The following is a 144,179-nucleotide window of genomic DNA, read 5'->3' as shown; positions in this document are numbered from 1 at the left end:
GGTACCATCATGGTCAATACACGGTACCAACATGGTCAATACATGGTACCAACACGGTCAATACACGGTACCAACATGGTCAATACACGGTACCAACATGGTCAATACACGGTACCAACACGGTCAATACACGGTACCAACAAAGTCAATACACGGTCAATACACGGTACCAACACGGTCAATACACGATACCAACACGGTACCAACACTGTCAATACACGGTACCAACACGGTCAATACACAGTACCAACACGGTCAATACACGGTACCAACACGGTCAATACACGGTACCAACACGGTCAATACACGGTACCAACACGGTCAATACACGGTACCAACAAGGCCAATACACGGTACCAACAAGGCCAATACAAGGTACCAACACGGTCAATACACGGTACCAACATGGTCAATACACGGTACCAACAAGGCCAATACACGGTACCAACATGGTCAATACACGGTACAAAAAAAGTCAATACACGGTACCAACACGGTCAATACACGCTACCAACACGGTCAATACACGCTACCAACACGGTACCAACACTGTCAATACACGCTACCAACACGGTCAATACACGCTACCAACAAAGTCAATACACGGTCAATATACGGTACCAACACGGTCAATACACGGTACCAACACTGTCAATACACGGTACCAACACGGTCAATACACGGTACCAACACGGTACCAACACTGTCAATACACGGTACCAACACGGTCAATACACAGTACCAACACGGTCAATACACGGTACCAACACGGTCAATACACGGTACCAACACGGTCAATACACGGTACCAACACGGTCAATACACGGTACCAACAAGGCCAATACACGGTACCAACAAGGCCAATACAAGGTACCAACACGGTCAATACACGGTACCAACATGGTCAATACACGGTACCAACAAGGCCAATACACGGTACCAACATGGTCAATACACGGTACCAACACGGTCAATACACGGTACCAACACGGTCAATACAAAGTACCAACACGGACAATACACGGTACCAACACGGTCAATACAAGGTACCAACACGGTCAATACACGGTACCAACACGGTCAATACAAAGTACCAACACGGTCAATACAAGGTACCAACATGGTCAATACACGGTACCAACATGGTCAATACATGGTACCAACATGGTCAATACACGGTACCAACATGGTCAATACACGGTACCAACATGGTCAATACACGGTACCAACATGGTCAATACATGGTACCAACATGGTCAATACACGGTACCAACATGGTCAATACACGGTACCAACACGGTCGATACACGGTACCAACACGGTCAATATACGGTACCAACACGGTCAATACACGGTACCAACACGGTCAATACACGGTACCAACATGGTCAATACACGGTACCAACATGGTCAATACACGGTACCAACAAGGCCAATACAAGGTACCAACACGGTCAATACACGGTACCAACATGGTCAATACACGGTACCAACAAGGCCAATACACGGTACCAACATGGTCAATACACGGTACCAACAAAGTCAATACACGGTACCAACACGGTCAATACACGCTACCAACACGGTACCAACACTGTCAATACACGCTACCAACACGGTCAATACACGGTACCAACAAAGTCAATACACGGTCAATACACGGTACCAACACGGTCAATACACGGTACCAACACTGTCAATACACGGTACCAACACGGTCAATACACGGTACCAACACGGTACCAACACTGTCAATACACGGTACCAACACGGTCAATACACAGTACCAACACGGTCAATACACGGTACCAACACGGTCAATACACGGTACCAACACGGTCAATACACGGTACCAACACGGTCAATACACGGTACCAACAAGGCCAATACACGGTACCAACAAGGCCAATACACGGTACCAACAAGGTCAATACACGGTACCAACAAGGCTCATAACACGGTACCAACACGGTCAATACACGGTACCAACATGGTCAATACACGGTACCAACACGGTCAATACACGGTACCAACACGGTCAATACACGGTACCAACACGGTCAATACACGGTACCAACACGGTCAATACAAGGTACCAACACGGTCAATACACGGTACCAACACGGTCAATACAAGGTACCAACACGGTCAATACACGGTACCAACACGGTCAATACAAGGTACCAACACGGTCAATACACGGTACCAACATGGTCAATACACTGGTACCAACATGGTCAATACACGGTACCAACATGGTCAATACACGGTACCAACATGGTCAATACACGGTACCAACATGGTCAATACACGGTACCAACATGGTCAATACATGGTACCAACATGGTCAATACACGGTACCAACATGGTCAATACACGGTACCAACACGGTCGATACACGGTACCAACACGCCAATACACGGTACCAACACGGTCAATACACGGTACCAACATGGTCAATACACGGTACCAACAAGGCCAATACACGGTACCAACAAGGTCCATACACGGTACCAACATGGTCAATACACGGTTACCAACAAGGTCAATACACGGTACCAACAGGGTCAATACACTGGTACCAAACAAATGGTCAATACACGGGTACCGAACACGGTCAATACACGGCTACCAACACGGTACCAACACTGGTCAATACACGGCTAACCAAACACGGTCGATACACGGTACCAGCAGTACAATACACGGTCAATACTACGGTACCAACACGGTCAAATACACGGTACCAACACGGTCAATACACCGGTACCGACACTGGTCAAATACACGGTACCACACGGTACCAACACTGGTCAATACACGTTACCATCACTGGTCAATACACAGGTACCAAACATGGTCAAATACACTGGTACCAACACGGTCAATACACCGGTACCAACACTGTGTCAATACACGGTAAGCCAACAGGTCAATAAAACTTACCAAACAGGCCAATAAAAGGGTCCCAAAAAGGTCAATAAAAAGGAAAAAACACGGGCAATACACGGTAAAAACAGGGTAAATTAAAAAGGTACCAAAAAGGGCCAAACCCCGGGTTTACCAAAAGGAAATAAAAAGGGTCCCAAACACGGTCAATAAAGGGGGTCCCAACAGGTAAATTTCCAACCGGTACCAAAAGGAATAAAACGGTCCCAACATGGGTCAATACAGGGGTACCAAAAAAGGTCCAAACATGGGGTCCCAACAGGTAAATACCCCGGTACCAACACGGCCCAAACACGGTACCAACACGGTAAAAACATGGTCAATAAAGGGGTCCCAAAAGGGGGTTTCAATAAAGGGAACCAAAAAAGGTCAAAACGGGTCCAAATTAACGGTCCCAAACCCAGGTAAATTTCCACGGGGTACAACAGGCAACCCAACTGTAAAACCCCGGGTTCCCAAACCAGGTAAATTTACACGGTACCAACACGGTACCAACACTGTCAATACACGGTACCAACACGGTCAATACACAGTACCAACACGGTCAATACATGGTACCAACACGGTCAATACACGGTACCAACACGGTCAATACACGGTACCAACACGGTCAATACACGGTACCAACAAGGCCAATACACGGTACCAACAAGGCCAATACAAGGTACCAACACGGTCAATACACGGTACCAACATGGTCAATACACGGTACCAACAAGGCCAATACACGGTACCAACATGGTCAATACACGGTACCAACACGGTCAATACACGGTACCAACATGGTCAATACACGGTACCAACATGGTCAATACACGATACCAACATGGTCAATACACGGTACCAACACGGTCAATACACGGTACCAACACGGTCAATACAAGGTACCAACATGGTCAATACACGGTACCAACATGGTCAATACATGGTACCAACATGGTCAATAAGGGGTCCCAAAAGGGTCAATCCCACGGTCCCAAACGGCAAACAGGTCCAACTTTTCCCAAAAACAGGGTCCCAAAAGGGGGTAAAACAGGGTACCAACCACGGTCAATACAGGGTAAAAACCCAGGGTTTCCAAATACCGTCCCAAAAAGGTCAAACAAACCGGTCCCAAAACACTTTTTTCCCAATTTCCCGGGGTCCCAAAAAAATGGGCAATACAGGGGGAAACCCAACAGGGTTTAAAACCCAGGGTTTCCCAACAGGCCCCGTAAAAAACCCCGGGTCCCCAACAGGTAAATTCCCAGGTCCAAAAACGGTCAAAACACGGTCCCAAACAGGTCAATACACCCCCAAAACCCCGGCCCGATCCCACGGGTCCCCAAACCCGGTCAATTCCCACGGAAACCAAAAAAGGGTTCAATACACGGGTAAAAATAACCAACGGGACCAAAAAAGGGAAAGGTCCAAATAAAGGAATCCCAACAGGCCCAAAACACGGTCAATACACGGTACCAACACGGTCAATACACTGTCAATACACGGTACCAACACGGTCAATACACGGTACCAACACGGTCAATACACGGTACCAACACGGTCAATACACGGTACCAACAAGGCCAATACACGGTACCAACAAGGCCAATACAAGGTACCAACACGGTCAATACACGGTACCAACATGGTCAATACACGGTACCAACAAGGCCAATACACGGTACCAACATGGTCAATACACGGTACCAACACGGTCAATACACGGTACCAACACGGTCAATACAAAGTACCAACACGGTCAATACACGGTACCAACACGGTCAATACAAGGTACCAACACGGTCAATACACGGTACCAGCACGGTCAATACAAAGTACCATCACGGTCAATACAAGGTACCAACACGGTCAATACACGGTACCATCACGGTCAATACAAAGTACCAACACGGTCAATACACGGTACCAGCACGGTCAATACAAAGTACCAACACGGTCAATACACAGTACCAACACGGTCAATACACAGTACCAACACGGTCAATATACGGTACCAACACGGTCAATACACAGTACCAACATGGTCAATACACGGTACCAACACAGTCAATACACAGTACCAACACGGTCAATACAAGGTACCAACTCGGTCAATACACAGTACCAACACTGTCAATACACGGTACCAACACTGTCAATACACGGTACCAACACGGTCAATACACGGTACCAACACGGTCAATACAAGGTACCAACACGGTCAATACAAGGTACCAACACTGTCAATACACGGTACCAACACGGTCAATACACGGTACCAACACGGTCAATACACGGTACCATCAGGGCCAATACACTGTCAATACACGGTACCAACACGGTCAATACACGGTACCAACATGGTCAATACACGGTACCAATATGGTCAATACACGGTAACAACATGGTCAATACACGGTACCAACACTGTCAATACACGGTACCAACACGGTCAATACAAGGTACCAACATGGTCAATACACGGTACCAACACGGTCAATACAAGGTACCAACATGGTCAATACACGGTACCAACATGGTCAATACATGGTACCAACATGGTCAATACACAGTCCAACATGGTCAATACACGGTACCAACATGGTCAATACACGGTACTAACATGGTCAATACATGGAACCAACATGGTCAATACATGGTACCAACATGGTCAATACACGGTACCAACACGGTCAATACACGGTACCAACACGGTCAATATACGGTACCAACACGGTCAATACACGGTACCAACACGGTCAATACACGGTACCAACATGGTCAATACATGGTACCAACATGGTCAATACACGGTACCAACATGGTCAATACACGGTACCAACATGGTCAATACATGGTACCAACACGGTCAATACACGGTACCAACATGGTCAATACACGGTACCAACATGGTCAATACACGGTACCAACACGGTCAATACACTGTACCAACAAAGTCAATACACGGTACCAACACGGTCAATACACGCTACCAACACGGTACCAACACTGTCAATACACGGTACCAACACGGTCAATACACGGTACCAACACGGTCAATACACGGTACCAACACGGTCAATACACGGTACCAACAAGGCCAATACACGGTACCAACAAGGCCAATACAAGGTACCAACACGGTCAATACACGGTACCAACATGGTCAATACACGGTACTAACACGGTCAATACACAGTACCAACAAGGCCAATACACGGTACCAACATGGTCAATACACGGTACCAACACGGTCAATACAAGGTACCAACAAGGCCAATACACGGTACCAACATGGTCAATACACGGTACCAACACTGTCAATACACGGTACCAACAGGTAAATTTAAAGGTTTACCAACGGCCCAATACAAATTTTTACCCAACCCGGGTAAATAAAAGGGGTACCAAGGTCAAAAAAGGTCCCAAACACGGTCAAAAAACGGTCCCAAAACCTGGTCAATACAGGGTAAAAACCGGTCAATACAGGTAAACCCAAACAGGGTTTTCCAATACACGGTCCCAAACACGGCCCCAATACAGGGTACCCAAAACACGGTCAAAACACGTCCCAAACCCAACGGCCAAAAAAAACGGTACCAAAACGGTCAAAAAAGGGACCAACCCGGTCAATACGGGGGGACAAAAAGGAAAATACAGGGGGTACCAAAAAGGCCAATACAATGGAAACCAACACGGTAATACCGGTCCCAACAAGGCAAAAACGGTACCAAAACACGTACCAAAAGGCAATAAAAGGGTCCCAAAAAGGTAAATTACACGGTAAAAAATAAGGTCAAAATCCCAAAACGGAATAAAACCCCGGGTCAATCCCCGGGGTCCCAAAACACGGCCCAATCCCCGGTCCCAAACAGGTCAAAAAACGGAAACCAAACAGGTCAATAAAAAAGGTACCAAACAGGGTAAATTACCCCGGGCCCAACCACGGTAAATTACGGGGTTTAAAAACCCAGGAAACCCCCGGGAAACCCAAACGGTCAATACAAAAGGTTTTCCCCAAACACGGTCAATACAAGGTACCAACACGGTCAATACACGGTTCCAACACGGTCAATACAAAAGGAAACCAAACCACCCCCAATACACGTCCAAAAGGGTTTAAACCAAACACGGTCAATAAAAGGTACCAACATGGTCAATACACGGTACCAACATGGTCAATACACGGTCCCCAACCAAAGGGTAAATTTAATTACAAGGGGGGTACCAACACTTGGTCCCAATAAACGGCCCAAAAAACACGGGTTCCAAAACCAAAAAATTGGGTCCCAAAACAGGCAATACCCGGTCCCAAAAAGGGTTTCAATACAGGGTACCAACCTGCGGTCAATACACGGTACCAACACTGGTCAATACACGGTACCAACACGGTCAATACACGGTACCAACATGGTCAATACACGGTACCAACATGGTCAATACACGGTACCAACACGGTCAATACACGGTACCAACACGGTCAATACACGGTACCAACACGGTCAATACACGGTACCAACACGGTCAATACACGGTACCAACACGGTCAATACACGGTACCAACACGGTCAATACACGGTACCAACAGGGTCAATACACTGTCAATACACGGTACCAACACGGTCAATACACGGTACCAACACGGTCAATACACGGTACCAACACGGTCAATACACGGTACCAACACGGTCAATACACGGTACCAACACGGTCAATACACGGTACCAACACGGTCAATACAAGGTACCAACATGGTCAATACAAGGTACCAACACGGTCAATACAAGGTACCAACATGGTCAATACAAGGTACCAACACTGGTCAATACACGGTACCAACATGGTCAATACACGGTACCAACATGGTCAATACACGGTACCAACACTGTCAATACACGGTACCAACACGGTCAACACAAGGTACCAACATGGTCAATACACGGTACCAACATGGTCAATACATGGTACCAACATGGTCAATACACGGTACCAACATGGTCAATACACGGTACCAACATGGTCAATACACGGTACTAACATGGTCAATACATGGTACCAACATGGTCAATACACGGTACCAACACGGTCAATACACGGTACCAACACGGTCAATATACGGTACCAACACTGTCAATACACGGTACCAACACGGTCAATACACGTTACCAATATGGTCAATACATGGTACCAACATGGTCAATACACGGTACCAACATGGTCAATACACGGTACCAACATGGTCAATACACGGTACCAACACTGTCAATACACGGTACCAACACGGTCAATACAAGGTAACAACAGGGGTCCCCCCCCAAAAGGTCCCAAAGGGTTTTTCAATACCCGGGTCAATACACGGGTACCAAAAGGTCAAACGGGGTTACCAACGGTAAAAAACCAGGTTTAAAAAAACTTTGGCCCAATCCCAAGGTACCAACACCCCCCCAAAGGGAAAATACACGGTCCCAAACACGGTCAAACAGGGGGGTACCAACACGGCCCAATTTACCCCAGAAACGGGTAAATACACGGTCCAAAAAAGGTCAATTAAAAGGTTACCAAAAGGTTTCCAATACAGGTACCAAAAGGTCAAACCCCCTTTCCCAAAAAGGTCAAAACACGGTAAAACCAGGTCAAACCCCAAACCCAAAAAGGGTCAAAAAGGGGGTTACCAAAAACGGTAAATTTAAAAAGGAAACCAACAGGGTTTAAACCAGGGTTTAAACCCAACAGGGTCAATCCCGGGGTCCCCCCACGGTCACAAAGGTACCAAACAAAAAAAAAAAGGGTAAATAAAAGGGAACCAACACGGTCAATACACGGTACCAACACGGTTAATACACGGTACCAACACGGTCAATACACGGTACCAACACGGTCAATACAGGGTACCAACACGGTCAATACAGGGTACCAACACGGTCAATACACGGTACCAACACGGTCAATACACGGTACCAACACGGTCAATACAAGGAACCAACACGGTCAATACACGGTACCAACACGGTCAATACACGGTACCAACACGGTCAATACACGGTACCAACACTGTCAATACACGGTCAATACATGGTCAATACACGGTCAATACACGGTACCAACATGGTCAATACAAGGTACCAACATGGTCAGAACGGTACCAACATGGTTAATACGGTACCAGCAGGGTAAATACGGTACCAACATGGTCAGAGCGGTACCAACAGGGTCAAAACGGTACCAACAGGGTTAATACGGTACTAACATGGTCAGAACGGTACCAACAGGGTCAGAATGGTACCAACAGGGTTAATACGGTACTAACATGGTCAGAACGGTACCAACAGGATTAATACAGTACCAACAGGGTTAATACGGTACTAACAGGGTCAGAACGGTACCAACAGGGTTAATACGGTACCAACAGGGTTAATACGGTACTAACATGGTCAGAACGGTACCAACAGGATTAATACGGTACCAACAGGGTTAATACGGTACCAACAAGACTAATACGGTACCAACTGAGTCAGAACTCTCCTTGGTTTTGTGTGATTCGAAACAAAGACTTTTAAGCATGTCAAAGCAAATATATGTATATATATCATATATAAGTGATAATTTGTTTACAACAGAACAGAGAATGGTCCAGACATAGTGACCATCTGCGATCACACGATATAATTAACAGGTTCCCTGGGTGATTTGTATTGTGGAGACTAACACGGGGATAAGTCAACTGGACTGATCTCATAACAGACGGTGTTATATGAGGATGGGTGTCTAGCGAGACACCAACAGACGATGTTATATGAGGATGGGTGTCTAGGGAGACACCAACAGACGGTGTTATATGAGGGTGGGTGTCTAGGGAGACACCAACAGACGGTGTTATATGAGGATGGGTGTCGAGGGAGACACCAACAGACGGTGTTATATGAGGATGGGTGTCTAGGGAGACACATTGAGACAGTGTTATATGAGGAGGGGTGTCTAGCGAGACACCAACAGACGATGTTATATGAGGATGGGTGTCTAGGGATACACCAACAGACGGTGTTATATGAGGGTGGGTGTCTAGGGAGACACCAACAGACGGTGTTATATGAGGATGGGTGTCGAGGGAGACACCAACAGACGGTGTTATATGAGGATGGGTTTCTAGGGAGACACCAACAGACGGTGTTATATAAGGATGGATGTCTAGGACGACACAAGCAGACAGTGTTATATGAGGAGGGGTGTCTAGGGAGACACAAACACACGGTGTTATATGAGGATGGGTGTCTAGGGTGACACCAACAGACGGTGTTATATGAGGATGGGTGTCTAGGGAGACACCAACAGACGGTGTTATATGAGGATGGGTGTCTAGGGAGACACCAACAGACGGTGTTATATGAGGATGGGTGTCTAGGGAGACACCAACAGACGGTGTTATATGAGGATGGGTGTCTAGGGAGACACCAACAGACGGTGTTATATGAGGATGGGTGTCTAGGGAGACACCAACAGACGGTGTTATATGAGGATGGGTGTCTAGGGAGACACCAACAGACGGTGTTATATGAGGATGGGTGTCTAGGGAGACACCAACAGACGGTGTTATATGAGGATGGGTGTCTAGGGAGACACCAACAGACAGTGTTATATGAGGATGGGTGTCTAGGGAGACACCAACAGACAGTGTTATATGAGGATGGGTGTCTAGGGAGACACCAACAGACGGTGTTATATGAGGATGGGTGTCTAGGGAGACACCAACAGACAGTGTTATATGAGGGTGGGTGTCTAGGGAGACACAATCAGACGGTGTTATATGAGGATGGGTGTCTAGGGAGACACCAACAGACAGTGTTATATGAGGATGGGTGTCTAGGGAGACACAATCAGACGGTGTTATATGAGGACATGTGTCTAAGGCGACACCAACAGACGGTGATATATGAGGATGGGTGTTTAGGGAGACACCAGCAGACGGTGTTTTTAGAGGACGGGTGTCTAGGGAGACACCTACAGATGGTGTTATATGATGATGGGTGTCTAGGGAGACACCAACAGATGGTGTTATATGATGATGGGTGTCTAGGGAGACACCAACACACGGTGTTATATGAGGATGGGTGTCTGGGGAGACGCCAACAGACGCTGTTATATGAGGATGGGTGTCTAGGGAGACACCAACAGATGGTGTTATATGATGATGGGTGTCTAGGGAGACACCAACACACGGTGTTATATGAGGATGGGTGTCTAGGGAGACACCAACAGACGGTGTTATATGATGATGGGTGTCTAGGGAGACACCAACAGACGGTGTTATATGATGATGGGTGTCTAGGGAAACACCAACAGACGGTGTTATATGAGGATGGGTGTCTAGTGAGACATCAAGAGACGATGTTATATGATGATGGGTGTCTAAGGCGACACCAACAGACAGTGTTATATGAGGATGGGTGTCTAGGGAGATACCAACAGACGGTGTTATATGATGATGGGTGTCTAGGGAAACACCAACAGACGGTGTTATATGAGGATGAGTGTCTAGGGAGACACCAACAGACGGTGTTATATGAGGATGGGTGTCTAGGGAGACACAATCAGACGGTGATATATGAGGATGGGTGTCTAGGGAGACACAATCAGACGGTGATATATGAGGATGGGTGTCTAGGGAGACACCAACAGACAGTGTTATATGAGGGTGGGTGTCGAGGGAGACACCAACAGACGGTGTTATATGAGGATGGGTGTCGAGGGAGAAACCAACAGACGGTGTTATATGAGGATGGGTGTCTAGGGAGACACCAACAGACGGTGTTATATGAGGATGGGTGTCTAGGGAGACACCAACAGACGGTGTTATATGAGGATGGGTGTCTAGGGAGACACCAACAGACAGTGTTATATGAGGATGGGTGTCTAGGGAGACACCAACAGACGGTGTTATATGAGGATGGGTGTCTAGGGAGACACCAACAGACGGTGTTATATGAGGATGGGTGTCTAGGGAGACACCAACAGACGGTGTTATATGAGGATGGGTGTCTAGGGAGACACCAATCAGACGGTGTTATATGAGGATGGGTGTCTAGGGAGACACCAATCAGACGGTGTTATATGAGGATGGGTGTCTAGGGAGACACCAACAGACAGTGTTATATGAGGATGGGTGTCTAGGGAGACACCAACAGACGGTGTTATATGAGGATGGGTGTCTAGGGAGACACCAACAGACGGTGTTATATGAGGATGGGTGTCTAGGGAGACACCAACAGACGGTGTTATATGAGGATGGGTGTCTAGGGAGACACAATCAGACGGTGATATATGAGGATGGGTGTCTAGGGAGACACCAACAGACGGTGTTATATGAGGATGGGTGTCGAGGGAGACACCAACAGACGGTGTTATATGAGGACGGGTGTCTAGGGAGACACCAACAGACGGTGTTATATGAGGATGGGTGTTTAGGGAGACACAATCAGACGGTGTTATATGATGATGGGTGTCTAGGGAGACACAATCAGACGGTGATATATGAGGATGGGTGTCTAGGGAGACACAATCAGACGGTGATATATGAGGATGGGTGTCTAGGGAGACACCTGCAGATGGTGTTATATGATGATGGGTGTCTAGGGAGACACCAACACACGGTGTTATATGAGGATGGGTGTCTAGGGAGACACCAACAGACGGTGATATATGATGATGGGTGTCTAGGGAGACACCAACAGACGGTGTTATATGAGGATGGGTGTCTAGGGAGACGCCAACAGACGCTGTTATATGAGGATGGGTGTCTAGGGAGACACCAACAGATGGTGTTATATGATGATGGGTATCTAGGGAGACACCAACAGACGGTGTTATATGAGGATGGGTGTCTAGGGAGACACCAACAGACGCTGTTATATGAGGATGGGTGTCTAGGGAGACACCAACAGACTGGTGTTATATGATGATGGGTGTCTAGGGAGACACCAACACACGGTGTTATATGAGGATGGGTGTCTAGGGAGACACCAACAGACGGTGTTATATGAGGATGGGTGTCTAGGGAGACACCAACAGACGGTGTTATATGATGATGGGTGTCTAGGGAGACACCAACAGACGGTGTTATATGAGGATGGGTGTCTAGGGAGACACAAGCAGACGAGTGTTATATGATGATGGGTGTCTAGGGAGACACCAACAGACGGTGTTATATGAGGATGGGTGTCTAGGGAGACACCAACAGACGGTGTTATATGATGATGGGTGTCTAGGGAGACACCAACAGACGGTGTTATATGAGGATGGGTGTCTAGGGAGACACCAACAGACGGTGTTATATGAGGATGGGTGTCTAGGGAGACACCAACAGACGGTGTTATATGAGGATGGGTGTCTAGGGAGACACCAACAGACGGTGTTATATGAGGATGGGTGTCTAGGGAGACACCAACAGACGGTGTTATATGAGGATGGGTGTCTAGGGAGACACCAACAGACGGTGTTATATGAGGATGGGTGTCTAGGGAGACACCAACAGACGGTGTTATATGAGGACGGGTGTCTAGGGAGACACCAACAGACGGTGTTATATGAGGATGGGTGTCTAGGGAGACACCAACAGACGGTGTTATATGAGGATGGGTGTCTAGGGAGACACAACAGACGGTGTTATATGAGGATGGGTGTCTAGGGAGACACCAACAGACGGTGTTATATGAGGATGGGTGTCTAGGGAGACACCAACAGACGGTGTTATATGAGGATGGGTGTCTAGGGAGACACCAACAGACGGTGTTATATGAGGATGGGTGTCTAGGGAGACACCAACAGACGGTGTTATATGAGGACGGGTGTCTAGGGAGACACCAACAGACGGTGTTATATGAGGATGGGTGTCTAGGGAGACACCAACAGACGGTGTTATATGAGGATGGGTGTCTAGGGAGACACCAACAGACGGTGTTATATAGGATGGGTGTCTAGGGAGACACCAACAGACGGTGTTATATGAGGATGGGTGTCTAGGGAGACACCAACAGACGGTGTTATATGAGGATGGGTGTCTAGGGAGACACCAACAGACGGTGTTATATGAGGACGGGTGTCTAGGGAGACACCAACAGACGGTGTTATATGAGGATGGGTGTCTAGGGAGACACCAAGACACGGTGTTATATGAGGATGGGTGTCTAGGGAGACACCAACAGACGGTGTTATATGAGGATGGGTGTCTAGGGAGACACCAACAGACGGTGTTATATGAGGATGGGTGTCTAGGGAGACACCAACAGACGGTGTTATATGAGGATGGGTGTCTAGGGAGACACCAACAGACGGTGTTATATGAGGATGGGTGTCTAGGGAGACACCAACAGACGGTGTTATATGAGGATGGGTGTCTAGGGAGACACCAACAGACGGTGTTATATGAGGATGGGTGTCTAGGGAGACACCAACAGACGGTGTTATATGAGGATGGGTGTCTAGGGAGACACCAACAGACGGTGTTATATGAGGATGGGTGTCTAGGGAGACACCAACAGACGGTGTTATATGAGGATGGGTGTCTAGGGAGACACCAACAGACGGTGTTATATGAGGATGGGTGTCTAGGGAGACACCAACAGACGGTGTTATATGAGGATGGGTGTCTAGGGAGACACCAACAGACGGTGTTATATGAGGATGGGTGTCTAGGGAGACACCAACAGACGGTGTTATATGAGGATGGGTGTCTAGGGAGACACCAACAGACGGTGTTATATGAGGATGGGTGTCTAGGGAGACACCAACAGACGGTGTTATATGAGGATGGGTGTCTAGGGAGACACCAACAGACGGTGTTATATGAGGATGGGTGTCTAGGGAGACATCAACAGACAGTGTTATATGAGGATGGGTGTCTAGGGAGACACCAACAGACGATGTTATATGAGGATGGGTGTCTAGGGAGACACCAACAGACAGTGTTATATGAGGATGGGTGTCTAGGGAGACACCAACAGACGGTGTTATATGACGATGGGTGTCTAGGGAGACACCAACAGACAGTGTTATATGAGGATGGGTGTCTAGGGAGACACCAAGACACGGTGTTATATGAGGATGGGTGTCTAGGGAGACACAATCAGACAGTGTTATATGAGGATGGGTGTCTAGGGAGACACCAACAGACAGTGTTATATGAGGATGGGTGTCTAGGGAGACACCAACAGACGGTGTTATATGAGGATGGGTGTCTAGGGAGACACCAACAGACAGTGTTATATGAGGATGGGTGTCTAGGGAGACACCAACAGACGGTGTTATATGAGGATGGGTGTCTAGGGAGACATCAACAGACAGTGTTATATGAGGATGGGTGTCTAGGGAGACACCAACAAACGGTGTTATATGAGGATGGGTGTCTAGGGAGACACCAACAGACAGTGTTATATGAGGATGGGTGTCGAGGGAGACACCAACAGACGGTGTTATATGAGGATGGGTGTCTAGGGAGACACCAACAGATAGTGTTATATGAGGATGGGTGTCTAGGGAGACACCAACAGACGGTGTTATATGAGGATGGGTGTCTAGGGAGACACCAACAGATAGTGTTATATGAGGATGGGTGTCTAGGGAGACACCAACAGACGGTGTTATATGAGGACGGGTGTCTAGGGAGACACCAACAGACGGTGTTATATGAGGACGGGTGTCTAGGGAGACACCAACACACGGTGTTATATGCGGATAGTAGTCTGAGGGGAGCACCAATAGCCAGCGTGATATGGGGACGGGTGTGTAGGTGGACACTTACACAATGACAGGATAGAGTGGGTCTAAATACATATATCCTGTCATAAATTCTCAGGTCTCTGTGATACACACTAGGATAGGTCCAAATACACATATCCTGTCATAAATTATCAGGTCCCTGTGATACACACTAGGATATGTTCAATTACACCACACCCTAGACTAACAGATCATCAGGTCCCTGTGATAAAACTAGGCTAGGTATACACATAGACTGTAATAAATTATCGAGTCCCTGTGGATGAGATAAGGTAGTCTATGGTGTGAAACCCTGACCTCTTTATGGATGGGTTGATACTAGGCATAGGTAGGAATGGCTACGACCTTCAGAAAAAACAACTCTGCACACAAAAGTTCGGTAATATATGTACATGTACAACGACCACTCAGAATCTCGGTAATACGCGTGCAGTGACCACTTCGGTCACTTGCCAATCACTCAGCTGACGGGCAGTTTTATCAACACGCTTTTTTTCTATATCGCAATGAGGTGTCATCACACCTACTGACAACTTTACGATACGGTCAAAAGCATACATATCTAACATACGTCCAGGGTTTACTAACCTCCTTTTGAGTACAGGTCTTCCACCGGTTAACGGCAGTCATTCAAATAATGGTTTGTTTGTTTTGCTGGGTTTATCGCCCCGTAAGCAGGTTCATTTTGAGCCGGACACTACTTGTAGTAGTTGGTGACTACCTCACTGAACAAAAATGAATGCGGAAGGCCCGTCGCATGTCATCTAGAACTATTAGGGAAGTTGTCTTGCCCAAGGACAGACAGACAAACAGACAGCTTCCCGAGAAACACAAACTGACAGGTAGGGAGCGTCAAGCCACACAAAGAAATGAAGTTATCCTGCTGTTATTGTTTAAAAGTACTTGTTTTCTTAGTTTCGTATGAAAAGACCAAACTATTGTCTTCAGAATTTTCAGTGACACTAGAAATGTGTACTGCATGTAATCTAAGTGATGTCCAAGATGAATATCAATTTATTATGAAATATCCATGTTGTTTTCTTTCTTATTTCTCTCCCTCTCTCTCTCCTTTTTTTTTTTTTTTTAAGATCCAGTACAAATGTATTTCGAAAAACCAAGCATGTTAAAATTGATAGATAGCTTGAAAACGGAGTTATATCACATTGTTTCCTCCGGATTCCATTGCTTTATACATCGTCTCTTTTGCCATGCAATTCAATTTAGTAAGAAAAAAGTTTATCCAAATTGATAGAATCAATTATTTGATAAAATACAAAGTTATTAGAAAAAGAGGCCAGTTTACCAACATGGCTACTGTTTTAAATATGTTTAACTTGGTTATGCTCTCCGAGTACGTTGCTTCCTTCGTGTATTTATTTTGATATTTTCAATATTGGGATAATTTTTGAACAACGTATGTGTTAAATTGATGAGTCAGAAAATTCAAAATTAATTAAGAGTTTAATTGAACATGATAGAAATTTAGAGATATGATGAAACATATGATACATGGCAGGATACGCAGGGGCCTGACACGTACGTATGACAAAGAATGAAAAATAGCTCCATGTTCCGATCCCTAGATCACTAATCGCGTTCATTCAGGATCATAGGTACGTGTCAAATCCCTGTGGGTCGATATAGAATAAAAGCAGAGACAAATTCCAAGTGAAAGTCCAATACAAATGTATTAAACATATTAAATATATAGTGGCGGTATGGTCACACCACGAGAAATTAAAGCCGAGAAAATTATCAACCGTTCTTTGGAGTGTAGTAGAGTACCATTGTACGCAAAAATATAAATATATACAGTATAAATGTATACAATATAGATATATACAATATAGATATATACAATATAAATATATATAATATAAATAGATACGGTCTAGTATAGATATATACAACATAAACATATACAATATAGATATATACAATATAGATATATACAATATAGATATATACGGTCTAGTATAGATATATACAATATAAATATATACAATATAGATATACAATATAGATATATACAATATAGATATATACAATATAAATATATACAATATAGATATATACAATATAGATATATACAATATAGATATATACAACATAAACATATACAATATATGTATTTTTTCCTCACTGCTCTGACTTTCTGTGCTATCTTACTCATGACTTGACCATGTCCTCATATGACCCTGGCTATTGCGAGGACGTTAGACTCCTAAAATACACAGATAATTCGCCGCTGTAGAGATAGTAGACTATTAACAATTATAAATACACTTGTTAAAATTCCAGTTCCTTAAGTACTTAATCTATCAATCACAATATAATTATGTATTTCATTTTTGATGCACAAATTTTAAAACCACATTGACAGTAAAGTTTAGTCTAAAACTATGAGTGTTAAACGTATAGAACTAACTCGGGAACTGTTAAAATATTAATTCTCTAACTCTTCTTTTGAAACTTAATAAAATAAAGTTTCAACTAAACTTCCAGCAGATATTTTTTACCTGACTTTTGATGCAATGTTTCTTGTTTTCTACTTTTGTGTTGTGAGGGAGATTATATTCCAGTCTTTTGCCGCACTTAGCTATTCTACGGAAACTCATTGGTCTCAAATGAAATAGAATAATAATAATAATAATAATAAACATTGTGTATATACACAGTTACACCTATTACGATTTTTTTTTCCAAGATTTGATTTGGCACCAATGTGCTTCCGTACTACGTTATTCAGTTCTCTCGGTCTGGGTCGAGTTCGAGCTTGAGGTCGATTTCGAGTTCGAGTGTTTTATATTACCACATACCACATGCACCTGTTCAAACTTGTGGTACTGTTTTCGTGAACACAGATATGAACGAGTTGAAAATAGAACAAACACATTCGAGGTTTTATTCACTTACTTTATATGACAATTAATACACACATTTGATAAAATTCACGGAATTAAATTAAAAGGCCAGCCTATATATATGCAACGACCACATTATTCATGAATAACGTTCCTGTTAGTGAGGTCAAACATCATAAACATATAGGGCTATTCCTCTCCCATGACGGTACTTGGTCTGAACATATAAATTATATGATTAAAAAAGCACCAAATAAACTAGCCATATTGAGACGTTTCAGATTTAAAATAGATAGGAATTCACTTCAAACCTTATACTTCTGCTTTATCAGGCCCATACTAGAATATGGGGATATCGTCTGGGATAATATTACTATTCAACAGTCTCAATCTCTAGAAAATATTCAACTGGAAGCTGCAAGAATTATAACGGGTGGGACCAAACTTACAAGCCATGCTAAATTATATGAAGAAACTGGGTGGGACACTCTACAATATCGCCGTAAAGTGAAGAAAATTGTTCAGGTACACAAAATGATTTTTGAATGGACGTTCATCAATATAACACACGCGATGCTGATAACTTAAATAATGTATTCTGTAAAACGAACTTCTATAAAAAAAATTCTCCCTTCTTCTATTGACCTGTGGAACTCACTACCCCCAGATATTAAAAATAGCCCCTCCCTTAGTAACCTGAAAAAATACCTACACAGACACTCACCGACAGTCCCTCCTTATTATAGTTATGGGAAACGTTCTGATCAGGTTCATCATGCTAGATTGAGGATGAATTGCAGCTCTCTAAATGCCCATCTATTTAGTCGTAATCTTATCGACAGCCCTGTATGTTCATGCAGACAAGCGTATGAAACCACTGAACACTTTCTATTGTCTTGTCCAAACTATACCATTGTAAGAAACGAATGTTTTGTAGATCTACCAATAGACTACACTTTTGATATGCTCCTATACGGAGATCCAAATCTATCGATTACAGAGAATGAAAATATTTTCCATTGCATCCAACTTAATATTTTAAAAACCAAACGTTTTTTTTAAATTAATAGTGCCATCCCAAGAGGTCACTTGTGCTGTATATTTACATTATATTACTATGTTTTATTATGTCATTTTGCTTATGTAGTAATCTATTATTTAAGGAGACAGATTTAAATAAGTATTTTCATACTTTTTTCTGAATCCTTTTATTATTATGTAGATGCTCTATCATATATATGACATGTAAATATTGAATAAAATATTGTTTAAACAACGACCAGTGCATGAGAAATTCTTAGACTTTAACATAAAACAGTTCGATCGGTATCAGTGAAATTAATTAATTTACGGTGGAATGTATGTACACAACACGAATAAATAAAATATGAACGTCTGCTCCAATATTATTGAGATGGTGTCGAGATGGTCCCTTGTGTTTCATTAGATTTTTGTAACATTATCATGGCAAACACTCACGTTCAGCAGAAACTCATATATTATATATAGATCTCTGCGTTCAGTGGGATTCCCTTGTTTACATAATTCTAAAAATAACTCGGTCGAAATTTCTCGAAGCGTGCGACTAATATTGTTACTATTTATATCACCAACGAAATGACTGGATAGAGGATATGACGAAACAGAGATTCCCCTGTGTACGTCACAATCCGATGCCTCTTTTTGGTAGCAGAATTGGCCAATAATATCGCGTATTTATAGTCACATGACCCAAATAATAGAATAGTGTCATAGGGGATCATATACTACCACGTACCTGCGAAGAAGAGAAGACAAATACCAGGTTTTAGGGGTCTTTTAAGGTTTGTATGAACTTTCTTCTTCTTCATTTATCTTCAAAGTTTCGATATAATGTGTATTCGGTCTCAGAACAAGCTCATAAAGTCATAAAATCGAGCAAAATATGACGTAAAAACAACACAAGGTCGCCATCTTGTCCCCAAATACCAAACAAAACATAAATAGGGTGGGTCGAGTTAGGCGAAAACATCGTTTATATCGTATGGAAATTAAGTTAAAATAGAAATATGGATGCATGGAATGATTATCTACAGCATGATTTTCCGTTTCTATCGTATTTTTTATAGATATTAGTTATTTTCACTTCGATCGAAGATGGTTCGAGATGGTTTTGACGCTATCTGTCAATTTTGCTTTATCACGTAGCATGGCTAAGTTGAAACTTGATGGGTTTATATTGATACTTTATTACAAATACTTCATTTTGTATGATCTCTGACTCAGTATGTACTGCTACATTAAAAGGAATATTTTGAATTAGGAGTATACTTGCTTAATCAACTTGTTCTTTGTTTATTCAATTTCTTGACACAGGAAGTTAATTTGATCACGAATTGACTAAGTCACGAACTTGTCGTGAATAACAGGAAATGTTGATGTTTTCATTGTCGAATTCTCGAAAAATCTTTATTATATGATACATTTTACGGAAAAAGTAAAGTCTAATAACAGCAATTTTGTGAGTGAAAAATAAAATGAATGAGTAAACACATCGTAAATATTTATTTAGGACAGATCATCATACAAGATGAGTCATATTGTTTCATGTTGAGTACACGAACTTTGACCCACCCTTTCCACGACACGAAGACACAAAGAAAAGAAAATCTACAAAGTCAAAAGTAATTCAGCAACTAGTTTTGTTGTATGGTTTATATATTTCATATTGAATTGCATTGTTTATAAATATGAAGACTAATAATTATAAAGTGACAGTACTAGTGTTGTTGACCATAAGGCTTGATTATAAGTTGAAAGGTATATCTCAGACTGACCCTACCCTGAATGTTTAATCAGACTGATCATAACCCTACCCTGAATGTTTAACCTTTTCAAGAAACAATTATCAGAAGTCCAATCTATGTATTATATTGATAAAATTTATTTTTGAAAAAAAAGATTTTGTTAGGATGTTGAATGCAAAATAAAAACTAACAAAATAAGTTCCCTGTTGATTGTTGTAAGAATATTTGTATTTTATGCCTGAAAATAAATTTTAACAGATCAAGAAATAAATGCAACAACAAAATATTTACTTTATTATATATGAACAAATATTTCTTGACTTTTCTATTATTGACCTGAACATGTAGATAGTTCTGTGCAGATTGGATTTACAATAATCATTTGCTCATGATCATAATTCATTCATTTATGCGTTCATTTATTTTTGTTGTCCCCAGGATCAACGTTATGGAACAAAACGGTAACCAGAATTTACCACCAGTAACGTTTTGTCGGACAGGATGTGGTTTCTATGGTAACCCAGCATTTGATGGCTTGTGTTCAAAGTGTTATAAAGATGCATTAAAAAGAAAGAACAATTCCTCTTCTCCAGTCAGTGGTAGATTAAGCCCAGTCTCGCCAGGTGAGAAGGAGTCGTCAGTGAGCAGCGTAACCTCGACGCTGGCACATGCAAGTCTAGGTAATCATTTTGAAATGTATTGAGAGCATCAAAAATTTGTTGACCCCTCCCTCTGACAATTTGGATATAAATTTACATTTTCCTTTCTCTCGTGTCTGCTCTATATCTGCTTTATATTTTTCGTAACACATGACTCATGTTTTTTGAAGGTAAGCAAAAACTCATACTTATTTCCCTACTTTAAAATGTATTTTAATATGCTCCATATGGTATAGTTATCACTGCACAAACACTTATGTAATATTGATTATACAGATATAGGTTTGATCACAAGACAAGGATTTGAAATGAAGACTTCATTAGACTGTTTTCATTGCATATCATACAATATTTACGTTAAAAAATTATCATGTGGGGTGAGAAGGGAGATGCCAGTAACATCTCCCAGGAGATTTGAATTATAATTTGATTAGATGCTACCACTGGAATTTTAGATTATATATATATGTGTGTGTTGATATGCTCCAGTCACAGGAGAGTCATGATCAAATACAAAATGACAGATTTGTTTTCCCTGTACATGTGCTGTAACACAAGTGTAGATATTCTGCAGGCATCAGTATCAGTGGAGGTCATTGTTAGATATTAATGCCCCTGCCACAGGTTGAATTTGGGACCTCTGTCTGACTGGTTTTGCACTGCCATACATGATGGTATATTGTGACTAGTATTTATCAGGGTTACATCACACAGTACAGAATTGAATCTGAAATTCTTTTAAAGATTTATTTTTCCTGTGCTCTTAAGATGTATGTTTATATTTCCAGGTACCAGTACAGAGTGTAGCAGTGCAAGTTCCATCAGTTCTACCATCGTGCCAAGCGGTACATACGTTAGTGAAGTAGTAACGAGTACCACCCCGAGTGTGGAAACCGCCACTCCTACCGTGTCTATACCTAGCAGTACAAGTCAGACTAAAGTGGAGCCGGAAAAGGAGGAAGGAGCTGTCGGTACGGTCATGTAACTGTTTAAGTGTGTCTATGTATGTTAACAGGGTTCACTCTTGATCCAAAAATCATGGGCCATTTTGACAAGATTTCAGAAATCGTACAGGCCAAAACATAGAAAATTGAAGAAATTTGTGAGTTTTGGTGGACCATTTTGGAAAATATGGGGCAAATGGCCCCACGGCCCCCTCCAGAGTTATCCCAGTGTCAATGGAGACAAGGCTACATATTGTACTTCTGGAGTACACTAAGAATGACCAACATCTGTAGAACTCTGTTTATGAAAGAAAAAACATTCATGTCACGATTTTCATATTCAGAAGTCTGGATAATCTACAAATAGTGAATATTTTCTGCCTAACTCGGTTTATGATAGAAAAATTACTTGTATCTAGATTTCATTATTCTGAAGTCGGAGGAATATGTTGTTCATTTTAAAATCAGTTGAATAAGAAAAAAGTAGAAATCCGGCAATCAGTTTTTTGTCATGGTCACATTGTATTATTTCTGATGGCCATATAAACACTCTGAACCCCATGTGACAGTAACTATTTATCCCTGAAGGAAATAACTTTTTATCGCTGGGGAACAAAATTAGCAATATGTGTAGGTTTGGTCATCTTAGTTTTAAATGTAGAAAATAAAAACCTTTTTGTAAACATATCCAAATATTGCCTATAGATTTGGTTTCTTTGTTTTAATCCAGGTGGTGCTGAGGTAGGAACTGATTCCAGCTCCCAATCGGATGACGACAAGGATAAAAAGCCTAAAAAGAATCGCTGTCATACCTGTAAAAAGAAGGTTGGACTTACAGGTAAAAAAAAATATGTCATTAATGCAGCTTGACAAAATGTTATTCAGAAAACAAAACAAAAACCCTGAAATTGCACTGGTAATCATAATATATATGTTTGCTGACTCCAGGAGAATGTTGCATGTTTTTTGGGCTGCAGCAAAAGTCATATGAAGCTCTAAAGTTGTGTACTTTTACAACACTGAGAAGCTGTGTGCAGTAGTAGAGAATGAGAATAATGGAATGATAAAGGGTCTATTCTATGGACATAGATATCCAACCCTTGTTTAAGTGAAGCATCATGCTGGCCAGTCAAATTTTGGAGGGGGGGGGGGGGAGGGGGGGATATCCCTGTCCATGGAACAATCAGTGTTTGTTTTCTTGCATGTTGAAAAATACCTATTGGATTGAACATCAAAATAATTTGTCCGCCTTGGACTAAACATCAAAATAATTTGTCCGTCTTGGACTAAACATCAAAATAGTTTGTCCCCCTTGGACGAAACATCAAAATAATTTGTCCCCCTTGGACGAAACATCAAAATAATTTGTCCCCCTTGGATTAAACATCAAAATAGTTTGTCCGCCTTGGACGAAGCATCAAAATAATTTGTCCGCCTGAAAGTGAAATTACTAGAGTTGCAATGATGGAGGACGGGAATCCTCATTCACAACAATTCTAAGACCTCACAGATAATACAATGTAACCTCATGATCAACAAATCATTATTATGACACCAAAGTGTATGTCAGCTGTATTTCTCTAACTATTAAGCATTGATGTCAATTTTTTTTTAGTTTCATCGGGGTATGAAACAACGCGATGAAACTAAAAAAAAAATGACATTAACGCTTATAATTAATTTTTGAAAATGATTTTCTAATTTAAAACATGTTTTATGTACAATTTTACTGGTTTTAAATGGGATTCTTTTTCTCAAATCAATACGCAACGTCAATTGTCATATTGTGACGTCACATTTTTCACGCCATTCTCGGAATTTCTTTCATAGAAGAATGAAAAGAATTTTTCGACCCATCACATTTGAGTATTTACCATGAAAACAAAGAAAAAATAATTATTGCTCTTTGAGGGTATTGTTCCTTTTGTGTATTTAGTTTCATATTGTCAGTTAGAAGAATGAAAAGAATTTTTCGACCCATCACATTTGAGTATTTACCATGAAAACAAAGAAAAAATAATTATTGCTCTTTGAGGGTATTGTTCCTTTTGTGTATTTAGTTTCATATTGTCAGTGTTATGAAATTTTTTATACAATGTAGGCATGTAAAACTTTTGAGTCAGAAGATTCAAACAATGTTGATAAAGAACCGAACCACATGTGAGATAGAACTATAGTGTTCCAAATTCCATCAGAATTTCAATTTTTAATCGGAACTTTTTGTGACTTATATGCATCTGTTCCTGATGTAGAGAGAAAGTTATTAAGTTAAACTTTCTGGTATGAAGAAATGATTTTGTAATATTCTGTACGAATCTTGTTTTTTCTTTTGTAGGATTTCCCTGTCGCTGTGGAGGCCTGTACTGTAGTATACATAGATATTCTGATAAACACGAATGTAAATTTAACTACAAGGAAATGGCGCAGGAGCACATTCGTAAACACAATCCAGTGATCGTGGCCGAAAAAATACAAAAAATTTAATGCAAACTTATATAATGGATTCATGTTTTAAAAAAGAAAGAAAAAAACTTATTATATTATTGATACCTATATATGTAATGCTATATATAGATATCTTATAATGAGAATCGACAATGGTTTATGTCTCAGTTGGTAAGAATAAAGTTTACTGGGATAATTCACATGGCATGATTTGGTAAAATAAGAAAATGTTGAAATAAATATTTTAGTTATAAATGGTGGTGGAAATATAAAAACAGGACAAGTTTTCATTTTGAAAGTCGAATATGTGATTTTCATTTCAAAATGCAAGCGGTCTATATATGATTGATAACCAGTGTATATTAACAAGAGTAAAAAATACACATTTGGGGAATGAATATGATTCTTTCTGGAGTGAAAAATAGCCAGTAAAATGTAAAAAATGTAAATGGGAAACTTAGAACTATGCTAGTAGTAGTGAAGTTAACAGATATATTTCTGATAAACATTTACAAGATGAAAGTCTTCCTTTCCAATTGTCTGACAGTTTCTATTTCAAGAAAAAAGAATTGTCTTGAGGCTAAGTGAAACTGTTTTATAAAAAATCTTAATCTATTAAACCATTTATTTTTTGGAAGAAAAAAAAATATGAAAATCTTGTAAAAATCTTGATGAAAATGTGTTTTATCAATGAGATGCCATTAGTGTTATATGCCAGTAAACATTGTTGTTGGTAACTAGCAGAGGTCATTGTCAACAATATATCATTATGATGTTGTTAGGCGAAAATAGAGGTGTTATCATGTGTTAAAATGTGAGAGAGGTTTGAACTCCCTCATTGTGATATAGGGTGTGTAGAGGTCGCCAATATATATAATATCGCGGAAAATGGAGTATCAGGGACGAGGAATTCGGCAGAAAAAGGACCACTCGACTGTACTGTGTGTTATAACATAGACCAGAGACAATGAGTGGTGTGGGCAGTGGCTTCATCTAGCCAGCGATCTTTTGGCTTACCAAAAAACTTACTTCAGCTTCGACTTGGAATGTATCTGTACTCTGTACAGTTATTGTGAGTGGTTCTACCCAGTAATATTTTAGACTAGAGTTGGGTAGAACAGAAAAGTTTCGAAACTGGAACATTTTTACTTGGTACTCAAGTGCATTTGGAGATGGAGGGTGTATTTGATTCCTCAGGGCGGTCACACTGGCAGAATGATAAAGGGTTAAATCCTTCAACACCAGGAATCGTACAGGACAACTGCGACATTTTGTCCAGCATACTGTATAAAAGTATTTCAATAATTTTTATGGATTATGAATATAACGATTCAGATTTTATTAATACAATAGTTTAAGAAGTTGCAAAAGGATTTTTTTGTTATGTTTGCTCTGTGATTTTCACTGCATTGTGAGTTTAATTTTTTTTGTCATTTCCACTTTTTTTTTTCTCTCTCTCTCTGATTGGAGATTTTCTCGGTTTGCTATATCTAGAAATCATCCAGCACAATTTCATCAATCACAAGTTATGTAGTCAAATTATTGAATTGATTGTCAATGTTAACTGATGAAATCTGTTAGCCTCTGTGTAAACATGTTTATTTTTGGGCTTTTATTCTCAGAAGCTTTCTGTTTTAGGGAGCTTTTCTTTGTTTTATTCATCTTTTTTTTTTTTTCGAATGAAGTGTTGATTGAGAATTATAAAAAAAATCTCTTAAGAGTTACAATTTGAATACATATTTCATTTTAGGAAAAGTTGAAACTAAAAATTTGATCGAGTCCCGTTGAAAAAGCACCAGTTTAGGACTTCCAATACCAGAGTCCCAAAAATCATAGATTGATCATATTTCTTATGAAGTAAGATGTAGCTTTTACTTAGGCAATTATGATATGATTTCTAATCTGTCTTTTATGTAAGAAAATGTTGGGATTTTTCATTGCACATGTCCAACATGACGAGCGGGTTTGACAGTAATTGTAATTATTAAATTGAGCAATTCTGACACTAGACTAGACCTTATTTCAGATTTTCACAGATTATTCATGCATTTGTTTTGTTGTAACTTCCACAACGCCAATTGTGTGTTTATTTTTTACAGAGCTTATAAAAGTTGAGCAAAACATGCGAGATTAAATCTCGGTGAATTTTGTAAAGGAAAATAGTTACTGCAATGCTGGTACATGTATTTGTAATACATTGACTGTATGGTACATGTCTCCAACAGCAGTAGTATGGCTTTGAATGAAGATAATATAAGTTTAATCCATTGTTTTGTGAGAAATTGATTAATTTGTCTACATTGGGGAGTGATATGACATTTGACATGTAGTTTATTAAACACTAGTTTTGGGCTCCATGGTATAGTGTACAAAGCTATCGCCAGACCACAATTTCATCAACTTTCCATAGGGCTATTCCAGTCAAACCTCTATCCCACCTCAGGACTCCAGGGGCCTGTTCGTTTATTCGGACAAACCGGTCGTCAGTTTTTATATGTAATATTTCAAACATATATCTTGACGGACCTTCAAATGTTAATACAGGCCTTGGAAGTCTTTGTCAAGGCTCGTCTGAAAACAGTATAAAATCAGCAGGTCCCGTCTTTAATTTCATTAACAAACAACACTGGTCCAAGTGGTCTAATCGTTTGGATTGCAAAAACGAAAACGGCCCTAGTTTTGTTAAGTTGTACCACCCATAGAATTTATTTGGTAAATTACATAGTGGTAAAAGGAAGGAAATCCAACCATGAATAGAAGTGATTTATTTTGGGAGTCCTAGGGTCAGGTAGATATTTTAATGGAATAGTCCTTTAATTCAGGAGATTTCTTATCTTATAATTCCATAGTGATAATTTATTGGAAAAATACAATAATATTCCTTTGTTCTGTACGGCAAGTATACATAACATTGATTGAAATGGGACCTGCTATTAATAGCTGTCCACACGCATACAAATACTTCATATTCTTTTAAACAAATTTTTGATATCCAAAATTCATTCCAGACAGGGAACTATCTTCGCTGTAGCTAAGGATTATGATCCACCTACTAACTAATGCATCTGCCTTCTGATAATTTACCATTAGGTTTGCAGTTGACCCATTTTGACATACATGACAATTGCTGCTCATGTTAGACAATACAAAACTAAACACTTCGTCTAGATTTCAACACTTCAAAGTCTTGACAATTCCTAGGACCAAATAGTGTTTAATTTCATTTCAGCATATACTGATCTAATGCTGAATTAATGTAAAATGTGATAATGACTTAGGAGAACATTTAACACTAGCCCTCCACCTCTGGGTTGCGAGTTCGAAACCTACGTAGGGCAGTTGCCAGGTACTGAACGTAGGCCGGTGGTTTTTCTCCAGGTACTCCGGCTTTCCTCCACCATTAAAACCTGGCATGTCCTTAAATGACCCTGGCTGTTAATAGGACGTTAAACAAAAACAAACCAAACCAAATTCAACACCGAGAGATTGATCATGTACAGCCCGTAGTTCTCAAATGCTAGTGTCTATAAACTACTCCAGTAAATGTTACATATCACCCCTAAAGCTTGTGTATTGGTATAGTCTATTGGCTATCACTCGTTTTTATTTTATGTTTGTTGAAAACCAGACTGATTACAGTGATTCATCAGTTTATTTTATGAAAGGAACATAAACACGCATACAAAATCATAATTTTCTTTTTTTTTGATAAATTGTTGCGATGTAGAACTAAATGTTACTGGTATGAATGGATGATTTCTGTAATTAAACATTTGAAATTGACAGGTATTTTATGAATCTGTTGGAAAAATGAACTTGATTTGACAAAAGACGACTTTGACTGATAACATCTGAAATTCACTGAGTTGATTTTTATCTGAAACCATTAAAACGTACATTTCATTTTTGTCTAATCTGTATTAACATGATTATAAGACACTTCAAATATGTTAGCGGCACTGAAATTATTTTAAGAATGCAAAAATGACCATGATATGAGATGAATGTCATGGCCATACGCTTTTCAATATTTATTCTGAGTTTCTGTCTGTGCGACAGTTTTGCTTTCATAACATAATATAATGTATTATATTATTTTAACTATTTCTAAGGATAATGCATTTTCTTTTGAAATGTATATATATACTAGCATGCAGTGGTATTTTATTCCTTACACTACATATATATGTCTTTTTGCCTCTTCGAGAAATAATTTGTACAGATAAATATCTTGGTATTTAGATTTTATTTTTGGAGAAAATGAGAAGAATGGTGTGAGGATATGTATGTATTTTGTGTGATTATGTGTGAAATATAGAGACCAGTTATCTTTCTGCTTTTAATTTAAAACTTTTAGAAAAGTACCACTTATCATTTACCAAAAGTCACTAGTTATCTAGATTGTTTGTATACAATTCCAACAATTCAATGTAGCCATGGTAAATATTTCTTAGTGGAAGACCTGAGAAAGCAAAAGAGCCCAAAAATGTGGTCAGTGTTATAAGAAAGCATGGGGGAACCTGGTTTGAACAATTTTAATAGGAAACTAGCTATGTTATATATTATGCTAGATAATATTTTTTCTAAATATTTTTTAACATAAAACAAAGGATACAGTATAGATTGATTGATTCAAGTTCTAAAAAGGTATACAGACTAAATGCAAGTGTATTACTGAAATAAATAGTGTAGATTCAGAGTATGGATGTTAACTGAGCTCTACTACAAGTTACTGCAGGTATAATATTCAGAGTCTCTCACATTGTTAACTTGTGTATGGAATCAAAGGGAGGTAACCCAGAGTAAATATCCAAAGAGAGATAACTCCTGATTGCTTGCGTGAGTGTTGGTGTGAAGTGTAGATGAGATCCTAATGTTTGCAGACTTCATCAAAGAAATTGTTTTTCCCCTCTATCATCATAGTAATCACCATAGAAAAACTTCTTATCTTACTGCACTCGCACAGTTCTGTCATATTTCAAATTAAATTGTTTGAAAGTAATGTACATCAGACGCTAGTGTAAATGTGATAAGTATAGAACTGTACCATACCAGTGTTTTGTCCCTTAGGACTTGTCAGTGGGGCTAGGCCAGAGGACAGACTTGTAGAAGGCCAGAATGGAAAATGAGACTGAGTATAAACATATGTTCAACATTGTAAGGTAGAGAGGTACATAAACATATAATCAATTTGGTGATTTTCACAAAATTTCAAAAAAAAAAGATTATGAAAAAACGTACAGTATTATACTATTATATATCATATGATGTATGATAAGAACCAATGCCACCAGTATTAAAAAAATATAGAATATTTTCTATAGATTATCAATTTGAAATAACGGGCATTTAACTGTAACTCCTGGCATATTGTTACATCTCAGATTCTGTATACACAGGTCTTAGTCCACCTGATGACACTGGAGGATCTGTGCCAGTCAAAATATCTTGCCCTGTTTAGCCTCTATCAGTTTTGGAGTAGATCTAAGGGTCCTTAACAAGATTTAATTAAGTTTAATTTGAATCAAACTTTTGTCTAGTTTACAGCTTGTAAGAGATATTTATCAATATTAATGTTATTCATTATTGTTGGCATGGTTGAAAGTACAGTATGAGAGGGAATCACTTATTGACCCAGATGGAGTCACATGGGGTGTTAATGTTAGAGAGAAGTCCCATGTGGTCAGGCAGGTGACAATTCAATTTGAAATATGACAGAATCCTGTTGGCTATCACATAATATTTCAAATTATCAACATTTTTTGTTTGTCTTTGTAGTTGAAAATGTGATTTGCGGATCATCAGTCATTTATCGTTGGTAACTTTTAATTTTTCATTTTGAAAAAGTGAATTCTACGTAAATAAAGGATATTGTGGGGGATTTGATCAAGGTTTGGGGTTTTGTGTGTGTATATACACACCCAGAAGTGATTTTAAAGAAAAAAATCTTGAAATAATTCATGAAGTAATTTATGCTTGAAAACCTGATGATAGGTTTGATTACCAGCAAAGTACACCAGTTATATATATTATATTTATTTCAAAAAAGTGGTGAGAAAATCTATTTAAACAATTTTTTGTTAAAAATTACATAGTTGAATATGTAAGTGTTCATAAAGCATTGTTTTAAAGGATTTAACATGTAAACAAAGCTGTATGTGAGACACAGACCACGTGATATTGTCAGGTGTTTTCATTTTGTGAAACTTTCATTCTAGCTAAACTATGTTGAAATAAATTGATGTAACAAATAAAATAATTAAGCTTGATTGGTTGTTTTGTACTACTGTGCTGGCGCACTAGAAGTCACATAGTCTATGCAGTCGGTATCCACCCCGATTCGGGGGGAAATTTCAGAGTTGATTCCCGACCTTTGATTGAGAAGCATCCACCCCGATTCCGAGGGAAATTTCAGAGTTGATTCCCGACCTTTGTTAGAGGGGCAGGTGAATACCATCTTGGAAAGTTTTTATTTCGCCCACCATCATCAATATGTTGGTTGTTAATATTATCACCGTCCGTCCATAAAGTACCATTTATACCTATTTCTCGAGAGGTTCTAGAAGAGCCTTTCTAGAATTTCATGTTAGTTTGTCTTGGTCACTAGCTTTGCATGCTGAAGTTTTAGTTCAATTAGAAAACAAAACGGCCAGTCTTTTAAAATGACAGAAAATTACCTCATTTTGTTTCCCCAGGATCTGTAAAATTATGGCAAACAATTCCTATTTCATGATTATCATATGTCGATAGAAAAGATAGATATCAAGTGGAAAGATAAGAAACTACAGAAAAGAACATCCTTGTTTGCTTGGTTTATCGCCCTGTGAACAGTCAGGGGTCATTTTGAGGCGGGGTCTCCTTGTAGTAGTTGGTGACTACCTCACTAGATAATATAATAGAGGGCCCGTCACCATCCATAGCAATCGGGGTAAAGTGTCCTACCCAAGGACAGGACTCGCAGCACAGACCGGCCCGTTTCTCGGCTTTCAGAGAAACAAACTGACACAGACAGACTGTCAAACCACTCGCAAATACAAACACATCGTCATTATTGCAATGACTTTGGTCACCAGCTCTGATAAGCTCTTCAATAAAATTGGCCTAGCGTAAAGCAAAAAGAAGTCAGTCAGTCAGGCCCTGAAATGTGTAAGAAGAATAAGCCCATATGTTTAGAGGGACAATCATGGCGAATAAGAGAAAGGTTCATTGCACTAACCGCCTCTGATCCTGTCGAAGTGGTATTGTTAGATAAGAATACTGCATGCTTAGAGGTCAAAGTTGAAACACTGTAATGCTAATGTACTGATTGTGTCCAGCTGATAAGTTATCTCCACATTCTCTTATACAACATGGCTTCCGTCAGACTGATTGTTTTTCTGTTTGGACTATCGATTTCCACGGCAACTGACCGTAAGAATAAATAAGAAATAACTTTATCTAAATAATCCATTTTGTCACAGCTTTTACAGATTGTAAACAAATATTGATGATTGGAAGTATATGATGAAAATGTATATGATGATGAAGCTGTATATTGTTTAATATTTTGCACCCTTTTCCAGTATGTGTCAGTCAGTATGGAGGATCCTGTGTGAATAAATACTTTAACCATTGTATGTCCGGCCACTACTACTCGACCACAGGATGTAGTGGAAACGAAGAGGTCTGTTGTATACCACCGAATCGTGTACCGTCACAGACCATACAGCCAGGTAACCATACATACCCCCGAGTCGTGTACCGTCACAGACCATACAGCCAGGTAACCTTACATACCCCCGAGTCGTGTACCGTCACAGACCATACAGCCAGGTAACCATACATACCCCCGAGTCGTGTACTGTCACAGATCCATACAGCCAGGTAACCATACATACCCCCGAGTCGTGCACCGTCACAGACCATACAGCCAGGTAACCATACATACCCCCGAGTCGTGTACCGTCACAGATCATACAGCCAGGTAACCTTACATATATCTGTGTCGTATATCATCGACAAGGCAGGAGACGTTCACCCCCTCGAAACATGTGGTCTTGTTTTGTCCGCGTGTAATGGTCCTCCATGTAAATCTATACATTTCTATCGAGATACTGAATTACGTTTACGTTGACATGTCGGCATGTTCTTACTGTTTTTGTTTGCTCGTAGGCCAGTGTGGCGTACAGACAAACGGAGGGTCGAACAGGATTGTGGGTGGAACCCCGGCCGCTGTAGGGGAATTTCCCTGGCAGGTATTGTATTAAACAAACACCTAACAAATTATTTCATTTTGATATATCTTTGTTAAATATGTCTTGGTAGTAAACAACACAGGGATTTTTATCAACAGATATACTCACCAATAGCCACTGCTGTACTTTTATAAGATTTATTTTAGACTTTGTTTTCACCTTCCTATAGTTGTAAGGAAAACAGTGACCACAAACAAATTAGTACACGCATAAGTGTCTGGATGAAGAATCTTGACATTCTAGTCCATACACTACTGAAAGTACGGTTTGATATAATTTAATATGGTTATGAATCATCAATACGAAGTCATATAAATAAATAAATTAAAGAAAACGAAAGGTAAATGCTTACGTCATACGACATATTGCACGTAAAGAATCCAATATCCGTAAGTACATTTAACAGAAAGGCTGTTAAGATACTGTTCACGAGAATTCAGGACATTCAATCATATTTTTTTTTATGTATGACAGTTAAAGGTTGATCACATTGATGGTAGGTAATGAAGGAGGCCCGATGGTCCTGTATCGCTCACCTGATTCTACAGTAACTTTGAAGTTGATCTAGGGCCATTTCTGCAGATACTATGCTATAACCACTTTATTCAAATATCAGAGAGAGCTTGGTTTATTAATATCTACTTTTCTATACCTTCATTCAGACATACTATTGGCCTAATATCAAGTCTTGGAATCTCTAAGCTATCTAGAAATTATGTGAATATTTAATTAGCCTGCTTCACCCCGGTGACCTTGAATGTAGGTAAAGGTCAAACAGTTGAAAAAAAACTTCACAGGCCGTCGCCCCGCATGCCACAGACCCGATAACATCTCCCTAGACCTCTTGGTTATTGCGAAGAAGTCTTTTAAAGATTATAGCACATTTGACACCTGTGACCTCGAATTTAGATCAAGGTCATTCATATTGATAATCATTCATAATATACTTAGTAGCCCTTTCCCCAAGCATTGTACCGACGTAATATCAGGCCTCTAGATCTATGTCTCAAGTTATTTAGAAGAACTTGTTTAAAGATTTTAACCTATTTTACCCTGTGACCTGAATGGAAGTCAAGGTCATTCATTTCAACAAACTTGGTTGCTATTGAGAAAAAGTTGTTCTTCAGATTTTAGCCTATTTCAACCCTGTGACCTTGAATGTAGGTCTATATTTTTCATATGAACAGACATAGAAGCCCTTCATTCTAGCATGTTACAGTCCAAATATCGAGTTAAGTCATATAAAGATTTTAGCATATTTGACCCATGTGACCTTTAAAATAGGTCAAGGTCATTCATTTGAATAAACTTGGTAGTCCTTTGCCCAAGCATGACACAGGACCAATATCAGGTCTCTGTGCCTCATGGTTATCGAGAAGAAGTTGCTTAAAGGAAAAAGTTGACGCCGATCGACGGACGCCGCACCACGGCAATGACAAACCAAACAGAAGAGAATAAAAACAAACATCCCTGTACCGTAAAATAAAAACGTATGTGGTGTATAAATCAGGCAATGCCTTTGTGATGACAAGATTACAATGCTTTTGAATATACATATACTCACAAATATAGCGTTAAACAAATAACCTTTTACATTTGGTTCCTCATCAGGTGTCTATGCAGTCACATGGCCAGCACGTGTGCGGAGGGATATTAATAGCTGACCAATGGGTGCTCACGGCGGCTCACTGCTTCCGCGAGTAAGTTAACATTGATAGTCATATAACGTACAGCTGCTGTATATAGTTTAATCCAATATAATATGAAGTGAGATTTAAATAATTTGCTTCTTTCTTCCACCACTAATTGATCATCGTTCCCTAACACTCCTAAAAACTGTTATGATTATTAAGATATTAAATGTCTTGCCTAACATCCGCTTAGCATTTTCCTATGTTTATGTTAATTCTGAGGGTTGTTACCATGGTAACGATTTATGGTCAGCATCATGACCTCATTAGTAAATATTCTATTGTCTTATGTGACGTCAGACGTGCTTGATATACTTGTTGGCTTCCGTGGTCATCATCCTAGCTACAATTTTGAGAATATTTACATGGCGAATGTCGTCGATAAAACACAAGACGCTTACCATCCGGAACGCGTCGTAGTATTCTCCATGTCTTTTGCCGCCGTTTCGTTTATCTCTTCTTTTGGATACAACTAAATGTACATTTTCAGGGTTCTCCGCGTAATTTTTCTCTCGTGTTTTGCCAGCGTTTCGTTGTACTGTGGGTGTCCCCTGTGATTTCGGATACAGCTTTTGACTGTTACTCTCTGTATTTACTTGCCTACAGAAACAAGAATCCCTTTGCCTGGACAGTTGTGCTTGGTGAACATGACCGAGCGTTCCTGGAAGGTTATGAAAAACTGGAAAAGGTTGAAACACTTTTCATTCACTCCCAGTTTGACGAAACATCATTTGCAAACGATATTGCCATTGTGAAACTAGGAGACAGAGTTAATATCGACGGACAATACGTCCGATCTGTCTGTCTACCCGGAATGAACGACACCTACGACAATATGATCTGTACCATTACTGGATGGGGCGCGGCATTTACTGGTAAGTCTACAGAACGCAGCATTGACTGGTAAGTCTACAGAACGCTGCTTTTACTAGTAAGTCTATAGGGCGCAGCTTTTACTGGTAAGTTAAATGGGCGCGGCATTTACTGGTAAGTCTATAGAGCGCTGCTTTTACTGGTAAGTCTACAGAGCGCTGCTTTTACTGGTAAGTCTACAGGGCGCTGCTTTTACTAGTAAGTCTAATGGGCGTGGCTTTTACTGGTAAGTCTAATGGGCGCGGCTTTTACTGGTAAGTCTACAGAGCGCTGCTTTTACTAGTAAGTCTACATGGGCGCGGCTTTTACTGGTAAGTTTAATGGGCGCGGCATTTACTGGTGAGTCTATAGGGCGCGGCTTTTACTGGTAAGTTTATAGGGCGCGGCTTTTACTGTTAAGTCTACAGAGTGCTGCTTTTACTACTAAGTCTATAGGGCGCGGCATTTACTGGTAAGTGTACAGGGCGTGGCATTCACTGGAAGGTCTATAGGCGCGGCATTTACTGCACTGGTAAGTCTAGCTCTACTCCTTTTGGAATATCCCTTTATTCATAGATTGTTGGAACAAATAACAAATAATATAAATATGAAGATAACAAACACTCAAAGTTCCAGAGGAACATCAATTTGCCTTTGATCATGTAGCCGTAAACTAGCCGCCATTTCTCCCTCAATTCAAGTGACGGAAGGTCCTCATTCGCAAATGTACTGTATAAATTGAAGCTTTGATGTCAATGAGTCGAAACTTAATACTGGTTAAGTGACTGTTATCACCAAGATACAACTTGAATCAGAATATTGTGCTATGAAACTACACGTCAAAGTGTTGTTTTCTTTTTATGCGAGATGACATGGATTTCCAATAATGTTTTTGATTAAATTTTCACGTGTTTTCTACAAATAGCTCGTTATTAAGCGCCTGGATAATGAGCTGTCGTGAAAAGTCAGGGTCAATATATCCGTACACATCAGAAAACTGTACATGAAATTAAAAGCAAAATACAAAATGTATCATCACAGAATTTTGTTGCATTTGAAATGTCATGTTATTGTAACTGTAAGCACAATGTTACAGGCGGCCACGGTACGCATGCGCTATACAAAGCAGACCTTCCGCTGATTTCCAACCAGGTATGCAGTTATCTGATGGACCGGACAATCCCTAACACGGAGATATGTGCCGGACAGAAACATGGCGGGGTGGACAGTTGTCAGGTTGTATTGTTGTACTTTTTACTCTTTTAATTTTTCATAGTTCCCCTCTTACTTTCCAAGGTGTTGGCCCCTATAAATATCCATAACGAATCATAGTAGCACGTGACAGCTCTGTATGATCGAGTTTCGTGTTCGGTAGTCGACTAATAATTCTATTCCTTTGTGCATTTCTAGTAGAATTCTTCACATTCACACCCCTCTGGTATTTTACAATAAATGACAATCCGTGCTGGAGGAGGGGGGGGGGGGGGGGGGGGACTATGGCTGCTTTACCACACTGCATACCGTAAGACGTGACTAATTGTTCACCCTCCCTTTCCTGCAGGGCCGTTTTTTTCTCTCTCTTTAGTCTTCTGTTCATTGAACAGCGGAGACCCCAACAATAAGTCCAGTTGTATCTCACTGCATGTTGATCGTTAAAGACCACTGAAAGTGGCTCCTGAAGATTCTAGGATTCTTCCTTGTTTCTATAAAGGAAACATCCAAAAGACCAGAGTAGACCTTCTGCCTCCATTGCAACACTTGGAATCTTAAGTCTTTGCTTTATATTTATCGTTTAGTTTTACCTTTTATGACGTGCTGTATTTATTACTCAGCTTACATTGCTTGTTATTAAAGGTTCGCTTCATTTGTACGACTTTTATAAATATTTAGTTGTGACGTCTCAGTGAAAGTACACAAAAACTGTGACGTATTCACATTTCTTCGTTCCGCCAATTACGCCGCCACTTGTTGCTAAAGTTACTAACGACCATTACTATTACCAGGGTGATTCTGGAGGACCACTGGTTTGTCTACAGAACGGGAAATGGAACGTGGTTGGTATTGTGTCCTGGGGTTACTCGTGTGCTCAAGCTTACACTCCCGGAGTTTACACCCGTGTCCAGTCATACCTCACGTGGATCTACCAAGTCATGACGTCATACGGTGCCACTTCGGTACTTGGGTGAACCATTTGTCATTATGTCTGTAAATTCCATTTAATAAATTAAGATTTTGTGAGCGACATATTTGTGATCTACATCGGAAGAAAATGTGCTTATAATTGAAATAATTGCTATCAGCGGATCATTTTGAAATTGTTTCAAAAGATGTAATGGGGATATCCACTTGAAATAAAAACATAATTATTTCTTTCCCTCGATAACCGATCCCATATTGTATTGAATTTAATTGTATTATTGTATTGCATTATTTTACGATACATTCACAATTTGAATCGTTTAGGGCCAAACAGCACCAGCTTAAAAGGACACTCACAGAAAGAAAACACAATTAAACTCGAGATAAATGTGAGAAGGTAAACAAAAATTCTAAAATTCCCTGATATCAACTGATTACAAAACACAAATCTTATGGCATAGTTTAATTTAACGTTAATAATCAAACATAAGCCAGGCAGCCATTGCATCGAGTAAGCAGTTCATAGACTTAACAGTGAAAAAGGGTCTCATGAGTCTGTTTGAGCTCTCTATCATAAAATACTTAAAGCCACATACTCACGAAAAAACATATATCAATGTTTACATTTCGATCTTTTTACAGTTTTCGGACTTGATACATACCTAACAGATTATCGTGAATCAGAAACTGAAAGAAAATGTGTATTTATGAAAGTATACGGGGAATTCCCAAAAATAATAACTGTGGCTGCCGGACCAAGTTTCTCTAAAAAATTAGTCCCACAATGCAACAGCGGGTTTTACAGTCAATACAAAATGGCGGAACGCCGAAAGCGAGAACCTGCGAAAATGTAGACGGATTCTGAAAAAAAAAAAAAAAAAAATGCAAAAGTGAGTGGAATCGGCAAAACCCGAGTATTTCTTTAGGAAAGGAAATGATTCGTTGGAACTTAGCGAGAAAAGAAAATGGGAATAGACTCTAATTTCGATTTTGCCGGACTTCTATTGGATGGGTTAGTGTTAGCGTTTGCACATTGTCACATCCACCGATCTAAAATGTTATCGATGTTTTGTTGTATGCATATTGCTATATTTTAGAATTAAGTATTTAAATTGCAAACTCTGTTTGTTGATTTTGTTCAGTTATTACGGGAATGTTCTGTTAATATGTTCAAATGAGAGCATTATTAGGCAATTTCACGTATGCTCTATATGTAAACAATGGCCATGTGTGTAGTTTATGTGCAGCGCACGTTGTTATAGCCTCGTTCTCGGCTCCGTGTTAAATCTCGCGATAAATATAAATGCGGCGAGTTATTTTTATACACTGATGTCTCAAGGACTCCCCCGGCCAAGCGTCCAGGCCAGTGGTCATGTTAATGTTAGGAGAGCGTGAATGAGCATCTTGGATTGCCATTGATACATGTGTGCAACTAAAATTTTAGATTGTTCGGGAGTATGTGGCTTTAAAGTATATGCATGGCTAATGCGCAAAATCAACACATTGGAACAATCTGTTTAGACATTGAAATACAAATGGCGACAGTAAAATCTATTATATGGCATTATATGGAGATATTTCAATGATAAGAAATGCTCCTATTGGGTGATGTTAAGGCTTCTGAACACAATAAGACAAATAGTGAAACTGTTGAGTTTTGGGCATTTTCATAAACCGTATTATTTTAATCCCTTAACTCTGCGGTTGATATTTTCCCTAAAACAATAGTCTTCTTTGTATCTTAGAGTTTGTAAGTGTCAAATAAGAGTAATTTTGATGATTGAAATCGCAACTGATATGTTTTTCCTAAAACAACGGTCGTCTTGATATGTTTAGAGTTTGTAACAATGTCTAATAAGTGATTTTTATGACGTGTGTTATCAATAACCGACATTTGCATTTCAATGTCAAAACAATATCAGTTCGCTTTGATATACATTGAAGTCATATCTGGTAAAAATTAAAATGCCCTATTGCATGCTATAAACTTAACAGTATAGTTGTTTTCTGCAACCTATGTTATTCCTACGAGCTAAATGTATTCTCCCGAAATATACATATGACCCTTGCTGTTAATAGGACGTTAAATAAAATATACAAAACCCGAAACAGGAATTTTTCGCACATTTTGCCAAAATTGCGAAGCAGGTTTAAAAATTATATATAATCACAAGTCCGGGAATAGATATGGTGCGTACAAAGACATGATTTTAAAAATTATTTCTTTGAAACTTTACCCGAGTAACGAGATTACAGTTATACAGATTAAATCCATTCTTCTATCTAGGTGACCCTTAAAGCCCTATACTCCCAAAGAAATCTATATAAATGTTTACATTTTGACCTCTTTGCAGTTTTCAAACTTAATGTATACTAGTACCTTACACATTATCGTGAATCTAATCTGGTAGGAAAATTAGCATTTATGAAAATAAACGGGAAATTCCCAAACATAATAACTGGGTCCGACGGACCAAGTTTCTATGCGAATTAGTCCCACAATGCAACGGGTAGGATATCAGTCAGCACAAAATGGTGGACGCCGAAAGCGTGGGCCTGCCAAAACGCAGACAGATTATGCCATAAAGAAACGTAAAAGGGACTGGAATCGGCAAAACCCGAAGGTTTCCCGAGGAACATAATTGATTCGTTGGAACTTAGCAAAGGAAGAAAAAGGAATAGACCCGAATTCCGATTTGGCGGGCGTCTATTAGATTGCTGGTTAGCCTTTTCCGTATTCCTCGAACGTTATCAACTTCACCGATCTGAACTTTATCGATGTATGTATATTGATAAGTTATTACGAGAATATTTTGCTAATACATGTATGTTCAATTTGAAAGCATTATTAGACAAGTTCATGTTTACTCGATATGTAAACATAAAAATAAAAGACCATGTGATGATGTGTATAGTTTATGTGTAGTATACGTTGTTGTAGCCTCATTCTCGGCTCCGTGTCTTGAATGAATAAAATCTTGAAATCTTGACAAATATCGCGATGGAAATAAATGCAGCGAAGTTATTTTTATACACTGCTGTAACAAGGATTGCCCCAGTCAAGCATCCAGGCCAGTGGTCATTTTAATGTTAGGAGAGCATGGATGAGCATCTTGGATTGCCATTTATACGTGTGCAAGTAAAATTTTAGATTATTTGGAGTATTCTGCTTTAAATTTAAATATGAAATGTATTGACGGTCAGCGTTATAAACTATTCCTTAAAACTCCTAGAGACGGTCAGCGTTATAAACTGTTCCTTAAAACTCCTAGAGACAGTCAGCGTTATAAACTGTTCTTTAAAACTCCTAGAGACAGTCAGCGTTATAAACTGTTCCTTAAAACTCCTAGAGACAGTCAGCGTTATAAACTGTTCTTTTAAACTCCTAGAGACAGTCAGCGTTATAAACTGTTCCTTAAAACTCCTAGAGACAGTCAGCGTTATAAACTGTTCTTTAAAACTCCTAGAGACAGTCAGCGTTATAAACTGTTCCTTAAAACTCCTAGAGACAGTCAGCGTTATAAACTGTTCCTTAAAACTCCTAGAGACAGTCAGCGTTACAAACTGTTCCTTAAAACTCCTAGAGACAGTCAGCGTTATAAACTGTTTTTTAAAACTCCTAGAGACAGTCAGCGTTATAAACTGTTCCTTAAAACTCCTAGAGACAGTCAGCGTTATAAACTGTTCCTTAAAACTCCTAGAGACAGTCAGCGTTATAAACTGTTCCTTAAAACTCCTAGAGACAGTCAGCGTTATAAACTGTTCTTTAAAACTCCTAGGGACAGTCAGCGTTATAAACTGTTCTTTAAAACTCCTAGAGACAGTCAGCGTTATAAACTATTCCTTAAAACTCCTAGAGACAGTCAGCGTTATAAACTGTTCTTTAAAACTCCTAGAGACAGTCAGCGTTACAAACTGTTCCTTACAACTCCTAGAGACAGTCAGCGTTATAAACTGTTCCTTAAAACTCCTAGAGACAGTCAGCGTTATAAACTGTTCTTTAAAACTCCTAGAGACAGTCAGCGTTATAAACTATTCCTTAAAACTCCTAGAGACAGTCAGCGTTATAAACTGTTCCTTAAAACTCCTAGAGACAGTCAGCGTTATAAACTATTCCTTAAAACTCCTAGAGACAGTCAGCGTTACAAACTGTTCCTTAAAACTCCTAGAGACAGTCAGCGTTACAAACTGTTCCTTAAAACTCCTAGAGACAGTCAGCGTTATAAACTGTTCCTTAAAACTCCTAGAGACAGTCAGCGTTATAAACTGTTCTTTAAAACTCCTAGGGACAGTCAGCGTTATAAACTGTTCTTTAAAACTCCTAGAGACAGTCAGCGTTATAAACTATTCCTTAAAACTCCTAGAGACAGTCAGCGTTATAAACTGTTCCTTAAAACTCCTAGGGACAGTCAGCGTTATAAACTGTTCTTTAAAACTCCTAGGGACAGTCAGCGTTATAAACTGTTCCTTAAAACTCCTAGAGACAGTCAGCGTTATAAACTGTTCTTTAAAACTCCTAGAGACAGTCAGCGTTACAAACTGTTCCTTAAAACTCCTAGAGACAGTCAGCGTTATAAACTATTCCTTAAAACTCCTAGAGACAGTCAGCGTTATAAACTGTTCCTTAAAACTCCTAGAGACAGTCAGCGTTACAAACTGTTCCTTAAAACTCCTAGAGACAGTCAGCGTTATAAACTGTTCCTTAAAACTCCTAGAGACAGTCAGCGTTATAAACTGTTCTTTAAAACTCCTAGGGACAGTCAGCGTTATAAACTGTTCTTTAAAACTCCTAGAGACAGTCAGCGTTATAAACTATTCCTTAAAACTCCTAGAGACAGTCAGCGTTATAAACTGTTCCTTAAAACTCCTAGGGACAGTCAGCGTTATAAACTGTTCTTTAAAACTCCTAGGGACAGTCAGCGTTATAAACTGTTCCTTAAAACTCCTAGAGACAGTCAGCGTTATAAACTGTTCTTTAAAACTCCTAGAGACAGTCAGCGTTACAAACTGTTCCTTAAAACTCCTAGAGACAGTCAGCGTTATAAACTGTTCTTTAAAACTCCTAGAGACAGTCAGCGTTATAAACTGTTCCTTAAAACTCCTAGAGACAGTCAGCGTTACAAACTGTTCCTTAAAACTCCTAGAGACAGTCAGCGTTATAAACTGTTCCTTAAAACTCCTAGAGACAGTCAGCGTTATAAACTGTTCCTTAAAACTCCTAGGGACAGTCAGCGTTATAAACTATTCCTTAAAACTCCTAGAGACAGTCAGCGTTACAAACTGTTCCTTAAAACTCCTAGAGACAGTCAGCGTTATAAACTGTTCCTTAAAACTCCTAGAGACAGTCAGCGTTATAAACTATTCCTTAAAACTCCTAGAGACAGTCAGCGTTATAAACTGTTCTTTAAAACTCCTAGAGACAGTCAGCGTTATAAACTGTTCTTTAAAACTCCTAGAGACAGTCAGCGTTATAAACTGTTCCTTAAAACTCCTAGAGACAGTCAGCGTTATAAACTGTTCCTTAAAACTCCTAGAGACAGTCAGCGTTATAAACTGTTCCTTAAAACTCCTAGAGACAGTCAGCGTTATAAACTGTTCCTTAAAACTCCTAGAGACAGTCAGCGTTATAAACTGTTCCTTAAAACTCCTAGAGACAGTCAGCGTTATAAACTGTTCCTTAAAACTCCTAGAGACAGTCAGCTTTACAAACTGTTCCTTAAAACTCCTAGGGACAGTCAGCGTTACAAACTGTTCCTTAAAACTCCTAGAGACAGTCAGCGTTATAAACTGTTCCTTAAAACTCCTAGGGACAGTCAGCGTTATAAACTGTTCCTTAAAACTCCTAGAGACAGTCAGCGTTACAAACTGTTCCTTAAAACTCCTAGAGACAGTCAGCGTTATAAACTGTTCCTTAAAACTCCTAGAGACAGTCAGCGTTATAAACTGTTCCTTAAAACTCCTAGAGACCGTCAGCGTTACAAACTGTTCCTTAAAACTCCTAGAGACAGTCAGCGTTATAAACTATTCCTTAAAACTCCTAGGGACAGTCAGCGTTACAAACTGTTCCTTAAAACTCCTAGAGACAGTCAGCGTTATAAACTGTTCCTTAAAACTCCTAGAGACAGTCAGCGTTATAAACTGTTCCTTAAAACTCCTAGAGACCGTCAGCGTTACAAACTGTTCCTTAAAACTCCTAGAGACAGTCAGCGTTATAAACTATTCCTTAAAACTCCTAGAGACCGTCAGCGTTACAAACTGTTCCTTAAAACTCCTAGAGACAGTCAGCGTTATAAACTGTTCCTTAAAACTCCTAGAGACAGTCAGCGTTATAAACTGTTCCTTAAAACTCCTAGAGACAGTCAGCGTTATAAACTGTTCTTTAATACAAGAACCGGGGTAGATAATTCGGAGCCCCACGAGAATGACACAACATTGATATTTTTCTCAAGATTTTCGCACGAGCTGTCATAATCGTGAATTATACGTTATGCTAAACGGAAAACAATTCAACTAACTCTTCATTTTATTATCCTTACGACGACAGTTAGAACAAAGTGTATGCGTTAGAAAACGTGAGAATCGGTAGAACATTTTTTGCCATCGCATTCTTATGACGGTAAGCTTGACAAAGATATAGGCAATTGTCCAATGGGCTGCTCAACACAATATCAGGCGTTTTCTGTTGTTACCTGGTAAGTTGTGAGAACACAAAGGAGCATTTGAACAAAAACTGCAATGCAAAGAGACATCAACATCACTTATCGTACCTGCGCTTCACCCAGATCGGAAATAGTGTTTCAATGCGTTGAATGGAAAGCACCATTTTGTTCGGTAGAAAACAAAACAGATAGCTTATGGCATTTCACTGGTAAAATGTTATAATATCATTTTTATAATCTGCTAAAAATATAAATAATTGGAATGATAGCAAAGATATGGAATGGGATCTTCAATCATGACAGCAAATAAATTTTACGGTCTCCATACGTGAATCATGATTCCACCATTTTTACGCTGCTTCGTGTGGCAGGCACCGCGGACATCATAACACTCTCAAGCAGTTTAAAAAAATGTACAGTACATCTATTTCAATATTGCGCTTGTTCCTGTCGGACCTACTTCGCGGGGAGTGCGTTTCTCACAAGCAAAGTAAACATTATGCAGTAAATTAGTGTATACATTTATTTATATACACTGACAACCCTTAGTTCCGATACAATTTGCAAACAATATTGTAAGATTCAGTAAATAAGATTATAATATTGTGTATTTTATTTCTTATGTACATGCATATTTCCGGATTATTTATTTCCGCGCTTTATCCAACGACCGAAAATAAAGCGAAATCAAATTCAGCCGTTTCAATAGAACAATTAAGAATGAAATTGTTTTTTCCTATTTTGGAGATGGCCGTCGTGTGGCGTTCGAGTATCAGGTGATGGAAACAATCGCAACATCTCGGGGAAATTTCCGGCAACACTCGGAGATTTCCGAGTGTTGCCGGAAATTTCCCCGAGATGTTGCGATTGGTGATGGAAAGTGACGAACGCTCCCAAGATTCAAGATTCAGCTCAGGCACACAAGATGTCATACATTTACAAGGTACTTTAAACAGTAATATTCCCCGATTGGGAAGGTTTGGTTTGGTTTGGTTTGGTTTTATTTTGTTTAACGTCCTATTAACAGCTAAAGTCATTTAAGGACGGCCTGCCGTGCGTGCAGTGTGGTAAGTGCGTATGTGTGTTTTGGGAGGCTGCGGTATGTTTGTATTTTGTCTCATAGGCCGGAACTTTTGCCGATTTATAGTGCTACCTCACTGGGGAAGGCGGATGCGAAACATGTGTCTCTCTTACTCAGCGAGACCACCTGACGGGTGAATACCTGTGCAAATTCGGCTTTTTATGCATATTCGTAGACATGTATTTTTGCCAAATTTTGATTACGATAGAATACATATGTATTCTACAAAGAATGGGAAGAGGATGTTAAAGTTATTGATATTCTGGAGAGAGATGGGAATGCTTTTAGTTCATGGTGAATTTTGTTGATGTTATTTCAATCTAATTAAAATCTAGATGGTCATTCTCACTACGTTACTAGATTTTAATTAGACTGATGTTATTTAATCATTAAACGCTTGTTAAATTGTATTTATTGACAATATGGTAGCAATCTGGGTGATAGATAAACAACCCGTTAGGGTGCCAAATGTCAATATAAACAAATAAACCTAGCACTCGACGTGGTCGAGCCATGGCAATTTATTTGAGATTTTATGTTGTTGTTTTTTTTGACATGTTAATGGCGACGACACGATACAGTTTGATCATAGAACATAATCTACCAATTATATAGTTTTCTTGTCACATTCATCTGACCCGAACAGAGTTCTAGCATACATCCCTGTTCGTTAGGCTGATAATTGCACAAGTGGGTGGCCTATTGTGTAAAGGGCACATGATACCGGAACCAACAGGTAGGAAAACCTGCAGTCGTTCAAACACGATGCTGAGCATTGGTATTACTGTTAATAAAGTCACGGAAATACGAAATTTAATCCCTAAATTTGAATCTGGATTATCCCATATCGCATATATTAACGCACTCCTCGAATATCTTTTGCGTAAATCAAAAATGAAATACGACACTTAATCCCCAAATTTCATCAGTGATAGATGAGAAGGTGGAAGGGCGTGTTTGTATGTAATACAATAAAGTGTAAGATTCATCAATAGATACTACAACATACCTTCGAGGACCATTCGTGCCAGTAGATAGTATAGTATACTTTCGGGGACCATTCCAGTTGATAAAGCCATAATGAACTCCTCTGTTAATTCTTCATTTATTTGCTTTCCAAAAATTGTTTATCGTCCAAAGTTTTATTTAGCTTCTGGAATCATCATCATGGGTTTAAATGTTTGTGTCTTTGTAGCGATGACAATGTCAAAGTCTATTGCCGAACGAGTCCGCCTACCGCTGATGAATCTATGTATTGGAGATTTCGGTAAAGGCCTTCTCTTGTTTGTTTTGGCAGTAACAAAATTGGATTCTTATCATCAACTATGCTATTTCGAACGCCTTCTCATAATTTTCTCCGTAACATTATCATCTAGTGTGATATTTCTGTTATCAGTAGACAGATGTATTTGTCTCTACTTTGAGACGTTATACATGATATATGTTACAACCAAACGTGTGCGAGCGATGTACGTGATGTTGTGGATCGTGATTGTCATTCTGACGTGTCTCCGTACCGAAAACCTGAACGCGACCTTCCTGGAACTGATGGGTCCGCCAAGATATGACAGAGAAATTACCTTTATGTGTTGTTTTATGTGTGTACGTATTCTGACACTGTTGTTTTCTGTCGCAACTTTGTTAAAAATACGTGTGATACGGAACGCAAATCCTGTTGTTACTGGGGATTTCAAAAACACAATGAAAATTTTGTTAATTATTTGCATTTATCAAGCCATGTTTCTACCTTTCACGGTTTATCATTCGATTAGAACTATTAGAGGGGAGTTGACGGATCCACGGGAGATGAACTGGTATCTTGTTGCCATCCTATTTTTGACTTCTGGTATAATAAACCCATCGTTATACACGTTACGGTTCAAAGAATGCCGACTTTCCATATTACTGATGTTTTGTTGGTGGCATAAAGATATATCCAGAAGAATCACATACAAGAAGAAACAATTACTGGCTCCATTCCTGGTAACAAATATTAGGCGTCCTCCGAACAACAGCCAAATTTCGAACATCCCACGTTCCGTCAGGGTATCAGAACTCGCATTCGGTCAGGAGCCACACGGAATTGAAATGACCCAACAACGCCAGACGGTATCAATCGTTGACGTTCCACCTCCAACATCAAGGTCACCATCTCCAACATCAATGTCACCAACACCAATTTCAAGGTCACCACCCCCAACATCGAGGTCACCAACACTAATCACCGTATACCCAGCTGTTGGATGTTCGACCGGCTCGTCTTTAAATGATGTATTTTCAAGTGATACATTTAGTTTTGAGGTGGTTTACAATACAAATAGCATCAACAAATGATCCTAACTAGACGATCTATTAGGAGAACTTAGCGGTACATAAGGTCGGTGGTATTTACTATCTATTGTGTTTTGTGTCCTCTTTAGTATTGCTTTATAAAACAATATAATATGTCAACTTGGAAATTAAACCGTAATTATCAATTAAGTGCAAATGTACAGATTTGTTCAGACATTATTGACACATTACAAGGAGAATGAGACAAGATGTTTCGTTGCGAAAGGTAAGATATATTACTGATAATATATATAACTGATATCATATATTACTGATATTATATAATATATATTACTGATATCATATATTACTGATATCATATATTACTGAGGTTATATATTACTGATATTATATATTACTGATGTTATATATTACTGATATTATATATTACTGATGTTATATATTACTGATATTATATATATCTGATATCATATATTACTGATTTTATATATTACTGATATCATATATTACTGAGGTTATATATTACTGATATTATATATTACTGATGTTATATATTACTGATGTTATATATTACTGATGTTATATATATCTGATATTATATGTTACTGATGGTATATATTACTGATATTATATATTACTGATGTTATATATTACTGATGTTATATATTACTGATATTATATATATCTGATGTTATATATTACTGATATTATATATTATTGATGTTATATACTACTGATATTATATATATCTGATGTTATATATTACTGATGTTATATATTACTGATATTATATATTATTGATGTTATATATTACTGATATTATATATTATTGATGTTATATATCACTGATGTTATATATTACTGATATTATATATTATAGATATTATATACTACTGATATGTTATGTTACTGATGGTACATATAACTGATATTATATATTTCTGATGTTATATATTAGTGATTGTATATATTACTGATAGTATATATTACTGATCTATATGAATGAAATAATATATTACATATATTTTTCATATTACTGATATCATATATTACCGATATTAAATATTTTTCTGATGATATATTTTACTGATATTATATATCATTGTTATATTACTGAGATTTATACCTCGTTTTGGATTTAAGTTACGGGTTGCCATTAACGATGCTGTTCCCCTGTTGTTTCTCTCATATGGACGTGATGTTATCAACTTTTGTCACCTCACTTAATCCACAATCAATCCCTATAACCATTTAATTCCCCTATCATGATAAATAGGAGAGTGTAAATGTTATATGATACAGTGTGAGGATTGCACGCGACAAAGGAGAGTAAAATACATTTGCCCGTTGTAATCTCTTCACATTCCAACAGGTTACAGGCTAAACCGAACAGACACACAGATACCCTGTATTACAGTCACCATGATGAACACATCAGACAATTCACCAGATAAATGCTATCCTGGTATCGTCGTACTGCCGGTGGTCTTTACAGGATCTGGAGTCACCGTGATGTGTCTCAATATGTGCGTATTTGTCGCAATGACCATATCGAAGTCTATCACCGAACGAGTCCGAGTGTCATTGATGATTTTGTGTGTCAGCGATTTCTTTTACGGTGCCATGATAATCTTTGTTACAATACCAGACATAGACACGAGTTATCAACTTTGTTACTTTGTTCGCTTTATCTTAACCCTGTTTGTTTCTCTGTCGTCTACTGTGATATTTCTGTTATCAGTAGACAGATGTATTTGTCTCTACTTTGAGACGTCATACATAAAATATGTTACGAACAAACGGGTACGAGCGATCTACATGACCATGTGGATCGTCGTTCCTATTCTGACATATATCCGTAATGGCCACCTGGATACCAGCGATTCAACATTTCGGACCATTACAAGGTCTAACAGAGAAATTGTATTTGTATTCTGCGAAATGTTTGTCAGAATGATAACTCTGATGTTTTCTGTTGCTACAATGCTAAAGATACGTGCAATACGGAACAAGACTCCTGCGGTAACGGAGGACTTTCAAAACACAGTGAAGCTTTTATTCCTGATATGCTTGTATCAAGCCATGTTCTTGCCTTCGAATATACATAAGGTAATTTGGGTGACCAGACCAGATCTGATGGATTCACTGGGAACTTTTCGGCAGTTTTCTTCTGTGATAATGGCAAGTACCGGTTTAATCAACCCAATGTTGTACACGTTACGGTTCACTGATTGCCGACTTTCCATGTTACTGATCTGTTGTTGGTGGAATAAGACAATGTTTAGACGAATCGAATACAAAAAGAAACAGTTACTGGCCCCGTTCCTAGATTGTCCGCGCTTTGTCGGGGTCTCAGAATTCACGTTAGGACAGGAGACACACGAAAGAGAAATGGGCCAACAAAACCAGGCGGTTTCAGTTATCGATTTATCCCCTTCTTCCACAACGTCACCAACACCGACGTCACTGTTCACGGTCCGATCGCCTGAGAGATTTACGGCAGAATCTAGAAAATTTTAGTATACTGATACTATTGGAATAGTTTTAGTTTTGTAATTTGTAATTATTTCTATATAAGAATAATTTACATTGCTATCAATACTATACGAAATTCATTGGAAGAGTTCAATAACCAATGAACTGTGACGGTTGAATGTAATCACATCACATGACGTTATTGACTTCTATCATGTAACGTAGTAATCAAGTACTATCAACAGCTTAGGGCATTTAAGAGCGGCGACATGCATGCGTGTGGTGAGTGCGTATGTGTGTTTTTGGAGGCTGCGGTATGTTCATGTTAAGTCTCCTAGTGATAGACCGGAACTTTTGCCGATTTATAGTGCTAACTCACTGAATCATACTGCCGAAGACACCCAGCAGGACATCCCACCCTGTCACACTATACTGACAACAGGTAAACCAGTCGTCCAATTAACTCCCAAAATGCTGATCGCTAAGCAGGAGTAGCAACTACAATGCACCATATTTAAAGACTCTATCATTGTCATGCTACTTCAATATCATATAATGTTAGTTATATATATATTTTTTAAGGTACAGATACTTTTATATAGTCATATATTTTATTCTTATGACGTTTATTTAATATTAATATCATATATGGCGTTACTAATTTTACATTATTGGTCTGATAATATTGTTGAGGGATGGCATAGTATCCGAGAGGGAAGAGTGAGGGTCTTGCTGTCATTGTCAACCATTCGGGGGAATGTCGGTAAATCTTGGACTCCAACTGCAGAGCCTTTGTGTAATTGATAATATAAACGCTCTCTTTTTGTACACTGCGAAGAGCAGGTAAAATGTAAATAACCACTGAACTGTTACTAGATGTGAATATAATGTATAGTATCAGTATAGTTTAATTGTATATTGTTGTTGGTGGAAGTTAGGTACTTACATAAGTCATTGACATATTGATGGTTTTTTCCTTCTATCTGGATATTCATATTATACATTCAAACATCGCTGTCTTGAAGTCAGTCACGTCATGAAGAAAAGCTAGACATCCCAAGTACTGTAAACATATATTTTCGCGGGGGGTTAATTTCGCGATTTCGATATGTAAACTATACGCGTTGGGGTAATTTTCGCGATCAATCCACCTTCGTTTGTAGTTCGAGATTATGCGAATTGATATCAAAATAATACGCATGGGGGAATTTTCGCGATCAAATGGAATAGCGTAAATTTCCACGTTTACAGTATTCGTAATAATCGAGTATACATTATATATTTCCCATCGACATATAAGTTGTACTTCTACATAAGTAAGGTCTTTGAGTTAACAGAGTTCCACATAACGAACTTTGTACATTTGTTATCATTACTTATCAGTTTACAGTGCCTGTGATCTGCTGTCTAGATGACTACTGGTTGTTTAATCACGTGACATGTTCGCTACCTATTACTGTTGTTTATCAATGAGTATTACTATTGATGTTGTGGTTCATTAATAAAACATTGAAAACATATCATTCAAGGTTATTGTTTAATCATTTCTAGCCGTTAGTAGTCGGTACAAATCGTCCCGGAGTGAACATTTCGAGGATTGAATGCAGTTTGTTTTACCCTCGAATCTCGATATCTCGTAGTCAGTGATTATCGTATAAATCTCGAGATATCTCGTAGTCAGTGGTGATCGTATAAAACTCGAGATATCTCGTAGTCGGTGGTGATGGTATAAATCTCGAGATATCTCGTAGTCAGTGGTGATCGTATAAAACTCGAGATATCTCGTAGTCAGTGGTGATCATTTAAATATCGAGATATCTCGTAGTCAGTGGTGATCATTTAAATCTCGAGATATCTCGTAGTCAGTGGTGATCATTTAAAACTCGAGATATCTTGAGTATTCGTGGTAATCGAGTATGTTTTATAAAGAATTGCCGAGACTGAATGTTTACTTAAATTTAAGCAGTATCTTCCAGTTAAAAGAGGTTGTAATTCAGTAACGCGACGGCTTAACGCAATATCATTAAACTTTATATAAACAAGAGGCCCATGGGGCCTGTATCGCGCACCTGGTTGGATTTGACCAAATGTCAAAATAGTGCTCATGTTTAATTTGTTTTATTTGTCAACCTCAAACAATGCTTTATATGCTTAAAGTGTGGGGATCCCAACTGCTTTAAAGAAATAACGAAGTCCACACTCTCTAAGTTTCCAACATGCATACATAACTCTATGACTAGAAGTGATTTAAAGCAATTACCTTTATTTCCTCTATTGGGCCCAACAACTTTGGCCAAAGTCATCATTAAATGCAAAATCTGTTTCGCTTTCCCGAAGGATGTTTCTGACCAAATTGGTATCAAATCCATTCATAACTTCATGACAAGTAGCGATTTAAAGTAATAACCTCTATTTCTCCTATTGGACCCCGCCCCTTTGGCCCCTTGGGGTCAGAGTCACCATTTATGCAAAATCTGTTTCCCTTCTCCCAAGGATGTCTTGACCAAATGAGAACACATCCATTCATAACTTTATGACTAGTAGCGATTTAAAGGCATTACCTCTATTTCCCCTATTGGGCCCCGCCCCATTGACCCCTCAGGGGTCAGAGTCCCCATTTATGCAAAATCTGTTCCCCTTCTCCCAAGGTTTGGTTTTCTTTATTTTGTTTAACGTCCCATTAACAGCCAAGGTCATTTAAGGACGACTTCCCGTGCGTGCGACATGCATGCGTGTGGTAAGTGCGTATGTGTGTTTTGGGAGGCCGAGATGTTCCTGACTAAATTGGGTTTAAATCCATGTATAGCTTGATGACTAGTAGCGATTTAAAGGCATTGCCTCTATTTCCCCTATTTGGCCCCACACCTTTGGCCCCTCAGGGGTCAGAGTCACCATTGATGCAATGTCTGCTCCCCTTTCCCCAAGGATGTTTCTGACCAAATTGGGTTCAAATCCATTCATAAATTCATGACTAGTAGCGATTTAAAGGAATTGCCTCTATTTCCCATATTGGGCCCCGCCCCTCCAGCCCATTAAGGGTCAGAGTCACCATTTATGCACAATCTGATCCCCTTCTCACAAGGAGGTTCCTGACCAAATTGATATCAAATCCATTAATAACTTGATGACTAGTAGCGATTTAAAGGAATTACCTTTATTTCCCCTATTGGGCCCCGCCCCTTTGGCCCCTCAGGGGTCAGTCACCATTTATGCAATATCTGTTCCCCTTCTCCCAAGGATGTTTCTGACTAAATTGGGTTCAAATCCATGCATAACTTTATGACTAGTAGGGATTTAAAGAAATTACCTCTATTTCCCATATTGGGCACCGCCCCTATGGCCCCTTGAGGATCAGAGTCACCATTTATGCAAAATCTGTTCCCCTTCTCCCAAGGATGTTTCTGACTAAATTGGGTTCAAATCCATTCATAACTGGATGACTCGTAGCGATTTAAAGGAATTACCTCTATTTCCCCTATTGGGCCCCGCCCTTTAGCCCCTCAGGGGTCAGAGTCACCATTTATGCAATATCTGTTTCCCTTCTCCCAATGATGTTCCTGACTAAATTGAGATCAAATCCATTCATAACTTTATGACTAGAAGCGATTTAAAGGCATTACCTCTATTTCCCCTATTGGGCCCCACACCTTTGGCCCCTCAGGGGTCAGAGTCACCATTTATGCAATATCTGTTCCCCTTCCCCCAAGGATGTTTCTGACCAAATTGGGTTCAAATCCATTCATAAATTCATGACTAGTAGCGATTTAAAGGAATTGCCTCTATTTCCCCTATTGGACCCCGCCCCATTGGCCCCTCGGAGGTCAGAGTCACCATTTATGCAAAATCTGTTTCCCTTCCCCCAAAGATGTTCCTGACTAAATTGGGATCAAATCCATTCATAACTTTATGACTAGTAGCGATTTAAAAGAATTGCCTCAATTTCCCGTATTGGGCCCCGGCCCTCCGGCCCCTCAGGGGTCAGAGTCACCATTTATGCAAAATCTGATCCCCTTCTGCCAAGGATGTTTATGACCAAATTTGGTCAAAATCCGATAAGAACTTTTTAACTAGTAGCAATTTGAAGCAAATGTTGACGGACGGACGACGGACGCTGCGCCATGATATAAGCTCACCGGACCTTCGGTCCAGGTGAGCTAAAAATGGAAAAGTGCAACCTTTTAATGGGGAAATTTTAATACAACACTCTTGTATCAAAAATACAGGTAAGCCAAAGCATTTAAAATATGCTGCGCAAAGTGCCGAAATATCAGACAACGTGGTCTTCGATAAACATAATAATCTACTTGAAGAAAGACGTCAACATATCCGAGCACACGAATTTACGTTATTTCAATTATTCTCTTTATTCATGCTTCTACTTTCATTTTTGTTACAAAGTTGCGATTCTTGTATTGGGTTACATTGAAGAAAAGGTAACACAGACATTGCATTGATCTTCCATCCATCGGCCCCCATTGTAAACTGTGGCAAGAGGCGACTAAGTTAGAATTTTTAATCTTCTCCTTTTTGTTTCCCTTTAGTTGAGCCCCATTTTGTATATCAAAACGACTATATGTGCTGACTCTTAGCCAAGACTGGCAGTTACTTTTCCTGCTTAACCCTAAGTGTCAACGTCGTTCATCTGGGCCAACAAGAGTGTTTAATATAAGGTGGTAGAATTTGTTTAGCAATTATTAAAGTAAATAGTACAGTGTACAGTCTGAAGATAGACTGTCTTTTCATTCTAGAATAGGATCTGTGACAAAGACAGGTGTTAATAGATAAACGTCGGGGTGTGGATCTTGCGTCAACGGCATAGCTCTAGCATCAGTGAGATAAATTTGAGTTCTCAATCGTTTCTATTCTTTCTAAACAACTTTCCTCTTCCTAGTGTCTCCCTTGAAAATGCCTCAGGTTTGGCATTTGATTGAGCGGTCGCCCCCGTGAAAAAGGCCTTGGGTTCTGTTCCCTTGCCGAGACATACAAAAATCTTTAAACATGGTAGTTGCTATTCCTGCTCAGCGCTCATCATATTATGTGTGGGACCACTGGTTCTCAAGTTGTTACTATAATGTGACCGGGTGGGCTGTCCTGCTGGATGTCTTCGGCAGTATATTTCAGTGAGGTGGCACTTTAAATATGTTTGGTTTGGTTTGGTTTATTTTGCTTAACGTCCTATTAACAGCTAAGGTCATTTAAGGACGGCCTCCCGTGCGTGCGACATGCATGTGTGTGGTGAGTGCGTATGTGTGTTTTGGGAGGCTTCTGTATGTTCGTGTTAAGTCTCCTTGTGATAGGCCGGAACTTATGCCGATTTATAGATTCTAGAAGTAGTCATTTGATTGGCTAATCCAAAAGTTCACCCTGACGTGACCCCTAATGGGATGTTGTTAGATGTTCATGTAACGTAGTGATAATGACCATCTAGATTTTAATTAGATTGAATCACCGGGCAATGATAGAAAGTTGAATAAAAACCATCAATTAAAAAAAATGTAGGAAAATGTCAAACACCACAACCGATGAAATGGTCCCGTCTGCGTCAGCACAGGGGCCGGAAATTCAGAGCTAGTTCTGAAATCGTTACAACACAGATAAGAGGCATTTCCAAAGTTAACCCTCACGGACCCCAAGAAACTATACTAGCTTAGTGACGTAGCAGAGATTGAATCACTGAAAGACGACAGCAAGTGCTAAAATTTGCTTGCCTATTTCGACTCCTCCAAGGTGTATCGCCTAGTGTTGGCAAGCTCTCTCACAATTTCCACGAAAGATGGAGTCACATTGCAGCATATTACACAAAGAACAATGCTATTATCTCCCCTCCCCTCACGTATAAAAACAACCCCAGATTGTGAAATGATACATCTCCGTCACCGACATCCTCACAGAACAAAGACAGGGGAACACTGTTAGCGCCAGAAAGATGGACTTAAACGTACGTAATGTGGTAAAGTCTAATGGTGAGAAAGATCGCTGTCCTCTCCATAACTCCAAACATTCATTGAATCAATGCCGAACCTTTAAAGCCTAATTCATAGCAAGCAGGAGAGAATTCTTGAGAGAAAGGAAAATATGCTTCAGATGTTGTGGGTCTACATCTCATAGGAAATCCGAGTGTAGAGCTGAGGTCAAATATGGTGATGTGGAAATTCAGACCACAACTCAGCACTTCATCCTTTGGTAGACCAACCATCGGTCTATGGCGGGGAGCCTCCTGCAAACAAGAAGCAACAGGTCAATATAACTTGTACGCAAATCTGCGGTAGTGGAGGGAAGTCCTGTTCAAAATCTTTGCTGGTAAATGTTTACCCGAATGGTCACGCAGAACGGGCAAATCAAACATACATGATAATCGACGACCAAAGTAACCACTCTTTGGTCACACCGTTTCTCTTCAACCAATTAGGCGTAGGAGGCGATGCTTCACCCTACATTTTGTCCTCTTGCTCCGACAAAGTCAGCGCATCTTGAGAGCCACAGACTTAATAATAGAGGCAAATGATGGGAGCACACAGATGTGTCTGCAATATCTTATAGAGTGCGAAAAAATCGCCAACTGTAAGGAGGAGATTCCTTCACATGAGATAGCACTGAATTATCCTAAACTGTTTGCCATAGCTGGAAACCAATACACCTTCTCATCGGTCGAGACGTCATCAAGGTCCACCATGTATTGGATCAACGTATCGGAACCCCTTACGCACAACGACTTCCATTAGAGTGGACGATTATCGGAGAAACATGTCTCCACAAGGTACAGGCGCCTCAGTCATCATTCAAAATATATCTTCTACCAAGTGGTCGTGCATCATTGTTTCCACCATGTCCTGATAACCCAATGGTGCGTGAAGTGGATCGGCTCTCAACACATGGACGGAGCAAGGACTTCGGGCAAAATGTCTTCAAAATATCTGATGATGAGAGAGAAGCGATGTCTGTTGAGGAAAGAGAATGTCGAAAGGCGCATATGGGAACTGGGAAGCTCCCACTGCCATTTAAAGATCCTAGACCTCGGCTTCCGAAAGATAGGAATCTTTGTTACAAGCGCGCTAAATCTCTCGACGCCACTTTGAGAAAGGATCATTTAAAGAAATATCATTTCATAGCAATCATGGACGAGATCTTCAGTCGGGGTTACGCCGAGGTGGCGCCACCTGTTGAAGAAAATGAAGAGGTATGGTACCTTCCTATATTCGGTATGTACCACCCCCAGAAGAAGGATCAGATAAGGACAGTTTTTTAATTCCTCCGCAGAAATAGATGGTGTTTGTTGAACAAGATACTGTTAACGGGACCTTACTAATAGTTTATTGGGAGTATTGGTGAGGTTTCGTAGAACCACGGTTGGAATCATGGCAGTCATTCAGAAGATGTTTTATTGTTTTCACGTCAAACTGGAACACAGAAACTACTGGTTTTCTGGTACCGAGATAAGAATCTTTCGAATGACCTGATGGAATTCAGAATATGTGTCCATGTGTTTGGAAACCTTTCATCAAACATCTTATCTTATCTTTATCCCGAGTCAACAGACCTTACGACCCCTTAGGATTTATCGTGTCAACCACTGTCCAGGGGAGACTACTCCTCAGAAAAGTTTATCTAATACAGAAGACTTGGAAAAAAACATTAGAGCCGTTGCGTACACCGGGACAATCGATGATGATGGAAACCCTCATCTTGGTTTTGTCTTTAGGAAATCAAGGCTCGCGCCTTCACACTGTCATACAACTTCCCTTCTTGAGCTCTGTGACGTAGTTCTTGCTGTAGAGATGGCAGAGTCTATCGTTCAGCATTGGGATTCCAACTTGTCAGACTTTAAGTTCTACCCGGACAGTCGTGTAGTTTTACATTCACCATGAGTCCAGAAAATCTTACACATATGTCGCGAACCGTGTAGCACGAATCTGTCAAATAATCATCCCTGCTCAATGGTCTTATGTAGCGGCAGAAAGGAACTCTGCCGATGTGGCTACAAGGACGATTTCACTATCTGAAATCTCTGGTTATATGTGGTTGACTGGTCCGTCGTTCTTGTTGAAAAGACAAGGTACGTCTGTTGGAGAAGCTTACATGTATGACATGGTAAACACCGACTTGGACAAAGAAGTACGATCGGAGGTAAGGACATGCAAGACTGACACAAAACAAAAAATGACATCTTGGTCTGAAGGTTTCGATAGGTTTTCCAGTTGGAATGACCTCCTCGCCATAGCTTGTCTCAAACGTAAGTTTCGATCGCAATGAATGGAACCGTCAACGGATCTGAAAAAGGCTTTGTAAGAGAAAGAAAGCGCCCACTCCTTTGTTCTTCAGCAAACTGAACATATGACAAAGATACCTATAGGCAGCTCTATTTCGTCGCTTAGCCCTCTGCTAGATAAACATGGAATCTTGACGGTTGGTGTATTGGACTAATGGAAAAGAACACATTTCTTGTTCCTGGTAAATCCCACATCGCAAATCTTCTTGTCCTGGTTAAACATCAAGGACGCCGCATTACAGCTGGCGCCATACGTTCAGCATGGTACTGGATCACTGGACCCTGGATCCCCATTTACCGATGTCGGCGTGGACTGCATTTGCCACGTGCAGGTGATGATGCGCAAGACTTTGGGTAGACAGGCCAGTACTAAGCGCTGGGGATTAATGTTCACATGCCTTACAAGCAGGGCCGTGCATATTGAAGTTGTAGAGGAACTCTCCTCTTACTTTATAAATGCCCTACGAATGTGCATGTCCATAGGAGAACATGTAAAGATTTTCAGATCAGATCGGGGAACGAACTTTGTTGGAGCTACGGATAGTATAAAGGCTCAAGCTGTCAACTTTTGAGATGTGAGAATGTCAGAGTTTTTACACAGAAATGAATTTACATCTATCTTCAACTCTCCCCATGCATCCCACATGGGAGGCTCTTGGGAACGTATGAAAGGGCTCACGCTTCGAATCCTGGACACCCTTCTGATGAACGTCTCAGGAAAAGGCCTCGCGCATGAGGTTCTAGTTACATTTCTATCAGAAGCCTCAGTCATGAATTCCGGAACTATCACTTCGTTGTCATCAGACTTAGATGAACCACTATGGCCATCACTGCGTCTTACACTGAACGGAAAAGATCTCCCCCGCGCCTAGTAGGAACGTGTGCAAATACTCGCCTAAATGAGAGGACACTTGAGCGTACACCTTGATGCCCGTGGCATCAGGCAGGGCCTGCCTGCGCAAGAATTTTTCATAAGGAACAGTAAGAGTTATTTTTCTTTGTGTACTTTTTTCTGTAAATCCGGAACTTAGCAGACGGTTTTTATTTTACTGTAATCGGTTCCGGAGGTGAAAAGCTTTATGCAGTCACATGGATCCAGGTTTAAGGAATATTTGCTTGTTTTTGTTCTCGAAGGCTGGCCCATGGTGTAAATCTAAGGAAACTTATTGAACAGGTTTAATTAACTAATAGATGTAATAACAAGAACAATGTAAATCGCTAGAAATCCTCAGGTTTGTTTGTCTGTTGTTGTTTGGTTGGTTTTACAGCCCATCGACAACTCGGGTCATTTAGGGCCAAACAATATACTATTATTTTATGACACTTGAGTTTAAAATCAGATAAAAATAGTCATTTTTAAAAGCATTCGTATTGCAAATTTAGATCATTATGATAAAAAGGTAAAAATAGTAAAAAAAAAAAAATAACGAATAGTTTATATGAATTTTGTGATATATATACGTCAAAGATAGTAAGGTTAAAGGTCATCAAAGTATATAGAATAGTTCAATTTCTCTCAAATAGCTAATAGTGCTTTCTAATTCACGGAATCGAAAAGAGTTTCATATCCGGGACTCCAAAGTAGTTATCACGACTGAGCTTGAAATCGGAACATTCTATTAGAAAGTGCTCCTCTGTGAATGGAGTGTCACATGCATGGCATATTGGTGGATCTTCTCGTTTTAAGATGAACGAATGAGCATGATATGTGTGCCCGGTACAGAGCCGAGAGATGACAACATCCTCTTTACGATCTTGTTGACTTGGAATTGATGTTTCAAGCAGTTTCGGTTGTACTTTAAAAAGTGTGTTGCTCGAGACCCATTTACGTTGAATGGCAGTACAAATGACAGGTTTGAACCTCAGGAATTCATAATTTGTGACACCCTCCCCCCTTTGTTTTCTGTTCAAGATGTATATCAGTTGTGTTCTGCTTTGAATGTCAATCAATCTACATACGTTTAATTGACGTTTCATTTGTTTCTGTTTATAGTCATTTACCATACTTATAATTACGCTTCACGTAAATAAACGAACATTGTCGACTGGAGTACTGCCTAGTTATCTGGCTGACGTCTCCGACAGTCACAAGCAGTGATAAAGAGCATGATAATATAGTGACAGACGTAGTTATCAACTTAATATTGACATTTGCATCAAAACAAAATAATTCAATTTTCGCTAAAGTTTAACTCGGCGAAATTACACGTATTTATTTTTGCGGTTTAAGTGACAATTATTACACATCTACATACAGTATCAATATTAAGCATTGCTTTGAAATACCACAAATACAAACCAACTTGATAGAAAGGACTGCCAAATTACAGCCGTGGTGACGGTTACCGTCAAAATGGCTTCACAATATCTTCCATTAAGGTTACTAAAGGTCACGGAATGCCAAATAAGGGATGTTACATACAAAACTCATATGTATGGTGTATATATAACGAATATAAATACCACAATTCTATTTAAGTCTTTTTCATTCTCCTAAAGGTTCATAGGATAGTTCACTATCATAGTCAACAGATTCACCAATTATTTCTTCCACTTCCCGGAAATCCGGTTAACATCCATTAGCCGGATGTACAGTAATCAGCGTCGGTGTTCTTGATGTTGGAGGTGGTAAGTCGATGACTGACACCGACTGACTCTTTTGAGTCATTTCAATTCCGTGTGGCTCTTGACTTATGTTAACATCTGATACCCCGTCGGAGTGTCGGGAATCCACAGCACAGTCGTTATTCTCCAGTCTCTGCCTATTTGTTACCAGGAATGGAGCCATTAATTGCTTCTTCTGGTAGGTGATTCTTCTAGTCATATCTTTATTCCACCAACAAAGCATAAGTAACATAGAGAGACGGCACTCCCTGAAGCGTAACGTGTAAATCAATGGGTTTATTATACCGGTACACGACACCGTTAGCATAGAAAATAGTCTGAAAGGTATCAAGTAATTGGTCAGGTCTGGTCTCATTATCCAAAACAAACGATGGATGAGCGAAGGCAAGAGTAAGGCTTGATACGTGCATATAATAGATAAAAGCTTGAAAGTGTTTTGAAACTCGCCCTTGACTAAGAGATTCCTGTTTTGTATGTTACGTATCTTGATTAAAGTACCTACAGAGAACATCAGGGTAAGAATCCGGATAAACATTCCAAAGCTTCCAAATATAACTTCACGGCCTGATCTCAAGGTCAAGGTTAAAAATGTTGTATTACTGGTATCCAGGTGGCCAATACGGATATATGTTAGAACTGGGACCATGATCCACACGGTCACGTACATCGCTCGTACTCGTTTGTTCGTAATGTATTTCATGTATAACGTCTCAAAGTAGAGACATATACATCTGTCTACTGATAACAGAAATATCACAGCAGATGACAGATCAATGGTTGTAAGAATCACAGCGATACCACAAAAACACAGTTGATGGTTCGTGGTATATACATCCAGTAGAACAAGGGGAACACCGTAAAAACTATCGCTGATGCACAAAAGCATCAGTGGAATCCGGACTCGCTCGGCGATAGACTTTGATATTGTCATAGCAACTAAGGCGCATATATTTATACATATAATGATGCCTCCAATTCCCGCAATAATCACTGGACGATCGTTTATTGTAGGAAGGCAAAGATCTGATGAATTGTCAGATGTATTCATGGCTGCTGTCTGAAAGTTATTTGAAGAGATTTGAAAAGGTTTACCAGTTTACAATTTGTAATCCTCACAAAATATGATACATTTTTCCACTTTCGCATTTGTGGAGACAACCTACAGCGATATGACCAGCAATTCTAGAATATCATGAGATAAAGAATGGTGTGAAATAATAATCATATTCATTATTGACATGATAACTGATAAGTCTATTCCCCGTTGGTTTTGCTAAATTACTCACATTACATGATATCATGATATTTCAATACAGGGATTATGTGTGAGTTGGATCAACGATCACGGGCTCAGGGCATATATTGGCATTGCCAAATTCCGTATACCGTTGCTATAATATTGGATCCAAACCAGACTATTGCTTTTATGTTTTCAGTTATTTAAATCTCAAAATGTACTATTGGACAACATGTTTGCCCTTTCAGCCAGGCTCAATGGTTCAGTAACTTGTCAAGTATAAATGACGAATGAAATAGTACTAGATTTTACATTGAAAGTTGATTTTCAAGTTAGTAATTATATATAATTCTGTCTTCCTTGTAACAAGCATTCTCATTGGCTGAATATTATCTTTTTGGTCCATTACATAGAAAATAGTGTCGCTATTTGTAACGCAGCTGTTGATTGGCATAATCATTTCTAAAAGAAAGAGTACATAAATAAAAGTAGAGTTTGACAGAGGTTGTCTACTTTTTACCTTTTTGCTATTGTTGATGCTATATTTTTACCTTCTAACCCGTCATTTATTGACACTAAAGACAGTTTTGCCTCCTTTTCATAATTCATTGACCCTATTTACCATTTTATCGATTTTACCAACCGTTTATAGAACCTAATGAAATATTTTACCGATTTTATTCACCATTTGTTGACCCCGATGAGCGTTTCACCTTCTGTTACAATCATTTATTTACCCTAATGACATTTTCATCTTTTTTACCCACTTATTGGCTCTGGCATTGTTGCCCCTACTTTACCACCATTTAATGGCCCTAATGCCCTTTTCACCTACTTTAACCAATCATTTATTGACTCTTATGACCTTTTTACCTACTTAACAAATCATTTATTAATCTTAATGACCTTTCACCTACTTTACCCATCATTTATCAAACCCAATGACCTTTTTACCTACTTTACCTTTCATTTATTGACCTTAATGAACTTTTTAATTACACTACCAATCTATTATTAGCTATTATTACCTTTTCACCTACTTTAACAAATCATTTATTGACCCTTATGACCTTTTACCTACTTTACACATCATTTATTAATCTTAATGACATTTCACCTACTTTACCCATCATTTATCAAACCCAATGACCTTTTTACCTACTTTACCTTTCATCTATTGACATTAATGAACTTCTTAATTACTCTACCAATCATTTATTAGCTATTATTACCTTTTTACCTACTTAACAAATCATTTATTGGGCCTAATAACCTTTTTATGTATTTTACCCGTCATTTATCAACCCTAATTACTTCTTAACCAGCTTAACCCATCATGTATTGACTTTGATGACCTTTTTACCTTCTTAACACATCATTTATTTATCTAAATGACCTGTTTACTTTCTTTATCCATCATTTATTTATCTAAATGACCTGTTTACTTTCTTTATCCATCATTTATTTATCTTAATGACCTGTTTACCTTCTTTATCCATCAGTTATTAACCGTAATGACATTTGTTACCTACTTTTCCCACCAATTATTTGCACTTATGGCATTTGTTGACCCTAATACCATATTTTAACTACTTTACCCGTTATTTACGACCTTAATGACCTTTTTTACCTACTGTATCCGCCCGTTTAATGCCCCTGATTAGGGAATAGAACGCTGTTTTGAGCGGCTTTACTGGCGATTAGAACATGAAATTTGGTTTGAACTTGAGACCGATAGGTTGAGTTTAAACCAAACTCCATGTTCTAATCGCCAGTATAGCCACGAAAAACAACGTACTATCCTCATTCTAACACGTTTACTGTCAAATATACGTACAAACAATGTTTTATATCGCTACAAGTACGCTGTAAAGTACTCTGTGACCTCCGCTAGTGATGTGTCGTACTGTAGCGGACTCACCAATCAGAAAGAAGTTTACAAATTCGGTCATTTGGCCACGCCCATAATCGCTAGAATTCGATCGGTATGTTGACGAAGCGGTGTATTTGGATTGTTGTGAAAGTCCTGTTACCGAAGATTGAAATTATTATTTGGATTTACTCAGTATGCTCAGTGATATGTACGTTTCGACAAAATCATTGTTGATGTGTTTCCATAGGCCAAACCGTTATTTGAATGTCTGTGTCCTTGTTTCATTTCATTTCGGAGTTTACTTGGCATGATGCCTACAAACGGACGTAATGAACTTTTCAATCAATAAATGACGGTAAGAACAATATTTAATAAATTTGTTTAATTTATTCAACAAAATGCATTCCATTTGGTACTTACTTTGGTACAATACTTCTGTTCATGCGTTTGATACGTGGCTATAGGCCTAGCTGAACCGTACCCCTGACATATTTTCCTACTTTACCCAACATTAATTGGTCCTAATGACTTTTTTCGCCTATATATCAAACATTTATTAACCCTAATAACCTTTTTTGCCTACTTTATCCACCATTTATTAAGTCTTGTGGCGTTTTGCCTACTTTATCCACCATTTATTAACTCTTATGACATTTTTTGCCTACTTTATCCACCATTTATTAACCCTTGTGGCGTTTTGCCTATATATCCAACATTTATTTGTCCTTATGACATTTTTTGCCTACTTTATCCACCATTTATTAACTCTTATGGCGATTTGCCTATATATCCAACATTTATTTGTCCTTATGACGTTTTTCCTACTTTATCCACCATTTATTAACCCTTGTGGCGTTTTGCCTACTTTATCCACCTTTTATTAACTCTTATGACATTTTTTGCCTACTTTATCCACCATTTATTAACCCTTGTGGCGTTTTGCCTATATATCCAACATTTATTTGTCCTGATGACATTTTTTGCCTACTTTATCCACCATTTATTAACTCTCATGGCGTTTTGCCTATATATCCAACATTTATTTGTCCTTATGACATTTTTTGCCTACTTTATCCACCATTTATTAACCCTTGTGGCGTTTTGCCTACTTTATCCACCATTTATTAACCCTTGTGGCGTTTTGTCTATATATCCACCATTTATTAACTCCTATGACATTGTTTGCCTACTTTATCCACCATTTATTAACTCTTATGACATTTGTTGCCTACTTTATCCACCATTTATTAACTCTTATGGCGTTTTGCCTATATATCCAACATTTATTTGTCCTTATGACATTTTTTGCCTACTTTATCAGCCCTTTATTTGTCCTTATGACATTTTTTGCCTACTTTATCCACCATTTATTTGTCCTTATAACATTTTTGCCTACTTTATCCACCATTTATTTGTCCTTATGACATTTTTTGCCTACTTTATCCACCATTTATTAACTCTTATGGCGTTTTGCCTATATATCCAACATTTATTTGTCCTTGTGACATTTTTTGCCTACTTTATCCACCATTTATTTGTCCTTGTGACATTTTATGCCTACTTTATCCACCATTTATTAACTCTTGTGGCGTTTTGCCTATACATGTATATCCACCATTTATTTGTCCTTATGACATTTTTTTCCTACTTTATCCACCATTTATTAACCCTTGTGGCGTTTTGCCTACTTTATCCACCATTTATTAACTCTTATGACATTTTTTGCCTACTTTATCCACCATTTATTAACCCTTGTGGCGTTTTGCCTATATATCCAACATTTATTTGTCCTGATGACATTTTTTGCCTACTTTATCCACCATTTATTAACTCTTATGGCGTTTTGCCTATATATCCAACATTTATTTGTCCTTATGACATTTTTTGCCTACTTTATCCACCATTTATTAACCCTTGTGGCGTTTTGCCTACTTTATCCACCATTTATTAACCCTTGTGGCGTTTTGCCTACTTTATCCACCATTTATTAACTCTTGTGGCGTTTTGCCTATACATGTATATCCACCATTTATTTGTCCTTATGACATTTTTTGCCTACTTTATCCACCATTTATTAACCCTTGTGGCGTTTTGCCTATATATCCACCATTTATTTGTCCTTATGACATTTTTTGCCTGTTTTATCCACCATTTATTAACTCTTGTGGCGTTTTGCCTATACATGTATATCCACCATTTATTAACTCTTATGACATTTTTTGCCTACTTCATCCACCATTTATTAACTCTTGTGGCGTTTTGCCTATACATATATTTGTCCTTATGACATTTTTTGCCTACTTTATCCACCATTTATTAACCCTTGTGGCGTTTTGCCTATATATCCACCATTTATTAACTCTTATGACATTTTTTGCCTTCTTTATCCACCATTTATTAACAATTGTGGCGTTTTGCCTATATATCCAACATGTATATGTCCTTACGACATGTTTTGCCTTCTTTATCCACCATTTATCGACCCCTACATGTTTTGTCTGTGTTGACGGGCCATTAAGAGCAGTAAGATAATAATGGTTGATATTACATGGCTACGTTTACTATACACTACGCCTAGCCATGTAACAGCTGATTTTAATCAGATTGTTTATTTTTTGTAGTAGTTTTATCGATAGGTAATGTTTACGTCTTATTACTCCTCTGTCGGCTGACCTTACCGCAATATTAAATCAACGACATAACATTTACATTTTGGTGGCAAAACCACGATATAAACTAAGTAAAAAGATTTGCAGCCTATGTGAGCATAATTTACACCCAAAACGTGACATCAATCCATACTGCGCATGAATATATATTCACCCACCGCATCTACTTGTAACTAACGTCAAAAATGATATGGCTCTAATGGAAAAAAAGCCTAGGACTACGTCATTTTTTATATTAATTAAAAAGTATCAAAATGATTTTTTACACAAATAATAAAGAGAATGGAAAAGACTATGATTGGTCGTATTATTTTCGAAAATTTGATTCGTAAAATGATAATAAGACACGGGTAAACATTATCCGTAAATATACTGTGATTGAGACTGTCATCATATTGTAGCGTCGTTAGCCGATTCAGCCTACAGTCATTCAGGGTGATTTCGACAATAACCTCTTCAAAACAGGTTGCAGATTAAAATAAGTCTTGTAAAGAACTAGTTGTGTCGAGATATGGGCGCTATAGGTCTGCTAAAGTTCGTTTAAAATTTATTGATTGTGTATACTATAGCAACAGTCACGGATTGAACAGTTTGTAACTCGACATCGATGGCAGTATTCGCGAACAATAGGTATCATCTTCCAAACAAATCGGGATATACTTTAGCAAGTCAAGGATTAAATGGTTTGTAACTCGACATTGATGGCAGTATTCGCGAACAATAGATATCCTATTACAGTCAAACCACGAAATTTTAATTGATATGCTGTTCTATCAGTAATACCGACAATTTGACTGAAATCAATAAATCATGACAGGATCTAAAAGTGTTAAGTACGATGGAGCGTGATGGTTACTTACAGCGGTAAACAAACACTCAATGTGTGATCCCTTCACATGTATCTCTAACAGTCACCATGAACACATCTGAAAACCAAACAGATATGTGCTATCCTGGATTGGTCTCAATGCCAGTAGTATATTGGGCAGCCGGACTCATAATTGCTTGTTTGAATGTTTGTTGTTGTGTGGCTCTGGCATTATCAAAGACTATCTCCGAGAGCGTTCGAAGAACATTTATGTTATTGTGTTTCTGCGATGTCTTTTACGGTACTGCACTCATTTTATTTTCATATCCGGACAAAGATACTAGTACTGAACTATGTTACACTATTCGGTTTCTGTTTACCCTATACGGAACATTATCCGCTACAGTGATATTTCTCTTATCAGTAGATAGATACGCGATTCTTTATTTTGAGACGATTTACATGAACGATGTTACGCCTATCCGTGTACGAGTTGTGTACATAATGGTGTGGATTATAGCCTCTATTCTGACATTTATTCGCATGGGGCTACCAGAAATCGGTACTGAAACATTCCATACCATAACTAGAACGTTCCGAGAAGTTGTGTTTGCAAGTTGTGGAATGTCTTTCCGAATTCTAACCCTGCTTTTCTCTGCCGGTACATTACTCAAAATACGTATTATACAGAACAGGATGCCTTTTGTCAGGGGAGAGTTTCAAAGAACCACTAAAATTTTATGCATTATATGCATATATCAACTTATGAGTATACCATCCACAATTTATCGTTTAATTTGGGTAACCAGGCCGGACTTGATGGATTTGCTTGGACCATTCCGGCAGCTTTCTACAGTGGTATTGACATTCACATGTTTCATTAACCCGATATTTTATATGACCAACTTTAGAGAGTGTCGACTTTCTATGTTACAAATCATATGTTGGTGGAATAAACAAATGTCAGGCCGAATTAAATACAAAAAGAAACAATTAATGGCCCCGTTCCTGGATACAAATGTCAGTCGCCCGCAGCAAAATCCTCGTGTGGCGGATTTTCCAAACTCTGGTATGAAGCGTCCTACAGTGGAGAGGAACCCACACAACAGGAGAATATCAGTCACTGACATACAGTTTACCGTACCACATCTCCATCAGCAACCGTCAACACTGGTCACGGACCAGCACTGACCACCGCCCAACACTGGTCACGGACCAACACTGACCACCGCCAAACACTGGTCACGGACAAACACTTACCACGGACCAACACTGGTCACGGACAAACACTTACCACGGACCAATACTGGTCACGGACAAACACTTACCACGGACCAATACTGGTCACGGACCAACAATGACCACCGCCCAACACTGGTCACGGACCAACTCTGATTATGGACCAACACTGGTCACCGCCCAACACTGGTCAAGGACAAACACTTACCACGGACCAATACTAATCACGGACCAACAATGGCCACCGCCATACACTGATCACGGACCAACAATGGCCACCGCCATACACTGATCACGGACCAACACTGACCATCGCCCAACACTGGTCACGGACCAACACTGAGCACCACCCAACACTGATCACGGACCAACACTGACCACCGCCCAACACTGGCTACCGCCCAACACTGGCCACTGTCCAACACTGGTCACGCACCAACATTTATCACGGCCCAACACTGACCACCACCCAACACTGGTCACAAACCAACGCTGGTCATAGATCAACAATGATAATGGCCCAGCACTTGCATCGGTTACTGTTAAGCCGGCTGATGGACATTCGTACCTCTGGGAAGTCTTAATGTGTATCCCTAGCTGCTTGGATGGGATGGATAAAGTATACAATCATCACGTAGCGGGTCCCATTCTTGTGTCTCCTAAGGAGACGACCTCTGAGAAAATGTACAGTATAATATTATTATTTGTCTGGTTTGTATTGTTGCTTGACCTATCAATAACTATAGTAATTCAAGGTTGTACAAGCTGGTTAATGTATATTTTGTTATGAATGGTAAACGTGTCTGTTCTGTGAGATTGTGGTATATTCGTTTGTCTTGCGATTCGACGGAACTGATGCCGACTTTATAGTTTAACTATGTACACGATACATATCAGTATACGGGTGATTGTTATGGGATGCTAACAACTAGACCATCTGACTTAAACCAACACAGAACGTACAAAATTGCTTAAATGCTGTAGTTGGTGTACATCCACTGCGTATCTTAAGGTCTGTTTAGCCTCGTTGTAATTATTTCTGGCATAACTTCTGATCCATCTATTTTGGTCCATCAATTCCTGGTGGCCGTTAACGCCATCTTGAGAAATTATGAGAAAGAATCGACTGATGCTTAGACTATTTTGCTTTGAGAATATATTGTTGAAATAATTCCGTAACGATGAGAAAATATAAACTGGTATTTCATCATTTTGATGAGGATTGTCAGTAATGTGGATTTTCAGTATCCGAAAGATGATAATTTGGATTTTCTAAAATTATATTTATAGTCTTTAATTGTTGTTTCTTTGTATTTTCCAAATTACATATTTCATACTTGTGGTGAGGCTAATATATACATATATTTTAATCTTCATGGTTCCCAGGAGATATTCTAATTGATATCAATCAATTTGTGTTTCCGTGGTATATGACAGAGATGTGATGTGAAGTTGGATAAAAAGATGTACATAATTACAAGTGTAAAACCAATGACAAATATTTTATACAAAAATGACTTTATCCATCAGGCCTATCTACCATATGTAGTTTTTATTTTGTGAATAAAATCATACGTAAACAAAATGATTGAAATTGCTTCGTGTTTGAAAAATTGCAGAATCGTTTCGGTTTTTGTTCCATTCATTTTGCATTTTTTTCCCTCAATATTCCTATTTTTGAAATATTCCTAACGTTTTTTTTTCTGCACTTCATTTCCGACAGGGTTGTCAATACTCGCGTCTTCGTCTCGAAGTTTTTTTCAAAGTTTTATTCCTCGAAGAATATCTCTTCCACGATGCGAGACATGATTTCATGTTATTGAAAACCTTTATCCCTCCGCAATACGCCAAACCATAACTTACCCCATTGTAGGGCTTCCAGTGCCATGCCTAGCCCTTCTAAATCAGCGTAAACGGGTATTAGCTTGATATTTACACAAAAAAAGGTGTGAAAACAATCAATAAGACACAATAAGAGTAATCGACCATCAAAAATCTCTCAAATCCGATGTCCATGTCACGGTCCTCACGGAATTTTTTACTAATAATGTTTGTGAGAAGAATTATGGGACATCAGTATGGCAACAAATACCGGTAATGACTGAATGAATTACTCGCATGAAAACGGTTTGAGTGTGGAAACATCGTGCTGAAAATTACTAAAGCGAAATGGCCGCCATGTTGGATTGACCATGGGTGTACAATCTCTCCCAGAGTGCATTGCGGTTCCTCTGTAAACGGCTCACGCACTTCCAATGTTTAGTTGACCTCGAGGTCATCTTATTTACAACTTCAGTGCGTTGTAAAGAGGGTGAACATGGCGGCGCCCAACACACACGTGTACACCGAAGAAAGAAACTGCGGTTGGTTGCTTCGTTTGTGATATATATCGGTTTTGACAATACTTTTTTTTTAACTTTCGGGGATATAATATGCTTCAATATTTACAAAATTAGCATCGCTTATTTCGAAAGAGGCGGTGTACAGTGCAGTTTTTCACGCGCCTGGGAAAGACAGCGGAATGAGGGAAAGGGCAGAACGGTATGTCATTGATAATACATCATCAAAACGCGTGGCATTATTATCAGTATTACATGGTTAACACCAGTATACATGGTACCTGGCTGGGTATACAGTTAACACCAGTATACATGGTACCTGGCTGGGTATACAGTTAACACCAGTATACATGGTACCTGGCTGGGTATACAGTTAACACCAGTATACATGGTACCTGGCTGGGTATACAGTTAACACCAGTATACATGGTACCTGGCTGACTATACAGTTAATACCAGACTCTTTTCAAAATTGTTCACTATCTTGTTATATCTGCGGTGGCCAACTCACTAATTTTATAAGAATATATACTATTATTGATTTCGAACTCGCATAATGAACCTAAGAACGTAACCTACCAGTTAATTGGCCAATAAATCACATGTTCTCTTCGTTAAAAGTGTAATTATCTTCCGATTCCATTTCTTGTACGATAGGTAAAATGAAAGTAGAAGTTGCAGTTTGAATGAAATGTAAACACAGCGTTAATATGATTATGTGACTGTTTACTCCGGAATACTCATCCGCAATATAATCCATAATAGAAGTAGATTTTCAAAATGATGCGATAATTTTCTGAAGAAACTGAGAATCAAATAGAAGTAAATGACACAAGAAGAAACTTCGAAATTGGAGAAACAAATTCATTACATGCCTTAAATACGTTTTTCAAGAATCTTGAAATTGCGTAAACCGTTTACAGAGGTGTTATGAAGGGAACCGCAATGCACTCTTGGAGGGACTGCATGGGTATATTGATAGAGGAGTCGGAAACCGATATAAAAATTCCGGATTTACGTATCAATTTACCAATGTCATTAAATAAAGTACATGTATTATTTATGTCAACCTAAATAATTAATTGATCCTATTTTTGGAAAAAGAGAGAGTTAATTAACAAATTGATAAAAAAAATACACTAAGAACTTAAGATTGGTGAAATAACAATCCCTACACTTCACAAATCTTGATTTTGAGAAATAAAAACCAGTACCAGGCAACTGCCCCACCAGGGTTTAGAATTCGCAACCCAGAGGTGGTGGGCTAGTGATTAAGTGTCGGACATCTTAATGTCTCGGCCCCCCGCTCACAATAGTCGGAAGTTTGTGATGCATATGCGTATTTTATCTTATTTCATACACTGGAGGTTGAACGCCTCTCTTGAAAGTATTTTGGAGAAAAGAAAATCAGCTCGTGGATAAATAAAAATAGGCTTATCTTGTGCTTGTAAACTGAACGATGGGCGTGTAGGAAAACACTCAATCAGAATGTAGAAAATGGCCTGGATGATTTCAACATGTTGGCAGAACATTCTATTATAGGATCAAAAATGCTATTTCCCGATATTAAATCAATATTGAAGAGAAGGGTTAATAAACTCCGAGGTGCAGGTAGTTTTTGATAGATATTGAAAATCCTTCGATTGATTCAAGATCCGCCATTGAAAAAAAGGAAATAAGATATAATTTGCGAAAATTTGTTGAGATGTTAAAGTTGTTCCATTTACCAACCACGTGATCTTGGTAAATCTGCGAATAACATGAAAGGACCGTCTTATGGTTTTGAGGACCCCAGGAGCGAGTCTCAGCCCTGGTGATGTATATTATATTTTTCATGTATGATTTTAGCGGACCATAGACAATAGAAGAGATCATACCATGGACGCAATTAACAGTGTACACAGTTGCTAAATAATATGCTGCCTTAGTCTCAAAAACAGACCATTGATCACACCTTTCTTTATCCGTGATTGTATTTCAGAATTTCCTGTTAATCTCACTGTAGGTTTCCTTCTCAAATCCGAAGGTGGGAAGTTATGTGTTTATGTGATATGATATAGTAAGAGGATTACTGGCAAAATGATCAGTAGCGCAGTCAAGAGAGTCACTTTCTAACATCCAGTATGAACACACCTGATAAATCGCAGTTACATGCCTACCTGTAGAAGTTTAGTATTTTGAAACAACTCCAGGTTCCATATACTCTGTGGTTCCGCCTCTCCTATCAAACACAAATAAAGAAAAATACAACGTAGTATATATGACAGGTTATATATAACTAATGTTTATTCACACAACACACGGTGACAAACACGCAGATATTCACATATAAACTCTAGCCCCTTAATAAATGTACATTTAAAATATGCTTAATGTTGCATGGCCCGGGTTGGGTATGATAAAACTGATGTCTAACTGACTATGCACCTACCGTGCTATCCTTATAACACCAACCAAAAATATACTGAAATCTACCGGTCGCTACCCCACATTTGGTTTGGTTTATTTTGATTAACGTCCTATTAACAGCTAAGGTCATTCAAGGACGGCCTCCCGTGCATGCGATATGCATGCGTGTGGCGAGTGCGTATGTGTGTTTCGGGAGGCTGTGGTATGTTCGTGTTAAGTGTCCTTGTGATAGGCCGGAACTTTTGCCGATTTATAGTGCTACCTCACTGAAGCATACCGCCGAAGAACCCAGCAGGACACCTCACCCGGTCACATTATACTGACAACGGGCGAACCAGTCGTTCCACTCTAATAAGCTGAGCGCCAAGCACTAAGCAGGAGTAGCAACTACCATTTTTAAAGACTCTGGTACGTCTCGGCTAGGGGACAGAACCCAAAGCCTTCCTCACAGGGGCGAACGCTCAACTAAAGGCCAAAAGTGAGGCACTGTCAAAGGAGACATTAGGAAGAAGAAAGTTGTTAAGAAAGCAGAGAAAAGATAAGATCCCAAGTTTAGTCGCCTCTTACGATCATGCAATGGGGGCAGCATGCAGGTACAATTCTTACGCCCTACCTGCAGGGATTTTTATTTACTGAACCTTTATTTTTGTACATTGGAATACTACAACATGTGAGTCACTGCTCAAGTACTTACAACTATTTAATTTGTTTATAAAATTCTTCTTTACGATTTCCAGACGTTTTATATCTGGTTATCCATTTCTGTGATGTATGCATTTGATTCTTATTATAATCTTTACTGCATGTAAATTTAAATGTTATTTATATCGAAGCTATTTACATTGACATTTTCTGGTAGTATATCATTAATGAGATCATCACTTTTAGTATTTCCACTATAATAAACCGACATTACTACTGCCTGGTCTGGTATTAGAATCATCAGTCAACAAACATAATTACACTATACGGGATGCGACAGGTCCAATGTCCGTGTTAACGGCGTAAGAATTGTACATGCTGCCCCTTTAGTTGCGCGTTCGCCCCTGTGATGAAGGCTTTGGGTTCTGTCCTCTAGCCGAGACATACCAGAGTCTTTAAAAATGGTAGTTGCTGCTCCTGCTTAGCGCTCAGCATATTAGGAGTGGGACGACTGGTTCGCCCGTTGTCAGTATAATGTGACCGGGTGGGGTATGCTGCAGGGTGTCTTCGGCAGTATGCTTCAGTGAGGTAGCACTATAAATCGGCAAAAGTTCCGACCTATCATAAGGAGACTTAACACGAACATACGGCAGTCTCCCACAAAACACATATGCACTCGCCACACGCATGCATGTCGCACGCACGGGAGGCCGTCCTTAAATGACCTTAGCTGTTAATAGGACGTTAAACAAAATAAACCAAACCAAACCAAGTGTTACCCAGCCGACGGATTCCATAAGGAATACAATACAAGAGTCCGGTCGTAAAGTTGAGTTGTCAAGGGGAAAAGGTTACCAAAACAACGTTGTGCTGGGTGGATCAGCTTTAATCAAATACCTGACTAGTTTCGACACCTAGGCACATCGTCCTGGTTCTGATGACGACCGTGTCGAAACAAGTCAACTATTTGATTAAAGCTGATTCACCCAGTACGGCGTTGTTGGGGCCACCTTTCCCCTTAACAAAATCACTTGACGACCTCATGTCCACTGCATCAAAGGATTCGAGGATAAACGAGTTGTTTATGGAAGGAAGTCATCATAGAAACTTAAATGTCATTGCCATCAATCAAAATTTATATTACAATAAGGATCCAACTCAGAGACGAAATTGCCACTTTTTGGTATTGTTCAATAAGCCTATCGACAAACAGCAAGTCATGACATTAGCACGACAAATGTACCCCGAAAATGTTCACCATCTAATGAGAGATTTCTAGGAAGCAACAGAAGAGATTTTAGGTTATTTATTGACTTAAAACCATCCACACCCGAATCTCTGCGCCTGCGCAGTGACATCTTTTCTGGACAGCCTATAAAAGGACAGAACTCTCAAGCGCAGAAAGAATTCCTTCGAAGTGAACAACAGCCATACATACAGCAAGAGACTTCCTTAGAAACACAAACAGAAGAAATGCATGCCTGTGACGATTGTGGTATTGTGTTCCAAGACACGCATGATTTACATAGACACGTGAAAACATGGTGTCCTGAAAATGACTCCCGCAAACGAAAACTAAACCAGGACGAAGACCAAAGTCTAGCAAAAAGGCAGAAGCTTGATATTTTCGATGACCGTGATATATCAGATGGCGAAAAAGATTCAGAAGAAGAAGAATACTTCAAAGAGTTACGTAAAAGTGCAAAAGACAATAACAAAGAAAAATGGATCGAGAAGGTAGAGAAATACCAAAATAATATAAGACTCTTTCATATGTGTATATGTAGGATAGGGATATTCCAGCCGAGGGGTCACAAAATGTGGTGAAACCCGAGGCTTGCCGAGGGTTTTACCACATTTTGTGATCCCGAGGGTGGAATATCCCTATCCTACATACACACATAATGAAAGAGTCTTTTTCTCTCATATAATTACCGAATTTCTGGCGAAAGTGTCCCTCAGCCATCCATTTTCTTCAATTTTTTAATTTCTTTATTTGACGTTTTTACTAAATATACTTGTGATATTCTGAAAGATCATACCCTATTTTGGCAAACTATGTTTGCACACAAATTTCATTCATTTTGTGGTTAAGTGATTAACGAATGAACAATTCGCCGATAAAAATTACCGTAACTTGACCGACTTTTACGTGGCCGTGATCAAATTGTCAACATCCGAGAAAAAGAAGTTCTATCAACAATACTGAAAGCCAACACTGAAATGAGTTTTCCAACTTCACATATAATTTGATTTGCACCTCGACATATTTAATCATTTCACAGAACACACTGTACCTTTAAATGTCAAGTCAATTTTTTTTTATAAAATACTACGTCACTGCATGACGTCACGACTGTCATTGGAATTCCATTCATAGTTCAAGGATATTGAGAGCGATGTTGATCTCGATCGCCATGACGCGGCGATGTTTCGTGGCTGGTAATTTTAAATTCACTGTGATTTTGGCAACTTCGTGTGTGAACCAGCGAACAGTGACTCTATACGAGTATTCGATCTTTTCTGTGACATAGGATTATATGTGTTTAACCGGTTGTCTTGATGGAATGACGAAGGTAGGTCAGTCGATAGGCTAACGATAATCATATCGAAAGGCTAGGATGGCTGTTAGTTTTCATGGTTACTCTACACAAATATAGACTCTGAGTTACAATTAAAATAAATATTTTTATATGAACATCGAGGGGTGTCATTTTTACCGAATGTTCGTTCATTTAAGAGCCAATTCCCAACTTCCAAATACACAGGTTACTGAGTAGGCCTAACAGTTACTGACAGTACAGTAGAGTAAACAAATTCCAGGGCCCCCTGCTGACGCAAACGGAGACCATTTCATAGGTTGTGACGTTTGACATTTTCTTTTTTATATTTTTTTTATGTATGGCTTTTATTTTACTTCCTGTCATTGCCAGGTGATTGTGTGTGTTTACATGTTTTTAATGACAAATGTCAAATCTCTCGGGTAGGCAAGTCTGTATTGTACTGTAACTGTTACAACAGGCCTGTAGGCGTAGTCTAACTGTTTGTTACAGTAACGGAGTTATATGTTCGCTCAGATGAAATGTCTAATCGTTTAACCGTGTAGCCCTATTGATTTACTGCTGATATGATATATATTTATCTAAGAATGTATGTATTTTTTATAGTTAAGTCCAACGTTTCAAAACCGACAACGACGATAAGGACTGTCGGATATGATTACAAGCAGACGACGTTGTGAGAGTTGTCCCCCTTGAACGCAGATTAATCCGCGCGCGTGAAATGCTATGCAAGATAGATTTATCTTACATAGCTATCTTACATGGGCAAACTCTATCCAACATGGCGAGATATGAGAGAATGGACTTTCTAGAGACGCTGTAAGTAAGGCTAATAAAAAGATGCCCGAAGAAGAATTGAAAACATTTTACAGCTGAAAGATGGGGAAATACGCACCAAAATTATGCAATCGGTGGAAAAAGTATATGCGAAATGGCTACAAACGCATCTCCGCTGCACGCATCGCTTTAAGAAAATATAGACACCAACTGGAAGAGTATTTGAATGATGATGATGATGATGTTGATGATGATGATGATGACGAAGAGGATGATGACGACGATGAGGAGGAGGTTGACAAAGAGGATGATAATGAAGAGGGAGAATTTGACGAGGATTATTAATAAATTACTTCGTATCGAAAAACAAACCTCATACAAAGTCCGGCACTCAGTGAAGAAGGATGTCTGCGTGGGAAGATTATTTAAAAGACATTTTCCTCAATCCCGCTAATGCGGGGAGTTTCTCCGGCATACAACATCTCTATGCACAAAACGAATCCAAAGCAGAGGTGTCTGAGCGTGTCATCAAGACCATCAAATCTAGATTGTATAGATATTTCACGCACATAACAAACTACGAATATGTTAAGAAATTACAAACGTTTGCCGATAGCTACAATTAGACGTACCACAGGACGACCGGTATGTCCCCAGCAAATGTAACTAAAAGCAAAAAAACTTCTGTGTGGTGGAGAATGCAATGGCCGAATAATCAGGCCGCCTTGCGAAAAAAAAAGAAGAAAGTCCATAAACCATTCAAGTTCAAGGATGGAGATAAAATAAGGTTGTCTCCTTTGAGAAACCTGTTCACACGTAAATACGACGATAAATGACAGGAGAGATATTTAACATTTCTCAGAAGATACTACGAGGAGGCTTACAAGTCTACAGAGTCAAAGACTATGATGGAGACGAGATAAAAGGAGCCTTTTACCAGTCGGAACTACAGAAAATAGATGTTAGGGATGATGATATGTGGAAGGTGGAAGAAATATTGAAAACCAGAGGAAAGGTCCTAACAAACAATACCATGTAAAATGGCCTCATTGGTCGAAGAAATTCAATTCCTGTATACTCGCATCAGTTGTAACCGATTTCTAGGGGAGTAAACTATCCTAGAAAGGTCTAATATCAAAACCCCTTGTTATGGGAAAGAGCGTACATATACACAGCTCTCTCAAGTACTATAACGGGTGATAGATGACTCTCATTTAGTTGTAAATATGTATGTGTCCATGATAGAGTAGGTTGTATTTGTAAGAATGAATGTTCGATGGCTCTCCGACCTTCATTTATTCATCGCGACGGGGAAAATAAAATCTTAGAATTTAATTGTATTGTTTTTCATAAATATATCTATACGTACAGCTATTCTCTGTTTGGAAGGATAACTGAAGGATTTGTTCAAGGAGACCGGAAGTATAGCAACACGTTTGGAAGGATATCCTGGAGTATACCTTTTCCCTATGTTATATGAACGGGGAATTTTGACCGTAGGCCAGTAGTTTTTCTCTGGGTACTCAGGCTTGCCTCTGCCTCCAATACCAGACATATCCTTAAATTACCCAGGCTGTTAAGAGGCGTTAACAAAATAAACCCCAAAAAAATAAACCAGCTGCCATGAGTGGATAGATGGTGTTTCTATTACATTTGATCCTTTCATCGACATTTTTCTGATTAGTCTTTAAACGTGTTATGCCCACGTGCACTGTTTCAGAAGTTGGTGTAATTTTGGATTATCCAATGTTTATAGATGTTTCCTGGTTTTACTATTTCCGTATACGATCATATCTGATTTTAAGGGATTGATTGTGACACGGCCATGTTTGGTGTTGTAGTCAACTAGCTCTAACATTGCTTGTGGGTACCCATGGCTGTGCTTGTTATGCTGTTTAGTATGGTGTTATTATAGACCTTACTTGAGAGCTTGGCTCCTTGCTTGGTTCCCTGTTTGAGGTGTACATCATTTGAGAGATTGTTTTCCCAGTTTACTTTGATTTTGGGGTTCTTGAGCATGTTCCGTTTTTTTTTTTTTTTTTTTTTTTTATTATTTTTATATGTTTATATTTTTTAATAGTCATGAACACCGAGGGGTTTCATGTTAACCGAATCTTAATCTAGCCCGATGTGCTTCCCCTATGCCTGCCTGTGTTGATTTTTTTTTTTTTTGATTTGTTGTTGTTGTTTTGTTTTGTTTCGGTTTTTTTCTTCTTGTCCTGCAAATTTCTAGTTACTGTTCTTAAATGTTGAATTGTTGTTTTTATATCATGCTGTATTAAGCATATATTCTGTCAAATTTTAGTTTTTGCCATAATTAGGATATAAATGTACATTAGACTTAGCTGCGTGAGCTTAATTTTTGCCATGGCTTTTAATCATGTGTGGTATTTTTAACATTGATCTAGCCGCAATGTATCTGTACGTCATTTGTCACATTTTGTTTTCCTTAATTGTATTCAATACGGTTATATGGTCCTAAGAAAAGGCCTATTGAGCTTAAGTTGGATTGTTACCAACACGACTTTAGATAAAAAAATTCCTGTATTCTGTATATTGCCCTGGATACATGTAGGCCTATATGCGGCATTAAATAAAGTTTGTTAACTCTTGAATATCTTTCCACCTTTTCACACTGTGATTTCATGTCACGGAAAATGTATTTTAAAAAATCAAAGTATTTGTGTGTGTTAAATTGATTCAAGAAAATTAATCTTTGATGGTAATTCAATACAGTACAGAAATGTATAGTGATAATAAAGTATTAGTTCAAAACCAGGTTATAAACAAAATAGTTTTTGCCAAATATAGTTCCTACTGTACAATGTAAGTCTGGACACGATTGCGTACATTTTGGTTCAGGTAGGAATATGCGTGTGTTAAGTACAATTTAACCGTGTACTACGTCATCAATTATTGTACACACATACACATGTACAGTCCGGTTTCTGTCTGCCAACTAGGCTAACAAACACGGAATGAGCTATCCTAAAGGTGGAACTGTCTGTAAAGTTTAAATTGCGACCACACAAGACGCTAATTGTGATTCCAACTCATCATTTGCAAAGCATATGCATGAAATTCGGCCTCTGTCGCATGTCAATGCGTAAATAGCCACCATTGCAGTGTCAACGATGAAGAAATATGTTGCGATATGGGGAGGGATGTTTTTTATCGTCGCCAGTGTGTCTCTGTATCTGATGATGGAGGCAGTATCTACTGGTACACGATCACCAGACATGCTTCAATCTGTAAGTTATCACATTCAGATCAATTACATGCTGAATTATCAATAACATACGGACTACGTAATTTGCAAAGGTCGGTATATATCCTCTGGGGGGATCGGTCCTGACCTACACCAGACATGGTGTCAGGGCCAAAGGAAACTCGGGTTAAGGTTACTTGTTGACATGAGTGAATTTTCATTTAATATGGCGAATACGAAGGAATTTTATTATTTTATAACAATCAAATGTTTTATTTGTTAATTTCAAAAGTAGATGTTTAAAGAAGTATCTGATTTTTATGAAATAATTTATCATCTAAGTCAACACATACTTGATGAAAAATCAAACTCCCCAGTGTCTACAAGTATCTGCATGTGTCCATAGAACGATTATTCATACCCTCAATGCTGCACTGCTCTCCAGCAGGATATGAAATCCCTCTCATTGACGACAGTGTAGCAAGTCCTGATGTGATTCATATCGGGCAGTATTAAGCTATGATTATAATTTACTCGGATAAAAAACACTGTAATTATAAATTGATGATTCTTGTACCTGTTATCAATATTCAATCCACAAACCTGCACATTACGTAGTCATTTCTTTGACAATAAATGGTAAAATCCAAAACAAGCAAGACACGCAGAGAAATCAGTTCAAACATATCGCCATCTTTGATACAAGTGTAAAGGTCGATTTCCCTTTTTCCTATTTTCCATTCAAAATAAATAGATGCTAATGACATTTCCCGTACGATTTCAATATACAAACATATTCAGAGTTTTATACCTTGGTGAGCAAGGTCAAACATTCTAAAATTGAATAATTGCACAAAGTAAGATGAGCTTTCTTCACAAGACTTACAATAAACTGGTTAAATACCTCTGATAATAGTTTTTTTTATCATAGTAGCTTCATCCATATATAGTCATGGATATCATACTTTTGATCAGCATCCTCGCGAGAGTTCTCAGAGCAGTATCATGGCATATTACTAAGACAACTATTGGGATATGCAAATCAAAGATTTCCAGATGAGATGGTAGGCTAATATACATTGCTCAATTGCATTAGAAATGTTAAGTTATTATCAAATATTACAGCAAAGTTACACGGACATCTGCTATTTGTAGCATTTTCGAGGTTCATTGTTTTGCAACACTACCGTCAACAGAGAAGGGAATCGTAGCATCTTTCAGAATTTGTCCGACCGTGGTCCAGAGCTACGTATACATTATCACAGCTATTGTGTCCACCAAAGGCCCTTGCATAGAAAATATGAATTTTGTGAATTTTTTATATGGCAGTGGTATTGTGTACTGTGGAAACTACAAGGTTGGTAACTCCACCAAGTGCAAAATGGCACCCTACCTCACTTCAATCAGCTAAAACACACATTTATTCACTCGGACTGCATACAACCATCATCAAGAAATATTCATCTTTAACTTACCATGCATATGTCACTCAACACAATTTTTTTACATCCAAAACACAATAATCTGTGAAAACGTCGCAAGAAGTCCTCCTTTAGAACACCATTTTGCAAACTGCTCCCTCAGCCATTACAGATAGATTCCTCATTTACATACGGGGCTGAAAGGTTTTGCAGGTATCAATGTATACAATCGGCTGTCACAAGGTGCTTTTTGGGGGGTCACATAATTAAAACACACTAAAATGTCTTAACTCCAGAATTAAAACTATGATCACAGATTATCAAATGATTCTCATAGTCATTATACAGCCATTAGAAATATGAAATTAAACCATTGGTGTTTTCCTTACTCAGCATGAAGTTGATACCAAAATCAAGCGAATCCAGTCACAAATTCAACATAACCAAGACACTATCAGAGACATCAAAGACCTAGTTGGACAGCTTTCTAAAGATGGGGACAAAAATACCCTGGAAAAACTACAGAAAGTTCTGTCTGAGGTCGACCTGGATGTGAAAGCAGTGGACTTACCAAAAACAAAAGATGGAGCCAAAAGTTGGCTACAAGGTTTAATTGGAGATGATGGTTCCAAGAAAGAGACTGTTTATCAGCAACCAAGAGGGGAGGTAACTGTGTCGGGAGAAGTATGTAGCCTGGCAGATGCACCAAATGTAGAGTCCGATGTGAAGGTGAGTTGAATGTAGTAAAGATTGTTTGATATTATGTTATATTGACAAAATACAGGAGACAGTGAGATGTTAGGCCTAAAGTAATATGTTTGTTTCATCTGCAGTGTCAGGAAAAACAAGTTAGGTTATTTAAAAGAAAAGATTTTTTGATAGGACTGATCATTACTTGATATTGCATTTTTAAGAAAAAGGTTAAGAACAGTCCCTCTGGGAACTTGTATATTTGTTTTCTAATTAGGATTAATTGAGAAAGCATCTTGACCTGAATAGTCTTTCCTTGAAAATGCCCCAAACATATTTCAGAATAGCAAAATATAAAATAAGTCGGTACATGGGAAAAAAACTTTACTGGATTTCATGTTTTTGCATAAGAATAATATGAATTTTTAAGATTTTAGAAATGTTATGACTTCTTATGGCAAAATAAACCAACATAAAGGATTGAAAAGAAAGGCAGAAAAACACTGAAGTCTTAACAATGTAAGAACAGTCATGTAAGAAGGAACACAGGCATATTTTATTTCTATACAAAAAGACAGTATTGTTAAAAACTATAGAAGACTTTAGAGCATGATTAATTTCTACAGACATTAAAACTGATGGACCTGTTGCCGTTTGATAATCCGGATGGTGGAGTCTGGAAACAGGGTTGGCCCATCACCTACCCAGCAAATAAGTGGAGTGGGGAAAAGAAGTTACATGTGTTTGTGGTCCCTCACTCTCACAACGATCCAGGTAAGTACAGAGACAGGAAGTCTTATGTGTGGTGACAGGAAGTCTTATGTTTAGGTGACAGGAAGTCTTATGTGTGGTGACAGGAAGTCTTATGTGTGGTGACAGGAAGTCTTATGTTTGGTGACAGGAAGTCTTATGTTTGGTGACAGGAAGTCTTATGTTTAGGTGACAGGAAGTCTTATGTGTGGTTACAGGAAGTCTTATGTGTGGTGACAGGAAGTCTTATGTGTGGTGACAGGAAGTCTTATGTTTGGTTACAGGAAGTCTTATGTTTAGGTGTCAGGAAGTCTTATGTTTGGTTACAGGAAGTCTTATGTTTAGGTGACAGGAAGTCTTATGTGTGGTGACAGGAAGTCTTATGTTTAGGTGACAGGAAGTCTTATGTGTGGTGACAGGAAGTCTTATGTTTGGTGACAGGAAGTCTTATGTGTGATGACAGGAAGTCTTATGTTTGGTTACAGGAAGTCTTATGTGTGGTGACAGGTAGTCTTATGTTTGGTGACAGGAAGTCTTATGTGTGATGACAGGAAGTCTTATGTTTGGTTACAGGAAGTCTTATGATGTTTGGTGACAGGAAGTCTTATGTGTGGTGACAGGAAGTCTTATGTGTGGTTACAGGAAGTCTTATGTTTGGTTACAGGAAGTCTTATGTGTGATGACAGGAAGTCTTATGTTTGGTTACAGGAAGTCTTATGATGTTTGGTGACAGGAAGTCTTATGTGTGGTGACAGGAAGTCTTATGTTTGGTTACAGGAAGTCTTATGTGTGGTTACAGGAAGTCTTATGATGTTTGGTGACAGGAAGTCTTATGATGTTTGGTGACAGGAAGTCTTATGTTTGGTTACAGGAAGTCTTATGTGTGGTTACAGGAAGTCTTATGATGTTTGGTGACAGGAAGTCTTATGTGTGGTGACAGGAAGTCTTATGTTTGGTTACAGGAAGTCTTATGTGTGGTGACAGGAAGTCTTATGTTTGGTGACAGGAAGTCTTATGTGTGGTGACAGGAAGTCTTATGTTTGGTTACAGGAAGTCTTATGTGTGGTGACAGGAAGTCTTATGTGTGATGACAGGAAGTCTTATGTTTGGTTACAGGAAGTCTTATGTGTGGTGACAGGAAGTCTTATGTTTGGTTACAGGAAGTCTTATGTGTGGTGACAGGAAGTCTTATGTGTGATGACAGGAAGTCTTATGTTTGGTTACAGGAAGTCTTATGTGTGGTGACAGGAAGTCTTATGTTTGGTTACAGGAAGTCTTATGTTTAGGTGACAGGAAGTCTTATGTGTGGTGACAGGAAGTCTTATGTTTGGTTACAGGAAGTCTTATGTTTAGGTGACAGGAAGTCTTATGTGTGGTGACAGGAAGTCTTATGTTTGGTTACAGGAAGTCTTATGTTTGGTTACAGGAAGTCTTATGTGTGATGACAGGAAGTCTTATGTGTGGTGACAGGAAGTCTTATGTGTGGTGACAGGAAGTCTACTGTGTGGTGACAGGAAGTCTTCTGTGTAAAGTGATTTTCCATCATAGTTATATATGTATAATATAATGTGACTGGATGAGTATTATAAAGATTTGATAGATTTTGAATTATACTGAACAGATTTAATTACACATTTATATTCATTTGTATTTGATTATATATATACATGCATATGGCAGACTGGGTATTCTATATATACCAGTATATATATTTGACAGACTGGATATTATATTTACCAGTATATATATTTGACAGACTGGGTTTGGTTTTATATTTACCAGTATATATATTTGACAGACTGGATATTATATTTACCAGTATATATATTTGACAGGCTGGGTATTCTATTTACCGGTATATATATTTGAAAGGCTGGGTATTATATTTACCAGATTATATATATATATTTGACAGGCTGTGTATTATATATACCAGTATATATATTTGACAGGCTGGGTATTCTATTTACCAGTATATATATTTGAAAGGCTGGGTATTATTTTTACCAGATTATATACAGTCAAACCTCGATGATTCGAACTTCGTTGATTCGAATTTCTCGCTGTATCGAACTTTTTGCTTGGTCCCGAATTTCCTTACTATATAACGCTACTAACGAACCTATGCATGATTCGAATTTTTATAAATCGAAGTTTTCGATGTATCGAACTTTTTTCATGGCCCGTTAGCTATGATGTCATAGGTAATTGACATCTCATGATTCGAACAAAAGTTTACCTGTACTGACCACTGGACAGGTGTTGGTCGTGACCCCCGCGGCAAGATTTCACACTTCTCCCCTAGATGCCCTGACTGACAATAGGGATAACGATAGCGTGTGTTGTCACTCCCGATCATGGGGTTAATTAATAATCAGACCAAATTGATAGATAAAAGGGGTATTTAGAAGCCATGACATTTAATCACTCCGGTAGTCGTCTCTGATAATCTTTGCCGCCATTGAAATCAGCGGTCGGTGAGTAAATTTTACGGAACTATAAAACAAGCGGACCAATTTTAAACACAAACAATTAGCGATGTCTTCACTCATAAGTGTCACATTGCAAACTTATACATAAATATCCAAGTAAATCGATTATTTGTCATTCAATCATGCATTCTCCAACCGATCGGCATTCCGTATTTTATATGCATAACGTAACCGCACGTGTCTTTAGCAGAAAAGCCTAACGACTTACGTAAGTGTGCATTGTACTTATTTTGCTTTATCTGTTAAACGCGATATAAGTGTTTTGTAACCGATACATAGTTTGTTTAATTAATAAAATGCTTAGGTATAATTAATGAAAAGTATTTTTATTTTGTTCTGTTTGAGGTATAAATTAACTTTTGAGCCTGACAGGCGATGATCATCACGAAGACACCGAGGACATGTAACGTTAACATATATGGTCATTATCAAGAAAACATCGATCTATTGTCAACCATGAATAATTCGAAGTCCCGCTGTTTCGAAGTTTTTCTGGTAGTCCCTTGAACTTCGAAACATCGAAGTTTGACTGTATATATATTTGACAGGCTGGGTATTATATATACCAGTATATATATTTGACAGGCTGTGTATTATATATACCAGTATATATATTTGACGGGCTGGGTATTATATTTACCAGTATATATATTTGACAGGCTGGGTATTATATTTACCAGTATATATATTTGACAGGCTGGGTATTATATTTACCAGTATATATATTTGACAGAGTGGTTTTCTATCTACCAGTATATATATTTGACAGACTGGGTATTCTATCTACCAGTATATATATTTGACAGGCTGGGTATTATATATACCAGTATATATATTTGACAGACTGGGTATTATATTTACCAGTATATATATTTGACAGACTGGGTATTATATTTACCAGTATATGTATTTGACGGGCTGGGTATTCTATCTACCAGTATATATATTTGACAGACTGGGTATTCTATCTACCAGTATATATATTTGACAGACTGGGTATTATATTTACCAGTATATATATTTGACAGACTGGGTATTATATTTACCAGTATATATATTTGACAGACTGGGTATTATATTTACCAGTATATATATTTGACAGACTGGGTATTATATTTACCAGTATATATATTTGACAGACTGGGTATTATATTTACCAGTATATGTATTTGACGGGCTGGGTATTCTATCTACCAGTATATATATTTGACAGACTGGGTATTCTATCTACCAGTATATATATTTGACAGACTGGGTATTATATTTACCAGTATATATATTTGACAGACTGGGTATTCTATCTACCAGTATATATATTTGACAGGCTGCAGGACATTCTATTTACCAGTATATATATTTGACAGGCTGGGTATTATATTTACCAGTATATATATTTGAAAGGCTGGGTATTATATTTACCAGTATATATATTTGACAGACTGGGTATTCTATACACCAGTATTTATATTTGACAGGCTGGGTGAAGACATTTGATGATTACTATCAAGCCCAGGTTAGACAACTCCTTGACAACATAATCAACAAGCTAGAAGAGGATCCCCGAAGGAAGTTCATTGAGACGGAGATGTCTTTTTTTTCCACCTGGTGGCATGACATCACACAAGATAAACGTAAACGTGTGAAAAGGTAAAATAAATTGAAAGTGATCATATGTAGATATAAAACCAAGGTCTGATGGCCCAGGGTAAAACTGTAGATATAGGGCAAGGAAAAACCAGTTACCTACGTGTAGGTCTGATGGCCCAGGGTAAAAATGTAGATATAGGGCAAAGAAAAACTTGTTACCTATACGTGTAGGTCTGATGGCCCAGGGTAAAAATGTAGATGTAGAGCAAAGAAAAACCTAGGTCTGATGGCCCAGGGTAAAAATGTAGATGTAGAGCAAAGAAAAACCTAGGTCTGATGGCCCAGGGCTAGAATGTAGATATAGGGCAAGAAGACCCCAATGTCTGACGGCTCAGGGCTAAAATATAGGTATAGAGTATGTAAAAACCAAGGTCTCACCCTGACAGATCTTTGGGCTGCCATATTTTGAAATGAGGCAGCCCAGGCCCCTAGAGGTGAAGCCCCTCATGGGGGATATGGGGGCCAGACCGTCCAGCCCCTTACCCCAACACTGAGGACAAAAAGGAATTCTAGATGCAGTTTTATGTTCATGCTGAGCATAGAAATATTAGATCTTACACCAAAGGGTTTTATAAAAAAAAGTTATGAAAATAAAATTATTGAAGCAAATTAAGAAAATTTTTTAAATAAGCTGGACATGATACATTTGCCTTAAAATGTTGGCAGCCTATGGGGCTGCTGGCCTGGACATTCTGGCACCCGATCAAATTCCAGGCAGCCTAGCTAGGGCTGTCTGCAGTCTGGACTTTCTGGCACCCGACCAAATTCCAGGCAGCGCAGGGCTGCCATCCTACTGCTAGTGTTGATCCCTGGCTGTAGTTGACATGCTGTATGGTGTCCTTACATCAGTTCTGATTTTCAAATGGACATTAATTTTAAGTTCACTAGTTAATTTCAGAGTAAAATGGCTGTTTATGTCCTCTTTTCTCTATTGTGCCATTCATTGAATGTGCTAAAACCAGCATGGCTGATATCTAAACCATTTGCTTCTAACCACAGATTTCATCTAATCATCTTAAAATGCACTGGAGATATTGATATGAAGTTGATGAACTTATACTTTTGAGGCCCTCTAGCAGTGTATATCAGTATCCAAAATACTGAAAGACAATATTCCTCTATACAGCACAAGTGACAGCTGGGCGCCATTTGAATAACCAAGTTTGTTCAAATAAATGACCTTGACCCTCATTTCAAGGTCACATGGGTCAAATAGGATAAGATATTTAAACGACTTCTCCTCAATAACCAAAAGGCCCAGGGACTTGATATTAGGCCTATAGCATCCTGGGGTAAAGGACTACCAAGTTTGTTCAAATGAATGACCTTGACATTAATTCAAGGTTACAAAGGTCAAATAGGCTATAATCTTCAAACTACTTCTTCTCAATAACCAAGAGGTCCAGAGACTTGATATTGGGCCTGTAGCATGCTGGGGTGAAAGGCTACCAAGTTTGTTCAAATGAATTACCTTGACCTCCATTCAAGGTCACAGTGTGAAATAGGCTTAAATCTTTAAACAGAGATAATGTGATAGCCAAGTCTCACCAAGATCTGATATTAGCCAATAGTATGCTGGTATGAAGGACTAGAAAATTTATTGACATAAATAAACCTAGCTTACACTGATATTTGAATAAAGTGGTAATCAGCATAGTATCTGTAGAAATGACATCTATCAACTTCAAAGTTGCTGTAGAGGCAGGTGAGCGATACAGGCCCATTGGGCCTCTTGTTACATGATTGCGATCTACTATATACTCTATGATTTGCTAGTCCCTAATTAAACATCAAGTCATGCACGCGATACTGCAGGTCATATTTCAGGTCATACTAAAAGCCATAATGCAGGTCATACCGCAATAATATACACATCAGTTTTCTTCAGTATATATGTACTTCTGTCTATGTTCAGGGCCAGGTATTGTTACCTCAAAACAAAATGATCTACAAACATTGAAATAAAATCAATACTTTGAATTTTCTTGAGATTATCTCTGCGATAGACTCCCATCAATCTCCTTGAACACCTTATGATAAAGGAGATGTAGGCATTCTTTGCAGTATATTGATTCAGTGATGCTATTGAGAGTAATTGCCATTTTTATGATTTTTAAACTTTTGTACACATCTGTCAATTTTCAACCAGTTTCATTGAAATTTGGTAGACTGTATAATTAAGAGACGTCTTTTCCTTTGGTCTGATATATCAGACAAGTTTTGGGGACTTCCGAGTCTGTCTGACACAGTATGTCAGAAGAGACTCACTTCTCTGTTTTACATAAAAGATAAAACACTGAAATTTATTGATTGCTCAAGGAAAGTATGAGTTAAACAATCTGATTAAGTATGAGCTATCTTATAAAACTATTCTCTGTACGAAAATGTCAGAATATTTAGGAATTCAACATTAACAATGTAAACATCCATAAAAATTAGCTGAGAAAAATTAGCTGAGTGGAGTTTCCCTCAATCTATATCAAGAAAAATTTGCTGTGGGGAGTTTCCCTAAATCTATATTAGGAAAAATTAGCTGAGGGGAGTTTCCTTCAATCTCTATTAAGAAAAATTAGTTGAGGGGAGTTTCCCTAAATCTATATTAGGAAAAATTAGCTGAGGGGAGTTTCCTTCAATCTATATCAAGAAAAATTAGCTGTGGGGAGTTTCCCTAAATCTATATTAGGAAAAATTAGCTGAGGGGAGTTTTTCTAAATCTTTGTTAGGAAAAATTAATTGAGGGGAGTTTCCCTAAATCTATATTAGGAAAAAATTAGCTGTGGGGAGTTTTCCTAAATCTATATTAGGAAAAATTAATTGAGGGGAGTTTTCCTAAATCTATATTAAGGAGAAATTAATTGAGGGGAGTTTCCCTAAATCTATATTAGGAAAAATTAGCTGAGGGGAGTTTTACTCAATCTATATTAGGAATATCACATTTGTTTTGTCATGTTTGACTGTCATTGGTTTGTTATCAGACTGGTGGACAACGGACAGCTGGAGATTACAACAGGAGGCTGGGTCATGACTGACGAGGCCAATGCCCACTACTCGGCCATTGTGGATCAGCTGATCGAAGGCAACCAATGGGCACACAATGTTCTAGGTAGGTTGTTGAGTCACGTATCGGCTGATTGAAGGCAACCAATGGGTATACAGTGTTCAGTGATTTTTCAGCCTATATAAATAGGGTCGGGTACCGATCCCATTCCGAATGAGATTTCATTAAAAAAAATCTCAATTGTCCCGCCGAAATTCCCAAATAATTACCGATTTCAATTCCCGATATTTTGACCCGGTCGCTGTTTTGGCCATTAGTATACAAATAATGTGCAAACGCTTGGGCGATCGCGAATCGCCAAAAAATGGCGGCCTCACATAATGGCAAGTACTACGTAAAGAAAATACGATTATCCGACAGCAAGGGCTCCAAAACCCTAACTGAACTATTTAAACCCAAAACACCAACACAGACGGCATTATCAGAACCCATAGTACATGCCAGTCCACTTCCGATTGTCGGGACAAAGCCTGCTACGTCGGTATCTCCGCCACCTTCAGTCGGCGAGCCGGACACCGACTGTCAAGTCAACATACAAAATGTAGGTCTACTTAAAGGAAAACCAAAATCAGATCGACGCCTTTTGATGAGAATTAATTTTGAGGGACCAAAACACTTGTCCGCAGAGGACCTCGGATCTCTGATCCTCTTGTTCAAAAACAAAAAAGACAGACAAATACCCTTGTGAACACTGTCACAACAAAATAGAAAAAATAAAACCAAAGTGATCTCCATTTAATTGTTTGTTTATTGTTTTAATGTATACACTAATTTATTTGTAAATCAAATTTACAATTTTTCCCAAAAATATCATTTTCCGCGTTAGATTTTCCCAATTTCCAGGAAAGTTATTTTTTCCCAAAATAGGCTGAAAAATCACTGATGTTCTAAGTAGGTCGCTGAGTCACGTATCGGCTGATCGAAGGCAACCAATGGGTATATACAGTGTTCTAAGTAGGTCGCTGAATCACGTATCGGCTAATTTGCAACCTACTTGCTGTCCTTGTAATTTGTACAAGCATTATAGTGCTACCCTGTGAATTACTGCCCCATCAGGCCCCTATAGATAATGGTGGGGCGTATAACCTGGTAACAGCCATTAGATCCAAACTGATGCTATTGGTTATGTTATCTGGCACTTTGTCTCCTGTATAATTGTGTGATAGCTGTCAAACCAGGTTGATTTTGCTAACCAGCTACCAGAAAGACTTGAATGTTTAGAAAATGATAAATCAATCAACAATAATCAGTACCAGTATTTGGATTATGGATGGCTGAGAGAAGTTTTTGATATTATTTTCAGGTGTTGAGCCCAAGTCTGGCTGGGCCATTGATCCGTTTGGTCATTCTCCGACGATGGCGTACCTCCTAAAGCGAGCAGGGCTTAACAACATGTTGATACAGCGTGTCCATTACGCTGTCAAGAAAAAACTAGCGAAGGACAAACAGTTGGAGTTTATGTGGAGGCAGCACTGGGGTGAGAATGACGTTACTGTGCCAACAATCCCCCTCCCCCCTCTCCCCCTCCCCCCCGCATCTCCCTTCTTTACTTTTACTTAAAAATCTTTTTTAAAGGAGTATAAGCTAAAAAGAAATCAGAAATAAGCACTCCCCAAACTTTAATACAGTGTACTGAATTTCAAAATAGGGGAGGTGGCTAATTAGTCCCCTATCAGTAAAACTGGAGGGACAATAGGTTCTTCCTGTCCGTCTAGTACATACCTACAGTCGAACCTGTCTGTAAAAGACACCTAAGGGACAAGACAAAAGTGTCCTTTATAGAGAGGTGTCCTTTATATAGAGGTTCAATATACATACCTATATGTACCGGAGGGACTATAGGTTCTTCCTGTCCGTCTAGTACATACCTATATGTACCTTATGCCAAGGTTAGTCTGCGCACTAGCAGCTCAATTCCATTAGGGATTTGATCAAAATTCACACCCAAATATCCAGATAACCAGCATGCCTGTTTAAGGAAAAATACAGTATGTCCCCTACTTATAACCGAGTCCCTATTTAGGAATAAGACACCCCCAAATGTCCAGTCCTCCCTACTGTAACCCACGTAGATTTTACGAATACTTTATTCCGCGAACTAACCTCTTTAGACATATTCACGAATACATCATTTCGCGAAAGCTGATCTAGAAATGACTTTTAATTTGCGAATGATGAGCTATTCGAGTCATGGACGCCGCAAGATTCCTATATTGGTAACCGATACCTTGGTCGCCATTCCAAGGTGTTATTTTCGTAAAAATGATCGGGAAAGATTTTAATTTGCGATTGACTCTCCTTGCGTAATTACGGGAAAATCACACGAAATATAAGTGATTTACAGTATTTAAGATGAAGGCTCCCAATTTTGTTAATAAGTTCTTGCAAATTTCTTGTGCTTTGTCTTTCGAACCTTTTTGGAATACCCTTAGTCAAATTAAGTAATCAATTTCTTTAGGTCAAGAAAGGAATATATTGTCTACAAAAGGGGAATAATCTTTCATTTATGAAATAGCATTATCCTCCATCATATGTAAAGAGAGATAACTCTGTGTTAACATTACAGATCGTGATGGCAGCACGGATATGATGTGTCATATGATGCCATTTTACTCGTATGATGTGCCCCACACGTGTGGTCCCGACCCTAAGATATGTTGTCAGTTTGACTTCGCTAGGATGCCACCGAGTCGATATAACTGTCCGTGGAAGGTCGCCCCCAGTGCCATTACAAACAGCAATGTAAATGAGAGGTGAGTCACCAATTTATTGTCACACAGGTATACATATTTATATAGATATTTAATCTCAGTAAAACTTAGATATTAAATATCAGTGGATATTATTGTTACACAGGTATACATATTTATATAGAAATTAAATCTCAGTGAAACTTATTGTCACACAGATATACTGTACATATATATATATAGAAATTAAATCTCAGTGAAACTTATTGTCACACAGGTATACATATTTATATATAGATATTAAATATCAGTAAAACTTATCATCACACAGGTATACATATTTATATAGATATTAAATATCAGTGAAACTTATCGTCACACAGGTATACATATTTATATAGATATTAAATATCAGTGAAACTTATCGTCACACAGGTATACATATTTATATAGAAATTAAATATCAGTGAATATTATTGTTACACAGGTATACATATTTATATAGATATTAAATATCAGTAAAACTTATCATCACACAGGTATACATATTTATATAGATATTAAATCTCGGTGAAACTTAACATCACACAGGTATACATATTTATATAGAAATTAAATCTCGGTGAATATTATTGTTACACAGGTATATATATAATATATAGAAATTAAATCTCAGTGAAACTTATCATCACACAGGTATACATATTTATATAGAAATTGAATACCAATTATGGCTTCAGAGAGATTTTCTTGATTGTGGAAGCTGTTTGTCTGCCTGCGAATTTTCCTTAAAGTATATTATATTTGTACGTATGTTTTTAGCTCACCTGGACCGAAGGTCCGGTGAGCTTATGCCATGGTGCGGCGTCCGTCGTCCGTTGTTCCATCAACATTTACTTCAAATCGCTACTAGTTATAAAGTTATGAATGGATTTGAACCAAATTCGGTCAGAAACATCCTTTGGGGAAGGGGAACAGATTTTGCATAAATGGTGACTCTGACCACCAAGGGGCCAAAGGGGCGGGGCCTAATGGGGAAATAGAGGTAATTCCTTCAAATCGCTACTAGTCATAAAGTTATGAATGGATTTGAACCCAATTTGGTCAGAAACATTCGTGGGGGAAGAGGAACAGAATTTGCATAAATGGTGACTCTGACCCCCGAGGAGCCAAAGGGTGGGGCCCCATAGGGGAAATAGAGGTAATTTTTTTAAATTGCTACTTGTTATAAAGTTATGAAAGGCTTTGAACCCAATTTGGTCAGAAACATCATTGGGGGAAGAGGAACAGATTTTGCATAAATGGTGTTTCTGACCCCTGAGGGGCCAAAGGGCGGGGCCCATAGGGGAAATAGAGGTCATTCTTTTTAATCGCCACTAGTAATAAAGTTATGAATGGATGTTCTAAAAACAATTCTTAAGGTCTTTCAGACCCTTAGAGAGTCTTGACTTTGTTATTTCTTTAAAGCAGTTGGGGATGACTTTGTTATTTCTTTAAAGCAGTTGGGATCCCCACACCATAACCATATAATAGCATTGTTTGAGATTGACAAATAAAACGAATTGAACATGAACATGAACATTATTTTGACATTTGGTCAAATCCAACCAGGTGAGTGATACAGGCCCCATGGGCCTCTTGTTATAATCATGATATAGACAACAACAAACTGATCCATGGGAAAAAACTCATTGACACTTCGATCTGGATATATAGGCATAAATTGCCTGCATCTAGTATTATTGTTGTTATTTGGATTATACTGCTCATTTGTATAGGAAAGGGATTTTCCTACAGTATTTCAACTGGGTCCATTGAATTGGGAATTTCTACGCGACAAAATGTGACATTGAGAAAAACGAAAAAATAATGAAATTTATACAAATCCCAATTTTTCTTTGATGACTATTGCTCTTATATTATTTTTTATTTCATTTTGAGATCTAGGAATGTTTTTAATTTTTCAAAAGTACCTTAGTATAAGTTCTTTGTAGATAAAACTTACTTGATTTCAAAATTGACTTCAAAATTGGGAATTTTTCAGTGGCAAATTGGGAATTTTCACAAGATTTTTTAGGGGAATGGGTCCATTTAATGGACCCTGTTTCTATTGTAGGAAAATCACTGATGACAGACAGACAGACAGACATTCTTTATTTCCCCTTCAACAGAGATTTTGTATGACAAGCAGTTTACATTTTATATAATGTGATCTGACTTAATATTGAACCTGGTAATATACATATCAATTCATACATATACAGTGCATTCCACTTAATCGGGTAACGCTTAATCGGGTATTTCGTTTAATTGGGTAAAATTTCAAAAACCAAAACCATTTTCTCTTAAATCATGTTAAAAAAATTCGTTTAATTGGGTTGGAAAAGTCGTATTTTTCGGTTATTCGAATAGAACAATCGGGACAAAAAATAGAAATGCTCCGATTTTCACGAAAGTCATCGCGTATTTCTTTAAGTTTTAGACATTTATCAACAAATAGTGTAATTTTGATGGTTCAAATGTCAAAAAACAGTTAAATATTACCTTAAACGGTAATGTTATGTCGGGGTTTTGTCATGTTCAGAACTGTGTTGTTGTTGATTCTGCCTCGTGTGGTTTTTCCCCAACAGGAAGTCGACTAAGAATTGTGGGTAAAATTAAATGTTATTTTTAGAGTCAGCAGCAGGCAAAACGTAATGGGGTTTTAAAAGCATAATTAAGCGACTAGACAATTAAACTTTTACGTCTGGGATATAAAATCTTCGAAGCAAAAACCAAAACAATAGGTTTTTACCTGGGTCTGATATTGCTACAGATCGATTGATATCACCGCTTACTGTATGTGGCGAATCCAAAGTGAGGGGTTCGCCACGGGGAAATGTGACGACACCGATACACAGGTGAGTTAAAAATCAGTAGCGAGCAGTAAAAGGACAGACGCCCGACGTTAGCTCATAATTCCTATTCAGGTTAGGATTAGAACTGGTTAATAAAAACATTACATTGGATTTCGTGTTGTTTTATCAGTGACTGCCAGTGTCAAGTTCGTATAAATTTATACCACAGGAAACGACCTAAATAAACTCGGTTTCTCCGATCTCTGTGCTTTGGTAATTGGAAATAATATGGAATATTTTAAACTTCAAAGCGAACATAAGAATGTCTCTATGATAAACATAAATGATTTTAGATGTAATTGTCGGCGAGTCCTTAGATCGTATGTCAAATTAGGAACACACGGATGAAACAGGGATGCATAACCCCCCGATTTGAGGTGCTACGATTGTACTGTGCCGCGAATAAGAAAATCATTAAGGTTTTGTTATTTTAATACACACATTTTTATACAATTAGTAATAGTAATCTGACAATTTGACATCAGTAAAAGCACAAACAAAAACACCGTTTATTAACAATAATAACGCAAATATTTTCATCCAAAATCCACCCAAGTCTGACTACCATTACGGACCAAATCCAAGATGGCGACGTGCATTTCGGCTTATCGGGTAAGTCGGTTAATCGGGTAAAAAGTCCCCGCAAATAGGCAACCCGATTAAGCGGAATGCACTGTATATTAAAAAAAAAGATAGATAACTTACGATATATTCCTGCATTATAATTGTACAATACAATAAACTAATTGTAGAAAACAAAAACAAATATGTTGTTATCTTATACAATAATGGACATCTTATGATAAGAAATTTTATATTAGTATTTTATATTTTAAGCTAATTACAATAAAATCTCCATCTCGTACAACATTCCATTGATATATCTAGACATATTTAATAACAGTGCTTCCCATTTTATCTCATGGCAATCTACATAATTCTTAAAATACAACAACAACAACAACAACAAGGTTCTAATTAAATAAATATGTTTTGAATGTTAATAAGTTTTATATCAATTGTGTTTAAAAGAATGATTAAGTATTAATAAGACCCCTCCCCTAATATGTTTGAGGATGAACCCCGACTATTTAATAAGGCCCCTCTCCTAATATGTTTGAGGATGATACTCAACTATTTAATAAGACCCCTCCCCTAATATGTTTCAGGATGAACCCCGACTATTTAATAAGACCCCTCTCCTAATATGTTTGAGGATGATACTCGACTATTTAATAAGACCCCTCTCCTAATATGTTTGAGGATGATACTCAACTATTTAATAAGACCCCTCTCCTAATATGTTTGAGGATGATACTCAACTATTTAATAAGACCCCTCTCCTAATATGTTTGAGGATGATACTCGACTATTTAATAAGACCCCTCTCCTAATATGTTTGAGGATGATACCTAACTATTTAATATGTTTGAGGATGATACCTAACTATTTAATAAGACCCCTCTCCTAATATGTTTGAGGATGATACTCGACTATTTAATAAGACCCCTCTCCTAATATGTTTGAGGATGATACTCAACTATTTAATAAGACCTCTCTCCTAATATGTTTGAGGATGATACCTAACTATTTAATAAGACCCCTCTCCTAATATGTTTGAGGTTGATACTCAACTATTTAATAAGACCTCTCTCCTAATATGTTTGAGGTTGATACTCAACTATTTAATAAGACCCCTCTCCTAATATGTTTCAGGATGATACTCAACTATTTAATATGACCCCTCTCCTAATATGTTTGAGGATGATACCCAACTATTTAATAAGACCCCTCTCCTAATATGTTTGAGGATGATACTCAACTATTTAATAAGACCCCTCTCCTAATATGTTTGAGGATGATACCCAACTATTTAATAGGACCCCTCTCCTAATATGTTTGAGGATGAACCCGACTATTTAATAAGACCCCTCTCCTAATATGTTTGAGGATGAACCAAAACTATTTAATAAGACCCCTCTCCTAATATGTTTGAGGATGATACTCAACTATTTAATAAGACCTCTCTCCTAATATGTTTGAGGATGATACTCAACTATTTATTAAAACCTCTCTCCTAATATGTTTGAGGATGAACCCCAACTATTTAATAAGACCCCTCTCCTAATAAGTTTGAGGATGATACTCGACTATTTAACAAGACCTCTCTCCTAATATGTTTGAGGATGAACCCCAACTATTTAATAAGACCCCTCTCCTAATATGTTTGAGGATGATACTCAACTATTTGATAAAACAGAGGGATCCATCAGGCAAGAATTTGAAACATTAGAAGCATACATGTATGAGAAAAGTCATCTAAAGTAAAAGTGGGCTATGAAAAATGTTTACAATATGGGGCATCATTTAATTTGATATTAAAGATGGACTAATTTAGTGAATAAAAAACATAAGGTATTCACCGGGGAAATATATAAGAAACATATCTGCAGATTTAAAAAATAGAAATCTAACATTTAAAAGCCAAGGTTTTGATTAATACAAATCAAGAATCATATCCACTATTATTAATATTGGATATGAAATAGAAACATGAGGAATTCCAGAAAAATAGTTGTATATGTGGGATGGGAAAACTCAGCTATTGGAAAGAAAACTGTACTGCTGTATTAACAGAAGGGTATGGAAATGATTGATATTTAACTTTTTTTTTCAAAGTAAACAAAAACAAACCAAAAAATTCATAAAATACATTCAAAATATTAAATTCAAAAACAGAAAATTGGAACTCAATAGGTAAATTTATTCTCACGAATTTAGACAACATTAAATGCAAAATAAGAATTTGTCCATGTGTTGGATAAACCTAATAATGGTAAGGGGGTGTGAAATGGACCTTTTTTTTTAATCGGTCAAGTAAGATGGCAGCCACGGCCTCTGATTGGCTAAACAAATAATTTGCTTCAACTCTTTTACTAATCAGTGGAATTCAACACTTTGCAGGAGGGATGGTTACAAGATGTACTTTAATTTTGTATCAAAAAAATATTGAAATTAAAAACAAAATAGCTGTCATAGATATGACTTCTAATTGGTTGAAATTTAGATATTGTCTGATGAAATTTAGTATGTAGGTGAAGTATGGCACTGCAATAACACTGGCTGCTTTTATTTTTGGTAAATACAAAATGGCAGCATCTTCTGGAATATGGGAGGCATTTGGGGGATTTCTTTAATGGTTTCCCATTATAATTAGTACTTGTCATATAAATGTGGTGGGATTTCAACTAAACTTTCCAGCAAATATCCTTACACATTGTAGATGTGCTTAATCTATAAGAGGTAGAATTTACCTCCATCTTTTGTAAAGCTAAGTTGCAGTTTAGCATGTTAACAAACCAAATTATCATCCTCAGTCCTTCCTGAAGAGTAGCAATTTTACTATTTTTATCACAGCTACCACATACTGCTGTACTGTAGTAGTTTTATCACAGCTATCACATACTGCTGTACTGTAGTAGTTTATAGCTATCACATACTGCTGTACTGTAGTAGTTTATAGCTATCACATACTGCTGTACTGTAGTAGTTTATAGCTGTCACATACTACTGTACTGTAGTAGTTTATAGCTGTCACATACTACTGTACTGTAGTAGTTTATAGCTATCACAAACTGCTGTACTGTAGTAGTTTATAGCTATCACATACTGCTGTACTGTAGTGGTTTATAGCTATCACACACTGCTGTACTGTAGTAGTTTATAGCTATCACACACTGCTGTACTGTAGTAGTTTATAGCTATCACATACTACTGTACTGTATTAGTTTATAGCTATCACATACTGCTGTACTGTAGTAGTTTATAGCTATCACGTACTGCTGTACTGTAGTAGTTTTATTATAACTATCACATACTGTTGTACTGTAGTAGTTTATAGATATCACATACTGCTGTACTGTAGTAGTTAAAAGCTATCACATACTGCTGTACTGTAGTAGTTTATAGCTATCACATATTGCTGTATGGTAGTAGTTGTATTATAACTATCACATACTGTTGTACTGTAGTAGTTTATAGATATCACATACTGCTGTACTGTAGTAGTTTTGTAGTGATCACATACTGCTGTACTGTAGTAGTTTGTAGCTATCACACATTGCTGTACTGTAGTAGTTTATAGCTATCACATACTGCTGTACTGTAGTAGTGTATAGCTATCACATACTGCTGTACTGTAGTAGTGTATAGCTATCACATACTGCTGTACTGTAGAAGTTTATAGCTTTCACATACTGCTGTACTGTAGTAGTTTATAGATATCACATACTGCTGTACTGTAGTAGTTTATAGCTATCACATACTGCTGTACTGTAGTAGTTTATAGCTATCACACACTGCTGTACTGTAGTAGTTTATAGCTATCACATACTGCTGTACTGTAGTAGTTTTATTATAGCTATCACATATTGCTGTACTGTAGTAGTTTATAGCTATCACGTACTGCTGTACTGTAGTAGTTTATAGCTATCACATATTGCTGTACTGTAGTAGTTTATAGCTATCACATACTGCTGTACTGTAGTAGTTTATAGCTATCACATACTGCTGTACTGTAGTAGTTTATAGCTATCACACACTGCTGTACTGTAGTAGTTTATAGCTATCACACACTGCTGTACTGTAGTAGTTTATAGCTATCACATACTGCTGTACTGTAGTAGTTTGATCAAACTACCTAAAATCTCATCCTCATCAATCACTGTCCACACCCTACCTGTCCTGTCTACACCTACAGCACAGATACACGAATTGTCTATGTCTGGACCTATGTGTATGATCCTGAGGAACTCACCACCTCCACTGAGGAGTAGAATTCTGTTGTTGTCACTGTCCCCTACGATGAGGTTTCCCACACTATCAAACACCACACAATCTGAGGGATCAAATGGTTTACCTCCTGTTTGTGGTGTTTGTTGATATGTACTGGGGATGTCACCTCTGTATACAAACAGTACCTGGAAATCAGTATCCATGACAACAACATGTTTGTTTCCATCACCACCATCATCTTTATCACTGTTATCAATCACTGCGACATTGTGAGTGACAGGACACTCTGTGATCCTCCATGGTGTACTTGGTTTCCCAGCCCCTGAAGTGAGCACCTTATCCCCTTGTTTAGTAACTTTGCAGATTTGTTTAGAACGGCCCAGAATGATATGGTTACTGGCTGTAACACATAAACAATGGAGTGTCTCCTTGGTTTTGAATCTGTGTGTTAGTCGTCCTGATACCAGCTCCAGGATGTTGTTGTTTGTGTCACAGACCCACAGTCTGTGTGTTGTTGGTGACAGACTCATGTCCTTTATCCCAGCCTTGTGTTGGACCTTCTGTACTACATTACCCTTCCTGTCCAGGAGATATATTCTGCGATCGTAATAACTATAATAGTAACTGGTCCAGACCTGGTCATCATTGGTGGGGCATAAGAAGTCAATGTTACTCTCGTACCAATCAAACTGCCCCAGCACCTTGGTCTCTGGCAGTAGTACATTCCGTGTTGCTGCTTTCTTTCCTTTATCTACTAACATGTTTTGTGTAGAGAATTGTCGCTGATCGTCTGATGTTAAGACTGATTGATCCTGGTCGATCATTGTTTGACCTTGACCTGAGGGGATAACTTTCCCCAGAGCTTGTTCCAGGTGACCTCGGGGATTTTCGTTTGGAGTGAAGCTGGCAGTACACAGAACAGGTTTTGCAGGGAGACTGGTACAAGAATGCTTTTCAAAAGATACATCGTAAATTTGTATATGAGAACCCTGCTGAAGTGCTGTCTTACATTCCTGTATCTGTTGTTTGAGTTGTTTGTCGTACATCTCCAGGTCCTGTTTGTATTTCTGTATGAGTTTGGTATTGTCCTCTCTCATTTTCTGATAAAGAGAGAGTGTCTCGGCTGTAAGCTTGTCAAGGTCTTTTTTTATTTTGTCTGTTTGCATCCTCAACTGATGTGACAGTTTCTCAAATGTACTGTCATTGTCTTTGAGGTGTATATCAGTAGAGGTGATGTATTTCCCAATTTGTACCAGGTCATTTTGTTCTGTTCTGTCAATAAAATATTTAATGTCTTGTTTCTTCTGAGGAGTGATTTCACTGAGCTCACAGATCGGATGGCTGTTGTGCAGAGAGGAAAGACATTTTGGACAAAGCAGTTCCTGACATTTTCTACAATAAAACTCCAGTTGTCTCCCCTTATGATGAATACAGTTTGTCTGACCTTTCTTGCGTAAAGGCATCATGGCTGTAGCCATTCTGATGAAAAGTCGTTCTGAGGATGTTTGTTTTTATAGTGTTATTGTTATCAAATCAGTTGAATTAGAGTTTAGTCGATCAGTTGAATTAGAGTTTAGTCGATCAGTTGAATTAGAGTTTAGTCGATCAGTTGAATTAGAGTTTAGTCGATCAGTTGAATTAGAGTTTTGTCTAGAAAATGAATCTTGAATTTTTGTTCCAACCAGCTGTAACTGTTCATTAGACATAATATTATGTGAAAGCACAAAGTGATAGCTACCTCAATATCACTGATGTCACAGGGTTACTGTGTTGATGAAGAATGATTTATCTCCAGCCTTGGAATTCACAGCCTCTTCTGTTGTGTCAGAACTTGATCAATCTTAGTTAGTTACTGGTTTACTGCCTACGTGGCTCTGCCTATTGATGAAGGTTTCGTCTCAACAACAGAAGTCAGTGTTCTGTCAGTGTGATGATTGGTCAATGATATCCAGTTTTGAGCCGAATTTGAACTCACAAATGTCTTAAGTGTCGCTCTCAGTGTCAAATGGAATGTAACAAACCTTCAGATCGCAATCCCATGTAAATAAACGTCATATTTGGGTGTGTACAGTGTAGATCTACCTGTACAGGTGTAATTACCTACCCCCGGTATGATACTTCCTGGTTGTGTAAGGTTACCTATCTACAGACATACAATTGTACATTAGTAATAGATACAGTGTAGTAGGTCATGTTCACCAACCGTGGCTTTAAACACTTACTGTCCTGGCAGGTATTGTCTGTTAGGTATGTGTATTGGGTAATAAGACATACCTGTACTGTGGGTAGATATACCTGTGTATTTGGTAATAGGACATACCTGTACTGTGGGTAGATGTACCTGTGTATTGGGTAATAAGACATACCTGTACTGTAGGTAGATACACCTGTGTATTGGGTAATAAGACATACCTGTACTGTGGGTAGATATACCTGTGTATTTGGTAATAAGACATTCCTGTACTGTGGGTAGATACACATGTGTATTGGGTAATAAGACATACCTGTACTGTGGGTAGATATATACCTGTGTAATAGGTAATAAGACATACCTGTACTGTGGGTAGATATACCTGTGTATTGGGTAATAAGACATACCTGTACTGTGGGTAGATACACCTGTGTAATAGGTAATAAGACATACCTGTACTGTGGGTAGATACACTTGTGTATTGGGTAATAAGACATACCTGTACTGTGAGTAGATATACCTGTGTATTGGGTAATAAGACATACCTGTACTGTGGGTAGATACACCTGTGTAATAGGTAATAAGACATACCTGTACTGTGGGTAGATACACCTGTGTATTGGGTAATAAGACATACCTGTACTGTGGGTAGATACACCTGTGTAATAGGTAATAAGACATACCTGTACTCTAGATATACCTGTGTATTAGGTAATAAAACATACCTGTACTGTGGGTATATATACCTGTGTATTGGGTAATAAGACATACCTGTACTGTGGGTAGATACACCTGTGTATTAGGTAATAAGACATACCTGTACTGTGGGTAGATATACCTGTGTATTGAGTAATAAGACATACCTGTACTATGGGTAGATACACATGTGTTTGGGGTAATAAGACATACCTGTACTGTGGGTAGATATACCTGTGTATGGGGCAATAAGACATACCTGTACTGTGGGTAGATACACATGTGTATTGGGTAATAAGACATACCTGTACTATGGGCAGATACACCTGTGTATTAGGTAATAAGACATACCTGTACTGTGGGTAGATACACCTGTATATTGGGTAATAAGACATACCTGTACTGTGGGTAGATACACCTTTGTATAGGGTAACAAAACATACCTGTGCTGTACTGTTGGTAGATACATCTGTGTATTGGGTAATAAGACATACCTGTACTGTGCTGTGGGTACACCTTTGTATAGGGTAACAAAACATACCTGTACTGTGCTGTTGGTAGATGCACCTGTGTATTGGGTAATAAGACATACCAGTGCTGTGGGTAGATGCACCTGTGTATTGGGTAATAAGACATACCTGTGCTGTGGGTAGATGCACCTGTGTATGGAGTAATAAGACATACCTGTGCTGTGGGTAGATGCACCTGTGTATTGGATAATAAGACATACCTGTGCTGTGGGTAGATGCACCTGTGTATGGAGTAATAAGACATACCTGTGCTGTGGGTGGATGCACCTGTGTATTGGGTAATAAGACATACCTGTACTGTGGGTAGATACACCTGTGTGTTGGTAATAAGACATACCTGTACTGTGGGTAGATATACCTGTGTGTTGGTAATAAGACATACCTGTACTGTGGGTAGATATACCTGTGTGTTGGTAATAAGACATACCTGTACTGTGGGTAGATGCACCTGTGTGTTGGTAATAAGACATACCTGTACTGTGGGTAGATATACATGTGTATTAGGTAATAAGACATCGCTACTTGTCATAAAGTTATGAAAGGATTTGAACCCAATTTGGTCAGAAATATCATTGGGGGAAGAGGAACAGATTTTGCATAAATGGTGTTTCTGACCCCTGAGGGGCCAAAGGGGCGGGGCCCATAGGGGAAATAGAAGTAATTCTCTTTTAATCGCCACTAGTAATAAAGTTATGAATGGATGTTCTAAAAACAATTCTTAAGGCCTTTCAGACCCTTAGAGAGTCTTGACTTTGTTATTTCTTTAAAGCAGTTGGGATCCCCACACCATAACCATATAATAGCATTGTTTGAGATTGACAAATAAAACGAATTGAACATGAACATGAACATTATTTTGACATTTGGTCTAATCCAACCAGGTGAGTGATACAGGCCCCATGGGCCTCTTGTTATAATCATGATATAGACAACAACAAACTGATCCATGGGAAAAAACTCATTGACACTTTGATCTGGATATATAGGCATAAATTGCCTGCATCTAGTATTATTGTTGTTATTTGGATTATACTGCTCATCTGTATGGGAAGGGATTTTCCTACAGTATTTCAACTGGGTCCATTGAATTGGGAATTTCTACGCGACAAAATGTGACATTGAGAAAAACGAAAAAATAGTGAAATTTATACAAATCTCAATTTTCTTTGATGACTATTGCTCTTATATTATTTTTAGCTCACTGGTTACGAGTAACCGAGAGCTAATGCTGTCACCCCGGCGTCAGCGTCGGCGTCGGCGTCAGCGTCGGTGTTGGCGTCGGCATCCCAAAACTTTAAAGTTTTTGGAGTAAGTTTTTGGAAAGCTTGTAAGTCCAAAAGTATACACCTCATGCCCTTCTAAGTTGTTTTATACATTCATTAGAGGTCTAGGAGTGATGTATGGCAAAATTATGCAGAAAAAAAATGTGATTTTTTTTCGCATTTTACCATTTTGTGGACTTAACTTTTTTGGCACCAAAACCCACTTTAAAGTTTTTGGAGTAAGTTTTTGGAAAGATTGTAAGTCCAAAAGTATACACCTATCACCTTCTAATTTGGTTTATACATTCATTAGAGATCCGGGAGTGATGCTGTGGCAAATCATGTAGAACAAAATTGGCATTTTGGCATTTTACTATTTAGTGGACTTACTTTTTTTGACACAAAAACTCACTTTGAAGATTTTGGGGGTTAGTTTTGAAAAGCTTGTAAGTCCACACCCTTCTTATTTGATTTATACATCCATTAGAGGTCTAGGAGCGATATTATGTGACATACAATTTCAAAATGACATGCTTATACATACATAAAAAATGAATGCAAAGTGTGATTGCTACCGCCGGTGAGCTTTCGCAATAATTGATTGCACTTTATTTTATTTTGAGATCTAGAAATGTTTTTTATTTTTCAAAAGTACCTTAGTATAAGGTCTTTGTAGATAAAACTTACTTGATTTCAAAAGTGACTTCAAAATTGGGAATTTTTCAGTGGCAAATTGGGAATTTTCACAAGATTTTTTAGGGGAATGGGTCCATTTAATGGACCCTGTTTCTATTGTAGGAAAATCACTGATGACAGACAGACATTCTTTATTTCCTCTTCAACAGAGATTTTGTATGTCAAGCAGTTTACATTTTATATAATGTGATCTGACTTAATATTGAACATGGTAATATACATATCGATTCATACATATATATTAAAAAAATATAGGATAACTTACGATATATTCCTGCATTATAATTGTACAATACAATAAACTAATTGTAGAAAACAAAAACAAATATGCTGTTATCTTATACAATAATGAACATCTTATGATAAGAACTTTTATATTAATATTTTATATTTTAAGCTAATTACAATAAAATCTCCATCTCGTACAACATTCCATTGATATATCTAGACATATTTAATAACAGTGCTTCCCATTTTATCTGATGGCAATCTACATAATTCTTAAAATACAACAACAACAACAACAACAAGGTTCTAATTAAATAAATATGTTTTGAATGTTAATAAGTTTTATATCAATTGTGTTTAAAAGAATGATTAAGTATTAATAAGACCCCTCCCCTAATATGTTTGAGGATGAACCCCAACTATTTAATAAGACCTCTCTCCTAATATGTTTGAGGATGAACCCCAACTATTTAATAAGACCCCTCTCCTAATATGTTTCAGGATGATACTCAACTATTTAATAAGACCCCTCTCCTAATATGTTTGAGGGTTTTTGGGAAATTAACCCAATTTTTGGGGAAATCCAACCCTTCCTTTATTTTTGGGGAAAATATTACTCAACATTTTTTTTCCCCTTCCAAATTTTGGGGAATGTTAATCAAACTTTTTTAATAGGGACCTTTTTCCTTTTCGGGTTTAAATGTTTCCCAATATTTAAAAATAAGCCCCTTCTTTCCTAAAAAATTGGTAAATACTAACTATTTCAAAAACCCCCTTTTTTTACTTGTTTAAGGAAAAATTTTTTAAATTTTAAATTTAATTGTTTTAATAACCCCCCGCCTTCCTTATTTTAATAAAACCCTTTTTCCCAATTTTTGAGGTTTCCCCAAAAATGTAATAAAACCCCTTCTTTAAAAAATTTTTTTGAGGTTTTTTTGTAAAAATAAATTTTAAATAAGACCCTCCCCTAATATGTTTGGGGAAAACCCCACTTTTTAAAAAAAACCTCTCTCCTAATTTTTTGAGGATGCCCCCCCAAATATTTAAAAAACCCCCTCCCCTTAATTTGTTTAGGATGCTCAACTTTTTTTAACAAGCCCCCTTTTCCCCCTAATATTTTTGGGATAAACCCCCAACTTTTTAAATTTAAAAACCCCTCTCCTAATATTTTGGGGGGGGATGAACTAAAACTTTTTAAAAAAAGGGGCCCCCCCTCCAAAAATGTTTGGGAATTGAACTTACTTTTTAAATAAAAAATCCCCAAATTTTTTTAAAGGGGGTAACTTTTTAAAAATTTGGATTTACAATTTTTGGGGTTTCATTTTAATTTTGGATTTAAATTTTTTTGGCGGTTTATAAAATAAAAACCCCCTTTAAGGGGTTTAAGGGGGAAATTTTTATAAGCCCCCTTTTTTTTGGGTTTAAAAAATTTTAAATCAACCCCCTTTCCAAAGGTTTGAAATACTCAAATATTATAAACTTTTAATTTTTTGGATTTTAAAAAATTTAAAAAACCTTTAAAATTTGGGGAAAATAAAATTTTAAAATTTTTGGGAGGGAAAAACCGCTTTTTAAAAAAACCCTTCTCTTTAAAAGGGTTTTGAAATGAATTTTAAAACCCTTTTTTTTTTAAAGTAAACCAAAAAACAACCAAAAAATTTAAAAAAAAACATTAAAAATTTTAATTTAAAAAAAAGAAAAGGGGGCCAAAAGGAAAAATTTTCCCCAATTTTGGGGGAAAACAAAAAATTTTAAAACAAGTTTTGGCCATTTTATAAAAAAAAATTTAAGGTAAGGGGGGAAAAATTAAAAACCTTTTTTTTAAAAATGGTAAAAAAATTTTAAAAGCCAGGTTTTGATTTAAAACAAAAATTTCCCCCTTAAATTTTTAAAACTAAAAAGGGAATTTCCCAAAAATTTTGGGGGATGGAAAATTACTTTAAAAAATTTTGTTTTAAAAAAAAAATTTTTTTTTAAATTAAAAAAAAAAAAAAATTCTAAAATAAATTCAAATTTTAAATTAAAAAGTTGGAAAATGGAAATTATTTAAATTTTCACTTGAAAAAAAATTTTTGGCCTGTTTTATTTTGGTAATTAAAAGGGATTTTTTTTTTGGGAAATGGGGAGGCACCCAGGGGTTTTTTAATTTTTTTCCCATATTTGTTACTTTTTAAAAATTTTGGGGGGTTTTCAACCTTTCAAAAATATTTTTACAATTGTGAATTCTTAATTTATAAAAAAAATTTTTTTGTAAATTAAAAAAAATTTGCTTTTCCCCAAATTACCCCTTTTGGTTTTTAGATAGCCAAATTTTCAAATTTTTAATTACACTAAAAAACCGGGCTGCTTTATTTTTTTATCAAAAGGCAGCCCTTCTGTTTACTTTAGTATTTTTTTTTCCCCAAATTCCGAAACTGTAAAAAAGTTATTTTCCCCAAACGGGGCGAGAAAATTATTTTTCCCACAGATGTTTAAACTTAGGGGTTTTACCTCCCAAACTCTTTTCCGTTTAGTTTTAAACCAAAAATCACTCGCCTTCCTGGGGGAGTTTTTTTTTTTTTATAACAAAATGTGTTGTATTTAGTTTATAAGTAAAAAACTGTGAAATGAGTGGGTTAAATAGCTAAACATACTTTTAAATTATTATTTTTAAATATAAAAATTGGCTGTATGTAGTTTTTTAAGAAAAAAACAAAAAACTGTTGTTGTTATTTTTTTATTTGGGTTGTGTGGTTTTTTTTTTTTTTTTTTTTTTTTTTATAGTATCAAATTCCCTGTACTGTAGTAGTTTATAGCTATCACACACTGCTGTACTGTAGTAGTTTATAGCTATCACATACTGCTGTACTGTAGTAGTTTATAGCTATCACATATTGCTGTATGGTAGTAGTTGTATTATAACTATCACATACTGTTGTACTGTAGTAGTTTATAGATATCACATACTGCTGTACTGTAGTAGTTTATAGCTATCAAATACTGCTGTACTGTAGTAGTTTATAGCCATCACATACTGCTGTACTGTAGTAGTTTATAGCTATCACACACTGCTGTACTGTAGTAGTTTATAGCTATCACACACTGCTGTACTGTAGTAGTTTATAGCTATCACATACTGCTGTACTGTAGTAGTTTTGTAGCGATCACATACTGCTGTACTGTAGTAGTTTATAGCTACCACATACTGCTGTACTGTAGTAGTTTTGTAGCGATCACATACTGCTGTACTGTAGTAGTTTATAGCTATCACATACTGCTGTACTGTAGTAGTGTATAGCTATCACATACTGCTGTACTGTAGTAGTTTATAGCTATCACATACTGCTGTACTGTAGTAGTTTATAACTATCACATACTGCTGTACTGTAGTAGTGTATAGCTATCACATACTGCTGTACTGTAGTAGTTTATAGCTATCACATACTGCTGTACTGTAGAAGTTTATAGCTTTCACATACTGCTGTACTGTAGTAGTTTATAGATATCACATACTGCTGTACTGTAGTAGTTTATAGCTATCACATACTGCTGTACTGTAGTAGTTTATAGCTATCACACACTGCTGTACTGTAGTAGTTTATAGCTATCACACACTGCTGTACTGTAGTAGTTTATAGCTATCACATACTACTGTACTGTATTAGTTTATAGCTATCACATACTGCTGTACTGTAGTAGTTTATTATAACTATCACATACTGTTGTACTGTAGTAGTTTATAGCTATCACATACTGCTGTACTGTAGTAGTTTATAGCTATCACATACTGCTGTACTGTAGTAGTTTATAGCTATCACATACTGCTGTACTGTAGTAGTTTATTATAGCTATCACATACTGCTGTACTGTAGTAGTTTATAGCTATCACATATTGCTGTACTGTAGTAGTTTATAGCTATCACATACTGCTGTACTGTAGTAGTTTATAGCTATCACATACTGCTGTACTGTAGTAGTTTATAGCTATCACACACTGCTGTACTGTAGTAGTTTATAGCTATCACATACTGCTGTACTGTAGTAGTTTGATCAAACTACCTAAAATCTCATCCTCATCAATCACTGTCCACACCCTACCTGTCCTGTCTACACCTACAGCACAGATACACGAATTGTCTATGTCTGGACCTATGTGTATGATCCTGAGGAACTCACCACCTCCACTGAGGAGTAGAATTCTGTTGTTGTCACTGTCCCCTACGATAAGGTTTCCCAAACAATCAAACACCACACAATCTGAGGGATCAAATGGTTTACCTCCTGTTTGTGGTGTTTGTTGATATGTACTGGGGATGTCACCTCTGTATACAAACAGTACCTGGAAATCAGTATCCATGACAACAACATGTTTTTTTCCATCACCACCATCATCTTTATCACTGTTATCAATCACTGCGACATTGTGAGTGACGGGACACTCTGTGATCTTCCACGGTGTACTTGGTTTCCCAGCCCCTGAAGTGAGCACCTTATCCCCTTGTTTAGTAACTTTGCAGATTTGTTTAGAACTCCCCAGAATGATATGCATGTTACTGGCTGTAACACATAAACACTGGAGTGTCTCCTCCACTCTGAATCTGTGTGTTAGTCGTCCTGATACCAGCTCCAGGATGTTGTTGTTTGTGTCACAAACCCACAGTCTGTGTGTTGTTGGTGACAGACTCATGTCCTTTATCCCAGCCTTGTGTTTGACCTTCTGTAATACATTACCCTTCCTGTCCAGGAGATATATTGTGTGATCGTAATAACTACTGATCCAGACCTGGTCATCATTGGTGGGGCATAAGAAGTGAATGTTACTCTCGCACCAATCAAACTGCCCCAGCACCTTGGTATCTGGCAGTAGTACATTCCGTGTTGCTGCTTTCTTTCCTTTATCTACTAACATGTTTTGTGTAGAGAATTGTCGCTGATCGTCTGATGTTAAGACTGATTGATCCTGGTCGATCATTGTTTGACCTTGACCTGAGGGGATAACTTTCCCCAGAGCTTGTTCAAGGTGACCTCGGGGATTTTCGTTTGGAGTGAAGCTGGCAGTACACAGAACAGGTTTTGCAGGGAGACATGTACAAGAATGCTTTTCAAAAGATACATCGTAAATTTGTATGTGAGAACCCTGCTGAAGTGCTGTCTTACATTCCTGTATCTGTTGTTTGAGTTGTTTGTCGTACATCTCCAGGTCCTGTTTGTATTTCTGTATGAGTTTGGTATTGTCCTCTCTCATTTTCTGATAAAGAGAGAGTGTCTCGGCTGTAAGCTTGTCAAGGTGTTGTTTTATTTTTTCTGTTTGCATCCTCAACTGATGTGACAGTTTCTCAAATGTGCTGTCATTGTCTTTGAGGTGTATATCAGTAGAGGTGATGTATTTCCCAATTTGTACCAGGTCATTTTGTTCTGTTCTGTCAATAAAAATTTTTATGTCTTGTTTCTTCTGAGGAGTGATTTCACTGAGCTCACAGATCGGATGGCTGTTGTGCAGAGAGGAAAGACATTTTGGACAAAGCAGTTCCTGACATTTTCTACAATAAAACTCCAGTTGTCTCCCCTTATGATGAATACAGTTTGTCTGACCTTTCTTGCGTAAAGGCATCATGGCTGTAGCCATTCTGATGAAAAGTCGTTCTGAGAATATTTGTTTTTATAGTGTTATTGTTATCAAATCTGTTGAATTAGAGTTTAGTCGATCAGTTGAATTAGAGTTTAGTCGATCAGTTGAATTGGAGTTTTGTCGATCATGATCAGTTGAATTGGAGTTTTGTCTAGAAAATGAATCTTGACTTTTTGTTCCAACCAGCTGTAACTGTTCATTAGACATAATATTATGTGAAAACACAAAGTGATAGCTACCTCAATATCACTGATGTCACAGGGTTACTGTGTTGATGAAGAATGATTTATCTCCAGCCTTGGAATTCACAGCCTCTTCTGTTGTGTCAGAACTTGATAAATCTTAGTTAGTTACTGGTTTACTGCCTACGTGGCTCTGCCTATTGATGAAGGTTTCGTCTCAACAACAGAACTCAGTGTTCTGTCAGTGTGATGATTGGTCGATGATATCCAGTTTTGAGCCGAATTTGAACTCACAAATTTCTTAAGTGTTGCTCTCAGTGTCAAATGGAATGTAACAAACCTTCAGATCGCAATCCCATGTAAAAAAAACGTCATATTTGGGTGTGTACAGTGTAGATCTACCTGTACAGGTGTAACCTACCCCCGGTATAATGTATGATACTTCCTGGTTGTGTAAGGTTGCCTACAGACATACAATTGTACAGTAGTATATGATAGTGTAGTAGGTCATGTTCACCAACCGTGGCTTTAAACATTTACTGTCCTGGCAGGTATTGTCCGTAAGGTATGTGTATTGGGTAATAAGACATACCTGTACTGTAGGTATATATACCTGTGTATTGGGTAATAAGACATACCTGTACTGTGGGTATATATTCCTGTGTGTTAGGTAATAAGACATACCTGCACTGTGGGTAGATACACCTGTGTGTTTAGGTAATAAGACATACCTGTATTGTGGGTAGATACACCTGTGTGTTTAGGTAATAAGACATACCTGTACTGTGGGTAGATACACCTGTGTATTAGGTAATAAGACATACCTGTACTGTGGGTAAATACACCTGTGTGTTTAGGTAATAAGACATACCTGTATTGTGGGTAGATACACCTATGTGTTTAGGTAATAAGACATACCTGTACTGTGGGTAGATACACCTGTGTGTTTAGGTAATAAGACATACCTGTACTGTGGGTAGATAACCTGTGTGTTGGGTAACAGGACATACCTGTACTGTGGGTAGATAACCTGTGTATTGGGTAATAAGACATACCTGTACTGTGGGTAGATACACCTGTGTATTGGGTAATAAGACATACCTGTACTGTGGGTAGATAACCTGTGTGTTGGGTAATAGGACATACCTGTACTGTGGATTGATACACCTGTGTGTTTAGGTAATAAGACATACCTGTACTGTGGGTAGATACACCTGTGTATTAGGTAATAAGACATACCTGTACTGTGGGTAGATACACCTGTGTATTAGGTAATAAGACATACCTGTACTGTGGATTGATACACCTGTGTATTAGGTAATAAGACATATCTGTATTGTGGGTAGATAAACCTGTGTATTTGGTAATAAAACATAACTTTTATGTAGCTATACATAAAATTACATACAAACCCTATGGATGTTTTATATATATCCAAAACTCCGTTAATGAAATTAAGTTACTGGTGTGGAGCTACCCAGCATAATTGTAGTGTAATAAAAAGGGCAATGAAAACTAAAGGTTCTGCAGTAAACATCTTGCTCTTTAAGTCCTGAAACATGAGTAAAATTCACTCCAACATAAGCTATAGTGAGATTACCAGTACTATCAACTATTACACTATTCTCTAGTTATGTAAGACTGCTGCCTGAGACAATATAACCCAGGGGTGTCTTTTGTACAAATACAAAAACAAGTAAATCACTTAAAAAACACTAAAAAGGTTTTCAGAATGAAATAATCTTGGCCTACATTCATGGTTACAATAATTTTGAAGTGTCAAATGAGCTTATCCGTGTGTTCCTCTATCGGGTTTGTACCAGTTGTACCGATACGTATCTGCTATACTCGTAATGGTGTAACAGGAGAACCAAACCGGCTTACGTGGTTTGTTTCCTATGACGTACCACTTGCATCCAACATGGCAGATCTGTGATGCTTCATATATCATACTTATGTACGTTTTGTTAAAAACGAGACGAGTAATCTTCATTTGCGATGAAATTGTATAAATTATACATATTGATATATGAAGGAACTTTTCAGGCTGGTTTCCAGCCGTTACGTCATCAAAAGAAAAATAGTCGCCTTTTATGTTTGAAGCGTATACTTTGTTCAGACAGTCGCCATTTTGGAAACTCACTTGAGATTTAATTGCATTCCATTATATGTTACCAAACTTATTCAGTACAACTGGTATAAACCGGATAAAAGAACACACGGTATACCTTTGTATTGCTTCTGTCTGACTACCTGTCATCCATTTTCTGCATCAACATTTCTATTCAAAAGACTTCTTCTCAATATGTAACCAAGAAACCTTAATTAACTTGTGAAATTTGGCCTCCAGCTTCCTGGGGTGAAGCCTAATAATGTTAAAAAGGAAATGACCTTGACCCATGCTCAAGGTCACAGGATGCCACTTTTCTAAGAGTTCTTTTCCTTTCCATCGACCAAATGGTTTATGATCTTAATTTGTACATTAATTGTGTGATTCCTGACAATGTATGTAAAGCAAAAACAAGCTTGACCCTTACTCAATACTACAGGGGTCAACCCTCAGACAAATAGTTTGATAATTATTTAACCAGTTGATTCCTCGGATTGGATTATCTATAATGTCAGTGAGAAGAAATAACCCACACTCATATTCTTATATATTCATACTCCTATCACAGAGGTCAAACAATGTCAACTGATATATATGTGACTTGTGCCTCTTTCCTGTATTCATTCAGCAGAAACATTGCTGTATTGAAAACAAACAAAAAATGAGTTTTTTTCAAGGTCAGAAGAACCAAATATATTTTGAACCCCGTGAGACACATTGTAGGGTATATCAAAATGTGAAATATGAACAGCATTCATTACCAAACACTGCAGGTACTTTTGTTCTCTTGTTGAATCTTCATATTGGAGATTTTACTAATATTTTCTATTACAAATAAATTGTAAATTTTAAATACATTTTCAGGGCCAAAACATTGGTTGACCAATACCGTAAAAAAGCGGAGCTGTACCGCAGTGATGTAGTATTGATCCCGTTAGGGGACGACTTCCGATACGACAAGGATGACGAATGTGAACGCCAGTTCAGCAACTACCAAAAGTTGTTTGACCACATGAATTCATCACCAGAGCTGGGAGTATCGGTAATCTATAAATAATATTATCTTCGAGAGTCCAGTCGCAGTATCAGTAGTTTTAAAGATAATCTTGCCTTCAAAAATGTAGTCAAAGAATCGGTAATCTTATAGATAATATTGTATTAAAAGTCCACTCTGAGTATCAGTAATTGTACAAAAATGATAATGCCTTCAGGAGTCCAGTCTGTGTATCGTTAATCTTATAGATAATAATATATTGTATTCTAGAGTCCAGTCGGAGTATCAGTAGTTTTTAAAGATACTGTTGCCTTCAATATTGGTAATCTTTACTTATAGATATATTGTCTTCAAGTGACCAGTCCGAGTATCGGTAAACTTATAGATGAAATTGTCTTCAAGTGACCAGTCCGAGTATCAATAATCTTATAGATATATTGTCTTCGAGTGACCGGTCGGAGTATCGATAATCTCATAGATAATCTTGTCTTTAAAAGTCCAGTCCGAGTATCGTTAAACTTATAGATGAAATTGTCTTCAAGTGACCAGTCCAAGTATTGGTAAACTTATAGATGTATTGTCTTCAAGTGACCAGTCCGAGTATCGGTAAACTTATAGATGAAATTGTCTTCAAGTGACCAGTCGGAATATCAGAAATCTTATAGATATAGTCTTCAAAAGACCAAATTTGATCAGATAACATATAATCTCTTTGAAAGATAATATTGAAGTCAGATATTATTTGAGCTAGGGATATCTCAATTTACAGATAAAGGATTTAGATTAGATATTCGCAGATTACAGATAATCTTATGGTACAGATAATATCTGAGTACAGAATATAGACAATCTTATGGTACAGATAATATCTAAATGTAGATAATCTTATGGTACAGATAATATCTAAGTGTAGATAATATCTGAGTATAGATAATCTTATGGTACAAATAATATCTGAGTACAGAATATAGACAATCTTATGGTACAGATAATATTTGAGTATAGATAATCTTATGGTACAGATAATATCTGAGTATAGAAAATCTTGTATCACACAATCTCAGATTAATAGTTAAGATTACCACGAATTATGTTGATCATATTTTAGACACTGATGATGTGTTATTTCAGATTTTCTTCAGTACAAATACTTTTTGATCCTTTTATTCTGATTTTGTGTCCAATAAGTTGTTCCTGGTAATGTTTTTATCTGAATTCTGACTTTGTGTTATAGGCCCAGTTTGGTACTTTGTCCGATTACTTCAACAAGATCTACGAGTTGTCGGAGGTGGAGCAGGGCTCTCGGCCAGAAGACTATCCTGTCTTGTCAGGAGACTTCTTCACCTACTCTGACCGAGACGACCATTACTGGAGTGGTTACTATACATCCCGGCCATACTACAAAAACTTAGACAGACTGATGGAGTACCACGTCAGGTACAGTCAGATATTACTGTTGTCAAGTGTCAAGTCAGGTACAGTCAGATATTACTGTTGTCAAGTATGTCAGGTACGGTCAGATATTACTGTTGTCAAGTATCAAGTCAGGTACGGTCAGATATTACTGTTGTCAAGTGTCAAGTCAGGTACGGTCAGATATTACTGTTGTCAAGTAACGCGTCAGGTACAGTCTGATATTACTGTTGTCAAGTAGCACGTCAGGTACAGTCTGATATTACTGTTGTCAAGTGTCATGTCAGGTAGAATCAGATATTACTATTGTCAAGTGTCATATGTCAGGTACAGTCAGATATTACTATTGTCAAGTATCACGTCAGGTACAGTCAGATATTACTATTGTCAAGTATCATGTCTGGTACAGTCTGATATTACTGTTGTCAAGTATCTTTTATGTCAGTACAGTCAGATATTGCTGTTGTCAAGTATCATGTCTGGTACCGTCTGATAATACTATTGTCAAGTATCTTTTATGTCAGTACAGTCAGATATTACTGCATGTTGTCAAGTATCTTTTATGTCAGTACAGTCAGATATTACTGTTGTCAAGTATCTTTTATGTCAGTACAGTCAGATATTACTATTGACAAGTACCATGTCTGGTACAGTCAGATATTACTTTTGTCAAGTATCACGTCAGGTACAGTCAGATATTACTTTTGTCAAGTATCACGTCAGGTACAGTCAGATATTACCGTAAATATTCGGGTATAGTACGCACTCGCGCATAGTGCGCAGGTACGTTTTTGAGGTTCGTTTTCAAAAAAAAAAAAAAAATGAACAATTTTTTTTTTCAATATTCAACTGAGCGGTAGATGAATTCTAAAGCATATGATGATAGGAATTTGTAACGTATGAAAGCTTATTTACCACATTTAATTGGAATCACCGATCAGATTTGACACATTGGATTGACAGGTTGTTTACATTATACCGCGACAGGCCTAGTCAGCTTGCAAATTGTAGCGGTCCCATCTCCGCTGTTGTACAAACAAAATAATTAATCCTACCCTCAATTACCTTGTGATTTTCATGCAGGTATGATCTCTTGTGGTATCTGTCCACGAATATACAAAGCTAATTAAGCTCAATTATAATACGATTGACTAGTAAGCTGACTGCTACGTAATGTAACACAGGCCGCCATTTTGTATACAGTACGGAAACAAGTCTGCTGTCGTCGTGGTGGTCACAACTTTTATATCAATGAATTAACATGTGTAATGGATAAATCTACAGTGCAGACGATAAATAAGAGTACCCCGGTAGTTTTCACAGTCAGATCGTATTTTATATGGCCAGTGACTGCCGCACGAGATCAAGGCATTAGTGTTACCCTTGCCTAATTGCGCATGCGTGCTGTTACAGCTTCCGTAAATAAACAAGTTGAACGTTATCAGTTTCTGGCAGTACTCTGTTATTAATTTAGAAGTATGAAATAACGAAGTACTGCTATATCATTTCAAGTTTTGTTTGATGTTGATTGAGATGTTATACATCGTTTTGGACCTGAATACGAGAACATGCTCAAGTGAGATCGTATGTGTACGGAACGTGTGGCTCACGATCGACTTAAATATCCACGTAATTGGTGATAAATACACAATTTCAAGGAATTAAACATCAAGATAACTATTCATTTCTTTGATTATTTGTTAACTATTACTTTCTTAATGCTTTATATATGTTATATATATATATAAGTATTAAATCAATCCTGCTTCGGAAGGAAACGATCGCAAATCTCCGTCAAATCACATTCATTCTGACTGGGGAAAAGGCTTGTACTTGCGTATAGTGCGCAGTGGTCTTTTTCACTTGTCAATTTTGGAAAAAAAGTGCGCACTATACGCGAATATTTACGGTACTGTTGTCAAGTATCATGTCAGGTACAGTTAGATATTACTGTTGTCAAGTATCATGTCAGATACAGTCAGATATTACTGTTGTCAAGTATCAGGTCAGGTACAGTCAGATATTACTGTTGTCATGTGTCATGTCAGATACAGTCTGATATTACTGTTGTCAAGTATCATGTCAGATAGAGTCAGATATTACTGTTGTAAAGTGTCATGTCAGGTACAGTCAGATATTACTGTTGTCAAGTATCATGTCAGATACAGTAAAATATTACATGTTCAAAACTAGTGTCAAGTACGAGATCTGTATCGGCTAACCTATTGTGGAAATGGCATTATGTTTTTAAGGTTGATATACCATTCTCTGGTTTTATAACGGTAGAAGCTTTTGTCTTACAGAGCTGCTGAGGTTGTATTCACATTGGCCCTTAGTTACAGTCGCCAGGCAGGTGTGACCAACTTCCCCCAGGAGAAGTTGATGCAGAAACTGGTGGGTGCCCGCCGCAACATGGGGCTCTACCAACATCACGATGGTATCACCGGCACTGCCAAGGACTTCGTCGTCGTGGACTACGGGGAACGGTAAGGTCTAGTTAGGTAATCGGGCGAACACTACAAGGCTTGGATGGTCAGTAGTACAATCCAGATCATTTAAAAGGTTTTTGATTTGCAAAAGATGTTTCGTGTCATTTGCCTGTGGTGTCTGTCCCTTGGGATGCTGAATTTCTCTTAACACTAATAGATATCAGTTGGAATAATAGTACTCTATCAACAGGCAAATTGAGATTTGAAGCTTCAGTGTGTTATGACATATTGTCAATAATATATTAAAAACAATTATCCCCAACGAAACGCGTTTGGGGGGGATATTAAATTGGGTTCCGTCCGTCCGTCCGTGTGTCTGTCCGAGATTCTTTTCCGGGCTATAACTCCATAACTGTTCAACGCAGCTCCTTCAAACTTTCTGTATATATCAGACTAGTGACCTAGTTGTGCCTTTTGCTATTGCGTACCTTCCATTTTCGGTATTTTATCTGTCACCATGGAGACTTAATCAAAAATGCCAAATTACTGTTTCCTTAATAACCATGGAGACTTAATAAAAAATGCCAAATTACTGTTTCCTTAATAACTCTTACTTTGAGCTTGATGCATACATGTATTTGGGTTTTCATACCAACTGCGGGGCGTGGGGGATAATGCCAAGCTTAGCGGCTCCTTGTTTATACTATGCACTACTAGTGGTCCTGATGAAGCCTTCTATCTGGAAGTGAAACTAGTCTGCCAATTAGCTAAGCACCCATTCATCAGCGACACATCACATGCCATGATTAACTCTTTCAGTACCGCTGTCGACTATAGTCGACATAAAAATGTGCTCCCTCTTCCCCGTTGTCGACTATAGTCGACATAAAAATGTGCTCCGTCTTCCCCGCTGTCGACTAGTCGACTAAGATGACGTTTTTAAAGTGTTGATTTGTTGACAGCATCAACCGATAAATACAATTACCAAATGCACTAATTTATAAAATGTGTTTAAAGCTTTTGAAACAAACACTTTGGTTGTTAAATAATTTTTATTTCGTTTGTTTTACGTGTTTTTTTCGGTAGAGTAATAGTTGATATTTTCTCAATATGTTCTTAATGTAAACAATATGGCGGCTTGCTATATTTGCATTTTAGATATCAGAGTCTAAGACATTTCAGAGTGATAAATCTGATCTAGATATTATTTTGTTAAATATTTCTTAATCATGTACAAAGATAACACTAACCTTTCTGTTTCTATATGAAAATAACAACGCACCAAAAATGCACATGTAGTCTGTCATTTTGTTTAAACTTCCGGGGGCGAGCCTAATAACTACTTCCGGTACGGAATCCGGAAAGAACACAAAGTATGGAAAGAGTTAAAAGAAACTTTTATATATGTATGTTGTTGATGTGGAAGTTTAAGGTGTCCTGTCTTTATTGTCTATAAAGGTAGACATTTTGATTGTCATTTCAAATTTAATTTTCCCTAGGATGCTGAAGGGATTAATGGACTGTAAATCCATCATTGTGGAGTCGGCGAGCCTTCTGATGCTGGAGAACAAGAGTGATTACAAATACCCCAAGGAACCTCTGTTTAGCTTGGTATGGTTTCACTGATTTGACGAAAATTGGTAGTTTTTAAAATGAAATAGATTTTGTTTTGATATTATGGTACTTATAGGCAATTATAGTCTAAATGGTTTCACTGATTTGGCAAAAAATTGTTCGTTTATAAAACGAAATTGATTTTGTTTTATTATGGTACTTATAGGCAATCATAGTCTAAATAGTTTCACTGATTTGGCAAAAAATTGGTTATTTATAAAACGAAATTGATTTTGTTTTATAATGGTACTTAAAGGCAATCATAGTCTAAATAGTTTCACTGATTTGACGAAAATTGGTAGTTTATAAAAAGATTTTGTTTTATTATCATGATACTTACATGTGGGCCTGAACAAGGACTTTTAAGGTCTACTTACCAGAAAAGTGAAATGTTGAACAAAATACATTAAGATTGTAAAATCTCACATTAGTAAAATTGTGGATATTCCTGTCAAGGATTAGAGAAAAGTAAAATCTGACACTGGTTAAAATTGTGGATGCCCCTGTCCAGGATAAGAGAAAAGAAAAATCTGGCACTGGTTAAAATTGTGGATATCCCTGTCCAGGGTAAGAGAAAAGTAAAATCTGACACTGGTTAAAATTGTGGATGCCCCTGTCCAGGGTAAGAGAAAAGTAAAATCTGACACTGGTTAGAATTGTGGATATCCCTGTCCTGGGTAAGAGAAAAGTAAAATCTGACACTGGTTAAAATTGTGGATATCCCTGTCCAGGGTAAGAGAAAAGTAAAATCTGACACTGGTTAAAATTGTGGATATCCCTGTCCAGGGTAAGAGAAAAGTAAAATCTGACACTGGTTAAATTGTGGATATCCCTGTCCAGGGTAAGAAATAATAATCTCTTCACACAGTTCAGAAGGTAATTATAAAGTACTGTTAATTTTAAAAGGTATTTTTATTCTTTATTGGACTTCTTTCTGATAGCAGTTTAACAAGGATGCATTCCACCTCCATCCACTCTAATATATAGCATTTGGTATGACTTACCATTCATCCTTGAGGATATTCACAATAACATACAACATTTAAATGGATTTTTGATTTACTAGGATGAAGACAGGAAGTCACATGACTCGTTACCTGAGAGAACAGTTCTGGATGTTACCGAGGTGACTAGGTAAGTCCTGGTGGGTGTTAGTAGGTTAGTCCTGGTGGGTGTTAGTAGGTAAGTCCTGGTGGGTGTTAGTAGGTAAGTCCTGGTGGGTGTTAGTAGGTAAGTCCTGGTGGGTGTTAGTAGGTAAGTCCTGGTGGGTGTTAATGTAGGTAAGTCCTGGTGGGTGTTAGTAGGTAAGTCCTGGTGGGTGTTAATGTAGGTAAGTCCTGGTGGGTGTTAATGTAGGTAAGTCCTGGTGGGTGTTAATGTAGGTAAGTCCTGGTGGGTGTTAGTAGGTAAGTCCTGGTGGGTGTTAGTAGGTAAGTCCTGGTGGGTGTTAATGTAGGTAAGTCCTGGTGGGTGTTAATGTAGGTAAGTCCTGGTGGGTGTTAATGTAGGTAAGTCCTGGTGGGTGTTAGTAGGTAAGTCCTGGTGGGTGTTAGTAGGTAAGTCCTGGTGGGTGTTAAAGGTGACTTATGATAGAATCATTATCTACCCTGACATACTCCTTGGTGCCAATGGTCAGTTGTTTTATAATTTATATATTTGTTACAGAATCACAGACCCATGTAGGAGGGGAGAAAGAATGTGCTTACTGTATCTCACTACATGTTGTAAGACCTAACTTTTTGTGGGGCCGCCTTGTAGGAGATTGGGGGAAGTTTCTCTGCCTTCTATTTAGGGAAAATTGGATGGTCTTCCTGCAGGGTCAGGGAATTTCTCTGCTTTGCCTTCTCTTTAGGGAATATTTGACGGACTGATAATGTTCCCCTCTTACTACAGATTCAGGACAATTTTCTGATTTGGCTTCTGTTTAGGGAACATTTGATGGACTAACAATTTACCCCTCTTCCTACAGGGTCAGGGGAATTTCTTTGATTTGCCTTTTATCTAGGGGACATTTGGTGGACTAATGATGTCCCCCTCTTCCTACAGGGTCAGGGGAATTTCTCTGATTTGCCTTTTATCTAGGGGACATTTGGTGGACTAATGATGTCCCCCTCTTCCTACAGGGTCAGGGGAATTTCTCTGATTTGCCTTTTATCTAGGGGACATTTGGTGGACTAATGATGTCCCTCTCTTCCTACAGGGCCAGGGGAATTTTTCTTTTTTTTTCTTCTTTTGTTTAGTTGACATTGGAAAAATTACTGTAAATAGCTGTATTCGTATTTTAGCACTTTCTGTTCTAGGAGCATTATGCTAAATTATGATTGTGCTAATTACACTTTCTTTACAGTATTTCTTTATGTTGAAATAATTTTTGTGCTCCAATTCATGAATGCGCTTATCTGTTAAAACTTGGAAATGTACTTGAGTGTGCCAAATAAGAACGTTTACAATAAGTTGAGACCGTGATCTTCATATCATGAGTAGAGTTACCGTATTAAATGGTATCAATTTTGATTTGTTTAGATTTATTTGAGATTTCTATGGTAACAATAATGATGCCTTTTCAGCTCTGTTCTGTTCTATAACTCTCTGGGTCAGGAAAGGGAACAAGTGGAGGCTGTCTTTGTTACCTCCCCTTTTATAGAAGTCCAGTCACCAGATGGCGTTAATGTACAGGCACAGGTAGATCCTGTATGGGAATCCCCAACAGTCATGATTCCGAAGAAGTTCAAGGTGAGTTTGGTGATCGGGTATGTAATTACAGGAAAACTTGTTATGTGTGATCAGGACAGTGACTCTGTTGATAGAGAGTTCACGTATGTGAATATGTACCGAGTTCATACATGTATGCATGTGGATATTTACTGAGTTCACGTATTGGATATATTAACTGAGATAACTCATGTGGATAAGTACGGAGTTCATGTATTTGGATATGTACCGAGTTCATGTATGTGGATATATACCGAGTTCATGTATGTGGATATGTACTGAGTTCATGTATGTGGATATGTACTGAGGTCATGTATGTGGATATGTACTGAGGTCACGTATGTGGATATGTACTGAGATCACGTATGTGGATATGTACTGAGATCACGTATGTGGATATGTACTGAGGTCACGTATGTGGATATGTACTGAGATCACGTATGTGGATATGTACTGAGTTCATGTATGTGGATATGTACATAGTTCATGTATGTGGATATGTACTGAGTTCATGTATGTGGATATGTACTGAGTTCATGTATGTGGATATGTACTGAGTTCATGTATGTGGATATGTACTGAGTTCATGTATGTGGATATGTACAGAGTTCATGTATGTGGATATGTACTGAAGTCATGTATGTGGATATGTACTGAGGTCACGTATGTGGATATGTACAGAGTTCATGTATGTGGATATGTACAGAGTTCATGTATGTGGATATGTACCGAGTTCATGTATGTGGATATGTACTGAGTTCATGTATGTGGATATGTACAGAGTTCATGTATGTGGATATGTACTGAGTTCACGTATGTGGATATGTACCGAGTTCATGTATGTGGATATGTACCGAGTTCATGTATGTGGATATGTACAGAGTTCATGTATGTGGATATGTACAGAGTTCATGTATGTGGATATGTACTGAGTTCATGTATGTGGATATGTACAGAGTTTACGTATGTGGATATGTACAGAGTTCATGTATGTGGATATGTACCGAGTTCATGTATGTGGATATGTACAGAGTTCATGTATGTGGATATGTACAGAGTTCATGTATGTGGATATGTACTGAGTTCATGTATGTGGATATGTACAGAGTTTACGTATGTGGATATGTACAGAGTTCATGTATGTGGATATGTACCGAGTTCATGTATGTGGATATGTACAGAGTTCATGTATGTGGATATGTACAGAGTTCATGTATGTGGATATGTACTGAGTTCATGTATGTGGATATGTACAGAGTTTACATATGTGGATATGTACAGAGTTCATGTATGTGGATATGTACAGAGTTCACGTATGTGGATATGTACTGAGTTCAGGTATGTGGATATGTACTGAGGTCATGTATGTGGATATGTACCGAGGTCACGTATGTGGATATGTACTGAGTTCATGTATGTGGATATGTACAGAGTTCGTGTATGTGGATATGTACAGAGTTCACGTATGTGGATATGTACAGAGTTCACGTATGTGGATATGTACAGAGTTCATGTATGTGGATATGTACTGAGTTCAGGTATGTGGATATGTACTGAGGTCATGTATGTGGATATGTACCGAGGTCACGTATGTGGATATGTACTGAGTTGATGTGTGTGGATATGTACCGAGTTTACGTATGTGGATATGTACATAGTTCATGTATGTGGATATGTACCGAGTTCATGTATGTGGATATACATAGTTCATGTATGTGGATATGTACAGAGGTCATGTGTGTGGATATGTACAGAGGTCATGTATGTGGATATGTACTGAGTTCATGTATGTGGATATTTACTGAGTTTACGTATGTGGATATGTACTGAGTTCATGTATGTGGATATGTACGAAGGTTAATGTATGTGGATATGTACTGAGTTCATGTATGTGGATATGTACCGAGTTCATGTATGTGGATATGTACTGAGGTCGCGTATGTGGATATGTACCGAGTTCATGTATGTGGATATGTACAGAGTTTACATATGTGGATATGTACTGAGGTCGCGTATGTGGATATGTACTGAGGTCGTGTATGTGGATATGTACTGAGTTCATGTATGTGGATATGTACAGAGGTCATGTATGTGGATATGTACTGAGGTCGTGTATGTGGATATGTACCGAGTTCAGGTATGTGGATATGTACTGAGGTCATGTATGTGGATATGTACCGAGGTCACGTATGTGGATATGTACTGAGTTGATGTGTGTGGATATGTACCGAGTTTACGTATGTGGATATGTACATAGTTCATGTATGTGGATATGTACCGAGTTCATGTATGTGGATATACATAGTTCATGTATGTGGATATGTACAGAGGTCATGTGTGTGGATATGTACAGAGGTCATGTATGTGGATATGTACTGAGTTCATGTATGTGGATATTTACTGAGTTTACGTATGTGGATATGTACTGAGTTCATGTATGTGGATATGTACGAAGGTTAATGTATGTGGATATGTACTGAGTTCATGTATGTGGATATGTACCGAGTTCATGTATGTGGATATGTACTGAGGTCGCGTATGTGGATATGTACCGAGTTCATGTATGTGGATATGTACAGAGTTTACATATGTGGATATGTACTGAGGTCGCGTATGTGGATATGTACTGAGGTCGTGTATGTGGATATGTACTGAGTTCATGTATGTGGATATGTACAGAGGTCATGTATGTGGATATGTACTGAGGTCGTGTATGTGGATATGTACTGAGTTCATGTAAGTGGATATGTACAGAGGTCATGTATGTGGATATGTACAGAGGTCATGTATGTGGATATGTACCGAGTTGATGTGTGTGGATATGTTCTGTACAGGTTTGTCACAATACTATACTGTCAAACCTCCATATCTCAAACTCTCAGACTTCAAAGACCCTACTTACCTTTAAGTTAACATTCAGCTGTGACAGTGAAATATATATATATGTATGTTTACCTCAGATACTCTTGATATCTCGAAGTTTTCATGGCCCACTGACTTTGAGATAACAAGTTTGGACTCTAATATGATGATGAACCGGTCATTTAAAAAAAAAAAAAAGAAAACACTTTGATTTAGAGGTCCCAGATTTTCGTCCCAGTCTGGTCGTTGTATTTTCCTCTCCTGTTACATTGGTACCCATAATGGGACGCGAGTAAGATACTCAGGCTTGCTGTACAAGCATTCAAGGACAAGTTCTTTCCTCGGAGTGGGAGTGTGACTGATGAATACTAGCCACTGTGACAGTATACTACTTGGCTAGAGAGATCCTCTCTTTACCTTGATCAAGTCAGGGTATAAGACAAGTAAGACAGAGGTCCTGTGCCTGATCTGAAGCGGAGGCATTGAAATAAATTTGATTGATCATACTGTCTGTTACAATACTACCTGGTATAAAACTGAGTGATGACAGTGTACGGCCTGAGATGTACATGGTCAACAGACGTTCATTGTTGTCTATAGGACATTATACTTAATTAGATTGTGATGAGTTAGTGTATGTACAGTATACATGGTTCAGGGCCTACAGTTATCAATACAATTGTTAATCCACCAAACGATTACTGTGAGAACTCCAGCAGTGTTTTGCCACCATAAGATACCATATCACCCTAATTTGGTAAATGTTTTGTTTTTTCAAGCTGTCGTTTTTAGTACGGGTGCCAGCACTTGGAATCGCTCGATACACATTGAGAAAGGTTCAGCCGGAGGCAGTGAAGTCCACTTCCTTTGCGTCAGCCGTAGTCATGAATGTTGTCATCACCGATCATAAAGAAACGTAGGTTTATCAACATTACATGTTTATTTTGTTTACAGAGTTGTATTTACTTTTAGTTCACCTGAACTTAACTTGGTAGGGGCCGCGGTGGCCGAGTGGTTAAGGTGTCCCGACACTTTATCACTAGCCCTCCACCTCTGGGTTGCGAGTTCGAAACCTACATGGGACAGTTACCAGGTTCTGACCGTAGGCCGGTGGTTTTTCTCTGGTTACTCCGGCTTTCCTCCACCTCCAAACCTGGCACATCCTTAAATGACCCTGGCTGTTAATAGGACGTTAAACAAAAACAAACGAACCAAACCAAAACTTAACTTGGTGGGCTAATTTCTCTCTGTCAAGAATAGTTAAGATCAGTATTGAAGTTACAATTGGTACAAAATCCACACATTATAGGGGATGGATGAGGTTAAAAGATAATTAGCTATTATCATCATTATTTACAAGTGGTACAACGTCAACACATTATATACAGGATCAGGTCATCAGATAATTAGTTGTTAAACTCATTATATTTACAGTTGGTACAAATGTCTACATTGTAGGGGCTGGATCAGGTCAAAAATGATCAATTTACTCGACGGGTTTATTAAATTTCATATGACATAGCCATTAGTGCAAGATTTTATTTATCACATAACTGAGTCTATATTAAGCAAAGCATTTTCAATTTTCGTTTCTATATAAGACAGATGAAATCAGGCTTGGGTGTGACCTTTCCATCAACTCAGACAATCATGCGACATCTCATATTTATTATGATGTCACATATTTATTATGACGTAATAAATTTATCATGACGTAACATATTTATTATGACATAACAAAAGTGTTATTACACATATACCTTACGATGTAAATGACATGGCCGTATGACAGAACGGGCCAGTTATGTGATAAAAACTTTTTCACTGATGGTTTGATTTTAAGTTTAATTGTACATTGTCAAATGTATTGGCTTATTTTCTGTTTACCACATTGAATTTCAAATTGTATACAATTATTGATGTAGACAGAGAGGCAAGAATGCCTGTGTCCTGTAATATTGTATCAAATCCTATTGAAGCATTTTCTGTAATCTGTCAGTTCGTGTGAAAATTCTTAAATTCATTTTTATTTTCAATTTCCACAGATTCCCTTTCACACTGAAAATGGAAAAGCCACAAGATTTTACACTGGAAAATTCAAATTTGGCCGTGCACATCAGTGGAAAAACTGGATTTCTTACGGTATTTCTGTCATGAACCGAACTATAACTGAAAACTAGATTTCATAGTGTACTGACAACCCCCATAGTTGTTTAGATTTAGTGAATAAGAGATATGTCATGATTGTTACAAAATAAAAACTGGAGATTTTCATGTAAACATCATTCGTATAGATAATTCTGTCTTTTTGTAATTCAGAGTTATCTGATCTTGTGAGCAGGTATTGATTGTTACATCAACAGTCTGCTTGAGAAAATTACATTGTTTTCTCACAAATGCATGACGTTACTCTCACAAACGACGTAACAATCAATGCTTCCTTGCAAGAGCAGATAACGCTACAATAAAAAAAGATAGAATAGATAAGCAGAGATAATGATGGTCGGCTATTCAAATCACCTTGGTCTGTAGTTATGCTTATTGCATTTTGGGACCGATCGGAAAACAACATGGCCGACAGGCAGCCATCTTGGATTTTGATAATTGAAGTTTGTTATCGCTATTTCTCAGAAAGTACTGAAGGGAACTTTCTGAAATTTCATATGTAGGTTGCCCTTGGTCCCTAGTTATGCATGTTGCAATTTGGGACCGATCATAAAAGCAACATGGCTGAAATGCAGCCATCTTGGATTTTGACAATTGAAGTTTTTTTTATCGCTATTTTACAGAAGGTACTGAAGGGATCTTTTTCAAATTTAATATGTAGGTTCCCATTGGTCCGTTGTATTGCATTTTGGGACCAATCTGAAAACAACAAGGTCGACAGACAGCTATTATCGCTAAATCTCAAAAATTTCATATATAAGTTCCCCTTGTTTGAAAAGTACTGGAGGGATGTTTCTCAATTCATACAGATTAGTAAGAGGAAGGAGAAAAGTAGAGAAACGATCAATCTGACATGGAACCTATAAAGATCATTCAGTGGTGGGCGCCAAGATCCCTTTGGGATCTCTTGTAAATTGTAAAAGATCTGTGAATATCAGTCAGAATAAGTACCTTGAGATATTTAAGATACTATGTACTTACATTTTTGCAAGTCCATTCAGAATAACAAATTATGTGATTGACTTTAAGCATGGATCCTGATATTGAAATGGTGACGACTTTAATGTTCAGAGTGTGACAACGAAGTCTTTAATTTTACAGTGTGACAACAAAGTCTTTAATGTTTACAGAGTGTGACAACAAAGTCTTTAATGTTTACAGAGTGTGACAACAAAGTCTGATGATAAGAAGCATGAAGCTGAAGTGACATTCCTCAAATATGGCACGCGTGGATCTAAGGAGAAGAGTGGGGCTTACCTGTTTTTGCCAGATGGCCATGGAAAGGTACTGTAAATGTGAAAATTTACGCGAGGGGGAAAATTTACGCTAATTACGCAGATCCCTTTTGATCGCAAAAATTTCCCCCACATGCATTATTTTGATATTAATTTGAGTATACTCAAACTACAAACGAAGGTGGGTCGATCGCGAAAATTATCCCCACGCTTATAGTTTACGTATCGAAATTGCGAAATTAACCACCTGCGAAAATAACCATGTTTACAGTAGTAAATGTGTAGTTTTGTTGTCATGTGAGGAATAGGGGGCCATGTGATAGCTCAGTTAGTTGGACATATAACCACAGATGAAGATCTGGGGTAACAAAGATGAAGATCTGGGGTAACACAGATGAAGATCTGGGGTAACACAGATGAAGATCTGAGGTAACACAGATGAAGATCTTGGGTAACACAGATGAAGATCTGGGGTAACACAGATGAAGATCTTGGGTACCACAGATGAAGATCTTGGGTTCCACAGATGAAGATCTTGGGTACCACAGATGAAGATCTGGGGTAACACAGATGAAGATCTTGGGTAACACAGATGAAGATCTGGGGTAACACAGATGAAGATCTTGGGTAACACAAAATGAAGATCTTGGGTAACACAAAATGAAGATCTTGGGTAACACAGATGAAGATCTGGGGTGTGTAGTTTGATGCTTCCTACCTGTTATGGTTTCTGTTTCTTGGGAAGCCGTGAATTTGCTCTGGATGGAATACGAATGACCTCCCATATATTGTTCAGTGAGGTAGTCACTAGCTACCACAAAATGACACTGGCTGTTCACGAATGGAGAATGTATTGGATTCTCTGAATGTGACCCAAAACAGAAATTTTAAAAATTGTTACTTACTTTGCTTGGCCTTCACCTGTTGTCAATATAATGTTGCGAGTTGTTTGTCATATTATCATGTCTAGGTATGGCATTTTAGTGTGATGGCATTATAAAAGCATCAGTCGCCCCAACCGTCATGTGACCGTAATTGTCGCAGGGACATTAAACAAACAAACTACTGTTTTAAGGACAAAAAGAGATTCCATAAAAATTGTGATATAGCTTTAGAATTTCTATTAAATATTGATTGAATAATATAGATTTTGTTTGACCCTTTTCGTTTTTGTTGACAGCCATTGGACGGTGTGATTCCTGTTATAAGGGTAATGCGAGGACCTGTGGTGTCAGAGGTGACTGTCTATACACGCAATGTTCAACACACACTACGACTATACAATTCACCAGGTGAGTCTGTTTTTTGGTCCTCTAAATACATTTAACTTTATATGATTTAGAGGTATAGTTTGCTGTACGTGATTAAAAGGTATTCACTTAGCAGGTAAAGATAGTAAGTGACTATATACTGACTGTATATACTTTAACAGGTACAGATGGTAACTGACTGTATATATTTTAGCAGGATCACAGGGTAACTCCCTGTATATACTTTAGCAGTAACAGATGATAACTGACTGTATATAATTTAACAGGTGGTAACTGTCTATATATACTTGAACAGGTACAGATGGTAACTGACTATATATACTTAAACAGGTACAGATGGTAACTGACTGTATATACTTAAACAGGTACAGATGATAACTGACTATATATACTTAAACAGGTACAGATGGTAACTGACTGTATATACTTTAACAGGTACAGATGGTATGGTAGTGGACATATCCAATCTGGTTGACATTAGAAGGGAGATGAACTTTGAGTTGGCCATGTCTATAGCTACCAACGTTCAGAACACAGATCGCGAGTTTTACACCGACCTGAACGGCTTCCAGGTGAGTAAGCCTTGTCCAGTAGATATGCTGAGTTCTGTGTAATCTATTTGATTACCTTTCTATCTTTTGATGTTGTTTATAAGGATTTACTTGCCGTTCCATTTAAAAACAGTCAAACAATGAGTACCTCCCTTGTTTTTGTTATAGTTGTTGTTGCGAGTTAAAATGTATTTACTTTAAAATTAGAATTGTATATCCTTTTCTGCTTGTATGTAACCATAAAGTAATGCTTTTATAATGTGATACATTAAGCAAATATGTCAAAATATTAAAAATTGATTTCCTTATTTTATTTTTATTTTTTTCTGAATGCAATTATATTTTATAATAAAATTTTTGATGACAGCAAAAATACGATATCTCCATATTTTGTAGATGTTGAAACACAAGACGTTTGATAAGTTACCGCTCCAGGCTAATGTGTATCCAATGCCAGCCATGGCTTATATAGAGGACGAGATGAATCGCTTCAGTGTCTGTCAGCCCAGAGTCTCGGTGTGGCCTGTCATTACAAAGGTAATATTTCAGTGTCTGTCAGCCCAGAGTCTGGGTGTGGCCTGTCATTACAAAGGTAATATTTCAGTGTCTGTCAGCCCAGAGTCTCGGTGTGGCCTGTCATTACCAGAGATGAAAATGTTCAGCCGATTGGCTGATTTCAGCCTTTTTGAGAATATCTGTGTAATGTAAACTTGTAATTTTTCCCATTGAAAAGATGGAGTAATCTAATTTTCAGTCTTTTTGCCCTTAGTCTATTTTCATCTCTGCATTACAAAGTTTATATTTTAGTGTCTGTCAGCCCAGAGTCTCGATATAGTATGTCATAGATCCATGATTTAAAGCACACATTATTTAAAATCAACTAAACAAAGTGTGTGGTTATTTCAGGTGAGGTTGTTGTGATGTTGGACCGTCGCCTCAACCAAGACGACAACCGAGGCCTCGGGCAGGGTGTGAGGGACAACAAAGTTACGCCAAACAGATTCCAGTTGTTGTTTGAGAAGCGCCGATCTCCGACGGTAAACATACAACATAAGTCATACAGACATGTACAATACCACCAGCCGACACGGTTCTGGTTGGTCTTAAATAGTTTAAGTTAACTGGTAGAGATTTCCAAATTCTGCCCACAAGCCAGTAGTCATAATATGATATTGCTTACCTCAGATATTAGATACACTAACAGTGTATGAAAGTATATATGAAAATTCCTTAGACTATTGGTCTACGGAAAAGTGAAATCTCATGGCCCTAGTCATTTTTCCATATACCCATTTTGTAAACACATATTGTTAAAAGTATCATATACTTTGTCGCTCACACACTTGTATCGTCCAGCTCATACTCGCTCAAATGTTTGAAGCCAATAATGCACTGTTCTTGGTAAAATCATCTCGATTATAATGTTTGATTTCATATGATCGTTTGACAAAAATATAGGAATGTTGTTTTCACAAATCCTAATGTATGTCGGGACTCAAACTTTTCAAAGCCAGTTAGCCAAGATGTAGAAATTTTACATAGACCAACCAGGTTTTCTATAGCATCGGGCCATCGGACCACCTTTACTTTCGAACACTACACTAATTTATTAGATCCATTGAAGCCTATATTACTTTCTGTTGTACAGCCGAAGGATAAGATGATCGGATACCCCTCTCTCCAGGCACATGTATCCTATCTCCATCTCACACATCCGATATTTGTCTCTCCGGAGAATATGGATGCCCTAACTCACCGCTACCTACCGACCTTTAGTCCCCTGGCTGAGCCGCTGCCTTGTGAGGTTCACCTCCTCAACCTACGAACACTTCAGAACAGGGATGATGATTTGAATTTGAGGTACAAACCAAGGAAGGAAGCTGGACTTCTGCTACATAGTCTTGGACACGACTGTAACTTCGCCAACAAAGGCCTTCTTTGTCACTCGAATGGGGGAAAGGTAAGTCATACTTGTCTGGGCATTTAGGAATGATTCTAGATAAAGGGTCAGGGAGATCCTTGTTACTATAGATATGAATTACTTTCCTCTTAATCTTAACTGTGTATTGAACTTGTCTGATTGTTAAGGTCAAGGTCACTGTTACTATAAATGGAAAATCTATTCCCTTCCAACTTTATACTGAATTTGTCTAATTGTAAAGGTCAAGGTCACTGTTACTATAAATGGAAAATCTATTCCCTTCCAACTTTATACTGAATTTGTCTAATTGTAAAGATCAAGGTCTCTGTTACTATAAATAGAAAATCTGTTACTATAAATGGAAAATCTATTCCCTATGTCAATTGATTTTTTTTTATTATTATTATTTCAAGTAAAAATAAGCAAATAAGAAAATTTTGATGTGTACATTAGAATGACATTGTAATATATAATTTATCCTGTTTCATCTGTTTCAGGTGGTGCTGGGAAAGCTGTTCCAGCAGATGACTTTGGACAAGGTCACAGAAACAACCTTGACCTTGATCAAGGAGAAAGAGGAGATAGACAAAGCTGCATCAATAGCACTGAAGCCTATGGAAATTTATTCATACAAGCTAACAATACACTGACAGGTGTAGAAACATAACCTATTACAGTCAGCTTACTATGTAAAGTCAACTTAAGCTCTATCAGCTTAACTCTCTGTTTCAGAAATATTTCATCACTGTTCCTGTTTACTGGTATAGATTTCTAGATTCAGCATGCCTAAATACATAGGTGTGTGGTTTGAATATACTTAAATTAGAATTAAAATCAAATGCTTTAAATTATTCATTGGGCTATTCCAAATTTACAATGTTTAGAATGAAGTATTTTAGCTCTCGATAAGGTGATTTAGATTCCTAAAAATAGATATTCTACAGTTGGTATGGCATGTATTTATCAGTGGGAGAGGTAAACACATTCCAAATTAAGTTAAATTTGAATTAGGCGAATTAATTAAGGCCCATTAGACCTGTTTTTTTAAATGGAAGAGAGTAGAAATTTTTTTACAGTTACTAAATCGTAATAATTGGTGTAAATTTTAACTGTAGAACGGTCAGGAGGACTGGCATCTGTGATCAATGTTTGTTTGCCTTATTGGATAATGTTAGGAGACAGGGTTATGTCGGATCACGTAAAATTGAGGAGGTAATACAAAAGATATGTATATTTTGTACATTGTTGCCCCTGACAACCACATCACATACCCGGTAACCTCATTATATATACTGGTAACCATGTCATGCAGCATTATTTGATTTTTGTGTGATTTAAGAGATTTCCAGTTGTCAAGTTACCATATTCTCCGTAATTAGCGCTCAGGGCATCGGCTACAGAGGGGGCACTTATTGCGGTAACTAAATCTATGTTGTGGACAAAAAGTCTAAAAAGCCGGTAAGAAAAAATATACATTGTGACCAGATAGTCTAGCTTTGATCACTAAACTTAAGTCTATGCATATAAAATGTAAGTAATATTTGCTTATTTTGAGGTTGTTTCACAATTCGGAGGGGCATTTTTATCATTTCAATTCTCCGCCAAAAAGGGGCAGGGTGCTTTTAAGGAGAGGGGTGCTACTTGTGGCGAATACGGTATGATGAATTAATAGCCTAGTCCTCTGTTGATTCGTTTTTTTGTTCAGAGAGTGCAGATCTAGGACTTAACTCAGATTTATTTGAATTTAGAAATATATAGATCTGTAGTATTAAGATTTTTTTATTAAGATGTTTTTTTCAATCAAGCATGCATTCTCGTCAAATTATTGAGAACACGCCTAAGATTGATTCCCTGTAATTCCTTTGTTCTTTTTTATTTTCTGACTGTAACACAAAAAAACTATGAAAAATATACATTGTTATTCCATGTTATAAACTAACTACAAAAACCTGTTATATTGTAATTGTAGACATATTGAATGTGACAGTTCATTGGCAAAATGGCTTTTAACTATTGGTATGTCGCAATCCATTGACAATGTATGTAGGCTTTGAACACTGGTGTAGCAGCTGAGTGTTGGGACTATAACACTGGTGTAGCAGCTGAGTGTTGGGACTGGGAAACATTCCATTATCGTATCATTTGTTACTGAATATTCACTTATTCATAATTTTTCAGTGTTTGCTGATATTCAGTAGGAATCAGTGCAGTGTCTTGTTGCGAAGTTAATGATATCCTGAAATGTGCTCTGTTATTTATTTCTCGCATACTTCACAGAGTGTTTCCGTGGTTGCTAGGGATGGAATAGCTCTATCTCACACAGGGTAGGGAAACACTACTGGCACACGATGCTACTCACGATAGCGTAACATCATCGTCACAAATTGGTAATGTCATCATCAATTTCGACACACATTTCACGGGACAGTGATGAAGTTGTGATGAAAAAGTTTCACCTTACGATGTGTTACTGTTAAAGTATGTGATATAAATAATTAAACATGGACCTGTACTGTGGACAGGGATCTCTCAACCTTTGTGTATGAGTTTGGCTGTGACAAGTTCTCGGCAAACCTAGTACTGGCTTGTAAAACCTTACAATCGGATGAGATATCCTTGTCCACAGAACAGACCAATGTAAGATTCTATTAATATATATATATTGTTTTGTAAATATTAATTATTGAAATACAATGATATGGTGGTAGACAGGTATGATTCAAGGCTTCATAAGTCAACATTTTATCTGCTGAGAATAACATTGCATCACTTTGTGTCATTGTTTGTTAGAGAACGATCTTGTGTAACAGTCGAACCTTTGTGAGGATGAATTACTGTATAGTTGTTAATATTTGTGGGAATTTAATTTCGCGATAAACATAGCACAATAATAAATACCCAACAAATATTCTTTTGAAAAAGACTTGATTACTGCAGAAAGCTTAACAACGCATTGTTGCAGGAAATTTAATAAAATGGACTTGTTCCAACTGGTACAACCACGAAAAAATAGCCTTCTGAAATTTAAAGGGTATGCTTGGTACTATTTGCTGTGGATTTAGATATATTTGTGGTAATTACAAACAGCCTGTTCACGCTAGAAGCATATGCATTGTGCTAAGTTATGATTGTGCTAATTGCACTTTCACTGTTTCTATGGAAAATCATTTTTGGCATGCCAATTCCTCAATATGCTAATCTGTTTAAATTTGGAAATGTGCTAAGATTCAAGGCTAAATTATGTATGTGTACAGTGATCTCCACCAAGGTATGTCATTGAACTGACCTCTATCTATATATGGAAACAAGTCATTGACCTCTATCTATATATGGAAACAAGTCATTGACCTCTATCTATAAATGGAAACAAGTCATTGACCTCTTTCTATATATGGAAACAAGGGATTGACCTCTTTCTATATATAGAAACAAGGGATTGACCTCTTTTTATATATAGAAACAAATGATTAACCTTTTTCTATATATGGAAACAAATACTATCAGATTTACTGCAAATTTTTGACAAGGCAGTCTTGTAAGAAATTCATATTCTTTAAACCAGTTTTAAAAGGTGACCAAAAATTAAACAATATTCCACAGCAAAATTGTTTATCATCAATGAAACATTGTAATAATAACCTGTGGGACGTGGTGAAAGGTAATCATTTCTTAACAAAATAATTTGTAATAGGTCAATTAATTTGAGCCATATTCTGAATTACAGATATCAAATCTGATGCAAATATGTATGTGATAAGTGTGAATATTCATTTGATTATTATGAATATTCATGTGATTTGTATAAATATTCATGTGATTAGTACAGAAGTGATGTTTATAAATATTCATGTTTTGGTATACATATTCATGTGATGCCATTATATATTCAAGAGATTATTATGAATATGCATGTAATACGTACTGGTACTTGTGACCTAGTATATTGTTGTAATTGTTCAGGTAAGAATTGCAAGAAAACCACCATGGCCTCAGTATAGTGGAAATAATGTCTTATTTAGATAGGAATAGGTTAGTGATACAGGCCCCATGGGTCTATTGTTATATCTGTTGTAGGGGGACGGTTAAGGACATTCTGTATAGTTGATGATATTTGCATGATATTTAATTTCACCACATTGGCAGTCATTAATAAATAGAGGATATTTAACAGTGTCTTCAGTAATACCAAATATATTTTGCGAGTGGGGCTAATATTTTGATATTTTTCCCAAGTGCAAAGCAAGAGTGAAAACTATCAAAATATTAGCCACACGGGTGAAATATACGTGTATTTGGTATTACTGAAGATACTGTTAGATATTCTGTTTATTACAATTTATAGCAAAATATACCGGGTCAGCTTGTAATTTTCATCATTGTTATTTGTAAGCTGTATTTTGATTGGTCAAATCTGAAAAAGTGATATTTTTCATTAGTGAAATATATCACTTTTATAGAATGAATATTTTTCGATATTTCACTGGTAAAAATGTAATAAATAGTGAAAATGAATACCAAGATAATACAGTTTTTATATACACTGAAATGTATAGAAGTGTTTTACTGCAGAACGTTTACATGGTTGTCCAATATTAAGTTCTCGCGATCAATGTCTGACAAGGACAAGCGAAATATAAGCCCCGAGATATTTTAGCAACTTATCTTATATTCTACTTGTCCTTTATGAGACATTACTTACTAGACACTTACTACAATCTTGAAGAAACAACTAGGAATTTTCCAAATATGTTTCTCAACAAATGTATTTATCCTTGCTGTGTAATTATGTATGTATATATAACCATCAATGCAGATCACTTTATTGGCTCAATTTCTGAAATCCTTGTTTCTGATTGGACAATTCATTATTCATCTTTTCATGGAGAAAAAGTTTATTTTTCATCTTTGTTTCTCCAAAAATCATCTCTTATTGTCCAAATTAGGTAATATATTTGACAATCAAACATATTCAATTATTTCCTGCTTCTAACTACAATTTTCTTTAAACAATTAAGTCTAAAAAAAAAATATTTTTTTAACACTAGAGTCCTTTCAGAGAAAATCAAGAAGAAATTATTATTGTGACAGAGATATAGAACTGAGCAATAAAGAGCAAAAAAGGAGTAAAATTTGGCAAACATAATGTCAGTCCATAGTTTCATCAACGTTCGTCTTAATTTAAGGAACTCTGTTGACTTAAAAGTTTTCCATAGTAAAGTATAATTGGATTTAGGGAAAAAATACTTAGTTAAGGAACTTTCATAGATTCTGTAATGCATTCCTATGGAAAAGTTTAAGTTAAGGAATGTCCATAGTTAAGGATGGTTGATGAAACTGGACCAGCTCAGTAAATATTCCAATTTTGAAGGGAAGCAAATGTCGGTATATGAGGCCACTAGGTGGTAGACTGCAATACATTGTGCAATGTTAACTTTAAGATGCTCAAAAGACTTCTTCTTCAGAATAAAATGCCAATGGTCATGATATTTGTGCAGTAAGTTTCTGGTATGTGACATATAAAGTTTATTTATTTTATAGATCACGGTGCTTTAGACTGAATTAACATACAAATGGGTCTGTATTATTATGATGTTGTGATGATGTATTTAAGGAATATGGTGTGTCAGGGTGCAGCTAGCTTACGGTGCTAGTCACGCATGTCATTATAACAGTTATAAGTTATGATGATCTATTTAAAGATCTCGGTAAAACGGAGAAATAGATAGAACCAGATCTGTATAATTACAGTAACTATGGTGATTTATTTATAGATCTCGGTAAAACGCAGAAATAGATAGAACCAGATCTGTATAATTACAGTAACTATGGTGATTTATTTATAGATCTCAGTAAAACGCAGAAATAGATAGAACCAGATCTGTATAATTACAGTAACTATGGTGATTTATTTATAGATTATGGCACATTATGGTGAATACCTGTTCAATAAATTTAAGACTTTAAGGTTTGTATAATAATTTTTTACATTTTTCATCGCATATTTTACTTTTTTGTTATTTGTTGAACTTTGAGGTTCAACAAATAACAAGAATGTAAAATATCTGATAATAAATGTTAAAAATAAGGATACAATCCTTTGAAGTCTTAATGTATGACAGGACTAGGTGGAACGTCATACACCCAGATATTTATTATAAACTATGAATTATGATATTGTATGTGTACATCTCCTCTGATTGTATGTATGACAGTATTTTTAGAATTACTATAAATTATGAGTTTTCACTTGATTGCTGTTGATATTTAGTAAATTCACACTTGTCAGAGTTAATGATGTCACAAATTCACATTAGAGGGTACATGATGATATCACAGTTGACACAGATATAGTGAGAGTGTCCCAATGAAATTGAGGAAAAAGGTTATTTTCTTTCCTGCTATATTTGCAGAAAATTCATGTATTCAAAAGTATTCCATGTCATATGAAATATATGAACTTGTCACCAATTTTTCAATTTATTTTGTCAGAGGAGAAATAAGAAATTGTATAGACTTATAAAAGGGTGTTGTTATATAAGTTCCTCTATACGTCTAAAGGGGACACTAGTTGTATTTTTTTTTTAATTATTTTTTTTTTAATTATTTTTTTTTTTTTTTTTGGTCATGGTCCATGTAAATATATCATTTAATAATAATCATGATAATTATTCATATCTCATTTCCATAGTAATATATGATTCCTTATACACAGTGCTCTATATATACTGGTATACACGTTTAAGGGGTGATTTTGTGTACAGTATTCTGCACTCAAGCTTGACTATTTACGTTTTTTGCTGATTATTCGACATGTACACATTCATTTTGTGAAATAATTTACACATGCAACAATTAAACCAAATACATAACATTACTGATAGTAAACAAAGGAGAACGTTGAAAAGCACATTTGAACTTAACATAATAAATTGACCATGTATATCATGTAACAAGTACTTGTGTGATCATTGACCTCACTGACATCACTCAGATGACAAAACTCTCAACAAAGACCACCCCCATTATAAGACCACCTGATGCCTGTCCCATAGGTGGTCTCATAAGAGAGGGACCACTGTACTACAATACCGATGTTAACTTACATGTAACTGCTGTATACGGCGAGGGGCCGCGGTGGCCGAGTGGTTAAGGTGTCCCGACACTTTATCACTAGCCCTCCACCTATGGGTTCCGAGTTCGAAACCTACGTGGGGCAGTCGCCATCTACTAACCGTAGGCCGGTGGTTTTTCTCCGGGTACTCTGGCTTTCTTCCGACCCCAAACCTGGCACCTCCTTAATTGACCCTGGCTGTTAATAGGACGTTAAACAAAATAAACCAAACCGAATGTATATTGCAAAATGTTTGCTGCAGTCTAACTGTCACCATTTTCACTCTCCATAATAAAAGTAAAATTATCTTCACAGCAAATTCATGTGTAAGAGAGGAAATTATTAATCATATCTATTTCACTGCCTCGGCTAGGGATCCAACCCTGGCTTACTAATCTTACTCTACTTACCAAGCTAATGAGAAGTTCTCTCTATCCGAGTGATATATTCCTCAAGCTAACGAGAAGTTCTCTCTATCCGAGTGATATATTCCTCAAGCTAATGAGAAGTTCTCTCTGTCCGAGTGATATATTCCTCAAGCTAATGAGAAGTTCTCTCTATCCGAGTGATATATTCCTCAAGCTAATGAGATGTTCTCTCTAGCCGAGTGATATATTCCTCAACCTAATGAGAAGTTCTCTCTATCCGAGTGATATATTCCTCAAGCTAATGAGAAGTTCTCTCTATCCGAGTGATATATTCCTCAAGCTAATGAGAAGTTCTCTCTATCCGAGTGATATATTCCTCAAGCTAATGAGATGTTCTCTCTATCCGAGTGGTATATTCCTCAGGCTAATGAGAAGTTCTCTCTATCCGAGTGATATATTCCTCAAGCTAATGAGAAGTTCTCTCTATCCGAGTGATATATTCCTCAAGTTAATGAGATGTTCTCTCTATCCGAGTGATATATTCCTCAAGCTAATGAGATGTTCTCTCTATCTGAGTGATATATTCCTCAAGCTAATGAGATGTTCTCTCTATCCGAGTGATATATTCCTCAAGCTAATGAGAAGTTCTCTCTATCCGAGTGATATATTCCTCAAGTTAATGAGAAGTTCTCTCTATCCGAGTGATATATTCCTCAAGCTAATGAGAAGTTCTCTCTATCCGAGTGATATATTCCTCAAGCTAATGAGATGTTCTCTCTATCCGAGTGGTATATTCCTCAGGCTAATGAGAAGTTCTCTCTATCCGAGTGATATATTCCTCAAGCTAATGAGAAGTTCTCTCTATCCGAGTGATATATTCCTCAAGTTAATGAGATGTTCTCTCTATCCGAGTGATATATTCCTCAAGCTAATGAGAAGTTCTCTCTATCCGAGTGATATATTCCTCAAGTTAATGAGAAGTTCTCTCTATCCGAGTGATATATTCCTCAAGTTAATGAGAAGTTCTCTCTATCCGAGTGATATATTCCTCAAGTTAATGAGAAGTTCTCTCTATCCGAGTGGTATATTCCTGCTAGTATCTAACTTGGTCACATCTGAACACATTTCTATAACATAAGATATAGAGATATTAAGGGAGATGAAATCTAGCAGTAGGTGGAGTCACGTAAAACAGTCACTAGCTCAAAATATATAGTATTTGTATTTGATGAATGATTGTGGAGTTTATCAGGGAAGGGTGGAAGTTTGACTGAGCCAAGTTTCGCGGTACCCAGTATATGCCTGTAATAAAAGTACTGATTAACTAAGGAGAAATAGCCTTGTTTTGACAAGAGGTTCTCAACACTGATATATTCTTGGTGCTGAAAGGCTGAAGCTACGCTTACTTAATTTGAAAGTCAAATGTTTTGAAATCATCACTGCGAAAGTTTGAAGAAAATAAAATTAATCAATTTGACTTGGATGATCAAATACCTCCGTATTGTAATTTAGAATTTGATACTTGAGCCAAACCAGGACTGTTAGACTTCAATGATCTTGTCTTTATTGATTTCAGATAAATCAGTTACAGTTTTATTGCCTGTAAACTTGAATATATTTGCAGTATAGTCTTATTCTAATGCTAAGTTATCATTACACAGAAACTATTTTCAATATTGATGTTCATGGCAGATGTATTTTGAGGTGCCATTTTGTGCTAATCTGTTAAAATTAATATTGGTAATTAATACACTAAAATTGGTTAAACCAAAACGTGTAATTTACAGCGAAGTTATATTAAAGTTGGAAGCATGGAGATTTGGTTTCCATATATTTATGTGTTAAAGAGGAAATCATATTGAGGTTGTGTCGCCCTGAGTGTGTGTCTCTGTTTATAATAAAATCAAAGGCTTGGTTCTCAGGACAATTGTTCTATAAAGATCTAAGGGTTGGAGTTAATTGTATTGGTAAAAAAAAACAGATAATGGCACGTTTGTTTTTCTTTTCCTTCTTCAATCTGCTTGAAAACGTGGGAAACGATTATTTGTCATGGTTCTTTGTTTTACAGTAATGATAAGTAGATGGTCTTTTTTTTTACTTCAAGGCAGATGACGGGA

General features: G+C 37.8%; 3 protein-coding genes and 1 long non-coding RNA gene across 6 annotated transcripts; 3 read left to right on the top strand and 1 right to left on the bottom strand.

The window, feature by feature from the left end:
* Window positions 1–20,223: 20,223 nt before the first annotated feature.
* Window positions 20,224–31,666, top strand: LOC117315349 (AN1-type zinc finger protein 6-like). 2 transcript variants are annotated; one of them, XM_033869499.1, is made up of 6 exons: window positions 20,288–20,386; window positions 21,115–21,226; window positions 21,788–22,029; window positions 22,797–22,979; window positions 23,683–23,790; window positions 25,288–31,666. In XM_033869499.1, exons 2-6 carry the CDS (start codon window positions 21,150–21,152, stop codon window positions 25,434–25,436), a joined length of 759 nt encoding a protein of 252 aa, XP_033725390.1. In that variant the 5' UTR covers window positions 20,288–20,386; window positions 21,115–21,149; the 3' UTR covers window positions 25,437–31,666. The 2 variants fall into 2 exon arrangements, with proteins under 2 accessions (XP_033725391.1, XP_033725390.1); XM_033869500.1 differs by lacking the exon at window positions 21,115–21,226 and having other exon boundaries at window positions 20,224–20,386.
* A 1,032-nt stretch (window positions 31,667–32,698) lies between these two features.
* LOC117315347 (transmembrane protease serine 3-like) lies at window positions 32,699–38,414 on the top strand. Its single transcript, XM_033869497.1, has 7 exons — window positions 32,699–32,807; window positions 32,960–33,109; window positions 33,549–33,631; window positions 35,243–35,331; window positions 35,929–36,197; window positions 37,271–37,410; window positions 38,178–38,414. The coding sequence occupies exons 1-7, from the start codon at window positions 32,747–32,749 to the stop codon at window positions 38,358–38,360; spliced, it is 975 nt and encodes a 324-aa protein (XP_033725388.1). The 5' UTR covers window positions 32,699–32,746; the 3' UTR covers window positions 38,361–38,414.
* A 42,802-nt stretch (window positions 38,415–81,216) lies between these two features.
* On the top strand, window positions 81,217–135,967 carry LOC117314924 (alpha-mannosidase 2x-like). Its single transcript, XM_033869023.1, has 23 exons — window positions 81,217–81,516; window positions 83,288–83,623; window positions 84,211–84,358; window positions 88,302–88,473; window positions 91,449–91,576; window positions 92,835–93,008; window positions 94,098–94,284; window positions 116,280–116,457; window positions 117,644–117,846; window positions 120,126–120,308; window positions 121,751–121,862; window positions 122,932–122,999; window positions 124,433–124,598; window positions 128,219–128,355; window positions 129,485–129,581; window positions 130,767–130,889; window positions 132,021–132,132; window positions 132,547–132,683; window positions 133,059–133,157; window positions 133,212–133,254; window positions 133,569–133,699; window positions 134,311–134,622; window positions 135,081–135,967. The coding sequence occupies exons 1-23, from the start codon at window positions 81,400–81,402 to the stop codon at window positions 135,231–135,233; spliced, it is 3,516 nt and encodes a 1,171-aa protein (XP_033724914.1). The 5' UTR covers window positions 81,217–81,399; the 3' UTR covers window positions 135,234–135,967.
* Window positions 98,047–108,058, bottom strand: LOC117314926. Of its 2 annotated transcripts, none has more exons than XR_004529638.1 (3): window positions 107,902–108,058; window positions 98,796–99,141; window positions 98,047–98,530 (listed from the first exon to the last, which is right to left on the bottom strand). It is a non-coding gene; the product is annotated as an uncharacterized LOC117314926 (long non-coding RNA). The 2 variants fall into 2 exon arrangements; XR_004529637.1 differs by having other exon boundaries at window positions 98,796–99,357; window positions 107,977–108,036.
* Window positions 135,968–144,179: the final 8,212 nt, after the last annotated feature.

The sequence above is a fragment of the Pecten maximus genome, chromosome 17 (assembly GCF_902652985.1).
Source record: "Pecten maximus chromosome 17, xPecMax1.1, whole genome shotgun sequence".
NCBI classification, from domain to species: Eukaryota; Metazoa; Mollusca; class Bivalvia; order Pectinida; family Pectinidae; genus Pecten; species Pecten maximus.
Note: the sequence above shows the minus strand (reverse complement) of the source record. Positions and strands in the feature narration are given on the sequence as shown.

What these genes read in the sequence shown, in the direction of transcription:
- LOC117315349 (XM_033869499.1), top strand. Translation starts at nt 21,150, where the DNA reads ATGTTGAGTACACGAACTTTGACCCACCCTTTCCACGACACGAAGACA. An exon ending in AAAGGAGGAAGGAGCTGTCG is followed by an intron (nt 22,980 to 23,682) that starts GTACGGTCATGT and finishes GTTTTAATCCAG; the next exon opens with GTGGTGCTGAGGTAGGAACT. An exon ending in AAAGAAGGTTGGACTTACAG is followed by an intron (nt 23,791 to 25,287) that starts GTAAAAAAAAAT and finishes TTTCTTTTGTAG; the next exon opens with GATTTCCCTGTCGCTGTGGA.
- LOC117315347 (XM_033869497.1), top strand. Translation starts at nt 32,747, where the DNA reads ATGGCTTCCGTCAGACTGATTGTTTTTCTGTTTGGACTATCGATTTCC. An exon ending in GATTTCCACGGCAACTGACC is followed by an intron (nt 32,808 to 32,959) that starts GTAAGAATAAAT and finishes ACCCTTTTCCAG; the next exon opens with TATGTGTCAGTCAGTATGGA. An exon ending in TAGGGGAATTTCCCTGGCAG is followed by an intron (nt 33,632 to 35,242) that starts GTATTGTATTAA and finishes GTTCCTCATCAG; the next exon opens with GTGTCTATGCAGTCACATGG.
- LOC117314924 (XM_033869023.1), top strand. Translation starts at nt 81,400, where the DNA reads ATGAAGAAATATGTTGCGATATGGGGAGGGATGTTTTTTATCGTCGCC. An exon ending in GAAAAACTGGATTTCTTACG is followed by an intron (nt 129,582 to 130,766) that starts GTATTTCTGTCA and finishes TAATGTTTACAG; the next exon opens with AGTGTGACAACAAAGTCTGA. An exon ending in AGAAGCGCCGATCTCCGACG is followed by an intron (nt 133,700 to 134,310) that starts GTAAACATACAA and finishes TCTGTTGTACAG; the next exon opens with CCGAAGGATAAGATGATCGG.